The 144,179-nt window shown below is 27.1% G+C and overlaps 11 protein-coding genes and 1 long non-coding RNA gene across 21 annotated transcripts; 6 read left to right on the forward strand and 6 right to left on the reverse strand.

The window, feature by feature from the left end:
* The first annotated feature begins 2,752 nt into the window (after positions 1–2,752).
* LOC113551518 lies at positions 2,753–16,121 on the forward strand. 5 transcript variants are annotated; one of them, XM_026953793.1, is made up of 3 exons: positions 2,753–2,883; positions 5,257–5,608; positions 15,012–16,120. In XM_026953793.1, the coding sequence occupies exons 2-3, from the start codon at positions 5,597–5,599 to the stop codon at positions 15,516–15,518; spliced, it is 519 nt and encodes a 172-aa protein (XP_026809594.1). In that variant the 5' UTR covers positions 2,753–2,883; positions 5,257–5,596; the 3' UTR covers positions 15,519–16,120. The 5 variants fall into 5 exon arrangements, with proteins under 5 accessions (XP_026809594.1, XP_026809596.1, XP_026809595.1 ...); XM_026953795.1 differs by lacking the exons at positions 2,753–2,883; positions 5,257–5,608 and adding an exon at positions 7,550–7,678 and having other exon boundaries at positions 15,012–16,121; XM_026953794.1 differs by lacking the exons at positions 2,753–2,883; positions 5,257–5,608 and adding an exon at positions 8,325–8,745 and having other exon boundaries at positions 15,012–16,121.
* A 3,392-nt stretch (positions 16,122–19,513) lies between these two features.
* Positions 19,514–32,386, reverse strand: LOC113552743 (phosphatase and actin regulator 4-like). The gene is made up of 6 exons (XM_026955633.1): positions 32,229–32,386; positions 25,413–25,553; positions 24,766–25,353; positions 22,774–23,458; positions 21,087–21,555; positions 19,514–20,318 (listed from the first exon to the last, which is right to left on the reverse strand). Exons 1-6 carry the CDS (start codon positions 32,232–32,234, stop codon positions 19,841–19,843), a joined length of 2,367 nt encoding a protein of 788 aa, XP_026811434.1. The 5' UTR covers positions 32,235–32,386; the 3' UTR covers positions 19,514–19,840.
* Positions 32,387–41,269: 8,883 nt separating this feature from the next.
* On the forward strand, positions 41,270–84,596 carry LOC113555288 (cytosolic carboxypeptidase 1-like). Its single transcript, XM_026959709.1, has 24 exons — positions 41,270–41,836; positions 44,710–44,857; positions 47,513–47,595; positions 53,654–53,723; positions 53,802–53,957; positions 54,016–54,147; positions 54,221–54,355; positions 54,415–54,564; positions 54,640–54,852; positions 55,437–55,602; positions 55,895–55,978; positions 56,404–56,446; positions 56,603–56,790; positions 57,433–57,555; positions 57,622–57,724; positions 57,791–57,868; positions 58,797–59,093; positions 60,946–61,086; positions 61,709–61,887; positions 80,927–81,014; positions 82,132–82,296; positions 83,064–83,240; positions 83,742–83,875; positions 84,111–84,596. The coding sequence occupies exons 1-24, from the start codon at positions 41,663–41,665 to the stop codon at positions 84,163–84,165; spliced, it is 3,282 nt and encodes a 1,093-aa protein (XP_026815510.1). The 5' UTR covers positions 41,270–41,662; the 3' UTR covers positions 84,166–84,596.
* Positions 62,209–70,615, reverse strand: LOC113555289 (C-type lectin 37Da). 2 transcript variants are annotated; one of them, XM_026959710.1, is made up of 5 exons: positions 70,263–70,615; positions 65,861–66,043; positions 64,726–64,918; positions 64,485–64,640; positions 62,209–63,291 (listed from the first exon to the last, which is right to left on the reverse strand). In XM_026959710.1, the coding sequence occupies exons 1-5, from the start codon at positions 70,327–70,329 to the stop codon at positions 62,466–62,468; spliced, it is 1,425 nt and encodes a 474-aa protein (XP_026815511.1). In that variant the 5' UTR covers positions 70,330–70,615; the 3' UTR covers positions 62,209–62,465. The 2 variants fall into 2 exon arrangements, with proteins under 2 accessions (XP_026815511.1, XP_026815513.1); XM_026959712.1 differs by having other exon boundaries at positions 63,155–63,291; positions 64,474–64,640.
* Positions 84,597–97,057: 12,461 nt separating the features above from the next.
* LOC113554278 lies at positions 97,058–102,111 on the forward strand. The gene is made up of 4 exons (XM_026958043.1): positions 97,058–97,112; positions 99,300–99,400; positions 99,736–99,853; positions 101,399–102,111. Exons 2-4 carry the CDS (start codon positions 99,318–99,320, stop codon positions 101,525–101,527), a joined length of 330 nt encoding a protein of 109 aa, XP_026813844.1. The 5' UTR covers positions 97,058–97,112; positions 99,300–99,317; the 3' UTR covers positions 101,528–102,111.
* Positions 102,112–107,120: 5,009 nt separating this feature from the next.
* LOC113552104 (dolichyl-diphosphooligosaccharide--protein glycosyltransferase subunit 4) lies at positions 107,121–112,276 on the reverse strand. Of its 2 annotated transcripts, none has more exons than XM_026954798.1 (3): positions 112,020–112,276; positions 110,077–110,195; positions 107,121–107,404 (listed from the first exon to the last, which is right to left on the reverse strand). In XM_026954798.1, the coding sequence occupies exon 2, from the start codon at positions 110,192–110,194 to the stop codon at positions 110,087–110,089; it is 108 nt and encodes a 35-aa protein (XP_026810599.1). In that variant the 5' UTR covers position 110,195; positions 112,020–112,276; the 3' UTR covers positions 107,121–107,404; positions 110,077–110,086. The 2 variants fall into 2 exon arrangements, with proteins under 2 accessions (XP_026810599.1, XP_026810600.1); XM_026954799.1 differs by lacking the exon at positions 107,121–107,404 and adding an exon at positions 109,704–110,011.
* Positions 107,307–109,747, reverse strand: LOC113551103 (tigger transposable element-derived protein 4-like). Its single transcript, XM_026953139.1, has 3 exons — positions 109,729–109,747; positions 108,341–109,663; positions 107,307–107,404 (listed from the first exon to the last, which is right to left on the reverse strand). Exons 1-3 carry the CDS (start codon positions 109,745–109,747, stop codon positions 107,307–107,309), a joined length of 1,440 nt encoding a protein of 479 aa, XP_026808940.1.
* Positions 112,277–112,554: 278 nt separating the features above from the next.
* On the forward strand, positions 112,555–115,606 carry LOC113552723 (ribonucleases P/MRP protein subunit POP1). Its single transcript, XM_026955595.1, has 6 exons — positions 112,555–112,678; positions 112,984–113,105; positions 113,167–113,403; positions 113,472–114,216; positions 114,301–114,546; positions 114,615–115,606. Exons 1-6 carry the CDS (start codon positions 112,555–112,557, stop codon positions 115,598–115,600), a joined length of 2,460 nt encoding a protein of 819 aa, XP_026811396.1. The 3' UTR covers positions 115,601–115,606.
* A 1,371-nt stretch (positions 115,607–116,977) lies between these two features.
* On the reverse strand, positions 116,978–121,319 carry LOC113553165 (SH3 domain-binding glutamic acid-rich protein homolog). Its single transcript, XM_026956344.1, has 6 exons — positions 120,980–121,319; positions 120,706–120,891; positions 119,417–119,521; positions 119,130–119,179; positions 118,723–118,810; positions 116,978–117,799 (listed from the first exon to the last, which is right to left on the reverse strand). Exons 1-6 carry the CDS (start codon positions 121,022–121,024, stop codon positions 117,671–117,673), a joined length of 603 nt encoding a protein of 200 aa, XP_026812145.1. The 5' UTR covers positions 121,025–121,319; the 3' UTR covers positions 116,978–117,670.
* A 7,700-nt stretch (positions 121,320–129,019) lies between these two features.
* LOC113552931 (1-acyl-sn-glycerol-3-phosphate acyltransferase delta-like) lies at positions 129,020–131,880 on the forward strand. The gene is made up of 7 exons (XM_026955971.1): positions 129,020–129,392; positions 129,807–129,979; positions 130,083–130,244; positions 130,326–130,516; positions 130,677–130,818; positions 131,360–131,579; positions 131,668–131,880. Exons 1-7 carry the CDS (start codon positions 129,221–129,223, stop codon positions 131,754–131,756), a joined length of 1,149 nt encoding a protein of 382 aa, XP_026811772.1. The 5' UTR covers positions 129,020–129,220; the 3' UTR covers positions 131,757–131,880.
* A 2,732-nt stretch (positions 131,881–134,612) lies between these two features.
* On the reverse strand, positions 134,613–141,728 carry LOC113553242. 4 transcript variants are annotated; one of them, XR_003405192.1, is made up of 5 exons: positions 141,331–141,728; positions 140,921–141,151; positions 139,454–139,578; positions 135,046–135,156; positions 134,613–134,938 (listed from the first exon to the last, which is right to left on the reverse strand). It is a non-coding gene; the product is annotated as an uncharacterized LOC113553242 (long non-coding RNA). The 4 variants fall into 4 exon arrangements; XR_003405195.1 differs by lacking the exon at positions 140,921–141,151; XR_003405194.1 differs by lacking the exon at positions 139,454–139,578.
* Positions 141,729–142,095: 367 nt separating this feature from the next.
* On the forward strand, positions 142,096–143,380 carry LOC113554009 (ribonuclease P protein subunit p29). Its single transcript, XM_026957638.1, has 5 exons — positions 142,096–142,441; positions 142,504–142,652; positions 142,721–142,923; positions 142,980–143,167; positions 143,234–143,380. The coding sequence occupies exons 1-5, from the start codon at positions 142,438–142,440 to the stop codon at positions 143,368–143,370; spliced, it is 681 nt and encodes a 226-aa protein (XP_026813439.1). The 5' UTR covers positions 142,096–142,437; the 3' UTR covers positions 143,371–143,380.
* The last annotated feature ends 799 nt before the right edge of the window (positions 143,381–144,179 follow it).

The following is a 144,179-nucleotide window of genomic DNA, read 5'->3' on the forward strand; positions in this document are numbered from 1 at the left end:
ATTTTATTATTTTAAAATTGGTTTATATTATTTAAATAAAAATTAACACATCCATTGCAGTGATAACTCTTAAATGAGTTATTTTCTCGAGTACCTATTCGATACAGCAATTTCACTGGCTTTTTTTTAAGTACTATGTAAATATATTATAATGTATTTATTTTAGATAGTTGTATAGACTCACTAAACCTATATTCTGGTAAAAAATATAGAACAGAATACAATAAGAAAAATATATAATAATAATAAATAATAGTAAAATATAAAATAATAATTTATATAATAATGAGAATCATAATGTCATATTTTACGAACATATTCATTATGATTTATTATCTTTTTGAAGAATATAAAAAAAATATTGTAATAGAAGATTTGAAAATAAGTTTTATTAATTATTATTAATATTATTAAACTAGTATCTAAGTTCTTCAAATTTGTCTAACAAATCGTATACCTCAACTATAGTAATAACCCGATTCATTTTAAAATATAACTTATGATAACCTGTGATTATAAATTAATTAATATGTAAAGTTTACGAAATTAAAATATAATAAAATATATTTATATTATATTACTTGGTTTGATTTAAATTATCCATTGTTTGAATAATATGAATACCTGTGTATTCAATAATTATGCACAAATGTGTAAGTTAAAAAATTGGTAATTTTGGAAATGTTTTTACTGTATAACTATGATAACTATGTAATTATGTATTTTATCCTATCATAACTAATAAAAAAAAAAAAAAAAGAAGATATATAAATTGTAACAATTTTTTAAAAGAAAAAGGATGTTTTTATTTGGAATACGCGAAGAAACAGCCCATCTCAGACCATATAACTGCTATAAGATGTTTCCAGAAGACACTATAAAGATCAACCACACAACAGCTAGTAGCGTAGCCAGGGGATATTTTGGTGTTGTAATATTCTTTCCTGCTGAATTCATGCAAAACATATAACATATAATTAAGTGTTTCAAATACATAAGAAATATGTTGTCATATCATTCTAATTTATATTTGAAAATAGTATTAGATTAGTGAATACAACGGAGAGTATGTGAACTTTTCACAAGTTATACCTTCATTTGAATTTAAAACACCCTCTCCCTATAAAAAATCCTGAACAATAATAAACAAAAAGTATAATTTAGTGGACAAATCTTGTATTATAATAATTATAAACAAACATTTTGTATTGAAAAAAATAATGTATGTTATTAAAATAATAAATATAAAAACTTATAATCTAACACATGAAGAAATTATCAGTAGTGTGGCGTGAGTCTTTTTACTCTTTAGATAGGGTGGCGTTTCCCAAACTGTATTCTGTATTTCTGTGGACAATTTCAAGGGTTCAGCCATATGTATGTAATAATTAATAAAATTATTTTATATTATATTTAGATTATTTATATTATTAAAAATTATTTGAAAAAGGAAGTTCTACGAAACAAACTATTTCTCAAGGATGCCTTAGTCGTAAAAGTTTAGGAACCGCTGAGATAGGAGACACGTTGAAAAAAAAATTAGGCATAACGATGATATTAATGATAATCATATCTAGACAATGTTATCACACTAGAAATAAGCAAACTGTAAGTTAAAAACCAATCACGAAAATGAGTTTGCGGAGGTCGATGACGCGATGTTTATAATTGAATATCAGTGATTACTGCATACAAATAAAAAATAAAACAAAAATAATTGTAATGGCAAGAGTATTAATAGCACACAGAAATATATAAATATTTTACTATTAGAATTTTGTATTTAAATGATATCTGTATTCAAGTCATTAAAATAATTTTACTTGAGCAAATGTATTTGTTAATAATTATAAATTATAATGATTTATAATTTAAACTACATACAATTCTGCTATTAAATTCAGCTTACCATAATTATATTTTATTCATAATTATGTTTAAATGTACTTTGTACTACATTTTAAGTAGTTTATGTATAGACCTACAACAAACAAAAAACTAATCACTTGGCTTTCTATACAATTCTTCAAATTTAATATAATATTTTTGATTTATCATTGTGTTTTAGATAATTAGTTACCTATACTATAGGTCTAATAGTACCTGCCAATCCATGACCTTTGATGTATTAATTTAATAAAAGTATAGTAATATACTAATATAGCAACCATTAGTGCATAATATAATAAATTTATACTAGGTATAACAATTCACAAACGAATTAATAATGAGTGTAAAATATTTCAGGAATTAAACTGCTGATGTAATCTATTTTATATTATCTAGAATTTAGAAATTAACTCAACTTTTTACAAATTATTTCGAATTTAAGGAATTATAAAACATTGTATAACATGTAGGTACTTAAAATATGTTTATTTATTTATGTATATTTTTAATTCTAATTTTGTTAATGAAACAAGTTAAATTTTTGCAAATTAAGTATACGTATATTGTAAACACGTAATCGTTATTCTCGACAATATTATATCGTGACAATGAATATCTCAAACTTCGAGTTATAACAATAATAATATTCGGATGTGGATTAAGAATAAATATGACAAAATATGCCTGCAATACAGTCTCTGTTAACTGCAAACACGATTGTTATTATTATTATTATTATATATTATTAATAAAATATAATAACAATAATACTAACACATAGGTATATTATTCAATAATTTCAACACCAAAATATATCGCGGTCAGAGCCGGCGAGACTTGTCGGATAGTAGGTACATCGTGAGGTACATGCGGCCGGCAGTCTCTTAGCAGACTTCGGGCCAAACGCACCGGGCGCGTTCTTCTGCCGCCGCCGTATCCGTCGTCTGAACTGCACGACGTTCGATCAAAAAACTACGTATTAAATTGTAAACCGTAAGTACCTATTGAACATTCACATATACTCGTGTTAATATAAAAAATACATTTTCGTGTTTTTCCACGTTTAACCCGTTGTAAAAAGATTATAATTCGACAAGAATCTATATTTTGTGCCCAGCGTCTTTGCGTTGTAATTTTTGATTTTTGCGAGAAGAGGGGGACATCTGATAAGACGATGACGTCTGTACTGGCAGGCAATCCTCCCATGGCAAGGACTAGTCTTATGCGTCCTTGAACTGTTGTAGGTAGCTATTATATTGAAGTACGTATATACCTATATAATATTATATTATTATACGCACCGCAGTCTTTCACTTTTGCCACGACTAACTTATGACGGCCGCCGCCCAACCGGATTAATAATAATAATATACCACTTGTGTTGCTTAACACCCCGTCGGTCTGGTGTAATCCAGGTCACCGACACGGCGACACGCGTGTATGATATAACTTCTCGTCGTTTTTAGACCATGCACTTGTGTTCACACATAATATATATAGTTTGGTATAATGGTGGTGTGTATTTATTAGACTTTTACAATCTCCCGGGCAACGCAGAATTAAGTTATCCCCTTCAATAAAAAAAATTCTCAAATTATGTTTTTGTGTAATACCTATGCTGAAATATACGTTTTAAACATTATGTCTAAATAATTTATTTTATTTTAATATTTACAAATAAAACATAATTGAGTTTAATGAGTCTAAATATTGAAATATACCCGGTAACTTAAGATTAGCTGCCCCTTTGAAATCACCATTGCAGAAATATTGTATTATTGGCCTACTTAAATTTAACCTAACCTAACCTGACTCCGTACAGGCACTTGTTTTAGCTGAATGGGGACGGACATAATTACGCAGGCATCGCACCACGTTATTCAGTTTTCTAGTTCTCTTAATTGAACGAATTATATATATATATATAATATAAATATATTTATTTTCGATTGCGTACTTCATGCTTTTGATGTTTACGATCGATTGTGAATCCTGAATCTGTATAAAATTTACAACTTTTCGATACCAAACAACTTGAATAAAATTATGTAGGTAGGTACTCGTATTTTTTGGTAATTATTTTTGTTGTTGTCGATATTTCGAGTCTTATATATCGTCTAGTAATAGTGTCCGATGAATTCAAGAATACTATTTATTTTCAAAGATGATGTGAAGGACTTTATTAATTATATTATACTTATGTTTTGACATTGTGATACTTAGCTATAGAAAGCTGCATTTTAGATGTACTAAATATTATATAGTTATGTAGAAATCATTTAATATTTAAACGAATAGACATTTATATTACCTATACATACATATATGACGATATACCATGAAATGAATCTGCAATGATATTCAATAGGTTAAGGACGCATCATCATAAGGTTGAAAATACTCTACTATAATAGTGATAAACGTTATACGCCGCAAGATTATCAACGGTTCGGTTTTGTCCGGAATTCCAGGTTATTGGCATAGTTGCTCTGCTCATATTCGGTCAAAAACTTTGTTTAGATAAAATTATATTAGTTTTTAAATCAAAGACATAACTAGGTGCATAAGTACTCCATTTAAAAATGTATCCACCTATACCACTAAAATTGTATAAGAATTATAATGTGTTATCTATGATTTTAAATTATATTTCGTTATATAGATATATTTAATTGATAAAATGTATTTATATTCTGTACCGTATTTAGTTACCTCGTAAACAACTATTATACACATACTATTCACTATTCACTATTCAGTATCTACCTATCTTTAAATTATTTTTATGTAATGCATGATAGTTGAAATTTATAAACTCATGATTAGATATTAGTTTCAACAGTTTTGTGTATCCATTATTATTAGCAAATTTGCGATAAAACCACATTTTAAATGATTTAAAATTAAATCAAACCGGTTTAATTATCTTTATCTTTTATCATATTTTTTTTTAGATAAATATTAAGAAAAAAAATTATATTTTATTTTTATAATTTCACTATGTGTGCTATGTTATTATATTACCAACTTTAACAATGCACTCATTATACTCAGTAAAATTAATTAAATTTATATTACAGTGGCTACTAGGTTTACGTACCTAAATAGTTAGTTAATCCACAATCGTGCTAAAAATGTATTTTGTGTAACAATATGGGAATTATTAAATAACACCTATGTGTATATTTTTTTTAATGTTAATACTAATTTTTACATGTGTAATTTTTACATTTTTTACACATAGCTACCTAATCCAATGTAGTATGTACACATACGCTGCGAAATTTATTCTGATAATTTTAATTTTTTAGAGTTAGTACATAATCATATTTATATTATTATTAAATAATATATTCTTTTTTATAGAATCTTGCTGGAAGATGGCTTACTGGTGGTTACTGCAGTCGGCAATGTGGTATACCACTATTATGGTTCTGGCTAATCCTCTGATGCCCACCTTAATCTTTGAGGTTTTGTCCAAGTTGCCGTTGCTCATCATTCGCCATTTAGGTACCATTCCTATTGAATCTATTTAATGGAAAACAAATCACTTATTTAGAGTCTCGTCGAAATCATGAGTTCAACACAAACAAACAGTGGCAGGAAATTGACCCGACGGCCTTCTGACTAGTTTGTATTTGTACGGACTAAACTGCAGTTTAACCGAACAGTGTCCGATCGACGTCCACACAGCCCGAATACAATTATGAATATTAAGGTATGCTTTAAGTATACAATTTAAATAGCTATAATTATAAGTACTTTTACTTTACTTGGCTTTTATCTATTTACTATTTTTAAGTATGTGATACCTTTTATATTCGACTGTTGACTGTGTTTAATTTACTTATACATAGTTACAACAAAAAAGCTCTCAATCGTGTTATAGTAAAATGAATAATCTGACCTAATAGATTTTATACTTGGATATAAATACACATTAAATGTGCATTTAATTTTAATTTATTTTAAAATATATCATTTATAAGTATTTTTATATGATACTACTCTATTATCACAATCATTTTAATATTCATAACTGTGAAAAAATTTTTATTAAAATTTTAGTTCAATTTAATTTAAAATATAAAAGCATAGTTCCTAAGAAGACATTTAAAAGTAATGCGTACTCACTACCTACTATTAACATATTTCTATTTATTGTAAGATGATGTCTGCGCACTGTGTTTTCTTTCTCCGACCCACGCGTAGCATAGCAAATTTTCTATCTACAGAACCAATAATGGTGTGTTATTTAGCTTTGTGCATTAATTTAATATTAGAATACATCAACCATATTCTAAATTTCAAAATTCTTAAGTCACAAATTATTTTAATGATTATGATAATGCTAAATTATTAAAATAAAATATGATGAATTGGTTTACGTTAATAATTTCAAGTAATATACATGAATATCACGTTAGTTGGTTAATAGTCGTATTACTCATATAAATTATTAAGATTTATAAGAAAATTACTCAGGAAATTTTACATTTATTTGAATTTTAGGTCATGCAAATAATAACAACTTAAATCATTGGTAGGTATTTTTCAGTAAACAAATTTAAGATCATTTATGAAATAAAATTTAAACATAGACATTTTACTACAAATATTACTTTAATACATTTATAAGAGGAATAACATAATATGGGGTAAAATCTATTATATTTATTCAAATATAAATATAAATATAAGTACTTGCCTACACGGTGAGTATTTGCAAATACATTAAAGTATTTACATAAATGACAATTATATTTCCAATAACTTCCTGGATTGTGAGATTTATTAAGTGTGAAGATAATACAAACAACTTTAATGTCTATTTTCAAGGACTTAAAATCTGTACAGTCACTCTAATATAATGTTGTAATGGAAATATATTTTTTTTTAATTATTATATACTTGGGGTAAGTAAAGCGAGAATTTATAATAGTTAGTAGGCATCACAAATATATGGGGACAAATTTCAAGGACCCCTAATATTTAAATTTACTTCCGTGGTAAAAGACCTATATCTAATGGCTATAAGTTATAAGTAAACATAAAACTAATTTATACGTTGATATTATTTGAAGTAATAATTAAAAACATAAAAACAAATATGGACTATGGAGTAATAGGCAGTTATAGAAATTAAAATAAAAATATAATACAAATAATTATAACTACAATACTTATTTATTTTTGTTCCAATAACATCAAATTATTATAACACCTATTTTATTTTAAATTACGTATTGTATAAAAAAAAAAAATGCCGTGTGCTTAAAACCAAATATTTATTATATACTTACTATATACTTTAATTATAGGATAAATAAAGGTTTCATATTTATATTTGTAGATATTTTAATAACATATATGGTATATGTTCTTATAATTGTTTCTTACTTGTTTCTAGTTAAATTTAATTCACATATTATATAATTGTGAATGATAATGATTAACGGCAATTAAATATTAATACGAAGAACCCATATCAATTATTATATACATATATATATAATAATTTATATGTTGTTATTATATGTAGTCTATTAGGTTGTGCTATTATTTTGTCAGAAATTTTTTCATTTCAATGTGAAGGTTGGTAATAGGTACCTAGTAACTATGAATTTGCATTTTATATTTGTATTATTGTAAAATCCTTTACTACTCGTATTATGTTCATAAATGGATGTTCAGTACAGTATTGGATTGTACATTTTTACAAAACTGTTGACTGAGTGTATAAAAAGTCTCTTCGCGTCTTTGAGCACAATAAATACACGGTAAAACGGTATGTTAATTTTTTTTTTAAACTTAATAAGTAATCAATATCTATAATACAGTTAACAAGTGTAGTTATTCCGTAATTAAAAATTTTTAAACCCTTTATCTTACCACTTTGGAAATGTATTTTAAATAGTTTTTTTTACTTACTAATAACAAAAGAATAAATAACAAACCAAACAAATTTTTTTTGATAATCATAAAATTTTAATTTATGGTTTTACAGTTTTATACTTTAAAATCAGGGAATTGTAAAAAATTCTAAAATGTTTAACACTTGAATTGCATTCATAGTTTTAGTTTTTTTTTTTAGTTTTTATTTTTGTTTTTATTAATTAAAAAAATGTACCTATTACAAATAGGTTGTTTTCTTGAGTTAAATATTATGTAAATATTTGTGCATGAATAGTCATAAACCATAGTACCTATACAATAGTCTAATTGAATATGCAGTCATACTAGTTTTAACTAACACACTCATATACACGTAACTTTAACGTAGAAAAAAGTTTTTATGTAAGCAAATAAACAACAATGACTAGGTTATCGAAGAAAATGATTTATTTTTATGGTATTGTAAGTAAATAAGAATTGAAGGTTAAGAACGACTTTGTATTTTGATCTGTATGAACATTATTCAGTCGTTTCGAAGTCGTCTGTAATCTATGGCTGTTTGTGGTGGACAGAAAATCATATAATATAAAATTTAAACCATTCGGAATTAATTTTCACTTTAATCGTTTCACATAAATTGACCTAAGTGTGATACTGCGATAAGAACATTCTTGTTTTAGTGTTAAATTTTTATTGTAGTTTCATATCACGAGTTTTCTTGACCAAGTGTAGATGTTTATAACTGAGTTTTATAATATTAAAAACTTTTATTATTTAAAATTATATTGAAGCACACTGAGTTTTATCCACAATAAAGTATTTTAATTGCAAGTAATTTTACTATTTGGTACGCAAAATTTAAGTGTAAATTAATATTTTAAACAGTCAGAAAACTCAGCTGTAGCAGTTGGTATATATAACAGTCAAATTTTCCTTACGAATAAAACAAACTATATAGTCGTAAGTTTAATGTATAATTTTAACGGAATAACAAGGTTATTTTTGAATCATTTATGAAAATATTATGTAATAATGTAATTTACATATATTTTTAAATACATTATAGTATGAAATGTTTATCTTATACAATCATTTGAATACAAAGTGAAACATTTTTTTAAAATTATTTTTAAATAAAACAAGTTATAAATACATTACATAATTCAAAAGAACAACTGTGTATAATTGAACCTTTTGAATTTTAATAATTCTAATAATTGTTTGGAAGAGACGTTGAAAATACAAGTATGAATTAGACATTCTATTATTTATTTTTATTATTTAAGTCGATTTAATGTTTAGTACTTTTATTATTATTAAACATCATAATAAACTTCATAAGATTTATGATAAATGTATAAATAGTTAATAAAATAGCTGGAATTTTTTAACCTATAAAATCAAATTTTACAATATTTATATGCCTAATCATTTTTTTTTCATATTTGAATTAGATAAGTATAATTAATTACTTAACTGTATATATATTACTTATAGAGACAGCGACAATTTTATTTAACAGTACTACTTATGGTTTTTTTTTTTTATTAGTCAGATTCAATAAACCTTGAAAAATATGAAACATTGAATTTAAAAAGTAAATATATTTTTAGCTAATTGTTTCTTTGAAAAGTAAAAGATTATAATTAAAATTACGAGAGATTAAATTATTTGAATTCCATTATGATAAATTTATAACTATTTAAATAAATATATATATATTGTCATTCTATAATTTTTATAATATAATAAAGTATTGTAAATATTATGACCTTTAAAAATTAAAACTAAACAATATCCATGGTTCACTTGTTATACCTATCATTATTTCTTGAATGAAATTAATAAATAAATACAATCCTCTAAAATATAATACAACAAAACTATTAAAAATAAAATAACTTTAGTTGTATAATAAATTATATATATTTTTAAGTTAACTTACTCGTTTTTTCTTTTACTTACATTTTATATAAGTATTAATCGGTTTAGAAAAAATAAATTATTGTTGTACACATGTACACATAAAACATCTTAATTTATATAATAATTTTATATTTTTATTTTACCAATAAAATACCTTGTATATTGTTCAAGGCAAATTTTAATTAATTAAATAAACTAGTTAAACAACTTCTAACACAATAAAGTTCATGTTCTATATTATATTTTGTAAAAATAATACAAAATAAATTATAACTTAAATAGTTATTACTAAAATTTTTATTAATATCATTAAATTATTAATTCATGAGATGCGTAATTGAATTGCATCCAGACAATTTAATCAATACTTCGATTATTCAATTAAATCGACCACCAACCAAATATATAAGTACCTTAAATGACATTATTATTTTTTAAAAACGTTGCAGTATAACATTGGTTTGACGTAAATATGAAATTAAGTTATTCTATGATCGATCGAAGAGCAATAATTAGGGCCGCCTATTGCTATATAAAGGCATACGTTAGACATATTACGTTATTAATTCGGTTTGGTTTTAAAAGAAAAGCTGTTTATATAAAATAAAAATTAAATTTTTGTTACAAACAAAATTTTTTAATAAGTTAATACGGTTGCATACACCCATTAAAGGATATATTTCTGATTTAAAAAAAATATATACAATAACTTTGTAGTAGTATACAAATTTAATAATATAACCTCAGTTATTATTAAGAATAAACCGGACATGTTAAAAATATTAATCTATGTCAAATCATTTTTTAAATTGTATTGATGATGAAATGGGGTTTTAACAACCTGCTATTTTACATTCACTGCAAAATTGAACTGCAATTGGCGTTAACCTAAATAATATTAGAAATAATTAAATTGTATAAGTTCAAGTTGATTATGCAATGCAAACAATATGTAATTCAATTTTTACCTTTTTTAATTTAAAAAATATGCGCATATAAACTATAATTTTATACTTATAAAACTATTGAAAAGCAGCTTGTTTCTTACTTAGAAATTAGAATTATGAATGGGACTGAACAAATTTGTACCTTTAATTTAATTCAGTATTCCCAATTCCTAGAGTATAGAAAATTTTCCGATTTATTAACTGATGTTTAAAATATTTTTTTTTTTATATAGAAATTCTTAAAATATCGATTTTCTGGTATAATGACTGAATCTTTAAGACAATTTCAAATGTTAAGTTGTTCTCATCTAAAATTATAACACTCATTTTTTTCAATATATTCTTAATTTATGAAAAATTTATTTTTAAATATTTTGGCTATGTAATAATTATTATAAAATTATGAAATATTATAAGCGGCTGAAATAAAATGATTTATGAAACAAAATATTCGTATGCAGCTACTACTAAAATATACTGTTATAATTATATCAGTTATAATTTAATTGAAATTTAATTTCTATTTCACCGAACATCGGACTAAATATTAACTTCTATAAACGTTAAGTATACCATTATTATTTATTTTTAAAACTAAAAAAGCTAACATGATATTTAATTATAAAAATATGCATTTATTGATTGAATTTTTCTACAAAATATTAGATGTACATGAAAACTATTCATAAAAAGTAAGCGAATAAAATAAATTGTATATTAAATACCTATCAATTAGATAGGAAATATTTTAAAAGTATGTACACGTATACCTATTATACTAATAATCATAGATAAAACAATATTAAAAAATAAAAACATGTCAGTAAATATTATATACTTATAAGGGTATTTTGTTATGAAATGTATTTGTTGGTATAGATTTTTTTCTTAATTATGGCATAATACACTCAGTATGAATAAAAAAAAAAATCAAAATTTGCTTTTCTGAAGTTTGCTGTTTTTGATGAAAACAGAAAAAAATTTCGATATTTTATATTTTTTTGAAAATAATATTTCATGAAATGTTTTCATATAATGTGTGCTTTTAATAATTATATCACGTACGTGACTATAATACTTGTATATTTAATATGACCAGTGATGATGCGTGTGTTATTGTTGTGCTGTCCTCGTAAAGTAGGTACTTATGCAAGAAACGTAGGCCCACAAGGTATTCGTATTATATCAGTTAAATGCACGGTACACAATTCAGACTTATAATAATAATAATAAAAATTATTCGTAGGTCATCAACACGTTTTACGAATGAATCCATTATTTTATTGAACTCGATTAGTCATAACGATCAGGAGTGATTACTGATTACTAAAAAAATTCACAACATGTGTGACGTGTCCGTTGTCCATAGACAATCTATTTAGCTACCGAATTAGGAATTAATTTTATAATTACAAAATTTAAACTTAAATGGCTTAATATCAACTATATTAACACAATTTTATTGTTATTAATCTATATTAAAAATTCCAATTGAATCCATAGATAATATATTTAATGCTATCCGAAAAGCATATAATATTTAATGTAAAAGTAATTTAAATTTAAATCTATAAAGTTTTTACAGTTTTTTTCTATTATAATTAAACAATATATTATATTGTGATAAATTCAATAAAATTTTAAATTTGTTTGGTTCCAACAGACTCATTGATAAGAAATAACAAAATGTATGACGTATATACTAATCACCCGTATTGTATTAAGAACTAACTAACTTCAATACCATTTATTTCTATTAGTTATAGTGTAAAACCGTAGTAATAAACTGTACAATTATAGAATATACAATGTATTTACTAAAATTTAGTCTCCCTTGGGAGGCGCGAGCCGCGTGGTAAATATTTACTGTTCATAAAAAAAAAAATTAAAATTAAATCAAAATTTTATCTTTTTTTAAAAAACAAAAAAATCAATGTAACTAAGATTTTATCTTTATTTAAAAATAAACTTATATTGTCATAAAAATAAAAATGTTTGTATATTTAAATACTATAAATTTGTAATTTAATTTTTTAAGGGAGGCGCAATTATTTTTTTTAATTTTGAGGGTGGCCTGAACTAAAAAAGTTTGGGAACCGCTGTACTAAATAATAATATGAAATATGTAATAAAATAAAATAAAATAAAATAATATAATAATAATAGTGTGTATATTAGTAGTATATATTAGTATGTTCTGATGGCAACCCATGCGTCCCATGCATCCCATGCGAGCCATACGACCTCCCGGCCCGCCGCTTGATCCGCTACGTGTGTGACGTATATTTACCCCACCAACTTCCTATCCGTTAAGTGATCAACATAATATAAATTATGTACTTATATTTTTTTATTACTATCACCTGATACGAGTTATCAATTACATATTTAATTAAAACAACGACCCATGCGACCCATACGACCTCCCAGCCCGCCGCCTGATCCGCTACGTGTGTGACATATATTTACCCTTCATCACCTCACCATAGCCCTACTGGTCTAATAACCAATATATATATATATACTAAAAAATATCCTAATCGCTTACAAACAATAATAATTAAGTAAATACCTATTATTGAATAACATACAACGATATCAGAATCTTCCCACGAAATACTATCATACCTATTAGTTAATAACAAGACGATAAAATATTATACTTATCAACAACAATAATATATCTCCTACCCAATAATGAACTCATCGAAAGGCACTTGGCTCTGCAAGAGCCGACATTCATTCAGTCTGTTCTTAGTCTTACACACTTGTAATTCTCATCTACGTTTCGAACAGTCTTATAAATTGTTCTGAGCTTATAGTTTTCCAAGTCTTATAATATTGTCTAGTGTTTATTATTTCTATAATTTTTCAGTGTTCAGTGTTTTTACAAGTTTTAAATTAAATTATAATATGGCCGGTTCAATCGTAGATAATGCTATCTTATACAACGAGAAGAAGAGAGCCTTCACTTATGTGCCGCCATCACCTCCGACCGAACTCATTGAGTCTACATCCTACGCGTTAGATTTCACAGGTCGAAAATTTATATTTATCGGTATCGATCCAATAGAACAATTTCAAACAGTTGTTCATTTATTAACATCATCACGTTATGTTAAAATTAGTATAAATTTTTTAAGACGTATATTCTCGCTTATGGGTAATATCTTATCTTTTATACTGAACATTCCACAATCATATAAACGTATGATATTTCTGGATACCGATTCTTATAAAATATCAACTATGGTTTATAGTGGTTCAAACGTCCTAGTAATTGAATCTAAAGATATTGACGGATGCAGAGTCTTACTAAATCGTAAAGATTTAATAAGACTTCAGGAATTAGAATGGTGTATTACTGAGAATAGTAATGAAAAAGAGTTAAACATAAAGCCAAAAATTATGAGACAAATGGACGAATATTGTAAATATATAACTGAAAAGTGCTTACGAGTGGATTTACAACCTAAAAATTGATAACTCGTATCAGGTGATAGTAATAAAAAAATATAAGTACATAATTTATATTATGTTGATCACTTAACGGATAGGAAGTTGGTGGGGTAAATATACGTCACACACGTAGCGGATCAAGCGGCGGGCCGGGAGGTCGTATGGCTCGCATGGGATGCATGGGACGCATGGGTTGCATGGGACGCATGGGATGCATGGGACGCATGGGTTGCCATCAGAACATACTAATATATACTACTTATATTCGAATGGTGTAGCTACAAAGGCCATTTTTAATATTATTAAGATTAATGAGATTATTTATAATAATGGAGATTGCGCTGAATTATGATATAATACTGAATTTAGTTGATTTTTAAATGTTTTATAGTAGGTACTTAAAATTATATAGAGATATAAACAATGTGGAAAAGTATTTTATTTATAGAGCAAAAATATAGAACTTTTACATTTGTATACGTAGTTTGAATATATGCAAGGGCGTTCTCCTGAGAAGTTCAAATGGGGAATGGAATCGTTTCCTCCTTTATTGTGTATTTTTTATTTCAATCATATTCTTAAGAGACAATTTTTTATTCGGCACAGCGATATAACAATTTATAACTTACTATAGTCATTGAATGCAAACTATAATCACTCCGGGGAAAATTGGAATCCCACAGCCGAAAATTTGTCTCGTAGACTCGCATACCTTTTAAGTTAGCTACGTCTAAATCATATTATATAATATCGAATACGCATCACTCCGGATAAATGGTCAAGGGACATCACCGATTATTATAATTTATAAGCACAACCACTCATAAATTATATTATTTTGTGTGTGTAATATAATGTTATACCTTACTAATCTCTTTGATGCCCGTCAAACAGGTGGTCGCCGTGTTCGAGTCGGCCGGATCTCGCCACACCGCCACCGCCGCTGTGGTCGTCGTCGCAACAGTCATGTTTGCGGTCCAGTTCGTGGCCACGCAACAAGTGGTGCTGAAAGCAGGCCGTTTGCCGCGCGTCTACAACGCCCTTATTACCACTAACCAGCGTCTGTTGCCTAGCCAAGCGGAACCGATCGTCACGCCCGTATTTCGTCCGTTTCAGTTACTTTACGAATGGCCCAAAATGAGGTACGCGGCCGTAGAGCCGTATCTGTCGTCGGGGTCAGCCACGGAGGCGTCTAGTGCCGAAGACGAGTCTCGATCCGTCGCTCCGGTTATGGAGAACAACAGGCCCGTGGACTCTACGGTTGTGAAGAACAACAGACCGGCAGACTCTTCGGTACCGGACGTACCGCCACCGCCGCTTCCGGTCGCCCGCGCCCCAGACGCCGCCGTCAAAAAGTTACCGGAAGAGTATCCGCCCGCGCCAGGCGGTTTCGCTATTTGAACACCCATGTCCCTTCACTTCTACTAGCCTCAATCATCCACCGCCGCAAAGGGTTTTTAGTCGACGAGACACAGTCCCTAGCGCCCGTCACGCGGTGTTCTACCGCTGCCGTACAGTCGTGTGATAAAATAATATAATATATAATATTATTGCGTTAGGTTTTCTGTTCGGTTCAGTAGTATATTGTTATTATTGTATCCTGTATATGTTTGGATATTTTATAGCCCGCGCTTTTCCGTATCTCAACTCCGAATTTTGGTCAATTTTAATCGTTTTCCGTCGTCGACAATTTTTATACAAACTCGCGTTCATTATTTTATTTATATATTAATAATATGTACATATATATATATAACTCATACCTATGATGCTATTCAAAAGTTTTTAACACGTCATATTATTCTTATGTTTAACTTACGAATTATGTAGCATACGTAATCGGGGAATGTATAATCAAAATTATTTTAGTCATTTTTACCTGAATTTAATGTTATTTTTGTTGATAGATTTCGTACAGTATGAAATCGTCTTATTTAAATTTAAGTAGCTACTATAATTGTACAAAAATCTATAATATTGTGTGCAAATATACATTAATAATAATAATAAATATAAAACCTTTAAAGTTAATGATAATGCATTAAGTTATACCTATTTAATTTGTTCAGTGACATTATTAAATATTACTTGTCATTTGATGTCCGATGATAAATACATTTTTCTCTAAGGAGACTTCTAAGTATTTATATAGATAAAAAAGATACAATTTTAAAATGTTTATAATTTGCATTCAACTGTTTCAACATTTCAAATAACTATATATCTTTATTTAAAAATTGTACAACTATTATTTAGTATTATTTTTAGGGTTACTTACTTTATTATATTAAATTATAGAACATATAATAAATATAACTAAATAAATGTTGTTGCTCAAGAAATGTATATGACTCTCAAAAAATTATAAGTACTTACTTATTAGTAATTTCTATTGTTTAACTTTACGCTCGACTGTTTTGAGTAGTTTTTGCCTACCGAGTGTTACGATGTGGCTCTAAGTACTACACGTTATCGTCTTATCGAGTGAATTTTTGTTTTTTAATTTTAAATATTTTTTATTATATAATTTGATCAAATAAGAAGAAGAAGAAGAAGAAGAAGTAAATATGATGATCGAAAAAAAACGTGTTACACAGAATGAAAAAGTCTCCCGGTAGAGGAATTTCAATTTACTGAGTTAGTTTATTTTTTATCTAATAAAAATAATTTTTTAATTTGTAGTAAATGAGAATTTACTCATCAAAATTTTAAAATACTATAGTATTTATAACCAATGCTAGTACTATTTTTAAGGATTATGTACGAAATAATACCCATGATTTTCACCAAATCAGCAAAGCGATATACAATACCACAAGTAACAACAAAATATGTTAGTTAGAATCAGTTAAAAACAATTAACACATTATACTTGGTAATAATTAAATAATAAATACTTCAATATTAAAAATATTTAAATTATATTTAAATTTTTCTAATCCATTTTATAATATGGCTTACTCCAATATTTTTTGAATATATTTGGATGCAAATTGAAGTTATAGTTATAAACATCCTAACCCTAGTATGGACTCTCTAAAATAACTATAGATGTATTATTTTTTCAACTATTGACTGCGTATCTGTGTGTCTAAAATTATACTAAGAAAATAAATTATATATTTATACATTACAATAATATAATATGAAGTTTAAGAATATTAGCTCTTATTATTACAATTTACTATACATAATTATATAGCACTAATAAGCCAGACAAAATTATGAGGCTCAGGTTTGATGAATTTTATTTAAGAAAACAGATTTTAATTTTTCGTCTAGTCTTTTATGTTCTTGTCAAAGCAATTTTAGATATTCAAATTATTATTAAAACATTAATAATCAAAAGAACTATATTTATTTTATATTTGAAGACTTAATTTCGTATTTAGTTTTTCAATTACCAAAAATAGCCTCCACCGAATGATGATTGGAATACAAATTCAAATCTATTTTTTAAGTTAAAATCCATGAAACACAAACTCATAACTCATTTTACAAATTCTGAATAAATAAATTATTAATTTTTGGGTGATTAAAATTGTATGTAGTTATAGTGAACATACTCCAACCATACAATATTATACCTATAATCTACATGAATTGAATGTATTATGTGTTATTTATATTACAATACGTTTTATATAATTACGTACGTCGTAATGTTACATTGCGCTATTACGGTTTTTGATAAATGTATTAAGAACTATTAAAAATCTATCTTTAAGATTGGTCATGAATTTATAATTAATTATTTTAAACACAATAATATTTTATGTTAAATGTATTCTGTCAAGTGTCAATCATTGGTTAATGTGTAAAAATAATCACTAACATTACATCTTATGATTTCCATTCTCCTTAAACTGTTTGGAACAAGTTAACAGAAAATGTTTTTTTTTTTTTATAATTTATGTTAGTAATATTACAGTATGTTGTAGGTACCTATATACTTAATATTGTGTATACTAATATGACATATATCGTTAACTTTTAGTGTATTATTTAGAAAAAAATATGACAAATGATCAATTGATCGATTTGTATCATTTGGGTAAAATTAGTTAAAAGATAATGTATATTTATTATATTATGTAGTTTTTAGTTAGTTTATTTTTATTGCTTTTTAAATTGGAAACTGCATTTTTTTTACAGTTAATTATTGAATACAAAAAAACAATTTCGAGCGAATGGACGAGTCCGAGCAGCTTCCATTTCTAAAGCCATTTCTAAAGATAGTTTATGTTTTGATTGAATTCAAGTAGTTTCTATTACAAATAGGTATTATGTAATTATCTTGATTCGATCAGTTGAAATAATTTTCACCAAAACATAGCTTATAGCTTATATAAATCAATATTAATTTATAGTAGTATTGTGTGAATAACTATAGTAAAAATAGAAAAAATAGCTGAAGATTATTTTAAATATTTTTAAAATTTAATAGCGCATAGATAGTAATAATCAATGCGTAATGGTAAAAATTTCCAAGAATCTACGATTAATATTTTTAGAATTACAGAATAATAACTATAAAGTCGTTATTTTTCATTTAAAATTTAGATATCCAATTTTGTCAAAATGTCCATAAAAAGAAATTGGATGTATGTATTTTAAAATGCTGTAAGATAAACTTATGAGGAATCTTGTATAATAACTTATTTACAATCAAAAATTTAATAATCCGCGATTCAAAACATATAAAATTAAATACAACTTGGGCATTTAATACTTTTATTTATATTAACAATTAATATAATAAGAGTATTGTTATAAAATTAAATAATTCATAATTTACAATTATTCACGTTTAAATATCAACAATAGTTGTTAAAAACTGTATTGTGTTAAAGTATTTTGTTCTCGATAAAAAAATAAAAATAAATAATCACTGCAAAGAGGAATGACGGTTACATAACACTTTGGAACAACTAACGTTTAGCGGCGTGGTTTAAATTTGACACAATACATAATTTATATATAAAATTATTATACTTATTATACTTACTTCATCATCCACCGTCACACGACGGCCTTCAGAATTTAAAGTGTACACGGATAGTCTCTTAATAATAATTTCCACAATATGATGTCTATTATACGAACATATAGATTGGTACTTACAGTTAAGATTATTATAAATCGGTATGATTTATTTCTTCAACATCATCATAATAATAATGCGCGTCGTGCGCACATTTTCATTAGGTATACATTATGAGTAGGTATACTATATAATATAATGTATTATATTTGAGTAAAATAAGTATCTTTATGGCTATACTCTTAAACCTATTTATATTGCGAGCATTTAATGACGTGCTGAAAAATAAATAATTTTTTTGGGATAAAAATCACTAACAGGAACACGGTATATAATAACTACATAAAAAAAATGTATGCTTTTGGACGGTATGGTTATTATTATTATTATACGCAGTAATTTGTATTTAAATACGTTCGTGTAAAAAAATTACATAATCATGGTTCAATAATATTAATTACAATAGGCACGTATTTATAGTCTTTTGAAATTGGCTGGCAACCCTGCCGATCTTCGGTACTGCGAACAGATCGCCGTGTTCAGTCATCGTGGAAATTGGTACAAATAATATATTGTACAAAGGCAATGTTGGATGGTTTGTTATTGAAAGAACGAGGAAAGTAAGTAAAGAGACCATTTCCGGGGATAGGGGAATGGCGGGAAGAACATCGTGGACACCTTAAGCTGTTTCGGCGGCTGGAACTTCGCTGCTGCTCTCGACCGCAACATCCGGAGCGGATGTCGACTGGACGGAAACGTCAGCGGCCGCGGCGGCGGCAGTGGTGGAGGAGACGACTGGAGCGGCGGTGGACGATACGTCGAAAGTTTGGAAAGCGGCACCGTTGTTGTTGCCGGTCACCAGTCCGGGATACGGCACGAACGATTGCGAGTATTTGAACACCTGGCTGTGGAGCGGATGGTCCAGAGATGAGATGGAAATCGGCGTCTGGCCGGACTGCACGACTGTCTTGGTGAGCGGTGTCAACGAGGGCGATCCTTCGACCAAGTAGCCTTGACGGAATTGGGTTCCGAAGTTGTTGAACGCGGACTCGGGCGAGTACGAGGCCAGAGAGGCTTGAGACGACAACGCGGCCACGGACGGGTGGTTGTAGAACTTGTATGTGTCCAGGGGCGAGCCGGAGTTGGATGGGTCATACCTGAAAAACATACGTAAGGTTTGTAGACGTGAGCGGAGGCGTGACGAGTAAAATTACATAATAATAACGTATAAGATATAGATAAGAATGACTCGGAAGTTATTTTCTTATATTTTGTTCTATTGGCAGAAATAGGCTTATTATAGTATATATTGATGAGTAATATTATTATAGTTATAAATCCATTTTAGCCTTCAGGACGCGACTAGTATTATTTGGCAATTCATTGTTTATCATAAGTGCAGAGTTACGATATTTTTTTTGTATACCTATATTTAATAATTACACACAGCTACTTAATAAAAAGATTTTTTTTATTATTTTGTACCGTGTGCAGAATGTTTAAAAACACGACCAACGTTTTTTTATTTATAGAAACCCGCATTTATTATATATCCTGAGTTGGAAACTATTCAGAATACTCAAATTAAAAAGTTTAAAGTAATTTTTTTCAATACGTTTTTTTTTTATATTAGTATATAATAAGAACATTTTATTTTAATTATAACAAAATAAGTACCATTTTGTTTGATTTTAACAGCACTGTATTATATTTTTGTATTTTTTTTTTTTATATATACTTAGACAGTTAGACTTCTAAACTTTAGAAGTCTCGTTATTATCGTGTATCGCTTATTCGTTTCGGTTTGAATCTTTCTAAAACGCTTAAAGCCTTAAATTCCGTCAGACATGTTGCTCAATAATAACTAGGCGAATCATTTATAATATAGGTAAGTATTATGTAGACTCCGATTATTATATACTTACAACAAAGGCAGCTGTCCGTTGAACGGGTCGTCCTGGATAATTTGTACAGTGTTTAACTTCGGTTGTGATTCTGGGATGTTGCGGGATTGCGATTCAACAGTTGTTTTTTTCTCTCCGCTCACGGCTTTGTCTTCACTTACAACCTTGTCTCCAGTTTCGAGTTTGGTGGCGATCTCAGCCGACGGATTACTGAAAGTGCTCTCGGTGATTTTAACTGTTGGGTCTGCACTTCCGATAACCTGGCCAGACTGTGGGACATTGGTTCCGAAGCTAGCTGCGAACGCCTTCAGTTCTTCTTCCGAGAACTTGGGAGCATCGAAGTAGGGGTAGTACGACGGCTGTTGGACACTAACGGACTGTCCAAAGTTCGGTGGGAATCCAGATGCACCGAACAGACCCAGAGAAGACGTGTCCGATATGGATCCGAAATTCGAGTTTTGTAGTTCGACGGGTAGACCCGGCAGGCTCACTGTAGGAACAAGATAAGTATTAATTTATAATTTCGATTGTTATAAATTTGAAATTCACAATAGTGTTCAAAATAGTTGTTGGACATATTGATAACATATATTACATATTATATATAAGCATCAGTAAATATATATTTTTCGTTAAGATTATGATCAGGGTTCTAACGTGATTCTTTATTATTAATTTATACAAATTTACAAGAAGTATGCCAATGAATTAAATATATCTACTACCGCGAGCTTAAAATAGCTAATCGTACGAAATCTTAATATTTTATTCATATAAACATTTTTATAATTATATTTTATTACTCATTGGTACTATAATAGTATGTTTATATTATATTTTTACAACGATCTCATTAGATATCACATTGTTAGTGTGCACGGTCAGTATTGTAAATATGATTACAATCGCAGTCATACTCATCAAATGTATAATGAACTTGTGCTCGAATATTATGACGCATAAAACCGTGCCAACAAAGATTAATCAAATTCACTGCGGCGTATTTACGAACTACCGAACGGGCGTGATTCAGACTTGCCAGTTTTTTGTTTGTATTTGAACAATATAAAATTTCAGTTATTTAATAAGAAAACATAAACAATAATATTCCAAAACGGTACATTGGCCTCATTAGATAATATTACGCACTGGAGGTGATCTTTGTAATAACTATGTGTGAGCCGAATGAATTTGGTAAGTCATTGAACGCTATAGCGGTCAACTCGAATGTTTCAATTGAATCTATAATAAATATAATAAAGAAACAGTCGAGCGGTCTTATGTCGGACGAGATTAGGTTTTAATTGAATTTGAAATTACCGCACAAAATGTTTAATATTTTCGGGCAACTGTATAATAGTGGAATTACTCTGAAATGACGAGGCATTTCACCGGGCGTGAAATAAAAAATATGTTTGTTTCAAATTAAATTTTTAAACGTGTCCGATTTATTATCATAATATACTCGAAGTACGTTGTGCAATACGATTTAGCAGTTATAAACGTCGTTATGATTCACAACAACCTCGTGCTTTAAATAAAATAATGCACGTTTCGATTATTATGCGTAGAAATAATACGATCCTTCTTCTTTTTTTTTTTTTTTAACGATTTTTACGTCTTATAGTGCGTTGACTCGTCCTCGCTTACGTCACTAAGATTCATTATCATCATAAAGTGTACGGAAAAACCAAAAAAATCTACTCACCGGTCGGAACACCGGCGTCGGGTTTGTTCTCGGTGACTAGTTCGGATTTCGCGGAGGTGGACTCGGATCCGCCGACGGTGGACGACTCGCTCGGGTTGTTTGAAACCTCAGCCGGTGCGGCGCTCGAGGTCTCCTTGACTTCTTGGGCTACCACGACCGAGCCGAGTTCCACGACGGGCTCTTGGTTTTCCGGGACGGTTGCGATTTTCTCGTTATCGGCGCTGCTGATGGGTTCGTTGCTCTCCGATGGTGGTGTGCTTTGTTCGTCGGCCGGGGCGGCGTCCTGAGCTGCGGCGGGCACTTCATTGTTGGTTGCTACTTCAGCCGCGGGCACTTCATTGTTGGTCGCTACTTCGGCTGCGGGCACTTCATTGTTGGGCGCTACTTCGGCTGCGGGCTTTTCATTGTTGGGCGCTACTTCGGCTGCGGGCTCTTCGGCGGTAGAGACTAAACCGGTAGTGATCTCCTCCTGAGCGGGGCTTTCAGGCGTCGCTGCCGACGGCTTGCCCGTGACCTCCTCGGATTTCTGTTGCACCGTTGCCGATTCATCTTGAGCCGAAGACGACGGGACGACAGAGGTAGTGATTTCAGCTCCGCCGAATTTTTTTTCCACGTTTACGGCATCCACCGGAACGACTGTAGTGGGTGCGCTTTTTACCGACGGTATTACGGTGCTGACGAAAGGCTGAATAACAATATATCGTATTAGATTTATTAAGGTATTATTAGAAATAATGCTTTATCAGGGGGTAATAAATTTTACCAAATAATATCTTTTTGGTTTATACCTTTATGGTTGTAATTAATATCATTTAAAATAAAAAAAATATGCTATTTCGACTCTATTGTCGTAATCTTCATGGTTTTAACTAGGATTTTAAATTAGGAAGGGGGTCGAGTCCTCATGTATCCCCACTTACGAGTTACTCTTATCTTATAAGTTAATCGGTCGAAATAACAATATGTGATAAAATAATAAGTGATACGTGTGAAAATTTTAGTATTTTAATTTTATTTATACTAGCTAAGATATTTATACCTAAATTTTCGTATTAAGTTTCTAAAAGTATATTAATAATTTAAAATTTTTTATAAATTAAAATCAGAAAATTCTAAGTATCCACAAATTTATCAAACTTTTAATTATACTATAACTAGTATAAACTAATGTTTTACTTTTCACATTTATATAAGCACAAATATGTAATAACCTTACAATATTTAATTACTTTTAAACAAGATAATCATTCTTTAAACCTAATAATATACGCTAATAATTGATAGTTATTTGATTTTTGTAAAATAGTTTGAATAAATAAAAAATATATTAACAATAAACATACATAATATATTATATTATGCAATATAAGTATTACAGCTAAAATTAATAAAATTTATTATATAAAAAAATAAAAATCATGTAGGCAGCAGATTAATATGAAGATGTATATATTAAGCGATGTGAAAACTTATATTGAAATCGAAACCGCAGACCATCCTCGGTGAGTAAAACAATGTCAAGCCGATGGTAAATTACAATTATCACGTAAATTGCAACCAAAACTTGTTTTCATTTGACATACTTTTTAATAATAATATTTTACATCCATTATGGATATGAATCGTAATTGGAGAATAGATATTCGTTAAAAAAAAAGCCTAATATGTATACTACAAACAAAGTGCTATGATGAAATAATTTGTGTTAATTGCTTCATTTGAATGGATAAAACTAAGAAGAGGCGAAATAAATCCAAAATAAAGTTAAATAAAAAGAATATTTGTTCAGCCATTATACAGGTGTTATATAATCAAATATAATAACGAATAAGCACATATATAAATAAAATTGTGCCTCAAAAGTTACAACCCTAAGAGTCCTAATTAGTCTAAAAGTTTATTGAGGTCTTGAGATTATGCAGTTGAAGACCACATACTTGGAATCACGCATTATGATATTGTATGATTTATTTTTGATAATTTTAGCCATACCTGAACTGGTGGGAAGTTTGGTACTGGATACCCGAATGATGGCGAAGGAAATCCAAAGCTGGTTTGTTTAGGTAATCCGAATTCGGGTAAAGTCGGAAAAATTGGCTTGCCTAAAAACGTATCTTTAGGTTTTGATTGTTTAATATTGTGTTCTGCAGGCACAATAGCAGAAGAAAATTCAGGTCCGTGATATGCTCCAAATTGATGTTCTTGGAAATATTTGCCCGGTTGATTAAAATCGGCTAATCCTGGGAAATTTTTATTGAATTTTTTTGCTGGACCAAACTTGTATTGATTGAACGTTGGCTGGACCGGTGCTGGTAACGGTTGGAAACCAAATGGCTTGTGGTTAGGCTCATCAAAACGGTAAGATGGAGAGGAGTAAGCCTCTGGTCCTTGATAACCGCCATGGCCGGGATATACAACAGGTCCTGGGTATCCAGGATAAGGACCAAATGGTTGATAATTTGTCCTGAATGGTTGATAAGGTTGATAAGCTGGTTTAAAGTGGTCAAATGGGGCTCCAAAAGGCTTTGCAGGTACAGTGTTTTGTCCAAACGTTGACTTAAATTGGTCTGCTTGATAAGGCTATTAAAAATTACAACCGTAAGAATTTATGTACACAACATAATTAAAATTTAACTTACTTGGTTAGTCTGTGTAGAAAATGGCTTTATGGTTGGTTTTATTTGTGATTTAATTTGTACTGATGGGTTAAGTCCAGAAAACTCAAATGTATTACCATAGTTTACTACACTTAAGATAGTCAACCCCAACACAATGGTCAACTGAAAAAATAAATAAAATAATAAATATATTTATTTTATTTTAAAAACTAAATTACTGGTCATTATATTATTTCCTTATTCCCTATAAAAATGTATACTGCTGTCGATTTAGTAATCTATGTATCTTACTAGGTAGGTACCTTACTAGAAAAATATACAATTTATTTTATTTATAAGAATTATTAAAAACGGAAGTTGCAAATTAAAATTATAGGCAATTTATATAACACGGCCTATTTTAAGGAATTTTATCGAAAATGCATTAAATTCCCTCTACTTTTCTAGGTATTACAGGTCATATTTATAGCTCTACTTTAAATGTAAAAATATCATTCTATATATAAATATGCTAAAAATATATTGATATAACAATATAATTAATAAACTTTGCAAAAGTGAATATATTTAGACCAAAAAATGTTCAATAGTTTTTATATACAATTTTACTGTGTAATATATGTATAAAAAATCATCGGTGTGTGCAAGTATATAATCGATTTCCGAAAAATAATTGTTTTAAATAATACATATGATTGGTATAATAATTTAATATGTAATATTTAAAATTTGAAAATTACTCTACTAACATAATTCTCACAAAATTATGGCATAGGAAGTTTTTGAAAAATATAACTTTCGAACCATTTCACCAACCTTTTCAGCCGTAATTTTATTATCAATAACATAAAAATGTATTTCCAACAGCGCAAAAATGTTCTCAACATCGCAAACAATGTTCAACAGTGCCTTGCATTATACCCTGTTATATAATTGAATAATTCATTAATTGATGATAAATTATCAGTTATATTATTAGGTACGAATATGTATAATATTATAAGACTTAATATTAAGTTTAGTCTACTATTAGTAAATACGTAATTTTTCATAAAACCTTTAAGATTTTTAATAACTCATATTTTTTGTTCTTACTCCAATTATATATACTAAAATATACTGCTGTTATATTTAATTGAATAATTTAATATGTAACTTCCTACTTAGCATTAAATAGTGCATCTAAAAATAAATGAATTTACATATTTATTTATTTATTTAAATTTCATATAATTATAAGCTATGTACATACATCGTACATGTATAAACACAATTTAATTAATCACATAATATAATATTGGTGTGTTTCGAGATAATAATGTTAAATAATTCGAGCTTTCAAGGTGAAATCATTATCTTTTTACAGATAATATAACATTATATTATAATATTATAACCTGTACAGATAATTCCACGATATTTGTCAGTATTGTGACAGTACTTATAATACAAGAGCGTAAATGCTTTTTTTTCGAAAACTGGTCTGACTAATTTGATATTTTGCCAGGTCTTTTCGACAATTTTGTAAAATTTAAATCAAAAATTGCAAGTTTTATTTTGAAAAAAAATATGTTTAATTTGTGCTTTAATCATAAAAATAAAATTTATTTTTGCATTTTATATACGCAAAATTGTTATGTCGATGATAAATGCTTAATTTGTCATACTATTGGAGTAAGTAAGTACCTAATTATATATTTTTAATACAGCGATTGATGATCATAAATAATATCATTTGTATATATAATATATTATAAATAGCACATAACATCCATTTGCATAATTTATAGTAATAATGATATGATTTCATCAACAACATAATAATTATACCATTTATACATTTTATAGAATTTAAAAAAAATTTAATTGCAAAGGTCATAAAAAAACATTTAGTTTCAACATATAATTCCTAATTATCATTTTTCGATTAACTTTACATAATATGTAATTTCAAAGTAATTAAATTAATTAAATTATTTTTGTTAGACAATAAAGCGAAAGTTGTAAACACATTACCATACAATAATGGATCTTATAATCTAATATATCGAGAACAATATCATATTATTATATTGATAAACACAATTAAATTTTATTAAAATCATGTATTTTTAATTTAAAATATTTATTAAGGTAATTTTGCTAAAATAATTCAGGATATAAACACAGTGCATACTATAAAGTATGACATATTTTGTAATAGTAACTGGAATGAATTGGAATAATAACTATTGTAACTTAATTTTATAAGTAAAACCCACATTATGTATTATAAATTATATATTTTATTTTTTTGAATACTGCATTGCAATAATCACTTAAATGTGTATCAATGTAAAACATTTTAAGCCGATTATATTATTTTAGGTTCCTTACAGGGTGCTAACTTGTTATAGTCATTTCTTATATAGCTTAAAATCTACATTTTAATATTATATTCATATGAATATTATTATATCATAGCTATAGCATTTCTGAAATTATTTTTGCATATATTTTAAAATAAAATAAATAAAAATATTTTAATCGAACGATCAATTATTTTTACATCAATATTATATTAAATACCTTGTTACATTAAAATAGTGGGTATGAGCTACACGTTTTCAAGTAGTATGTCCTAAAAGAGAGTGAACATATTAAATGTTTTTATTATTAAAATATATTCATATAAATTACATAAAACGAAAAGAAAAAAATGAAGATGTTAGGGACTAGTATGTAAATTTAGATCATGACAACATTTTTATGTGAATAATATCCAATATCCATAGGTTACTGTGTAAATATATTTCGGACAAGGATAAATACAATCGCCGTACAGACACGTTTTATGGACATACACGAAGTTTGCTTATTTCTCTTGTAGTAGCCGGTAGGTATCATCGTGTGATTATGATATTTTAAATGTTATTAGAAAAAACCTTGTCCTTGGTGTGGGTAAATCTAAAACTGTTATGAAACGAAAGCAAAATTATCTCTCTCCAATCAACTAAATCGCCATCGTCAGCATGTCAAATTATTTTTATAGACAGAAAGGAACTATTGAGCAAAAGAAACAATTTTACATTGGGCGTTTGAACATTTAGCTCCACCAGAATTAATAAATTAATTTTATTCCATTCACAATCAGGATAATATCTTATATTATTACGTACCTATTATATGATATTATATTATTTTAATTGAAAGATCCGCCAATAATCGTTCATAAGATCATAGCTTATTAATAATTATTACATAAATGATATTTTGTTTAACGTGAAAAATAACAATCGTATTAAACTCCCTAATAATAACTATATAGGTATCAATAAGAACCGAAAAATTGGCGTCGGCATTCGTAGTAAACAATTTGGTAGATGTTTAGACGCACTTAAGCAATGAGTATTTTAAATATTTAAAAAATTGACCATCACGCTAGACGTGTCTACATAATATTATATAAAGGTCGGTTACCTTATAGGTACCTTTGACACGCTTTTCGTCTGTGTTGGTTGCGAGATGATTTGCCAAAACAGCTGAACGTTTTATTTTCAAACTGTCTGTCATCATCGGTGTCGATCGAAATGTTTATCAAGTCCAATGAGTCGAAGAATACTAGATGTAATGATAAATTTTCTTGGCATAGCTTTCATCCATACATTCATCGTCAAATTGCCGAGAATAAATTTTAACCTTTTGATGGTAGTTGAGTGATAACTATTTATTTAATTTCTCAAATCAGATGGAATAATGCTCAACGTATTTATTTATGTATTTTCAAAGTACTTTCAATATACGATTACATTTAACTTTATTCTTCCTTCATAAAATACTATTTCTGTTATTATATTTTTCGATAAATATAACTAATGTTAATGACAATGATGAAAGTTATAATTATTTTTTTCCAGTTTTAAAATGCATATTTTAATTATATATAACTTGAAAAATATGCATTGAATAAAATATTGTAATTTTAATTAAAACAATACCTATGACTTAGTTTTTTTTTTAATAAAATTTGAATGATTAACTATTTATTACAAGGTGTACTATTTATCATTTATTTGTATTACAAATACATACTAAATCTACTACATTAAAATAGTACTGTCCACAACCTCTATATTATAATAGATATATATTATATAAATAACTTATTGATTACATTTTTTTTATAAGTAGGTATATTCATTTTTTACTCAAAATTGTTAACTACAAAGATTAATAAAAATTCAAAAGTAATTTGGTTATACCTATTATTTTTTATATTTTAAATTTTAATTGCTTTTTAAGTAGTCTTAAAATTGCTCGCATATCACGAAAATTATAATCTTTTTATTCTTTGCGGATTTCCTAAATCTTCCCCATACATACATCGTGCATTTAATAGTTAATGATATGTACATTTATAATATATACGTAGGAGTAATCATAACTCATTTCCGTGACGCCTTAACATGTAATAAGGCGTTGTCCAACAAGAATACTTGTTGAAAATACATCAATTTGGTTCACTATTGTAGAAAATGAGTTGAGTTCCATTTAGATAAACAACCACATGTACATGTATTATTGAAATGTATTATTATTTACACAGGTAAGTGATATATTAAATGCGCGATTTATACGCGTAGCTTGTTTAGTTATAAAATAGTAAGAATAATAAATAATCCTTTTTAAAGTGATCCTAAATCGATATTGGTTTAAAAAGACGCTTGATTTTGAAATGACAGCTATAGAGTTATTTTGAGTTATTATTTTTATTGTATACGTATTCTATAAATGTCTGGCGCAGTAAAATGATTGAAATTTGACTTTTTTTGATTCTATTACTGTTGACCTTAGATTCAGAGGTCTGACAATCATTATTGCTGCTTGTTGTACGGTTCGCTGAACGGAAAAAGATCGTTTCATAATAAGATATTATTCGGTTATAATATGAATATTATCCACCAACGCTATTGTGATCATCACGCAAACATAATAGGGCGCGTTGCTAAATTTGATGATTTCGACTATGTAGGTCAAATTTGTTCCAAACCTTTTATGAATCGAAAATATTATAACATTCATAACTAATATGAAATGTTAAATTTTTACATTATAAGATGTGGCAAATTCCCAATATTTTAATATATGCATTAGAAAAAAATCATTGAAATGTTATTGGATTACAAAAGAATGGTTTTCATAATAAACTTATAATATCAACAAACTTAAATTATTTTTTAGTTGTATGAAGTTACTTTTAGCTTAAAAAATAATCATTATTTCGAAACATAAATCTAAGATGTAGAATTCAAAAATAATACGAAAAAGATAATTAACAAATTTTTTTAAATATCTACCTACTATAATATTACAAAAATTTTATAAAAACATGAAGTATTTAGTACGGTTTAGTAGTATTATTTTATATATAATATGTACCAATTAAATATTAATATTCATTGCAAAATAAATAAATAATTCGTTGCATATTACTATTATTTAATGAATTCAAAAATTGCTCTTATTATACTAAATTATGAACTTTATAAACATAAACTAATATATTCGAGTACATATTTAATTCTTTAATAATGTATAAAGATATTATAAAAATGTATACATTTACTATATATTTACTTATAACTTGTTGGACAAGTTCTTTTTAACTTTATGAAATTTATTAACACAGTATATTTTAATTAGTACAATATATTTAATTAATTAACAAATGAAGTATGATAAACATAATTATTTTAGTACATTTATTTCAACATCAGTTTTAATCATTATATTTGAGAATTTCTATTTTTATTGAATTTTAAGTTTTACCGGTCGATTTTCTTTAATACTAAAAATAAAGAAAATATATAGAATTTTCAACACTTCTGGTTTAAAGTAATAGTCATTAATATATTTAAAATCAGAGTGTCATTGATCGAAGGCTCTGTTTAAATCTTTTTATACCATCCTGTTTATAGTAGGTGCTTATTTATTTATACTTATTAATAATAGTAGAAAATATTTGATTACAATATATTATTATTTATTGTATTTATACACATTTTGTTCAAAGATTAAACATATAGATAACTGTGCAAATATACTAGTATACATTCACTCTTAGATCTTAACAGTAGGTCTCAAGTGTAATGTATATTATTGTAAAATTCTTAAAAAAAAACAACAACAACAGGTAACCACCCATAACCCATATAATATTGGCTTAGGTGATTAAAATCTAGATATATACTACCTTTTACTTTATGCAAATGCATGTTAATAGATTAAATATAATTGTAATTCAACCGAATAACTCCTTCTAAAGTTATGAGCTATATAAGCTCAACAAATTTCTCAATTTAGTTAAAGCTATATTTTACAAAGAATATCCAGAATTTTTCAAGACAATTAATACAAATATTGAACATGGATTATTTAAGTACTAGAAACTATAATCAAATTATTTTTTATTCTAGTATATTAATTATAGATTGTTAAGTTAAAATCAGTCTTAGTTATAGATAAATTGGTAAATTAAAATCTAAACAGTATTAAAGTTTACGAGTATTTATGTGTACCGGATCATAAAATGGCTAATTATATATTAAAAGGAATTTTCGTAAAAATATTACAAAGAAAAAAATTGTTAATTTTACATTTTTATAATTAGAAAAATAATAAAATAAACGAATATTTTTTTCTTTGTTATTATTTTCCGGTTTTGTATCTTAAAAATAATATCGTGCATTCGTCCGTAGTATATAATATTATTCAGATGATCAGATGTATTATTATACGTTAAAAATACTATAATAGGTATTATAATATTTCAGGTTACAGTTAAAGGAAAATACTTACAGCCATCGCGAAGAAGTCCACAGAAGACTTTTACAGAAAATAAATAAAATAAAATTCGAATGCGGTCCACGTTCAGCACCACACACAATTGTCTCCGGATAGGTATTAAAAGTTATTTAATACCGGTTTTTGTTTATATAGGTACGGCTGTAAACAGGTAAGGAAACAATAATATATAATATTGTAAAAAAAACTCACGCGCACACACTCACACCGCACAGACGCGCACGCACACACATATGCGACGAGTGCGATGGCGAACCGGTAGGGAGATTGTGTGCGATGCTGTGTGCACCGCGGTGGCGTTCTCGCTATTTCTCAGCAACGGGCTCGACGAGACAAGGACACTTATAAGACATATTAGACACTTTACAATATTATTATTATTGGGGCCCGGATGTTGATGTCTTAAAATAATGCATTTATAAGCTGAAGAATACAAAAAAAATGCCCTAATAAATTTTATGATCTAAATACTCGCAAACACTAAAAAAACTGTTAAATTAAAACATTTTTTTTATTGATTTTTAAATTAATAATAATTATAATTTATATTGGTACATCTGTATTTTGATTTGAGTGAAACTGCATTGAAACTAGTTTTAAACTAAAAAAAATGTTTAATATTTGTTTTAAGTATTATTTGTAATATATGTATAGTAAAATTAAATTAATTTTAATACTTTTCATGTCATATTCATATCTAAAAATTTTGATGAGTTTTATTTTTTCATTTCAATTTTACTTATTGGGTAAAAAATAGTGAAAAATTCCCTAAAATTTCAACAAATAATGACTTAAAAACGAAAAAAAAAATGTAAAATGAAAATTATTTTTGTAGATATATGTGTTTTACAAACATATTTATTTAAACTAGAAAAGTATCGTATTTTATGTTTCCAAAAGAAGATGCAAAAGTCATCAACATTCGGGTTTCTATTATTATTATTATTATTATTAGTTATATTATCATGTCCGCGAGAAAGATGGTAAACAACAATGACAATATTAACAACCGTGATACCTATAGTATCAGTGTTGTATACCTGAACAGTAAACACCTGTAATATTTGTTATGACGCGATTTAGGTATATATTATTTAATCTAACCCAAGTCCACAGGCAGATCACAATTTTCTTGTAGAACAAAAAGGAACGAAATATTTCATGTTCTCAGTCTATAACCGGTGTCTTATCTTAAAAACTAAATACATTACTATGTTGACTTTTCGGAAAGTAATATACAACTATTAAAGATCAAGCAATTTAGCAATATGTATTGTTTAAATATTCGTTTAAAGTATGTAAATATCTTATTAACTTTTTCCATTTTGTTCTTGTACTTCTATGTCATGTAAATAAAACCTTCACATTCTCAACTAATCAGATTTGTTATGTTTAGTCATTATATCATAATATAAATCACGAAAAATAAATTTAAAATTTAAAAATATTTTAAATATTTTGTTAACATTGAAATTTTTATTTGAGTGTGGTTATAAAAAACAATGAGTCTTAAATTTATATAATTTAGATTATAGACGATTCAAAGTCTTGAAGTACATCAAATAAAACTATTAAAAGCATATACCCTAAAGGTGGAAGCATGTTGACTCATGGGAAATGTACAAACTCTCTAATATGAAATTAATGATAATTTAATTTCAGGGTCAAGAGTGAACTAATAGTGTTATAGAAGGGAGTTATAGATTTAAATAAAATAGTAAGATAATTTATAGGCTATTATAGTTTTCAATTTTATTTAACAAAAACAAGTTTTGCATTATATGTTATGATGAATTGTAATAATTTAATACTCATGTATTGTGTTTTTGAAATCTTATTGATTTCTTGATACCTATAGTATCTGGAAAAATATATTTATTTTGCTTTTAATAACGATTAATGATTTAGCTAATTGGTGAAAATATAAATATAAATTTTTTATTCAAATGTATTTTAGTATTTTGTATACATTTCTAAAAGAATATTAAGAACAATACTATGTTGTAATTTATTCGAAGGATTTGTAAAATTAATAGTAATATACTCGTGTTTACAGGGATATCTAAAAGTTACAGTAATAATTTAAAATAGTCGTCAACCTTTTTATTTAAATATTTATTGTTTGTAAATCCTTGACGACTCATCTATATCTATAATTACCATACAAGACAATAATATATAATATTTTTTTATGAGAAATATCAATAATGATTTAAATGAAATAGGATTTTAATTTATTAAACTACAACATAAAGGTCTAGTTATAAAATGTATGTGTAATTTTTTCCGGATCTATATTCTATTATTGTCAGTTGACGGATGGCAAATACGTTTGGGTTGCATGTTCTATCATTATTGATGGTCAACTAATATTTTTTCATGGGCAATTTTAAATATATATACTTTTTGTGGAATATAATTTTAGTCGAGTATAATATATTATTATTTTAATTTCATAAACTTACTAAAAATACGAAATATTATTGATGATCATATTCATATTATATCATTACTTGTATTTAACATGCTAACATACTATAACTCATATAGATTTGAATTTATTTTAAAACCAGTTTTATTCGAAGATGTTATCGGCATACTCTTTAGTATTTATTAATATTTATCAACATTTTGTAATTTTTTTTATTTGTAAACTTAAACATTAAATTAAGAAAAATAAAGTTGAAAACACCTAAATATTAGTGTTTATCCACTGTAAATATGAACCGACTATTAGGATTTAATAATAATCAATAAACGATCTATTAAAAGTATATATATTCTATGATTTATTATAGAAGTAAAAACTTACTAAAAATACATACACTAACATATAAAACTATACTAATAATGATTATATTGTTTACCATGAATTATTATTGCGATAAAAGATCTTATATTGGTACAATGTACCCATTACCCATACCTAAACAAGTAAACCTAACTATAATTCTTAATAAATAAATATTTAACATAACACACATTTATGCAATATTATAACACATCATGTTATGTTTAATGAAATATAACTTTGTAAAAGTCATAACTTTGTTTTTTACAAACACGTAATTAAAGTAGATGTTTAAAAGAATTATAATATGTATTGTAACCAATAAATTATTTTGGATGGAAAATAACAAGTTTTTTAAATTAATTCATAAGATAATACATATCCTTGCTCGATATTACATATTATATTTACATTATTTTCCTTACATGCTTAATATATTATAATGTTTTACACGATTAGTAAGAATTATATAAATAAAATAATTAAATATTATGTTTTAAAAATCCCAATGCAAGTTCAAGGTCATTAGTGGTGTTCTAACTAAAACCATTACTATAAGAGTATAAGACTCTACAGTAGGTATACCTCATAGAAAGGAAATTGATTTCCATTGGTTGTTATTGTTGCAGTATATAATTCAATGCATTAATTAACGTATATTCATTTGTTATTTTATAATTGTATTTTATTTAGGTGATCACTAAGGACATTTTTTATACATATGAAAAACCGTAATCTTATAAAATGGCAGTAAATGGAAATTTATTTAACTCAATTGAAATAATTGATGGTAGAAAATTAAGACTTTTTTTTTAAGTTTAATTTTAAGTTACCGAAGTTTGATTAGTTTTTAAGACTAGCTATTTAGGATTTTAATAGCTTATATTTTATAATATTTAAAATAAATATTTCAATACAAATGTGTTTATTTAATTGATGTTTAATATTATGTTAATGACCGGTTTTGATGTTGCAATAACTCTCATTCGTACCATTAATCATAAAATTAAATCAAATCACATATTTTCCGAGATACTAAATATTTTCCGTAATATTAGATACCAACAATATGTTTACTTATTTTTGACGTTAAGGTCAAATCTGAAATCACCACGCCGGAAACCACTATTGTATTCTTAGATTAATATACCCATGATTCATATTTTTCGAGTGACTATTGCTTATACTAATATAATATTTTTTATAACTAATATAACTTTATTTATATTTTGTATACCAGGTATAAGGTATATACATATATAGGTATATTCATGATAGTATAGAATTGTAACTTATAAAATAGATACATTTAAAATTTTCATTTTATGTACAATATGTTTTTTACATAATAAAATAGTTAAAGAGTATGCATAGTATGGAGTAATACAAACTACCAAGTATGGTATAGTGTCATCTACGCGAATCCAATTGACTTATATAAACCCATATAAATTATTCTAATCATATATAACTTGCAAGTAATTCTTTCTTTATTATTTTGTTCCGTGCAATTGTGAATTTTAAAAAGAAGATGCAAATTTAAATTTTTATATAGATAGTAGATTTATTTCTTTATTTTTATATTTTTTTTACTTACACACATTTTTTCAAATTAAAGTTTTAAATGGTACTGAAATATTATTTAATTGTTTGTTTGATATACACAGGAACAAATTTTTTTAGAATAATTTTAACTAAATTTTGTTATTATTATAATAATAGATCATATAATTTTTGTAGTTTCTATTAATTGGCCTATTTTAAACAATTTATAATGTAAAAATGCATGTATTATCATGCTATGTAAAATATGTTATTTTGAACGATAAACATATTAATTTAAGGGTTCAATGCTTGTAAAAATAAATTATTTTAGTTGGCTACTGATTTGATTTTAATTTGTCTATTTGAAAAAAAAATGATAAATAATTATAATGTATAATTTAAGTTGATTTAAAATCTTAGCATGAGTTAAAAAGTTGACTACAGTCCAATATTATGCTATAATAAACTAGATACATTTAGATACTCATATTATTATTATTATGATGATTATTTTTTTATATTAATATATATTAATATTCTTTTTGTAATATTTAATTATGAAATTATCAATGTACTTTGATTATTTTTACATTTTTAATTCTCAATAAATAATATTATACACAAAAAAGTTATAAAAGTATCTTCTAACAAAATTAGAAATATATTTTGTATAAAACAAATTATAATGATTAAGTAATTGGCTACAGCCTGCATAATTTAATATTTACCAGTTCATTATACATATTATTTTGTACAGTAGGAAGTACAGAGAATCTATATATTATTCCTTTATTATTATATTAATAATATATACATACAAATTACTAACATTAAAAAAAGCACTTCGGTGAACAATATTTAAACTTGTAATATTGATAATAAATATACGATACTAAATAACTAAAAATAAAAAAAAAAAAAAAAAATAACTAAAAATTATGAAATCATTAAACACAGCGTGAATGAAAATTTTACTGTAGTCCGGATATTTCATGTATTTGTACAAATTGAATAAGAAAAAATAACAAAACCTTCTAAAATCGGGTAGGCATCGATTATTTTATTTATATATAAAATAACGTGATAAATAATAGTAATTCTTAAGATGTTATTAAATCATTTAGGTATTCGGTGTTTGTTTGGGCAAGCAGTAGGTATAGGTTATTGTAATCGACTTTAGAAATATAATGGTATAGACGTTGATAGTAATAATTAGTAATACATCATCATCGACATAAATGCATAATACATTTGTAATGGTAAAATTTTAATTTAATTTTATTTAATTGTAAAAACATTAATTATTTAAGTTCAGTCTATTACAGTTATTATTGGGAAAGCTTTTACTCGACTGCAGTAATCTAACTATTACACTCATGCAGCAACGGCAGCAGAAGGCATAAATTGCTTTTAGGTATGTTATAATAATGATTGTGGGCATGTAGTCACAACACTATACAATTAAATGACAAACAAAATATTGTGAAATAATAACTTACCGAAGGATATTATTTCACTGACGGAAAACAAATGTACAAAAATCACGGTATTGTCATTAATGTACGTATACAACCTCGTGACTAGTAAAGGTTTGTGCAATCGTAAAAGGCCAGCAGTGGCACGCGGCGTGTCTACAGTGGCGCACACACATTCTGCACAGGCGAATTTATTATTATCGTTGGGGTTGACTTAACGTTATAGATAAAATTATTTTCTGTGTAAAAATATCTTCGGTTGGGACTTTCACGAAACCGATCATTCATCTATAACTAAATGTCAAATTAAGTTACTTTAAAATTCGTGTCGACATGAATATTGAGTATATTATGTTACGCTGCATACACAATAATTATTATGTAATTGCAGCATCGAAAATTTGTTTAACCATTTATTAATGTAGTTAAACGTACCTATTCGTGTGATCAGGTTATATTACGAAATACTATTAAAATACGTAATTAAATGTACAGTAAACTATTATCTATACGAATATGTGACGGTTAAAATTGTTGATGATTTCTTATTACACTTAATACCTTATTGCAACTTTGTCTTTAGGCTTATATTGTAGAAATTGTTCACAACATAGTACATACGCATACACACATAAGTATTTTCGAAGCCAGAATTTATTTTTAATTTTAGTTATGGTTTTTGATAAGGCGCAACAATATATGCAACTCAATTTACACTTGTCACTATAATAAATTAAGAATAGGTTTTGATTGAAGCATTATATGAATTATTATAAACTAATAATTCTCACAAATCGAAAACACGAATTAAAATAACGTAACCTGTACCAATAACAAATGTTAAATCTGTTTACGTTTAAGCTTTAATATTATTTTTGACTGAGAATTTATATATGGATGCTTATTACGTACGTATTACTTAGTAAGTAATTAATTGTAATTAACCAAGATAATCAAAATTTGAAATTTAAATATTTTAATATAAATTAAATTTTTTTTTAAAACTGTTTTATTATTAGACAGTAAATTTAATCACGATTAGTAGTATATAAATTATTTTATCAAAGTACTTTATTACTTAATATTTGGCAATTTAACCAAATTACTGATTAATGATTATAGTATTATACATAAAATATTAGCTTATTAGCGAATAATCACACTGTTGCAGCCATAACTATAGAACACATAAAATTTAATAGGTATACATTCAACTAAAAGCTAAGGTCATACTGTCATAAAACATCGAATGCATCGAAAACATAATTTTTCATCAAACAAAAGTATAGTATATTCAATGTTTTAGTATTTCGTAACTTCGTGGTCTCGTTTATTTGAGATTTAACATTAAAACGCAATTTATTAATGTTATGTAAGGATAGTTGTTAAGTCGTCTTCGTTTTCATAAAATCTGAAAAATGTTGAACTGCATTAACATTATAAGTTTCATTAAAATCCGGTTTTTTTCGGTTTCATCCAACGCAAAGAAGTTTATTGTTAAATTAGGTACAGTGGTATGCCATTTTATCCTTGGCTTAAGAAAATTCTGTGTACACCGGTTTTATGAACATCAACACTTTGCCATCCTGACACCATGATTCATTTCCAATTTATTGTATACTAATTGTAAACTGGTTTATTTGTTTTCCTTTTGTCCGAATTTACAAATTACCATTACTCGTAATTTGAGATATAATTGTTCGTGGTTTTACATTTATTTTTTCAGCTTAAAACATGGTTTCTAAATGTATACGAGTAAAATGCACTTAAAAATGCTTATATACTCATATTATTCCATACGTAGAATATTAGGTATATATATTTGTTAATAGTTTTCTTCGTTGATATTTTTAATGTTATATACATTAACTTATATACAAATGTATAGCACCAATATACATTTTGCATGACTAACTATGTACATATTTTTGAAATTATTTTTGTTTGCAATCAAGTATACAATTATTCATACGAGATAGAATATAAGTTCGATACTGGTACTGCATATCATAAACACGCATTCGCTGTGTGTCCTTGGACTAATATTTCTTCTTTTATTTTAGAATTGAATACGAGATATTAACATTATACAACATTTAGGATTACTATTTTAAATATTAAATTAAAATAGTATCATTGTTTTTTACATAACATATCTGTGGAGTCCAAAAAGATTTTAATTTTTTTAATGAAGTTTTAAGATTTCTTAAAATGTCCTCATTAAAAAATGTATGATAATACCTGAATCTTTCCTTTTTATATAAATTAATTAATATCTGTCTATGTGTGTAATATTACTGTCTAGAAATATAAGAAAAATCTAATCTTAAAATTAACAAAAAAAAAAAAAAAAAAATATAAGAACTAAAGAAATTTATAATATTAAAACCATCATAATAATGACATTCTGCTTTCACTAGTTAATAACTTAATGTCAACCCATAATTCTGTTAATATCGATATTGCATTTTATTGTAATATTAATGATTTTAAAGTTGTATAATATATTCTCCGATGATCATTGTATATTGTAATTTATTTTGTATATTTTATATTATTACATAGGTAATTATTATATAATAATAATTGTATTATCTTATTTTTTTAAATGGAACTTTTACTCCGTAAATAAGAAAAAACTTAAATTGATTTACGTACCTAAATTTTTTCACGGGTAGATATAGGTATATATTGTATGTATTAATATACGTATATTATTATTATATGAGATTACAGAGCTCAAATACATAGTTAGTGTACAATAACATAGCTGACTTTTTAAATTTAATATTATTTAAAATAATGTTTCAAATGTTATCAATAATCTGGCAAAAATAAAAATATTAAGTTATTAATTTAATTTAAAACATTGAAATTTACATGTTTTTATAATAAATATAGGTTAATTCATTGTCCATTGATTATGTTATATCATAGTATATTCATTGATTTTTTTACTAAAAATCTATATTTATTTTTATCACATTAATCATTTCTTTTATATCTTTCAGATTATTTTGTAGTTACTCGTGTTTTTTGTTTTGTAGTGAAATACAAATTTCATAAATTTTGTATGATAATTTAATACTATCTTATAACAAGTATTAATATAGGTTTTCAATAATATTTATATGTTTAGTCTATAAAACTGAATAGAAAATAATGAAATATGATGTTAATTGAAAAAGTAAGACTTAAATACTAATGAATTTATGTGCTATTTTCTATTTTATAAACAAATCAAAGACATTTAAATTTTAAATATTACACTTATATATATGGTATACCTACTTCTGTTAATCGCGCAAAGTTTTAAATAAATCGAAATAGATTCACAACACTATAAAACAGTGTAGTATTAGTGTGCGTAGTGCATTTGTGTGAAACAAGTGTTCCGTAAGTTGGTTCACTATGGAAACGCGTCGTCACCAGCGTTATGTTTGATGGGGATCATGCGATAACTATATTTTTTTTTAACAGTATTTTTTCAACCATAGAAACTAGAGATATTGTTTACGATACTAGTATTAAGTTTATTGTAATATTTTACTATTTATACGTACTATTAATAAAATAACGGTATTATTAATAAAAATATAAGGGGTGAAATTTACGTAATGGCAAACAAAAAGAAAATCATAGGAAGGATGAATAAAAAATTGACAACCAATAAACGAGTTAACGAGCAGGCAAGAGTATTATACAAACAATTTCGTTTAAACACAACCACGACGTCTGTTAATAGAGTGGCTGCAAAGGTGGAGAAAATCCAACAGCCAATCAACTCCAAAGTGAGTAAAAAAATATAAATATTTTGTTTTTTTTTTGTTTTCAGATTTATTTCATTAATGTTTTTTTTTTTTTTTTAATTCTATTATATAGTTTTATTGTTACCAATATATTTTAGCTATTCTAAAATTAAAAAAATATTATATTAGCTTGAAAACACTATAGGACAGTTCTCAATCAACTTATTATATTATAAAACTATAAAATATTATTAAAAAAAATTGTATCTGCCAATTTCTCGATAAGATTTTAGTTTGTAGTGTTATAAATTATTATGCTTTTAATTGTTGTTGTTTTTTTAGATTATGCAATTCAGAAATAAAATTCAATTAATTTCATATTTGTTTAATGGTTTATTTTTTTAGTATTAAATTATATGATATTTAAATATAAACGTACCTATAAATGCATAATAATACATAATAATAAATACATGTTACTGATAGTTTACTCTGATTTGGCCAAACTTTAAAACGTATATAACTTAATATTATAATTTTTAACTTTGGTAATTAATAATTTAACTTATAAAATGCTTATATGAATTAGACAATTAATCTTGCATAGTATAAATTAAACTGTAATTCAACAATATCTGATGTGAAAAATATGAAAACAACAATTATTATCTAAACTCTATCATTAATATTAATTTATATTTTATAAAATCATTGCAATTATTATTCAGCTGATAGTATACTTTTACTGTAATAATATTTAGGTACTTTTATTAACACGTATATTTTAAATAAGTTGTTTTTATAAATATGAATTCAAATTTCATACTAAACGAAATGTATATATAACATCAAGTTTGAGATTAAAATGTAATATGAATTTTGTTTCACAAAGATATTTTTATGTATAGTGTTTTTTATATAATGTTTAACTGTATTTCGTCCCAAGATTCGTTACGCTGTTGAAGACATGATAAAACGAAATGATTATAACTATGAGTACTATAAAATGTTATAATTTTTACGACATTTATACTCTTATTTTTAGTTTTGTCTATTCGTATTTTATACATTTAATAAGATATAAATGTATATACCAAACTGTGTTTAGTCATATAACGGTCAGCGTCAGTTCATAAAGTGTGGTCAAATCAGATAAATATACTTTAAGGATATTATGTTTTTGTACACCTACTTCTTTGTACATGTTATTGATAGTAAAAAATAAATAGGTATTTAAACTATTTTAGTACTCATTTAATTCGTTAAATATAACGTATATTCTATATGTATTCAACATAACAAATATCAAACTATCTAAAATAAATGTATAGTACATTAATACAATATATTTATATTAAACATATATTTTATTTAAAAGATATTAATAAGCATTAACTTCGATAACTTGAAAATATATTCATTTGGCTAAAAAATACTGTAACATAATGTAAGTGTATTAATCTCATTGCAAACGCCCGAGAAGCTGTATATTTTTATTTTTAAACCGATTCGTCGTTAAATATGTCGCACGTTGTTTTAATCTGTCGATAATGTTGTTTGGAAAACACCGATTCACGTGTAAACCATTGTTATTGTTGACGTAGAATTGAAAAATAAAAATAAAATACTTCAGCTATATTATAATACTAGTGTGTGTGTGAAATCACACGCGGAATTAATTTTCTAACATTTTATAACAACCGCGGGTGCCGCGCCAGTCGATAAAACTTAAACGTGCTTCTAATATTATACGTACGTGTTGACATACAACAATTATATCATTCACTGCAGCTGTACACAGTTTGTAAATGAAAAATAAAACAATTAATACAACGACAGTATAGTAATACTAATAACGACGATAATAATAATAATAAAAAAAAATCCGACCAACGTCCGTCATCGTCGCTGCTGCAGTCGTCGATTTATAGCAGCCGCGCGCGGTGATAAACTTATCCGGACGGACACTTGGCCCAGGTCTGGTCGAGCGTATACAGTGCTGTAATCGCGTAATAATAATAATATTATTATTATCATCATCATCATCATCATCATTAATATTATTATTAAGCACAACCGCCGACGGGAGCAGCAGCAGACCCTGTGTGTAGCACACGTGACTCGTCGTGGCGTCACGAGAAAAACGCACACGAGAAATATGCGATCATACAGGGCGATTCACCAAACGCGCTTATTCTACGTTTTGTCTCGAAGATTTTCACAAACTATTAACCGCTCACAGGGTAATCATATTAATTACCGGCACACCAAACGGATTCAAATCCAAATATTCGGAACGCATCAAGCTTTCCATAAAAATTGAATGTGTAACAATCATAGTAAAAAAGAGGGTTTTTATTTGAAAAAAAAAAAGAAGTAGGCATCGCCACTGGACTCTTTTTCAAGTAGCGTAGAAAATCTGAGAATTTCGAAAATCAGAATTTGAGTGAGTGGGGCGGTTAAAGGATAAAACGGTAAAGAGCATGATTGGTTTATCATCCTGTATACACACAGGCGCGCGCGCGCAACTATATCGTATATGGTACCTATATACCTACAAACAAGCGCTGCCTCGTTATTTTGGCAGTCTGGCCGAATCGGTCGTGCCGTTTGCCAAACCGTCGTGTTGCGGCCGTCAACGCCGTCTGCGTCGGTGTCATTCACGATTTTCACGTTCGACTTTAAGCCATTGCGACTTCCGCGCGTTGTTATTTTAACGTTTCGTCGCCCTTTTCCATCGCCGTTATCGGTTTTCCGAACTTTTTTCCACACCACCCATCGCCGTAGATTTCGTTCTCGTCGCGACTTGTCGACACCGCCACGTCGTGCCCGAAACAATTAAATCGTTATCGATTCGCCCGTAAAACATAATATTACATCGTTTATAAAAATTATTTTTCTTTTCGTTCTCTAAGAACTCCAAGACCATGGTGATATCCGGCGACGATCACGTGTTGGACGTGCTACTAGACCGACTGGCACCTCTCACGGCCCACACGACCGAAAACTTGGAAAAGATACGGAGGATAGCGCACAAGATCAACGGCCGGGTCAACAATTCCGGTAAACGTTTCTCTTTTAATATTCGAACTTAAAGGCGCATAATAATATTATTATACGCTGTGCAGTAGTGGGCTCGACCGTTTAAACGTTGAACCGTATGGGTAGACGCGCTGTAGGCAAATCTCAAATTTTCTGCCCTACATTATTTTACTCCTTATCATCTTAATACTTAGTCGTTATTATTTTATGAAACGAAATTTTAAATTCTACCCTTAGCGACCGTTCAACTATAGTCAACCAGTGTACCGGGTTTGTATAAACCATACAAGTTTATGTTATAAATATGTGTGTATATCTAATAAATTATTATTGATAATCATAATTTTAATTATTTCAATAGTATTTAAATATTATATATACATTCTATAGAAACATTATCCAATAAACAATTTTTATAAATTGTTATTAAATTCGAATATTATATTATAATGAACAATTTGGTTCAAAAGTTTAACACATTTAATGTAAAAATAGTTGTTTTATCAATATACTTACTATTATATTTATATTAATATTAATCAGTATAAATTAGATATGGGATTCCATATTATTTGGACTTGTTTCATTTAAAATTTATAGTTGTATTTATTTTCATGGTACGATAAGAACGATTGTAATTTACTTTTTGATTATCTGACAACCATTTATTATTATTATATCATTATTTTCGAATGACTATAAATCATATGAACTAGTGAAATATAAGAAATATTTTGTCCTTATCTATAGCTTGATGTTTAAGTGATATTTCAGTTACTAAGTAGTAATGTACGTGTTGTAATAGTGCTGGTAAAATTAAAATACTTTTTGTATATAAAATATTATTACTTATTATATTATTTTGTGTTTGAGAGTATTGTATCTATGTAAATGTACATACTTTCAAGACAATTTGAAAATAATAAAAATTATCTTATATATCATATACCTATCATTAGATATTAAGATTTTATTTTATGGATTCCATCAAATTTAATGTAGGAATAACTTAATTTTAAATAACTTGGGAATTCATTTCTCTTGTGTAGTATCGGTTTACGGTGACAGGTAAATCACCGCAAACGTAAAAGGATTCTGAGTGAATTCAATATTTGAATTAGCATATATTTCAAAGAACAGTACAGTAGGATGAATAAATTTATGTCAAAAATATTGCTTAATATAACTTATAAATGATGTGAATAGGTTCAAAATATAAACAGATTACCAACAATTAGTCTAATAGTCTAATATTTCAAACATTTCAATGTGTACATTTAGAAACTATGAAATATTTAGAGTAATGATGAATATTAAATAGTCTTGTTTTTTACTTGCGAAAAAAATAACTAAAATTAATAAAAGAAAATCTTTATTTTTCATTCAATTTTCTCAAAATTTGAACTTCGAATGCTAAAAAAAAGTATTCTTTTCTTTATATTACTTATATATTTTTTTTGAATTTCTATAAGAACTACTTATAGGAAGTCGTTTTATTTATTAAGTTATACTACAAAATAATTAGCATTTATTTTTGATTTTGACGAATATATTCACAATATGCAAAAATGCTTATATAAAAATGGTACTCATATATTTTTGAGATCTTTAAAAAACTTATAAAGAACTTTTTACTTATTAAATTTCAATATTTTTAACTAAAAAACCATAAAATTATATATATTATAAATTGAAAAAACTGATATAAAACAATAATTTTTCAGTTCAGTCAAAAAGATTTTAAATATCTATATTCAAAAACTATAATATTATCTCTAGTATATATTTATACATACATATTTGGGTGAAATATAAGTATTTACGATTATTACTTTCTGAATTATACAAAAAACTAAATCAAATTTGTCAAAAACCTGTATTGTGTAAATATCACTGTTTTCTATTAGTTTTTAATTTTTTTTTCAATTTAGAGATGTATTAGGAATTTCATACTTTTACTAAAAGTATCGTCGAAAGTAAATTTACTACCAGAAACCAACCATTCTCTATGAAAATTGTCTCTACAAAAATATTGTTAGATATAAAAATAAATTTGAAAAATAAAAACATATAATAATTGTAAAACTAATACATTCTTCGTTTCACGCAAAATCTAAAAATAACGATTTCAAAATATTTATTCATTACATTTTATTGGTTTAATTTTAAAACATTTTAGGTAAATCATTAACTATTATTTTTGATAAAATTATTTCAATTTTTAATTTATGAATTTATGATTAATTTGAAAATTTAAATATATTATCTATGCATAAATACTATGCTATTGTTTCATTATATTCACGATTAAAAATTATAATGATAATATATTTGTATAACTTTTTCCGCACACCTAATAACTATCACAAAATACAACTAAACTAACCAAATTATTTTATTGTATGGTTAAATGACGTATTGCTGTACTAATTCATTTTAACATAAACTATTTTGTATTTATCAAAATTTAAAACTTTTTTATAAAAATTAAATTAATTAAGTAATTAAAAAAAAAAATAATAAATTAATCGATTTATTTATATGTAGAGAATAAAACTATACGTCTTGTCGGTACTCTAATTTATTTTACTTATCAATCGTGTTACTTGTTTTATGTGTATTAAATACAATTTTGACTTATTATATCCAAAAGAATGAATATATTTTTCATTTTAGATAAAAATGTCAAAGCTAAATCGTTGAATATTCTTCGAAAAACTAGATCAGAGCGAATGGTGGATATCGTGAAATTATTTGAAGTGAGTATTAACATAATTAATTTTTCAAAAAAATAACTAAATAATACGAGTTATTATTTTTTAAGTATTTTAGTCTTAAAAATCGTTTTTACATTATTTTATTTACAAATCTAAAATTTTTGCTTTTGTAAATAATAAACATCCAGAAAATGTATTTACATTTTATATTTACCAGTGTATAATGCAAATACATAAAATTATATTAGGAAAAATAGTTGTATTTTATGTTTTTGAAAAATATCCAATAGTAGCAGTTTTCAGTATTAATACTTGGCATACAATTTCTATGTTTGGGAAATTAATTATCTAATTAGTTTTAATTTTTAAGTACATGAAAATACAAAAACATTAAATATTAATACATTATCTTCCACTTAAATTTAATAATAACATATTTTATGTAATACAGTAAAATTGTTGATGAAGTTTGTGGATTTAAAATTTTATCAATGAATCATAAATTCTGGCCTTTAAAATTTATACTTCCTGACTCCTGTATATTTTTAACCAGCAGAGTGATAAATGTTATTTTTGAAATGTCAGTATAACGATGGTAAATGACCAATTAAATGTTTTATTTTTAAAATTGTCATTTTTAAATAATTTTTTCTCCTTAAAACTGTTTTTTATAATCACGGTAATATTTTATCTATTCACACTAATCATATTTAGGAGATAACATAACCATTATACAGTTTATGTATTTATAAATGGAAACAATTTAAAAATGTAATATATTGTAAATTGAAATATTAAAACGTTATTTGCATTATTATTTTAAAATAATACGTTTTTATATTTCTTTAAAATCGAAATAAAACCAAAAACTAAATTATTTGAATTTATGATTATAATACTTGAGTAAACTGAAAGTTTTGTTAAGAAATGTGTATGAGTTAGACCGTTAGTGTATTAATTCTAAAAAAAACAATCTTGCAATCTTCTAAAAGAAAATTAATTTAATTAATTTTACACTTGAAATATTTTTATAATAATATCTTAGAAAGCAATTATCTGGTATATAGAGCGAAATTGCGAAAATTCAAATTTTAATGTTCAGAATGTAATCATTTTGGTTAGGTTTTAAATTTATTTATACAATTTAATCTCTATAGAGTTCAGTAAAAAAATAAAATAATGATACTGCAAAATTAATTGAAATTTACTTAGAGTATTTAATAGGTACTAATTAAAATATATTTATGTATTATTTAGTTACTATATATATGTCTTGATTTTTTGTTATACACTTCTATTTAAATTAACTATTGAAGTTGTGCGAAAACAATATTTATATATTTCTAATGAAGTATTTGTTTAATATTCGCTAAGTACATATTTTGTATCTTCGATTTAAACATTTATCTAATCATTCTAAATTTATGAAAACCTATTTCATATCCTATATAATATGTATCGTATATTTTACCAATTATTTCATTCATTTCATAAACAAAATTAAATCATAACTAATATAATATATAATATAATATTATATCCAACATATTTTAATAATATATAATATTATTATTTATGTACAATTAATGACTATACACATTATATACTGGGTAACTTTTATCAATATATATATTCCATTTTACGAGATATTATTGTATCCAATTTTAAATATTATTTAAGTTTTTAATATTTTTTAGGTTTTTATATGTACTAATTTTTGTTTTCAATAAAATTTTCTGACAACATCAGTAAAAATAATAGTATCAAACATCGAACCGATAGTTAATTTTTCAAAAACTTTTAATGTCAAATGTTAATAGATTACAGTAACACCGCATAAGTGTTATAAATGTGGTTATAATATGTCCAATGTGCATGCATCGCCAATATCGTATATTATAATAAATTCCGATTTAATACAGGACATTACGCTCTTCGAAAAACATAATATTATGATGCGTATTGAGAGATTTCGTTTCCGTCCCGTTAATATTGTTGTGTGTATATGATTAGACCAATGTTAGCTATATAATGTCTGTTTTCCCGGTGAAAATTATACACAAAGCGAACGTTTATCGGATACATTTTTATTTTTTAAACAACGCGCTAATTAAATGACACGGCTATTGGCTCGAGACCACACAAACGCACAAACGCGCGTCTGTGTCTGATTGCCCGAGGCTTTTGGTGACAATTATTAAAACATACGCGTATTTTGCAATGTCCGAGCTCCGTGGTAAGGAAGTGAGTGGACCACGATACAAGTAAATAATAACTGTGTATTTATAGTGACGTCTCTGCAGCGATAGACAGAAGGACGAACACCATTAAAATTAAATACACGCACGTCCATTCTCATTACACATTACGTGGAACAGCCATCACACAGGAAATCTAACTGAATCCGCCAAAACGGAACAGCCTTAGCCAAATTTAAAACGTTTTTCGTATGGTAAATTACTGCATGATTGGCTGAGCATGAAAAAGAAACATAATAATAGTAATAATAATAATAAAAAAAAAACAAATTAGAGAAAAACATATACACTGGTGTAAAGACCGTGCAAGATTTTTTCACCCAGGGTGGCAATAATAATAATAATAATAATAATAATAGATTAAGAAAAATATAGTATTCTATTTTGATAATGTTTCGGATTTTTGACGGTCGTATTATAAAAGTACGTGTATAGCTTGTGGGGAAAAAAAACTATATTGCCTGGCACGCGTCTCGGTCGTATATTTTGCATGTACTTTTAAGCAGTTGCATTATAAATTAACTGTCGTTCGATTTAGCACGGACTGCGTTATTTTCAGCATGCAAAGGTTAAGGGTGTTCTATTAATATTAATATATGCATAAAATTATGAAAACAAATATTTATCTGTTTATTAAATGAATCTTTACACCATAATAGCTCCAATACGTCTCTGCGTATTATTATTATGTAAAACCGTTTAATTGTCTGGTATATTGTTAAGTAGTAAAAGATAATATATTAAACATTTTCAACAGTTTTGGTATTTAAGTCGTAATGTAATGGGTAAAATATATTTTTTTCAAAGTACCTAAATATTCAAGTATTTCATATAAATAATAATTTTTATATAGGTACCAATAATACGGTGAGCTATTAGACAATTGTGAAAATGTGTTCAAAAATCACAAAAACTATAATTTTATCATTAAGTTATTTTTTAAATATCAAAATTATTCTTAAGTATACAGATTGTATACTAATAAAAATCATATAGACAAACTTAAGTTTATTCGTTGAAAAGTTAAAATATAAATATAAATACAAAATAAAATGAGTCTATAATTTTACTGAAATAATTTTATAATTTATTTCAAACGTAACTATGATTATTTACATTTTAACACGTTTTAATTTATTTATTGTATATTTGATAAAGAATTTATTATTGAGTGAAAATGAAATAAAAATTAACTATTTTTATAGTCTTGCCTTGTTGGGTTTAAATAAATTAAAAACTTAATATCAAGGAAAATGCGACTTGTTAATTTATTCTTTAGGAAAATTATTTTAATCTCGAGTTACTACATAGTTTAATTAAACAATGTTAACTATCGAATATATAATACTAGGATTGATTTAATTTCGCTTTACTACCAATATAATGTTATATTATATTTACTCGTCAATTCTATGCTACAACTAGCACTATACAGTACCTATACACGTTATTAAATTGTATGTGCGTTCTGTAGTATACCGTGTAGGTATATTATATTATGGGAATCGATTTTCGTGTCAGTGGCCAAATGGGCCTTTTGACGGCATTCAGTTATAGGTTGAAGAAAATGTTTCACCGTTCTTAATGAACTAAAATTACATTTGATTTTGAGAATCAATAACGCTTGTAATGGGACGGCATCACGTCATGTCGGTTTGTACACGCGCGGAAACGCATTATTTATGCGTGCTTTGTGTATAAGTTAATTTAACACTCACACAAACACGCATATCATATCATATCACATATATATTTATTATATATATATACAATACATGTTATACGTCGACGATAAGTAAACCTGTTACATGTGATGTTTCCATCAAGTATGCGAATTACACTACCGTGTGATGTATATAATGACATTTAGTAAACGAATATAATAATACTAAAACATTATCACTCATAGTTTAAAGCTGAAAAAAAAATGTTTATAATTACAATACGCGCCCATAACAAGAGGTATTTAACTCGAAAAGACGAGACTGTTTGAATTATTAGCTACTTCGTACGTACGTATAATAATCCTATTATCTATAAAGCATTTTAATAACCTAACGTGTATACTTGAACTCAAATCATTTAATAAATAACATTCAATGATTGGTTTATATTTTGTGTTGTATCAATGGCGGTAGTATATTTCACAATTCACACGATACAATAACCAAAATATCGACCAATCATTTTTGAAGCATAACGACAAATGACCTTATTTATGCGTAAGCTACCAAAAATGAAAAGCTCTCGGGTACTACCGTAAATTTCAAAAACTAAACCAGGAAACTATAACTACAGCTACACTGTTTCTATTTTTAATGAACTTCTAGTGAAATAATATCGGGTAACGAGTGTTTTTGGCATCTTGTTATATAACTCTACGTTTAGTATTTATACGTTACGTCACTTCAAACGAAAAAACATTTTATGGAAAATAAATCTATAGTTAAATATATTAAGTTTGTCTCTTTTAATCAAAATAATAATTTCATTCCATTAATTAATTTTGTTGTTTTTAAAAAAAGCCTGATACAAAATTAAAATCTTAATTACAAAAAATGTTCTGAATAATTTAATACCAAACTAGTCTATCTTCGATTTAAATAGATCTATATCACATAAGCAATAATGTCTAATATAATTTTGTAACGACTCAGAGTGGGTATGATTAATAGTTTTTCTGTGACGAAGAACTTTGGTAAATAATATCCATAAGATTCAATTGGTTTTCTTTGACTAGTAAACGTTGGCTCTACTCCAGTGAGTTAAAACTTAAAAATGAATTATAGTGTTTGGAAAAATGTCAAGTTTTAAATATTTTGTCTAAAATATTTAAATAAAATAAGTTCAATAATATTATTAAATGTATTAGTTATTTTAATAAATTTTAATTTTTTTTTCAGTTTAGTTAAAAAAAAAGCCAAATTTAGTATATTTAAAATATTTATCTTAAAAAAAAAAAATATTGAGATTTTAAAATAACAAAAGAAGTCAAATTGTTTCTACTTGTAGGGAACCGAGAAAAAATTATCTTCCGTGTTATTTTAAGATAAAGTTATCACTAGATGGTTAGATGAGTTTTAGTTTAAGTAAAGGACCTATGTGTTAACTGCCTAATATGGTCAAACACTTACGTCTAAGGTATCCATATAGTACTTTATTTATTTTAAAAAGAATGCAAATTTTACTACGATATTATATTTGATTTGGTAGATTATAGAAAAATTATTAAAAAATCTAAATTGCGATTAGCTTAAACTTTTTTTCTTCAACAATACTTAGAAGCCTTTTTAAATACTTTTAATAAGGTTGAGTTTAGGCTAAATGGTATAAACGGTTATAAAAAGTTCAGTGGTTTTTATTTTTTTTAATTATGAATATGGTGGTAGACTACTAAAAGTAGAATGAGCATTAAATTAAAAATGTATATTAGAAGGATCATTATTTTTTTGGTATTTAGTTGTTTAATTTTGAAATTATCAAATCTACCACAGAGATTGTTGAAAAATTTGAATATTGAATATTGGACTTCAGAAATTTTTTGATACGAAGGAAATTGATAATTGTGAGTCAATATATTGTCATTAATTAAGTTACATTTTCGAGAATAAGAATGGCATTGTGTGGTTGGAAAATATCAATTTTTAATTTGGATAGGTAATTTAATATTTGATTGATAAAATATGTTATTGGAATAAGTTAAATAGTCTCTCTGTATATATTAACATTACATATAACATAAATATTGTTTTAAAAAGATTAATTTTTAAAGTATTGATACTGAAATATGCAATTTTTAAATTATTTTGTAATTTTATTTATTACATAATTTAATATTCCAGAAAACTAGAGATAAATCTACATGTACAAATTTAGCAGCTGTAATACATGCTTGTATTGCACCAAAATCCGGTAAACACACAGAGACTAAGAAATAATGTACTTAGTAAAGTTTTACAAAGAATTTATAATATAATTAAATGTGTACAGGTCAAACTAGAAAGACATTTTTGAAACAACTGGTAGAATTAGAAGCAACGAAAATATTTATAAAGTCGATAATGGAATTGCAATCAAAGTCTGTAGGATCACCTGATGTACTTCTTAACGAATTAGTGTTTATTCTAGGACAACTTTCACAAAAAGGTAATTAATAAAGAATGATGATAAAATTTATGTCTTTTTAAAATGTATTTGTTTTAAGATAGCAAATTTTCAAAACATGCTGAAATGTTGAATGCAACAAAAATGTTCCATCAAAATTTGAAAAACAACATTAAAAATATTAAATTCATTTCTCCACTATTAAAATGCTTTAGAACAATTACAAAAAACGGTTCGTTTTTTTTTTTTTATTTAATTAATATTATTTATTATTGTAATTAATAAAATTCAGATTGGATTTTTAGAAACTATTGTTGGCGCACTTCTCAAGGATAGTTTTTTGCTAACCTTGGAGAAACTACTAAGGGAAAACCATAAATATTTAATTAAAAACAAACAATATGTGATTCTTGTAATTTTAGCAAACATTACAAAAAAAGGTATTAATAATTTGTGTCTGATATTATGTGTTAAATTATAATTAAATATACGTTTTTAGTCACTGAAGAAAATTGTGATAAAGTTATACGTGCTGGGCTCATGCAATACGCCTTGGACGTATTCAATATAAAACTATACACTGCGAATAAAGCTCACCCTAAAATATTTTCATCCGCTTTGGATGTGTTGGTTCACATTTCAAATACTAGTACGTTAAATATTTAAATCTTAACATAATTATCAAACATAGCTGTATACTTTAATTTGGTTAATTGGTTCTTAGATAATGGACGGACAGCACTAAGAAAGTCTAACAAATTTAATGTATTATATCAATTCAGCGTTCGCTGCCCGGAAGACCAGGTTTATAATTCTGCCATGTCAAAATTGTGTACAGTTATAAATGTTTGTCAAGAAAAACTACTACTTTTACCTTTAAGTTCAACCCAATCAGCACTTAATTTTAGTTTAGGAGATATAACCCTCAATGATAACGGTAAGTTAAACATTATAATAATTTATTTGAAATAATTGTTTGCTTTATTAATTGAACCAGGATGAATAATATACATATATATTGAAAATATTAATCAACAAAATACTTAGCAATACTGCATTTAATATATTTCTAGTGATATATAGATACAATTTGTTTAGATAAACTTTGTTTGTTGTCCAATTTTTTTTAGAAGTGTTTTCAACACACCACATAAAGATTTGGCAACAATATTATTTCATACACTTTTTATTTTCAGAACCACTTATATATTTAAAGTAGACAAAAAAACGATTTCATTATTAATGTCACTTAACTTTAAAAAAGCCTTATTGCGATTAAATATAGATCATACTTTAGATCATATTAGTATTTTACTTTCTTAGTATTAAAATCAATTTATATCATATAATATATAAGGTATAAATACTAAAATAATTTAATAATTGTATTGGTTATAAAATAACTTAATTAATTTTAAATTAAACTTATACATAAATAAAATCGTTATTAACAGCATAATTGTATATTTTTTAATATACACCTTTTTTTATTATCTGATATGAATTTGTTTGAAAATTTAGATTCAGATAAATATGCAGGCTGTGACAGTGATGACAGTGATATCGATGACATTGAAATAGCTGTAGTCCAAAATTTAACGGATCCTTTAATCATTCGAAAACCTGAATCGGTAAAATTTGAAATACCCTTTAATTACTGGAAAGATCGTGATGACCTCATATTAACGTAAGAACGTAATATATATATCACTCATAATAATTATTTATGATTAAAAATAAAACATTAGATGCAATAGAGTAATAATTCCATATTCTACAATGTACCTATAATGTACCTAAATTGCATACTCAATGCGCCGTACGAATAATATTTGTAAATAATTATTCTCTTAAGTATGTATCTATCGTTATTAAATTAATATTATAAAAATAAACTATTCAGTATTATTATTATTTAACTCAATTTAAAAACAAATGTTCGTTTTTTCACTATATACATTTATTACATTTTATTACAGATACGGACGTTTGTTTGCAGAATTCAACAACGAAACGCAAAAACATAATTCAGCCAATAAACTTAAGTTAAATAAATATTTAAAGTAAGCAAAACGTAGAGTGGACATACAAGGAAATTATTAAGTATTATTGAATAACAGAATTAAATTATTTAATAGGTAAATGCAAGCAACCCACTGTATTGTCGGGCACTGATACATTTTATGATTTATTATTTTATTTGTGGGTAATATTCATAGGTTCATTTAGTTACAACTTTAAAATAAAATATTTACTTAAACTTAGAAAAAAGCCAAAATCATTTTTCATTAAAATATATTAAATTTAGATTGAGATATTTCCATTGGTCCAATTTAATTGCAAACACCATAAAGAGTATAATGCGGTAAATAAACCGGTTAAGTCTATATTTGAAGTGTTGATTACATTCTTAAACATTCTCCGAAAATAATATTTCAACTATGAATAAATGTTATAAAATTAAGTAATGCTATACTTTTTATTTCAGTAAAATTACACCACTACTAATTGACCATCATTTGAATATGGACGTAAGTTATTTTTAGTTGTTGGGACTTTAATCTAAATAAGTACATTTTGTGTGATATGTATTTTATGATTATTTTTTTTATAATGATAAGTGTTTTTTTAGTTATATATTATGCTAGAAAAATATATAAAATTAACAATTTATTTATGTTTATCAGAAAAATGAAATTGGGTTGATGGCCAACTTGCGGACATGTCAAACACATAAGGCTGCATATTTAAGTATAGCAAAACGTGTCAACAGCGTCTCTCCTTTCGTTAAAGTCGCCTATCCTGATTGGATAGGATTCATTAATGATGATCAACCACTGGAGTCCTTATATAATAGCGACGTTCACGTTTCGCGGTAAGGACAATTTTTAATAGTTAGTTAAAAATTTTAAATGCAATATACTGCCAACGTTCGTTATTTCTGTCAATATACATTCATTCCTGCAACTATTACTACCTACGAGTTTCAATTATTATTTTACTACAATAAAAAAACGATATAATATACCAAAAAGGTATTTTATTTTTACTAGGTTTCTAGTTTCAAAATCATTACAATATGGTATTTGATTTTGCTATTTTAAATTATACGTGTAAATCTCTCACAGTGCATATTTATAATACCTATCAAACTATGAAAAAAAAAAAATGTAATCTTTAAAACTATATTTAATTTTTTAATTTTGAAGGTAACTAATTAATAGTTAGTAATATTACACTCTCCGTATAATGTATAAACAAAGAAGTTTATCATTAAGTAGTTTTAAATTTTCGCCATTGACTAAATCTTTACCATAATAATTAATTTTAACACAGCCAAATCTTGCAATTTCGATTTAATTTCCAAGGACAAGTTATTTCATTTTTGAATACGTGAAAATTATATGTATTTTTTTTATACAAAACTGATATTTTAAACGGAGTAGCTCTCCTAATATATTTGTTTAATAATTTAATTTTAGTTATTAATTTATGTTATAAATTGTAATTTTATTAGCAACAAATTGTTATCGTGCTTAGAGCGTAGCGTGGCCAAACGTCGAGACTCCGGTGATATGATCGTGTATGATTTAGATTATCTATTGGAAAGTGTAAACGACGCTTGCAATTCTCCACAGCAGTAATTAAAAAATCAATAACCGTTTATCTTTGAAATATATACCTAACTGAAAATAATGTTTTTTAGGATATCAAATTATGATGAGCGAAATTTAGGTGTAAAGTCAGGATTTGATTATTTAAATTTTGAGTCCCGTTTCGAATGTGGTAATCTTCGAAAAGCTATTAAGGTTAGTATTTTATAGTCAATAAAATGTTGTTATTTTTGTTACTTTAATACTTGATTTTTTATTCAGATTGGTCCTAACGAGTATGATTTGATTTTGAATTCTGACGTAAATTCAATGTCACATAGCCAATGGTTTTACTTTCAAGTACGATTTTAAATTTTAATAATCAAATTTGTATGCATTATAACATTGTAATTTATTGATTTTTTAATTATTTGCCATCTATTATAGGTACTTATCCTCTCTTTTGCAATATTATTTTTTTTTTCAAATAAACCTTCTGTTTTACTCTGCAAATCTGAAATCAAGAAAAATTGCGAACTCGTTTTCAATTCTTTTTAAACGTGTATTTTAGTAAAAAAATCTTTTTACTACATTTATAAAATATATTACACTTTATAAATTATATTTAACTTTATATGTATTCGATTTAAATTTAAAATATATGCCTTGCGTGGTATTCATACTACCTTACTTAGATTTTTATAAATTTTATACATTTTTTTAATGAAATGAGCGTATAAATGTCAACATAAAATTGTTAACTAAATCTTATAACTTACATATAATAATTAGTTTCAATGAGACATAAAATATGTATAATTTTTTGAAAAAACTTAAATTATAACTATGTCTATATTATTTTAAATATTTTTTATTAATTCAAGCAATAAATCATTTTTTAATGAATTAAAAATATTGTTAATTTACACATTATCTTAAAAATCCCAAGAATATTATATTAATATCATTTTTACTTTACTTTTAATGAAATACAATAATATTATTTTCATATTAAGCCTGATTTATAAATGTTGTTACTTACGCAGTCACTTAAGACTGTAGACAGCTACTGCGGTCTGCTGCTTCAAATTTAAATAAAGTAAATTGTTTTATTGAATTGATTGATTTTAAAATATAGCAATATCTAATCAGATGATTAAGTTATGGAGTATTTATTTATTATAAATGCAAATAAAATGAACTTATGTTATTATTATTATCAGTTTTTGTTCAAACTTATAATGCATTTTATTAGCTGATTTGACTATAATTTTTTTCTTTCATTCAGGTATCCAACATGGAGGCACTTAAACCATATGTATTTAATATAGTAAATATGGAGAAACATAGCTCTCAATACAAAAGTGGCATGCAGCCGATCATGTTTTCGGTGAAAAACTATACCGAGTCAAAGAAAGGCTGGACACGCACCGGAATGGACATTTGTTACTACCGGAATTGTTACAAGAACTGCAATAAGACTCATGGCTCTTACATGACCGCTACTTTTTCAATTCAATTCCCATACGACCAAGACATATGTTACATAGCATATGTTTATCCGTATACATATTCAAAATTATTGGTAAATATGTTTAATTAACTGATTATTATAATGTAGATATCTAAGATATCCATCCCAATAATCTATTCTGTATTCGGTAATTATTAAAATTAATTGCTGATTGACAAAAATTACATTACATGTGAAATTCGATACAATGATATTATTATATAACTGCGTTTTGAGCATAATTTTTAACTTATTTTTGGACGATAAATCGAACATGCTATAATTATAATTAAGTATAATATAATAAATCTCATGTATGATTATAGTTATAATCATATTAATGTATGGTAGGTAGGCACATTTATTTATATCGATTATCATGAATTCAAATTAAATTAAATAGTATAAGAAACTGTACTAAAATTTTCGATAATTTAACAACCTTATATTATGTAATTTGTGTAATTATATTCCAACTGGATTGACTTTTATTAATTTTTTACTTTATAAACTATAAAGTACTTAATATATATTACATTTATTTTTGAAAAATTCAATATTTTAACATATTATATTTTTTCGAGAATTTATAGAAAATCGTTTTTTTTTAATCGCTTCTCTACCTCTTTGTCTAAAACGAATTGAATTACAATAATTACATTATTTTTTTTAAATAAAGTAATAAAGTCTTTATAAGACTTATAAAGTTTTTTTGATCTTAAAAATCGAGTACTTGGGAACGACTAAAAAAATTATACAAATCAATACAAATTTACTAAATTTATTAAAAAATATGAAAATATATAATAGTTTAATACGAATAATAAAAATAAAATGTTTGTTATCGAGCCAATTTATTATTTCGTATGATTTTTACTGGATTCATAAAATTATTTTAACTAATTCTTCATAATTTAATTTTACAATAGAAAAAAATTTATGTTTGTTAGTTAAAAAAAAAATCTATTTTTTAAACGTAAATTCAAAAAAAGAGTGAGACGTAATTAAAAAAAAAAAAATTTTTACTGTGTATTTAAAAACAGATTAACAATAATTTTATTTATATAATAGGTACTTTATGCAGTGAAAAAACCCGAATAAAATTAAAGGTCATCTTGCCGAAATATTTGGTGTTACCTCATCGTGGTCATTTATTGTATAAGTTTTACGGTAAATTACTTGAAATGGAAAAATATAACGTTATTCGCTGGTCATCAAAGTTATTTAACAAATAAATAAATTATGGTTATTCGTTATAATTTATCATCCTACAGGTATTCACGTTATTTACCAAATAAATGTGTTATAATTGTTATAAACAATATAAACTATATATTCACAAACACGATATATGTGAATTTGACCCCTCTCCAAAACTAATTTATTTGATAGTTACGATGTACTGTTGAAGTAAATAAAAAACACTTAAATAAGTGAAAATTAACCCCCAAAAAGTTAGGCAGTGCTTTAAAAATGTTCAATAAATCGGAGCACTATCCAATTTTTATTTAAGACTGTGTCGTCAACTAGGTATACTACAACATAACAAATTTTTGATTTTTTTTCTTAATCTATCTTATTAATGAGTTTACGTGATTCGTTTAGTCATAGAAAAATAGTTTAAACATAATTCATAAATATTCCTTATCCGATTATTACTTCCATTACAGTTATATTAATTTAATTCACTATAAAATCACTGTGAATAACCCCTACGTTCCTATCGTAGTATATATTGTAAGACAAATAACGTTGATGGCCGACAAATGCAGAATAAGGTTATACTTCGATATAACGTAAATTATCGAAAGACATACCCTAATATTTATATTTATTTTGTAGATAGGGAAACCTGTTAATATTTTTATACCTTTGTCTCTTATTAATTTTAATTTTAAACATGATTTTTATGTTAATTTTTCAGTACAAATGCTTCAAATGGAAAAATTCTGTCGATCCAAATACTACATTATTCCGTGCGAACTGTTTATGCAGATCATTGAATAATAACGAAGTGCCAATTATTACAATTACCTCTATTGAAACCACCGAAAAAAAAATTAAAGTAATTTTATGACATAGTATACCTACAAGAAGACCATCATAACATTCTATACATTTTTAAATATTATATTACATATTTTACTATATGTTTTATTTGTGATGAACTATTATAAAATATATTTATTATTATATCTCGAGGAAAATAACTCAAAAATTAATTTAAAAAAATAATAATGATCATACCTAATAATAAAAAATCGATGCAAATGTAAAAATTGAATTAAACAAGAGGTAACTATAATGTTAAAATTCAAAATTATATTTACAAGACAAATATTCTAATTGAAAATTATAATTGTATGTCTGTATAATATTTTGACCTAGCTAATAAAGTAAATAATAAATTATCTATAATATAAAGTTATAATAACAGAGCGAAACACGTTTACTTAAATATAAATTCAAATTTATTTCACTAATACAACTAGTATATTAATAAAATTATCTGTACATGTAATAAAACACTATTTTATAGCATTTTTAAAATTGGTCTTATTTGTAAGTCTCGTTAATTTATTGAAATATTGGTATCTTTAATCTATGTATTATATATGCCATGACTATTGACTATATTAATATATTATTATTACTATATCATGTTTAACGATATCTTTTATGTGCAGGATCGACATATTATATACTTGACATCTCGAGTGCATCCTGGTGAGACAAGTTCATCTTGGGTAATTGATGGTGTAATTGACTATCTTTGTGGAAACACAATCACTGCCAAAAAGGCACGGGACACTTACGTGTTTAAAATTGTGCCTATGCTTAACATAGAAGGCGTCATTAATGGATGGTAAGTATACAAAAATACAAATTTGTTTTTAATCACTTGATTTATTCAAAATGATTACCATTAAATATTAAAGTACATTTTTAATTAGTCTAAGAGAGAATCTATAAAAATTAATATATACAAAATAAAATAATAATCGATAGACACAAAAGAATATAATAAGTACAAACAATAAACAGAATCGGTCTGTCTACTTATTATATTCTTTTATATTATACCGATATGATTTGTTCATTATTTTCATTACTTTTCTAAATAAAATTAAAAGAATATATATAGGTAATCACATGAAATTAAATGTACCACCATTACTCCACGGAATTAAGCGCTGAGAACAGATTTTTTTGTAATTATACATGACTAAATTAAATTGCATAATATTGTAATGTAGGTAACTCACTACAAATAATAATGACGTGTAGGGAGAAACGCGGAAGAGAGCAACGTTTGTACGAAGTTTAGTTTTATGGATGATTTTTGATTTCCAAATGTCATACGTAATTATACTATTTAAAAAAATTTTTTTTCTTTAAACAAATATAATATTTTAAACGTAGAACTCGACGATTGATATGAAATTAAGCGACTTCTTGTGATGACTTTTTCAACACTGGTTTCTGTAACATGATGTCTTTGGCCCACGACCACGGTAACTGTAGATCACCGGTAGCTGCAGCGTCGTCTTTCGGTTGTTCCAAATCCTTGGTAGATCGAATCTTGTGCGGCACCGCGGTGGCAAAAGCCTTTTCCAACGATTCGAAAGCATACGCGTCGTTGTGCTGTTGTTGATCTCGACGATCTATTTCTTGTTTCCCGCGTTGTTTCACCTCGTTACGTTGATGATGCCTGTGCAACTGTTGGTCGTGTTCCTGTTGTTCGTACTGTTGTTGATTGTGCATCTGAATGAGTGTCGGAAGTTCAGTGGTAAAATACTGACTGTCCGCTCGTTCGTCGGTCGACGGCCGTTCATCCGTTCGTGGTTCGCTGGTCGACTGTTGTTCGTCAGTCTGCGACTCTTGATATCCACTTTGCAGTGGTTCGATGGTACTCGCGGACAACAAATCGTCGACCAACGGACCGGATGTCGTCGAGACCGTCAGTTCGGGTTCCGGTTCCGCCGCCCTAGGAGCTTCGTTGTCGTTTTCATTGTCGACTTCCGACTTCCGGCGGATGTCGGTAATCACGTAGCCCTCTGCGGCCGCAACGTCTGAGGTCGTAAGCATAATATTGGGCGATACTGGTGTGGTGGTAGTAGTGGTGGCAGGAGTAGTGGTTGTAGTGGTGGGATTACTGGGATTGATGGTAGTAGTGGTGGTGGTAGTAGTTGTCGGAGTGGTAGTGTTTTCCTCCAAAGATAAGTTTGAATGAATTGGGAATGCTGTAGCTTTTTGTTTATAACCAAAACTGAAAAATAAATATACACAACATTGTAATGGACACTTTTTGAGCACCTAAACGAGTATAGGTAAATGTACGGTTTTACGTCAACAATTTTACAGATGTTAATTCCTGACTATACTGTGGTATACAAAAACGAATATCGAATATCAGTGGCGACGAATTATAATCGTATGTGGTCCGGATCTGAGATAAATTGAAATATCAAAATAAATTCCGATAAATTAGATGATCCAAAAGTCTAATATAGCATATATTATATTATCGTCGCATTTTATAATTGGAAATTTATACGTGCTCCTCTGAAATTAGAATCAGTTATTTACTGTACAGAATGCTTGTTTTTGCGGTTCGTGTGGCTTTAAAAGAATATATTGGTAATCAATACGCACTTTATCGTTGTAAAAAAAATATACTATGGTCGTAAAATTTATTATAATGTGAAAATAAAAGGCAATATGTTTAGAATTTTATTTTTTTACAGATTTTATGTCTTTTTTAATTTATACATATTCAATTAGTATCAATATACGTAACTAACTTTTGTGTATGAATAAAATAAAAAAATATGAATATTCACATATTAAATAGGAATTTAAATATTATATGGAGACCTTACATAAGACAAAATATTCAAATTATCAAAGTAGGTATTTTATTTCTTGCCTTTAAAAATATTGTTTTTTTCTAAAACTAAAATAAGACAGTTTTATTTTATTCAATATACATTTTATTATGAAAAAATAAAGTAACATAGTAACAAAACTTGTTTGAAAAAAATAATATTTCCGGATATTATGACAGTTCTTATAATTAAAGTTATATATTTATGAGTATACAAGCCTGTCACAAGATGGTATTGAGGTCATTCTTGAATTCATAAAATGAAAAACATAAAATTCAATAACTGTATAAAATAATATTTCATTTCCAAAACAAAAATCATAAACGAATTTGCTATACATAAAATATTATATTACTTTTATGTGTACGTGTACCTATTATACCTACATGGCTACATGTTATACACGTAAATATTATTTAGAAAAAAAAAATACTAAAAAGTAAAAAGTAAAAAGTATTAAATATTACGTTATATAAGTGCGATATCGATTTCGAATTTTTTCGAGGATTTATACACGTATATTAGAAGTACATTTTGACCAAGTCTCGACTAATAATTCTCACCTGTAGCTTACCCCTGGCTGGAGGACACCGGAATCGACCCGTAGTTGTAATAATAACACCTGGTCTGCTCGCAAATGAAATCCTTCAGGTCTGTACAGTCGGCCGTCACCCAGTCCATGTTAGGCGCTTTAATCGCTACACATCCATCTCTGGAACCACTTTCACCCCTGAAAAGCGCATAACGGTTGTTATTTATTTGTGTATTGTTATATTGGTCGTAAGTATTAATTTCACATAGCCATGAAATCACACCTCTTTTTCCTAGCTATGGGCAGTTCCGGCCTAGCGTTCATTTTCAAGTCTTCATTATCCAGACCGTTATTGTCCGGGTTGGGCCGTTTCATTTGGTTGAAAGTTGTGTTGAACGGTAGACCCGTTGACATCCAGATAAGCATGTCAGTGCCTAAGCGGTTTCCAGATGTCCAATAGTCGAATTTGTTGTAACCTTAAAACAATAACAACAAAAAGACCTTTTTTACTAATTTACTGGACAGTTTCTATATTTTGACGGTTCTTTCATTTATTTTTCACACGCAATTGTCATTGTTTTTTGTTTGCCATAGAGTTTCATTCGGTACCGAGAGAAATTGAATTTTCATTTATGATTCATGTTTGAACGGTTTGCGATACAGTGTATTTAGTTTTATATTACATTATAATATTACGTAGTTATTAATGTAGGAATATTATTTTTCTATTAATTAAATTTTCACCACAGTAAAATACATTTCTATACACATCACATATTTTTTCAAATAAATTTCTCCAAATTAAAATCTATTTGTATTTTATATAAGTATATAATACACTTGGATAATATTATAAACACGAGTGAAAACTTAAAAATTATAATATACCACGAAAAAGAACACAAAAGTAAAAGAATTTCATACACTGAGCAATACTGTATCTACTTATATTAAATGTCGATATTCCTTATTCTAAACCAACATTTCTGTTCAATAAACTGAATTTAATATATAGTTAAAAATGTTCAATGGTTTTCTCAAAAAAGTTTCAAACCGTCTGTTTATATAACTATTCATCATAACCTCCAAGTGTATTTTCAATAAATGTAAATCAAATACATTTTTATAAATTAAAATAAAGTAAAGCAATTTAAAATTTCTTTTTATCATTTTCAATAATTTTATTATTACAATTTTGTTTTTGATATTTATTAGTGTTTAAAATCCATAAACTTAAATTTCAGTTTTAGAATCGCATGTTTACATAATTGTCGGAACACAGCTATGTATGTCATTTGTTTACAGAAGTCTGGTATTTATTTACATAGCGCATTTACTCGGTTATTTACTTTTATACCGACCTAAATTATTATAGTGTTTCTCAATAATCTTGGGTTAGTAAAAATTGTTATTCTTACCAGCATTTCTTAAGAAATCCGATATTGAGTTTGTTTTTTCCAACGTTTCAAATGAAGCCAATTGCAATCCAATTGATCTGCAATATTCATATGCCAAAAAATAGTTTAATTCCGCTGAATATGGATTCATCCTACTGATGTAGTACTGAGTGCCATCCAACTGTATTGTTGTAATCCTTTGACCTAAACATAAAATAAATTACTAAAAACAATTAATAAAAAGTAGAATTGTTGTTCATATTTTTTGACTACGTATACCTATAATAGTATTATTGTTATATTATGTATCTATTCTACAGTTTAGTATAATACTATAATAGGTATTTTTACTAACTAATTTAATAATAATAGCTAATGAAAATGTGAGGTCATTTCAAATTATATAATTTGAAGATGAATGTTATATATTTATAGAATTTGGTAAATTTCTATTTAATTTAATATAATCTCATTGTTTAATTTGATACCTAATAAAATACAATAAAAAAATATAAAATAAATATAATATTTTCAGGATTTTACGACATTTTTAAAAATAAACATATTGTTTATTTTTATTCCCTAATCTTAATTTTTTCATCCAAATCATTCGGTTTTTAATTTTTATAAATAATTGTATTCAATCGAGAAAATATATAATTAATAATTAATTTAAATATAAATATCAAGTTTTGTCTGCTTTACAATTATGAAAATGTAAAGATTCATATTTTTGACACCCGATGTGGTTTTGTTTTTAACTAATGGCTTATCGTGTTTTTTATTTGTTTTTGTTCTGTCTGTAATTGCTTGCCGTCCCCGTGTGTCCTTGAACAATGTCCGACTATTAATCCTTCTGAAGGGCAAATCGCGTTTTGTCTTCTTCAGACTAGCATTCAAAAAGTATTACGCACAACTTGGTGTTAGAAAAATTAATTTTTTTTACATCTGCAAAATAAAAACTTCTCCAGACTGTTGGTCGGTCCCTCACATAAAATAATTTATTACTTGCATTGGCAAGCCTTAATATTCTTTTCGTTCAAATCGCTAATAATATTTAATAGGTAAGGCTGAAATTGTAAAAAATAAAAAATATGTATAATGTATGTGAATACATTTTTCTGTCTTATAAGTTATACCTATCTTCAATGTTAATTTAATAAACTTATTTTTAACTTAAACACTTTACATTTTTTAAACTGTTAATAATATTTTATAAATGTATAAAAATGTTAAATTAAACTATAAATTAATTGGCTTTATGGTTTAAAAATAAAATGTAAAAAAACGTTTAGAAAAATGTCATATGTTATTATGAAATATACGTTAATAGTCAATAATAAATTTGATTTATAGTTTAAGTAATACATTATTCGGGAAATATTTTTATTCTCACAGTATTACATCTTAAACCGTTTTAAGTTCATATATTTATTATGCTGATTCTTCGAAATTGTTATTATGATTTTTATTATTTTGAAGTCGTTGTATAAATTTTAGGTGTTACGTATTGTATGAGAAATCAAAACATTACTATTTATATTGATTAATATTACTTTAGAGATTTTTTTAATTTCATTATAATAAAGGCTGAAAAGAGTATTTACATAATATACTTTTATGTACGTCATTTTTAGTAATAATTAAAACGTGACTGCAAAACATTAATAACCATATACATCTTTTTATAATACTTCAATACTTGATATTATATACAAAAACTAGAAACAAAGGTGTTATTACTGCAACCAAGAGTGAGTGAAAAATAGATACATATTAATATTCTATCTAAATATTAAAAATATCACTTTCAATAAATTACAATATTTTGAAAAATTTCAATTTTCAATACTTTGATCAGCACTTATCGTTATAAATAAAATTAGACGAAAAGGAACATCCACAAAGGAATCATAATTTGCTATTTAATTATGATAATAATAGATATGATTATGTAATCGATAAAAGGGTTGATAGAATTCCACCGCATATATCCTAAGGATATGCTGTTTACTTCAACCACAGGGTCTTAAATACAATATACTTGTATCATCAATAATAAAAATAAAATGAATACAATACAATTGTATTATTGTATTATTGTTTTATTATACCTGTCGCAGTATTAAATTTTAAAAAGCCTGCCCAACAGGTATATCATGTATGTATATCATTTATTATTTCATTCAGACCAAACTGAATCATTATACTACATTTTAATTTGTTTTTTTTTTTTTTTATATGAGCATTCTTTTAAAAATACATGATTATAATATGACAGACAACTGGACGAGATGAAAAATTGTTATTTAAAAAAATAGCCTTGTGGCTATTGTATTTATAATCGAATACAAATAATCTTAAAACTTAAACCCGATTTAGTTAATTATCTTTTCATTCATTTTGATATTAAAGTCTTCTAATATTCTCAGAAATATATAACCCTTCATTGATGATGATCATATTATAATTACTGTAATATTTCTAATTTTTATAATACGACATATTTTGAATACTGTCGTATATTTCGAACAGACCTTTAAAATAATTTGGGAACATTAATATTTCCTTATGCATATGCCTACGAAATTTTCAAAATAATAAATATTTTGAAGATATTCTTTTGTGCTGAGGCTATGATAGATACAAACAATTGTAATGGTTCTAAACGTTATATTCTTCGAAGGTCACGAGCCCTCACAGCATTGTTTTCAGTACCTAGCGTTTTCCACTGCACATTATACGAAGCTGATGCTATTATTTAATTAAAACATTATTATTATTTTTGTTATAACTATTGCTGGATGTAAATTAATTTTTAACGACGGTACCACGTACATACATTAAAAATAATAATAAAAGTAACAAAAAATTAGTCACCCATCACATACGATTCGCTTCTTTGACTTTTCTTCATACCCCGTCGTTATACATTACATGTCTACATAGGATGTGGTTTTTTGTTTCTGCATAATATACGTCATAATGATGTTAAAATGACCCTAACGGCTTAACAACTGTCGGTATGTTTACAAAGGGAACATAAAATTAACCAACTATATTCTATCTTATAGTCACACGAATTTTTTTTTTATTAAAATCTATGATTGTAGAATATTAATTATTATAAACAAATGCATATTCATTGACATTTGTCATTCGTCAGGTTTTTTATAGAACATTATCAATAATATGTACATGAATATAAATTTCAAAAACAACGTATACTTTTAGTGCACTCTGTACAACCTAACATATCGTGTATTCGTGTGGCTTCCGTTTTCAAGAAGATTTAGATATATATATTTTCGTGTAAACACTAAACAGGAAGTTCTGTGGAACAGTGTAGCATTATTTTTTTTAGATTTTTGAACGTAACCTTCAGCTAGGTTATATTGTGTAAGTATTTAAAACGTTAGTGGTTTAAAACGAAATAAAATAATGAAGAATTTTCACTAAATTATATATTTTGTTTATGGTGTTTACAAAACATCCACGTACCAACAATATGCTATAAAATATTTAAAATTAGACAAATCTTCTACTTAACTATAAAATTATAAGTTAATAGATAGTATTCTTTCTTATCATTGTATATCTTTAATTTTAAGTAATGAAAAGGTTATAAACTGGATTTAATTTTGAATGTAATAACTGGAAAATTAAAAAATGCCCACCATTAAAGTCTTCAGCACAAGTTTAAACTTGAAAGTGGATAATAATAAAAAATAAATAAATGTATTTATCAATTTAATATTATTACTCAGAAAATTAATATTTTCCCAAAGCTCGTTGTATAATCAAAGTACTAGGTACATAATTATAATCATATATTTATACGACACTTAAAATTGACATTGTTAAAACTAACATACATATTATCTATAATTTAAAAAAAAACTCATATCTCCCGATCTCCGCACAGCATATAGATATAATAATAAGTTATACATTCTAAACGATTGAATAAGGTAAACTTTCTGCCATACAAAAGCTGGAAAAAATTAAAGCTACTTAGTGAGACATCTCTGAGAATATTACACATTTATACCCTAATCGTAAATTTTGCGGAATTATAAGGGCTCAGCCTTACCTTCAAACTTCCCAACCGCCCCCCCTACCCACCTGTTTTTAACCATATTTACGCATATGCTATAGACATATTTCCGTAATACTAATTATAGGTTTATAATAGGCCTACCTTTAAACCAATTATACTATATCAACCGATTATAATACGATTATAAAATCGATATTATACGAGAATACACCAATATAGTTCAAATGTAGCTCCGAAATCGGTTACCGGAGATTCACGTTCAATACAACAAATATTTTACTTATCAATAAACGTCCAACATACATTAGCATAGTACAATAATTAAAACAATAATTATGTATAATAATATACTGATATACTGACCTGCCGCAAACCATGCGAATACTGTGACCACGGTCAAAGCGACCCGTGTTGAACCGGCGGTGATCATGACGATTTGCAGTCGTATGTCTATATCGTCAAAACAGCTACTGTTTAATATTGTATTCGTATTCTGCCGGTCGACAATAATATTATAATTTAATAATATTATTATTTAGCTCCTCTGGGACGAGTTCGTGCGCAATGGCAGTATTACGTTTGTGCGGGTGGGCGAACACTGGAGCGTGTAATACAATAAATATTATGTTATTCACGGTCGTCGTCCGTGAGTGGTGTGGTCCGGCAGAAGTGTGCGCGTGTGTGTTTATACGATCGTGTGCGACGGTTAACTGCGTTTGAAGACTGGCCCGCGTGCGAGTGTGGACGTTACCCCCTCCTCACACCCCGCGTGAACTTAAGTCGGTTGTGAGTTTTTGTGTATTGTATGTGTGTGTGTGTGTGTGTGTGTGCGTGTGTGCGTATGTGTGGAAGAAGCGCAATGCCCCCAAACTGACGCCGCGCGGCACAGCCCTGTGTGATGATGATGGTCTCGCCTATTGTTCGTTCCAGCCAAACCCTCTCATGACATACGAGTGCACGTACCTATATACTCATAATATCATAATAGTCGGGTGAAAAAAAATAAAGAAAACTATTGCCTTGTGCCTTACACCCGACGCCGTGTTCTGCGTGGGCGGTAAACCTCGAGGGGGGCGCTATACTTCACTCTACACGGGGTCATCGCGTCTGATTTAAGGGTTCTCTATTCTTTTCGTATTGTATTATATTATAATTTATAATGGTCAGACGGTTCAAAAAATGTTATTTATTACTCCGTCCACGATGACCATCGTCAAAGTCACCACACCGTTCAACTGAATATACCAGATTATTTTTTTTTTTTAATCACAGTGGTGCCTTCGTGTATTTGGTTTGGTGTTCTACACGTTTGGATATCGTTCCCGATATACGAATGATTATAATCGATTATTCATCTCTCCTCGTGTACTACATAGGTACTCTACTTGCAGTATTACAAGTGAAATTTCCTTGAAGACAATTTTCGAAAATCATTGACTGTTAAAAAAAAGACATTTCATGATATCACATGGTCTCAATATTTGTTTTCGCGTTAACTGCTGCTATTCCAATTTTTGTAAGACATTAATCATATATATATATATGTATATATTATGTATTAGTCGATATTTATTTATTTTAACCGATCAATATCATATTTTATTAATACTTTGGTTTTTAAAAAGGAATTGTTTTTACTTCCAGTAAACGTTTTACGATCTAGTTTTTTTTATTAGTTTTACGGAATTTAACTATTTTTGTGTATACAGTTAAAGCAACGTACACCCCTTTTTTTAAAATATGAAATACCTTGGTCATAATAATATTGTCCTCTTATTTCATTATTGGTTTAGCCAAAGCCACACGAGTCGTTTCGTCGTCATTGGTTTCGGTAGTTTTTTTTTCTTTGAACAATTACTGTCAAACATCAATATTCATTGAATGTTTTCCGTAATAATTATAGCCAAGAGTTACTTAAACGTGACATGGGAAACGTTATATTTCAGTCCATTCGTATAATATATAAGTTATATAATTATATTGTATATGCGAGGTGAACAAATGCTTACTTTATGTTTATGGAAAAATTAAACTGGGAATGAAACGAGCACCAGTTGTGTGTAGAGATTCAATTTGTTAAAACCATTGTTATTCACATTGTAACAACTAAATCAGACATAGTGTAATAATATTTAATTAGTTTTTATGTTTATATACGATTTTTTATCTCCTAACATTGTAAATCATTATTAAAATAACAAACGATGCAATCAATAATCGTTGTAATAAGTAAAATTTTTAATTACAGGTAAAATAAATGTAAAGCACGTCAAATTATTAATATTAGTATAAATTATTATGACAATCTACATTTAGTCGACATTTTATTATTGTTACATCCATTATGAACATTTACTAAGGTATAATATTATAAAAATCAAACAAAAATATACCATTGCCTGGTAATAAATACTAGTGTCAGGTAGTATATTATAGGCTGATTCAAATTTCAAACCAAATTAAATTTATTTCTAATTACATTTTAAGTAAATATTTAAATCAATATTTATAAATTAAATTAATTTATGCATTTATTAGCAGTGGATGGGGAGTTTCACTGAATATCAACATGAAGCGTAAATACTGCCTCCCATATAAATAAATGAATTTAAATAACGTTAAATTATTTTATCTTAGTACAGCTTCAAATAAAAAACAATCATGTAATATTTCAAAGAAATATTGAGGATTTTTCATTTTTTGAGTAGCGTCATTATTAATATATTAATTATATCCGTTTATTAACACGAAATAAGTCATGCTTCAAAGGTTACGATATTCATCAATCGCATTATTTATGCATATAATATATTACTCTAGCTACGATGTGCACATATTATGCAAACCCTATCTCATGGGAAAACGCTTGAAAAAAAAAATGATGATAATAAAAACCACACGCTCAGCTTACAACGAGCCGGTATTTATTTGTTTATTTTTTCCATTGCACCCCGCGTATTATAAAAATGTGTGCAGTTGTGTGTACTTACATTTTTTTTTCAACGAGTTTCTGTAATATACTAATATGTATGCGCGTGTTTGGATAACCGTCCCTATGGCTGCGATGCTCGCCGAACGCGTGTGCACGCATATTGTACACGCACGCACACACACGCGCGCACGCACGTATATTACACATACACTTGTGTACTGGAGCGTATATACTATATACTATACACCTATGTGCGCGTACAGTTCTTAGAGAGAGATAAGTGTGCATTGTTCTATACACACACGAACACATATAGCCGGGTAATTAGCATCGTCGCGTTACATCATCGTGCGGGTATAAATTACTCTTCTATATGTATATATAAGATGTATTATATTTACTTGTATACGTGTGTGTGTGTGTGTCCAGGTATATACCTAATATTATATTGCCTCGTGTGTGTCCACGAGCGGCCATCCACCGCCGGTTCGGCGACCTTTTCGACGTATTTCGTGTCCAGCGATTTTTTTTCGCTCTTCCCTACCCATTCCACCACGCCGTCAGCTTCTCGTTCTGCGCTTTTCTGATTCTCACGAGCGCCTCCCGGCGCCCGTACGACGAGCACGACCGAAAACGTAATCAGTAATAAACAAATGTAAGCAATAATAACTATTATTATAGGTGATAATAGGTTTATTTACCGTGTGTTTAACGGTCCGCGAGACGATATCTAGAAGCCACAGCCGAACGCAAAAAGTCGTCAAGTAGCTAGGTAAGTAGGTAGGTAGGTAGGTAGGTAGGTATGTGCGGTATAGACAGATCACGAGTGCGTACTCAATAGATGGTTTTAGTGTTAGAAACTGTCATGTCCCTGAATTATTTCGAATATTTCGGATAGCATCACGGCGAATTTTAGCCATAATTTAAAACGTAATTATTATATTTATAATGAGACTTCAAACTTAAAATTTCTTATAATTCTTATACATGTATATATATGTGTGTGTGTGTGTGTGTGTGTGTGTGTGTGTGTGTGTGAGAGAGAGAGAGAGACGTTAATTGAGATGAATAAGATTAGTAATTCTTGTTTGATTTCATATGTATACCATTGAGTCACAGTCATATAGGTACAATGGCAGTCTGCAACTATATCAGGAAATGCCTAATATTTTAATAATTTCATAAATTATATGTTTTGCTTATGCATCGTCTTCGGTTCCGATGTGTGATATTTTTACAGTTATAACTGTGTCTATAGACATAAACAATAAATACCAACATACAAATACTATATTGAGCTACAATATCATAATTCATAATGGTAATCCAGCAAAAAATGAAATTACAGGGCCTTATCAAAAAAAAAAAAATTAATAGCGCAGCCCGGTCCTTTAGAAGAACTTATTTTTTATTGCACGATTGGTTAAATAATACACCTTCAAAATATTAACCGCAACACACAAAATAACCTTAGACAATTTTCTTTCTAAATTATCTAATCAGACTGTAAAAAAATCCATCTAAAGTTGTGTAGAGGGAGTTGGACTCGACCTAACCACTAGATCCTACCCGCCTCGACTGTGACTACAACCGGGTCTCATTTTAATAATTATCACCGATTATTGTTTACTATTATGCCATTATACCTGCCTGAAAAAATAACCATCACCTTAACGGTGCTGTAGCAGGTGCGTATTGAGTGCTATAGTTGATTATACATGTACAGCATGTACTTATCGATCGATGACTCTATACTTTTAATTTGTATTGCGTATATGGGCTGGTTTATATTACTATAATATAACGGAAACGCTAACGAGCGAATATAATATAAGTGCGAAAAATATATTAAATTATAAATTAAAATCCGTTGTTTGTTTCCGTTTTAACGTCATATGACTCGTTAAAATATTGAACACTGCGCCATTCGTGTTTTAGCATACGTGTGCCTCGCGTTATTCCATCCATGATCCATCTCGTTTATTGTGTCCTCAGTAATGCGATTTTATAGTAATTTTACATAATATTATAAATAATTTCTCTACAAATAATGTATTTCAATATAAATATATTAACTATACATTATACTAATATTTTACTATATATTGAATTTGAATGTGTTAACGTTGGTCGTTGGAATTGGTATAGTAATAATATATAATATTAATATTTCCTCAACATCTTAACTTCAAAAGCTCATAAAAAAATAATGTAGTGCTGTGTTCTATGCTGAATATTTTTTTTTTAAATTATTGTAAGAATAACTTATGAAGAATTTTGTGCTACATTTTCAAGCTTTAAAAATTAAAAATATAAATTTTATGAATTTTTAATTACAAAAAAATTTTGCAAATGTTCGTGATTTTATCAAATTTCTCCAAAATTTGAACTCTGAACACATATAAAAAATAAAAAAGCGAATTAAAAACAACTAACTTTTATTGATTTGTCAAGGTGTTTGACTTACAAAAATAATTATCAACATACAAAAAAAAAGTCGAAATTTTCAAATGTCTATAAGTAGTTTAAAAAGTGAAAAACTGTTTTTGCTAATTTGCTGCAAATTATATCATATTATTTATAAGATGATAATATACATATTTAGTGGATATTTCAATCATCTTCACTTATTATTCCTCTAATAAACCTATATAAATCTCCTTAAAAGAAGAAGACTGAATAAGAATTGTTTACGCTTGTCTGCTCCAAAACGAGATATCAGACATAAAAAATAAAGAACATATTATAATAAAGCTAATAGCTTATTTAGCTTATCACTAAAAATCTAATAAACATAATTAGTATTGTTACTTAACCTATGAAAATAATATAATTGTATGGGTAGAACCTCAAACCTACAAAAACTATGTAATACAAAACGGGTATAAATAGTACAGTCACACTTTAATATCCCTCTTTTCAATAGTTAATATTTAGCTTTAAAATTAATTATAGTATCTAAGCCACACATAATTTAAATAAAAGTTGAGTATTGATGGTTATTCATTTAAAATAAAATAGATAATTAAAAAAAAATACATTACTTTATAAGTTAGGTATAATATAATATAATCAAATATATTTTAAGTTATACATGACATATTATATACATAAGTAATTTTTTAAATGTTTTTAATTTACAAAAATCCACATTTTTAAAATTTTATTTGTCTATTTCATATTTAAAACAGAATGCCAATTTTACTAATATTCTGATTTGTAGAGTAAATATCTATCAATCCCTTCATAGTTCTAATTTTCTACCAAAAACATCCTTTGAAATAGAAGATTGAAACCTTTTCACTGTTACATATAGAAGTGTCGTTAGATTCAAACACAATATAAAAATGAAATATAGTTATAGGTTTTGGGGTACATGTACATTAAATAAAAATGTAATTGATGAATTAAATTTGAATTAAATGGTAATAATTATATATAAAAAATAGTCTAAGCTGAGATTTGAGTAAGATTGATTAAAGAATCAGCCGTATATATTTTTTTTTCTGGGAACATAGCCATAAAAGTCCTTCGATGATTTGTACAATTTGGTTCTTTAAGACATAAAATGCAATTTTTAAATTAAAAATGATTGAGTACACTTCAGTACTATATATAAGTTATTGTGTATTCTTCTAACGAATAGTAAAAATAGTAAGTTAATATTCATGTAGGTAGGAAGTTTATAATATTATGTATTTAAATTTCATTAATTCACGATGTCTAGACTACCCTTCGATATTTGATCTTGGGTTTATTTTTTTTTTATAATTTTCACGTCTGATTTGGTGTGTACAACGGAAGTCCGCCCGACGGGTTGACTATAACATGTACACTTGTTTAGCATTTTTAAATCACTCGTCATTGTAGGATCAAAACGTGTGTGTCTCAAGTTAATATTTACATAACATAGGCGAGTAATATGCATTTTTGTACATATTATGATATGCATTGTATATTGTCTTCCCACCGTATAAAGGTATTTATCTATTGAAATAAGTCAAATCACGAGTTGTCCACCATGGCTATGAATACCTATAATAATATAATAATAATCGTATAAGGATTTTTTTTTTCCATTCTTGTTACATTGTACATAATATAACCTTGGGGTTGTTCAAACTCTCTTAGCGTACTCGTCGAACGCCGGGGATAAATCTTCGCTGGCGGACGTGAATTGGGTATCTTATAAAAAAAAAATAACGCACACGACTCCGGAATGGAAATATAATTATTATAAATTATTACATTAATAATACAAACGCGCCTCGTAGCGTCACCGCCGGGTTGCAGCGCGCGAGTTATTACACTCCGCGGAGCATTCGATGAATAAGCAATTAGTCGGACACGGGCGGGCGGTTGACGGCTGTGTCTTTCAGCGTCCCACAGCAGACGGCGGTCGCGAAATTCTGTTCACCGGAAACAGCCCGGTTTCGAGTGCCGAAAGGGGGAGTTGGGTTCGCATTGTTTTCCGGACGTTTCTTTTAAAATATATTTTGCACCTCCCCGGTCATATCGTATTTATAGTGGCTGTTTTGAGAAACACTGGACCAACGACTACGACGTCCGGCGTTTGTGTGTGCACACGTGTGTGTGTGTGTGTGTGTGTGTGTGTGTGTGCTTAAGGATATGAATGATTACCGGAAACGCACTCCGTCTCCTTGGTCGCGTACAAGCCTATTGTAGCGGACTGTTTAAAATGCGCTTACAATTTTATTCGTCGAGAACAATGGAAATGCGTCGGCGTAGGTGTACACATTTATATACTATATGTGGTATACTATCTTTCCTTTGGAAATGAAACAATTACAATAATAATATGTGTCTAACAGTTCACACTCAACCGAAAAAATATATGATGTGTAATCCCAACTCAATAACAAACAAGATGTTAATTGTATAATAGTATGTATGTATGTACGCACGCATAACCGTACCACACGAATTTAATGAATATAATTAATTCAAAATCATCTGTATAGTAGTATAGTGTATTACAGAACATAATAACTCATTAGTTATTAAAAATGTTTAACTTGACAAATGAACAATATTATTATTGGATATAGAATAGCTATTTAATGTACTCGCAATATAATATTATAATACAAATTATGTAACTACTTTGTAACTACATCGTGATCAGTGCTCCCTAAAAGACTTTTGACTAGACGCTGTCAATCAGGTACTCCTTATATATATTTACAACTAAAAGTACTCTCGACAACGAAGAAAGATTCACTTACATCAAGTTGTCAACAGCTATAGTGTGACTAATCGATATTTGTGACTGTAGATTTATTGATTTCTCACAATAACCTGATTTTCGGTTTAGTTAAACACGACAATATTACCATCCCTAAATAACGATCCATAGACGTCGACTAAGGTCTGAGATATCTTCTGTTTTCTACAACACAAAGTTAAGAGCAATGTACTTATATTATACGTGTAATTAATATATACAATAATTATGCATGTTGTATACGTATATTATATCGTTAACCGTACCGATGCAAAATAAATGCATTTGAATTTCAAATATGTACCCACATAATATATACTTAAATAATATAAGCGGAAAACAATAATCAGCCCGACGTATTTGTCCACGTACGAGTGCGTCTTATAAATATTTTGTTTAATGATATTCTGTTGTCTGTATAATCATCGTTATTATTATTTCAGAATAAAGCGACTGCAACGGTAACGGCGTTTCTTCGTTATTTTGATTGTTATTCGCTGTGTGTGAAAAATGTGCAGCAATTTTTTCGTTATTATTATGACGTCAGATCGGCTATTTAATATTAGCATTATTACTCGGGAACCACGCGATATATTATGGGAGTTCAAGGCACTTTGACTGCGCACCTGCGATTCCCGAGGGCCGGCCATTGGTTCATAATAAATCATACGCATACATTATACGTATAGACGTATTCACCGGGTCTATCGTGTGATTATAGTGACGATATTAAAAACAAAAATACCCTTCGACAATGATTGTGCATTCAGAGCTTTCCGTGCCCGTAACAAATCGACGACGGTAATAACAACAACACCACCGCGGTGAGCCATGAGTCATGATGGAACTCGAGGAACCCCCACGGGAGGTCGTTAAGATTTCCCCGTACCGGTCGACACGGACATAATTTAATATTCCAGACCACGGGCACCGCCACATTATTGGCCCTTGGTCAACGGACAGATCAATATATTATTGTGTATGAAATAATACACGCCGCAATGACGACCCGTGAGCGATGACGAGTGATGTGTATAACACCCACTCTATACCTGTTATACAACAATAACGTATTATAACGTTTATACCGTCGCGAGAAAAATGATAAAATAATAATAATAATACAGCACTTCCAATATTTCCATCGTGTAATTAAATATCTACTAGCCCGAGGACGGCCACGACCCGGTCGTTTTCTACCGATGATTTCGATCGTTAACGCGTTTGCAGCCGGTTTGTACCCCGTGATGGTATTAATAACGCGTGATGCGTCGTCCTCTAAACAGCGTTATTGTTTGGGCGCGTATTATGTGCCAACACCTCGTATAGGTATAATACTGTGACCGGACGATCGGCCAGCAGTAATTCGCAAACCATTATAATATTGTAATGCGTTGTATGTGCCGCTATGTATAGCATATGTCGTGTTATTATCATCCGCAAACGTATCTTATAAACCGCGCGGGGCATTGAATTACGTCCGAGATCTCGGAGCGTCGTCTATATATAGTCTATAATACGGACGGCCGTATAATGCAGATGGGCACCTACAAATTAATGTACGTAAACACCCAGCGGCCGTTTGGCGCGCGCGAACAACGTGCAACGGTTAAAAGAAAAAATAAAAAAATAAAAGAAAATAATAAAATATAAAAAACCCAACGCCGTCGTGGCGGCGAGAATATTACATAAAATTCCCACGGTCGTGTATTGGAGATTCTTCGACGCGTTAACACACTATTATATCCGAACACGTTGGACTCTTCTAGAAGTGCGGTGATGTTATTATTAAAATTCCCGCATTGTTTTCCATCTCGTTTTAAATGTTACTGTGCGACTTGCGTACGTGTATGTGCTCGCATATTGTATGGAATCGAATTAGACGTCATTAACGTAAATCCTCTAATAAAAAAATGTTCGGTGAACGGATTTATGCGCAGTCTCCTTTTATTCGTAATAAATGTGTTGTTCGTGCTAATTGAACACTCGCATCACAGTAACATAAGAAAAATAATGATGAAAAAAAAAATCTACGACCGTTCATTGATTAAAAAAAAAGTCTTCGAGTAAAAAACGTTCATCGTGCGGTCGTCGGCAAATATTATAGGTTATATCACAGTCTGTACACTATACAGTACACGCAGATACTCGTGAATTCGTGATGTTTTTGTGAACAATAATGGACGTTTTAGTTTGCGCCACTTATGTGCCTTATTCGTACAATCGTACAAATAACCTTTGCGCCACGTAAAGCCTAAACATACGAAATTCGCGAACTGAAAGATCTGGCCGGTATTATTAAACCTCTGTAGGGATGCTGTATTTATGTCAGCATAGCCGTAGGTACTACTACTATTGTATTCCGAATCCATTTTCGACGGGGACCACGAATGTGTTAGTGCCTACATAATAATATTATGTCACTGCGTATTTGAATTAACGATAAGACACGCAATATTGTAGTATATTGTGGTAAAAGATATTCTGACTGGACACCATTGTGCAATATTGAATTCTCATTGGAACACATTGCAGACGAGGCATTCCGACTTAATATATCATGTCATTCAATATTATATTATACTATATTATCGTTTTAACGCGCGTTCCGAAATTTAACAATACCACCCAATTTTTAATCCACTAGTTTGCGATTTTCATATCTTTGTAGGCTTCCCGTAGCGAAAAGGTCCGTCTGTATAAGTGGCGCCAAAATGACGCGAATCCCTTAATGCGATTGTATCGATAAATCGTTGGCGCCATTTATATGAAAATATATAAAAACATACAATAGTGTCTTTCAAAATAAAATGAGATTAAAATATAGATATTGTGGATTATCTGTTTTAGCCACCGGTGCGGTTTAACTAACGAAGACTTGAACAGAAAATGGAGTTCGCCTGACCCAAAACTGCATCCAGAAATATTTCATGCTCGGGTAAATAAAGGCAATGTAGCATAATAATACAAATTCAATTCAATTTTAATCTTTAATCTGTCGACTGTCAAAAGTATAAGTACACATACAGCTTACACAAAAACTGATAGCAATTTATTATTAACAATAGAATTGTCTAAGATACAATCGATTTCCAATAAAGTCTTATGTAAACACATACTATTTAGAAGTTATATTAACGGAATGACAAAAAAGAATCAATTAATCTTTTTTTAATTTTTTTTTTTATCGATGTTATAATGTTTGCATTAAAAAGATAATAATCTTATAACATATAACAATGAATTATTGGTAAATGTTACAGTTTATAATTCGCAATAAAGTTACAAGACTCTTTTTTTATTAGATTATTATATTTAATTATTGAATGATTATTGATTAATTATTGAATAACAATTGAACTGAGAATAATAAAAATGCGATTTAATACAGCATAATTGAATTATTTAAAAAAAATTTCATGTAACTTTATAAGATGTTATTAGATTGTTATATTCATACAATGGACAGATTAAAACATTTAAAACTTAAATAATATTATCGAATTGAACTGCTTAGTGTAAATCAGAAAAATATATTATATATAAGTATCAAAAATATTATACTAAATTTATCTATTAATAAAATTTTTAGCTATTATTCATGCCTTTTATATTTAAAATAAGTAACCTTTCGGTTCTTTTTGTTATGATTTATATACTTTGTTAATAATATATATAACTCTTATTAATAGGTATTAAAACTTAATAAGTTACGTTACTTACAACCTATCAAATAAAACTTAGTAAAATATTGATTTTAATAATATTTACAGTTACTTGCTACATTTCAACTGAATTATTACAAAAAAAAGATTCTAATCTTTTAATTCAATGATAAATATAATTTACGTGTGTAAAGTTATAAACAATTGTAAGACACATAAGTTAACACTATTTTTAACACCTTATCTGATATTATCTAATTATTATAACCTCTCAACTAATTTAATAATTACATAATACATTTATATACAATATAATATATAATTTAACAGTAAAATTAATTTTATAGTTGAATTATTTTCATAAATTAACTAATATTTTTAATGTTATAGGGGATTTTGGAATACATGGCCCACGTGATTAAAAAGGTTCCTTATGTGTATTGTGATTTCCATGGTCATTCAAACACTAAAAATTGTTTTTTTTATGGGTGCTCGGCAAAAAAAAGTTGGTCAAGAATGGACTTGTCTAAGTATGAAAATGAAACGGATTTCATGGTCAGTTATTATAATAATTAACTAATTCATTTGTATACAATTTATTGTATTTAAAAAATAATATTCCCTGTATACAGAAAAAAATTAATTTAATATAAAAGTTAGCCATTACGGAAACAGGTTTAATTTAAATTAAAAAACTATAATATATAATTGTTGTATAGGCATAAAAAACTATGTTTAGCGCATCAAAATATAACTCAGAATATTTTTTTAAAAATAAGTGCAAGTCTAAATTTCTCCGGTTATTTTCCGTGAGGAATCTATGTTTAATTTCCTATCTACGGAGATACACAATATGTAATATAAATTTCTTAGTATATCATGAAACCATTTAAAAACCAATAACCACTCTCATTTTAATAAATATCTAAAAAATATTCACTACGTTGTATTGTAATAATTGTTTATAAAACTGCGAAAAATACTTAGAACAATATTTTAAAGTTTAAATGATTATATAATCAATAGATTCATAATATTGAAAATAATTTTAATCAATTTTACAATTCATGTTATAGAAATTTTTTGTAATGAATTATTCCATTCAATAAGATAAAATGTTTCGATATAAATTGTGTATTGCATTATAATATAACCTATTTTATTTAATTAAAATAATTATAACAACTGTGAATATAAATTAATTTTATATTATAATAAATTTAAAATATTATGAATAACATTTAAATATTGTTTGCTTAAATAGTATTTTATAAAATTGTGTGTAGACAATTTACCATACATACTTAATATGTATTTCTCAGGTGTTGCCGATAGTGATGCAAAACTGTTGTCCATCGTTCTCGTTATCACAGTGTAGTTATAAAGTAGAAAGAAATCGTGAAACCACTGCAAGAATAACAGTTTGGAGAAGCTATGGCGTAAAAAGAAGTTATACTTTGGAGACAAGTTATTGTGGTTGTGACGAAGGACAATACAAAGTAATATATTATATTTTCGATTGTATACTGAATACATTGTAATTATATTAAATTTGTTGTTATAAGTAGGATCTAGATTTCAATGCAAAAAGCATTATTTTTTTTGGATATACTAGGTCTAGGATAATGCATTCCAAGTACATAATTCATTTTATGTAACAAATACTTAAAAAATTAGGTTAGGTCGTTATTTTGTTTTTGTATTATAAGTTAAGTTGGATACCAAAAAATACCAAAAGTTAAATCATGGTTTCACTCTTCACTAGCTCCTATTGAAAAAAATTGGGTTATTTTTTAAGGTCATTATTGTATTGGAAAAGCATAGTTTAGGGCATTGTTGGTTATTTTTTAAGCAGTTTTCATGCAGGCCCTAATCATAAGTTATGACGATATCAGATAATATATCATTAGTTATGATTCGTAATTAATAAGTAATAACACTAAAAACTAATAAGCAATAATAAGCAATAACTTAAAATAAAATATTATAATTATTTCTAGGGTTTTCATTTTGGGATTAAGCAACTCAAAGAGATTGGATCAACTTTCTGCATGTCCCTTTCTTCATTAGAAGAAGAAACAAAAAAGAGAGCGAATTTACCTGCCAGCAATCGATTATCCACAATAACACCAAGGTACGTTAAAATGATTTTTAAATAATAGTAGTATAATAGTATAATTCAGTATAGGAAAAATAAAAATATTCAATTTATTTATTTTTATACAGTTTGTCTATAAATAAAATGTATTTATTTTATAATGTGATTCAATAAGGTTTTTTTGAAAATTAAATTTTTTTTTTTGGTAAAATGATAAAACTTTTTATGTGTATATAACACACTGATCTAATAAATTTAATTTTTTATTTAGTTCCAGTTCAAAGTCTATGGATTTTGTAGATGAAGAACAGTCGGACTCAGATTGAAAACTGCCCATAAGAAAGTAATCGGCTTTTAATTCTTAACAAATTAAATAAATCCTATTTTAATTTTAATTTAATTTGTTTATGTTTATTGTACAACTATTGTTTAAGTTTTTTCAAAAGAAAAAAAAACAATGACTTTATTACGCTCCTTATTTTTTTTTACTATTTATAACATTCATTCACTATTGTATAAGAGCCAATCTATACGCGGCCAAACACGGCGCTAAATCGCTTAAAATATTTATTATGTACTGATTTATTAACAAATAATTGTTTTCTTAAGAATTATGTTTTTTCCATAAGTTTTCCATAATCATATTTTAAAAAATATTCGCTATAAGTTTAGAAACTGTAAGGAAAATTTAATCTAAATACACTGTAAAAACGGTTTATTTCATTAATTATAAATTTATAACACAATAATGTCAAATAAAAACTTATTATAACACTAATGTTTTATTTAAATCAATCGGTGAGTACATAGATGATTATTTTCTTTTGAACATATTATTACAATTTTTTTTTCATTGTTGGTTTATAATTGTTTTGGAAATTATTAAAATAGTGTCATTTTTATCATTTTTAGTTTTTTTTCGTTTTTTTAATTATTTCTTTTTCCATCTATATATATATATATTTACGTATACAACATACTATACATTTTTTACAAACACATCTTAATGGTATAATGTTATAAAAAAAATATGCTCAGTATAATACACATAAAAATACGTTTATTTATAAAATAATTTATACACTAGTACTGAACATTAATAACTGAATATTAAAGTTAAGTTATTAAATACTGCATTGTAACCATTTTAACTATACTAAATTACTATTAAATATTTATTACGTATTATCATAACTAAAATGTATGTATAGTTTGTCGTTTGTCTGGATTACACATAAAGTTTACTTTATTTTAAATCTAAGTACGTCAATTGTCATTGCATCTTAATTGTACTTAACCTGTTAACCTAATCTTTAAAACGCTGTTACTGAAATATTTAGTTAATTAGTACAAGTGTTGTTAGTGTTTTTAATATATTTTGTACCTATATATACCTACCTACATATCATCCCAGGTCCAATGCTACAAAACCAACCTTAAGTTTAATAAGTACCAGTAGCTATTTTTTCTGATTTTCCGTAGTGCACATTTTACAAAAAAATGTATTTCTTACGTGCGACGTATGGTTGCAGATAATCATAGTACTATGAAGGTTGGTGTACATTTTTATTTTTTGTAGTACACGTTTGCATTGTTTGCAATTTCGTAGTGTACAAAGTGTGTCGTAGTACATAAAAAAAATAGACACGGATAAGTATCTAAATTTTATGTCCTTAAAAATTCGAAAAGTAACAAGTAAAAATTAATTTAAAAGATATGTGTTTATAATTCTATACATTATAATAACACGTGTTAAACTATATTTTATCAATGACATCGGTGATTAGATTACTAAAAAGTTAGAATTTGAATATTATTACCAAAATTATGTGATAGGGAAATGCATTAAAAATCCATTTTTAATCTCCCAAAAAAAAAAAAAAATTATTTAAATTACAGTAGAAAATTTTATATTATTGTGTAATATGTGTAAATGCATAACACAAGCAATCTTAAAAATAAATCAGTATTTAGACAGTCTGTAGGAATAGTATGTATAGTTACATTAACAAATTATTTTCAGGTGACATAAAACTTAAAAAGTAAGTTAATGTGCATAATCATCAATCAACTATGACAAACGCATAATGAAAAATCCGTAAATGGAATAGTGCAGACAAAATCCCAAACATGGTTTCATATTAGAAATTAGTATTGAATAAACCTTTATCATAAACAATTATTTTAAGTATCTCATTACAAAAATACAAATCTAATTATCTAACATAAAGGTAGTACCCGTGCAACTAATTATACAGTTATAAAATATAGGTAACAATATTAAAAACCATTAGATAGATACCTACATTTTTACTTAAAATAGGAATAATCTTAAATCTAAAAACCAATCAACACTATAATACTATACGAGTAATAATAATAATGTAAAGTTAAATTAATTCAGAACTTTTATCTGTTAAATAGCGTAAATTTTTTTTTTTTTTTGTAAAGCCACGAGATAAAAATAACACTTAGTTTAATTATTGATACATCTATTATTTTATTCCATTAACATTTTAAATCGCATTTCATAGGAATTAGTAATGGAAATAATCAAATTAATGAACAAGTCTATTAATATATACGTTTTAAATAACAATTTCAAAATGTATTTTTAGCAACGATTATCTTAAAGTGAGGTAATTTGAAAAAAATAATTTAATTTAACGATTAAAAATAAAATATTTTGTTAATTTACAAAACTCCATAATATTTTTCATACAAAAATTTTAAGATCTGCTACTATGAAATATATGATAATGATTAAAATAAATTTGATTTAATTTAATTTTGATTATTGAATTATTTTGAAATCGTATTTTACAGTTATATAATTAATTGTTAAAAAATTCAACTACAAATGTATTATTTAATGATTATAATATTATAATATATTACAGTTAGTACTGTATTACTTGATTTAAAGGTAAATTATATTGTATGTACAAGAGACGCACGAAAAAACCTATAAGGAAAAAGTAGGTCATTTTAATCTGATGTTACTAATAATATAATGAAATATATATAATATTATAATATGTGTACAATGTACACTGTACATATTATCATTTTATGTAAATTAATTTTGACAAATTAGGTACATTATAATGTTATAGTTAGTTGACAATTATCTAATTAAAAAAAAAAAAAGATGATTAATTTTTATGACAGTTTGATAGCGAAACCAACACTCATTTAGACCATAAATATTATACCCAAATGAGATAAATTTTATTGATACGAAAATAATTATTTATATTTTATGCATTGTGAGGTTTTATTTATTTTTTCAACGCGTATGATCACATAACTCCCAAAATATATTCTAATTAGACATAATAATTTGATGAATAATACGCGATGTAGTATTATACCATATCGCGCACACATGCGGAACCGTTTAACTGAAATGAAAACAAAATAAATAATAATATTGTAAAGGGCTCGTTCATCGTGCGGTGTATAAAGCATAGTAGAGTGAAACTATACAGTAAAACAGTAACGATAAAACGCTACGGCGTGTGACAGAGACAGACAAACAAAATATGGTGGAAAACAAAGGTTGACAAACGAGATGACAACAATGCCCCATTTTTAAATGCACTTGTATAAACCGACGATGCCAGTAACACTTGTATAAACCGCCATCGGCGCACATAGCAGCCACGCCGTTGCCGCATAATAGCGCCTATATAATACATTTATATTATATTTTTTTGACATAACCGAAAAACGCTCGAACCATAGGAATACAATTTACTAGTTTTCGTTTTTTTTTTTTTTTTTCCCATTTGTTATTTTTTTTTTCTTTGCTTTTCGGCTGATCCACGGACTCATTGTGTCTACATTATTTATCCGTACGAACCAAACACACGGTTACGAAGCGCATGCCGATTTCCGTTTTCGAAATTCCCGCGCAAACAGTAATAAAATACAATATGAGTAATAAGTACCAACATTGCCAGTAAACGAAATTGATTAAAATGAACTATTCGAAATTGATCACGGTTATGAGTATAATATTACTGAAACACTGCGTAGGTAATATGAACACAATAGTATAAATAGGTAGCAGGTACTAATGGTAATTTAAAATCTTATTGTACAAGAATGACTACGAGTCTGCAACTTTTTGAGTATCTAAAAAAAATTAGTAGTTTATTTTCGAATTACTTTAAAAACCAAATGTTGAATTCACATACACCATCGTGTCAATCTTCGAAAACTTCGTACTCCTATGCTTATAAGCTTATAACAATGACAGTAGTTTATTTGATTTTTGTAACACTCTTCGTTGTAAGTATTAAATTCTATTGTGTTTTATTTATTTCTACACGTGCCGTAATTAATGTGCTTGTTACACATTCACAGTTACGTGGTTCTGAACTAAATACATTTTTCATTAAAACTATAAAATAACATACAAAACCTACCCTTATTGAAGGTTACACGAACAATCACTAAATATTTCACCAATCAATCAATAGTAAACTAATGAGTCAAAATTAAATTTTATTTTAATTAGCAACTCGACCTTAGAGATTTTTATGTTCCAAAGATCCAATACGCCGGATCGGTTTAATTCAATTTTTTATTTAGGTATTATTATTATAATATACAATGGATATTTTTTTCATTCATTGGTGCACCAATATTTTTTTAATTTTTACAGATCGATAAATAAAATTTTAAAAAACATTTCAATTTCGAATTATGATTTATAGACAATTTAAAATGTCCTTAAGCCTCATTTGTATCAACTATAAAATCAATTTAATTTTTTGTCCACTATTATTATTTTTAAATAGATTTTAGTGTTGTTTTTCTGAAAACGATTGATAAATTTTAACTGTAAAGTCATTAATTATTGCACACTAATTTATTAAACAATAGTTTTAATAAATTATTGAATAAATAATATTTTTTTAATTCTTTTAAATCACATTATAAGTATCATCAAATTGCCACAGGATAGGCGCTTCACTTCATGATTATCGAGTTTTTTCTCATAAAATTAGCTTACATGTTGATTGTAAAAAAAATTAAAGCTTTTATCTATTAAAAAATTTGGAAATCTAATGAAGTGTATAAAAACCATTTCATTTGATTTTACAATAAATACCTACAAAATAATGTATATTAAATTCTGAGCGTAGCGATGAATATAGTGATTTTACAACTATGATTTTTATTTTATCCACATCTACACAAGTTATAAAAAAAAATGCTTCCATTTAAAACTTTAAGTATTGTTTTTAATATAAAATTGGATCTGGTTAATACTTCAGAGTTTAAACTACAAATTCGCAGTAATTTTCAAAATAGCCGAGGAAAAAAATAAGAAAACGAGAATTCTTATGCAAATCAAGTTTTTGCTAAAATCTTTTGTTTTTGTGTAACTCAAAAATTATAACCATAACTCGTAGATACTTTAAATTTTCACTAAAAGTTCATACAATCATTTTCTATAGTTCTTGCACTCTTCTAAATGTTTTGAGCTATTTATAGGCATTTCAAAATTTTTTGTTCTTAGTTTTATTTTAATAAATGTGAATAAAAATATTTTCACTTGGTTAAAAAGCTTGAGTTCTTTAAAATATGTAAAAATATTTAAAATACAAGGGGATTAGGTATTTACTTTAAATATGCATTTGAAGTTCAAATTTAGACAAAATTAGTCAAAATCACTAAAATTCGCAAATTTTAGTTATCTTATTATGGGTAATTGAAAATTTATAAAATATTCCATTTTTAAAACTAAGGCTTGAAAATTTAAATTTCTTCTTAAATAGTTCACGCTGAAACCGGGATAAATCTAAAAAATATGTGAAAATAAATTTTTTTTAAGATATTCTAAATTCAAATTTGATCGAAGTCATACAACTATGAATAATGATATTTATTATATTTTAGTATAATACAAAAATAGTATTTGTGGAGCACATAAAACATTAACGTATATTATTATAGTTTATATACACATTAATATTTTCAAATGGAATGTTTTTAACGAAAATTAGTTTAACCCTCCGTATTATATTCTCTGCTTAGAATCGTTTTTTGTATACAATAAATTTAATATCATTGAATTAAAATTTAACACATCCATTAAAGTGATCTACTCGACATCTACTGTACAGCAGAGGAGTACCCACTAGTCTCTTATTTTTTTTACTAATAAAATTGATTAAACTTTTGAAATTCTAATTAAACAAAATTGATGACTTCACAATAATATAACTTTCAAAAAAATAAAATAGTTATCAACATTTTGAAAAATAAAATTGATTATATTATTGGTACATCATACATAAGAAATATTAAACTGTCATAATAAATTACTCATAAAAATAAATACATTTTATAATTTTTTTTAAATTCAATTTTATCAATACGTATAATCAATAAAAAAAAAAACATATGTACCTACGACATAATATAAAAAATATATAGGTACAGTTTGCGTGGTTCGATTTCCGTAACACATTTGTACAACGACGCTACGCTAATATGAAGGTTATTTAATGGTATTTAATTAGATTAGAGTCAGATTCACTTCGCACCCGTGTGCAATACGTAAGTAAGTATATGACCAAAACATTTAAAAATATAAACGGTTTAGGTATACGAGCAAATTGGCAGATACCTATTATAGGTATGCAACCGTATAAAAAGTTATTGTCGATTATCAGAGGAGTATTTACCTAGGTATGCGACCATATACATTTTATATTATTAAATGATATGTCTGATTATCAGATGAGTGTATTCGAACTTGCATAACTGCGAGACAATACCGTAGATACACAGTATTGTGAAAGCAAAAAAAAAACCTGAGATAAGATGTTCATACGCGGCTGATGGGGGAGATAATACCAGCGAATGACAAGTGGAGAGCTGAGGGACGGTCGCTCGTGGTTGTCGGAGCGGTGCGAGTTACCTATTCGCGAAATCGCAAAACAATACAAGTGTACCTATAGGTTTATTATGTGATAAGTTTTTTAAAAACTATTTTTAGTGGTTATTACTACAGTTTCTATAGTTTTCTGTTTCACGCATTTGTATATCGACTCTAAATCGCTCCACTTCACTCTTTTGGCTATTGTCAATATTATTTGATAATTAAACTTAATTTAAGTATAATACAAAAAAATAATATAACAAACCCGTGTTGAAAAGCTTGAGATAAAATACGCGCCACAGAACAATAATGGTTTATCGTAAACCATCCAAAATAAACTGCTGAAGTCGCGTTTCGTCAAAGTATCTTTTTGTTTATAATACCTTCAATTTAATCACTATAAGACTTCTCGTTAACTTGTGCGAGTACTACATAAAACTTCAGAAGACACTTTAAATTTGGGAATTTCTAGTTATTTCACATGTTCTACACAGTAAGTAAGAAATTAAAGTTCTCATAAACATGTGAATATCACCTATAGCTTAATTAAAATTTTTAACGGATTAGAGTTTGTAAATGATAATTTTATAAAATGTAAATTAATACTTCATAGCTAAAAATCCCATTTTAACGCAACTTAAAAATACTCGAAAATGAAAATATGGAAATAAGAAAATTTATAAAATATTTCCTTATCATCTGTTACACATTGAATCAGTGTTTGTGACTAATAAAAATTGTTTGTTCAAAAACGTTGAAAATAATATACAATTATTTAAACTTAAAAATACAATTTTAATATGTTAACTTAATCATGTTTGCTCTTCGATCTATTTAAATAAAATAATATAATTTGGTAACACAATTATACATCATTATTAATAAATTATAATACTCAGTAACTATATACTAAAATATTGTATAGGTACATTTACTATGTAATCATTTTGTCAATTTATAAGTTGAAACAACCCATATAAGTTTTTGTTTAAACGTAAATTAGGTATCTCTTTAAACTGATTATATATTTTAAACTTTCATCCGTCGGATACAGGGTTGAATCATATTCTTATTTACATACATAATGTATATGTTATATGTAACGAAGCCTACAGTTCTGTTAATGTTTTGCACATCCATCATTGTCTTAAGCATATTTTAAATCTATAAATTAAAAAACAATAAGCAATAACAGCAAATACAAAATTATATAAGTTATAATATAGAACTATTTTCCTACTCCCAAATCATTCTACTCTAACCCTGATTTCACAACTTTAACCTTATTATTAAACCTTAAATCTTAAACCCTACAGTAGTTACACAACTGCCATATCCCGCCTTTGATTTAAGCACACCCTATACTTTACTCTTATTTCCTTTTACTCTTGTTGAATGATTTCCCCTCTACACACACTACAACCACATCAAAATCTAAGACATTCTCCTCCATCTTATCATCAACAATCCCAAATTATCATCACAAGTGCCCACTTATTACCCTTTTTAAATTTTCTAACATTCCTTTCAGTAGGTAATCAAAATATTTTCCAAACAAAAAATATTATATTCTATGTATACTATTATTCTTTTATTATATAGCTATAGGCTATATTATCATTCAATTTTTGTTTTGAAAATAATTTACACTTTCTGAATCTATACTTTAATCCGATTTACAGGTAAATTCAATATTTTAACTGTTAAAACTAATCATAAAACAAAGAAACAAAAAAAATTATACTTCAGCAGAGTATTTTAAAAGGTAATATGTAATATTTAAAATGTAATAATTTCATTTAAAGGTTATTTTTTCTTGGAACATATACCTTAAAGTTATTAACAGTATACAAATAATAATTATATACGTATCGTATTATTTATATAAATTGTCTAGAATACAAGAAATACTTGAAGACTATATTATTTAATACAAGGACTTTGAATGTTGAAAAACAATGAATTGTATACAAATATACAATTCTAAGAAACATCCATCCAAAACGAATAATTATAATATGATATGTATGTAATAAATATTTGTCATTTAATTCGGGTTTTATAAAAATTATCTGATCTGTGCAAAAGAGAAAACTGCGTTCGGTCGAAGCAAAAGACACTTATTAACAATAATTAGTGAGTATATTATTGGATATATTATCTCACAGCATTCATCCAATACTTACCTCAATTATAATAATTAATAATATCTATATTTATGTATAAAATATTAATATTATCTTTATCTATAACAAGTATATTATCTACATGGGAATATGGGATTACATCATTCAAATAAATTAACTAGTTCTATATAGATTAGTGACACGTTGTATAACGAAGAAATTCCATTTGAAAAATATGATAATATTATTAGTGATAACAGTCGTCGGTTAATGGTATATTATCATATGTTAATAATGTAAAATATTAAATAAATCTGTTAAAAAAAAATTTGTGCGGAACGCCACTCCAACCTCCCTCCATAAATCCTCCCTTAGTGGGGTATAGATACATTTAAACAAGATTTATTATAGAATTAGTTTTAGAATATAAACATCGCATTTTATTTATGGTGGTATTTATTTTATTTTATGTATTATTTTACTATGAATAGTCATTTATAGTTTTATTATAACCGATCGGGAATTAATGTTATATTAGGTATTTTCATTTAAGTTTGGAAATCATAACATATTGTTTTGGAATAGTTATTTACTTAATAGAAAAATATTACTAAATGTTACTAACCAATTAATAATACTTATTAGTTATTATTTATTACTAGGGTTCGGATTTGAAGGCAAAAGCTTTTTTTTTAATAATAATATAGAAAAATAATTTTTTCATCAAAATGTGTTTCTTAAATATCTAAGACAATGGATATATTATTTTTTTGTCTTTTTTGTGTTTAATTTTCAAATGATCTGATAGTTACATACGCATTATCGGTATACATCGATAAGAGCTAGACTGTGCATTGTCGATGTTATATTTAAAATTATTTTGAACGGATTTTATTATCGGCAATGTTTATCGATATCGCTAAATACTTTATCGAGTTCTTATGATTTAGTAATCTTAATTTAAATAATTATTTATATATTAATTACACTTCAATATCTTCAGTAGATTTACAGAGATTTTTTTCTATGTATAAAAATATTTTAAGCTCAAACTGTCAACGTTTTACTGAAAAAAGCTTATCTAAGTATATGATAATGAATTTTTTTTTAAAGATTTTAGTAAATTTTTTAATTACGTTTTTGTATAAATTAAATGCTTTTTTTGCCTTTTTCACATTTTAAATGCTATTTTTATTGATTATATTACCTTCAAATCTGAACCCTATTTATTACTAATTTAAAAATGTATAATTTCCGTAGTAATACTCTCCACTAAACATTGATACTTTTTTTCTATTAATTATTATTATAATTCGTGATTAAAAAAATAAAGCTCAAAATTGGTTTACAAATAAACTTTGAATCAAATGAAAATCTAAAAATGTAATACTGTGGAAATATTTTACAGTTAGCTGAAAAATAGGTATATATTGATACAATACGTTATCAGAAAAAACGAAATTAGTCTACAACTAATAATGTTAACTTTTGGTCGCCCTTATTGTTCTTCGGACTGCTTTAGATATGTATATTGTTAGATTGTATGTTTCGTTTGTATAGGTATAGTTAGTTATTAAATTATTGATTAAAAGTTTTATACGCATACAGTATATTGTATACATATCGCCTATTAACCTATGTGTCAATTTTTTTTAATAATTATTATTTATTAATACTTAATAGTTAATAGTTATACATTTAAGTCTAGAAATAATATAATACAATTTCTGGTTCCCCGATACAGGATCGTTAAAATTATATTTTATTTTATGATTTTAATTTATGTTTCCCATAATCCACAGGTTAAAGACACACACAACAATTAATAATAGTATCATATATACACGATGACACAGTGAGCAAACACGGACAATATTTACGGTCGAGTAGGTTTTGTGACCGTTTTATGTGATAATGGTTAGTAGGTGGAGGAAAAAACGACTTTTTTTAATATTTAGCATCTAATATAATTGTAATACGTGTACTTACCTACGTTTTTGGAGGAAGTCAAATGGAAGGGGGTCGTTGGTATATGTATTGAAACAAGTGTTGTGAGCTAGTAATTTGTGAAACGGTAGTGATAGGAAATTTTTTAACGCATTGCACTCGTACTTTAATTGTTGTACAGCACAGACCACGAGAGCAGCAGCGGCACGGCAGCAAACTTCTATCCTGCAGGAACAACATAATCTTAAACGTAAGTTGTTAATATTTATTGAGTTTATAATATTCTCGACGACCTGATCCCTTGAGCCAAGAGGACAAGTTTGTCTAAATTATAATACAATCAATTTGTTCGTTCGGCTCGAGTCATGAGGATCGTCAACAGCGACTTTATATATACTCAAAAAATTACTATAATTTTTACAATATTATGTATTATATCATTTATTAAGATTTCAAAATAAAATACTTACTTTTAATATTTCTTAATAGTGTACTTTGATTTACAATTTTATTATTAATTTATACGTGTACTACTTTCAATAATTTAAATAAATATATTTTGTTAGTATTTGATACCTAACATATAATAACGAATTTAATAGTAAACTTATCTTCCATTTTGTATGAATTATTTTAGTTAGGTTTTAGATTATCCATTACTATGTCTTTAATCTTTATGAATATTAAGTAGCCAAAATGTATTATTTCATATATTTCGCACAGTGTAACATCCCATACACATTTATTAGATGCATAGATAGTTTAAATTTGTGTTCATATCTGTCAGCTATAAATGATAAAAAAATGTACAGACATTTAAAATCATCACAAATCTTCCTTAGAGCTCGTGACTTTTTATTTAAAAATGAAAATACAAATTTACCCAACAAATGTATGTATCACATCATAATCTTATGAAGCGATTAAGACGATTAAACTCGTTGAACACATTGATATTGTATAATATATATATAGTTCAAAGCGTACTTATACTAATTTTATTTTTATTTTTCATAATAAACGCGTTTGTGAGATAATTATGTATGTATAATACTGCACACATAACATAAAAATTTAATAACGATCGAATGATAAAAGAAATTATACCTACGAAAAAAAGTTCGGTCATCGGTAAATACCTGTGTGTCCTCTTCCGCTCGACTGCACCACGCGGTTATTATCGTCACTCGCAAAACTATAATGCAGTATAATAGGTAAATAATAACGTACAATAATATTATAAAGACGCAGACACCTTTGAGTTTAATATAATTACAGTTTAGGGCATTAGGCATGATCGATATAAATAATATGATATTTAAATCGAATTTTTTTCTCCCGCGGGTCAATGCAACCGTATAGTAAATTACCGAAGTATAGATCACTCGCGGTTATAATGTCATGTATGCGCGTATTCTGTGTATATAGAGCAGACAACAGACGTACACAATATATATTATAATATTATACTATTACAATGCGCGCCACGTCATTATATATTTTGCGAGAGCAAGTGTCACACGCTTTTGGCCTGGCTGCACTATCGGCTCGCTGCCGTGTATCTTTTTAATGTAACTTATCATGAGAAAAACTCGATATCGTAATAAAACGTTTCACGGTTGATGGATATCGTCGTGCACAATCGTCGACAACGCTTTTACGATCGTTGTTTTTGACAAACATATTTATCATTGTTTTTCTTATCAAACAGTTGCCCCCCTATATATTATAGGTGCACTGCAACACATACATATTATAATATGTACTAGGTGCCTCTTAGGCGTATGTATATTATATGCACAAGCCACACTTTTATTTCTTTTATTTAATAGATGTAATAATGAAACTTCTGTAAGGAAACGAGTGTTTGATAATAATGTAAATGTATTTATATATAATATATTATCTATTATCGATACACGCTCGATATCGTTTATCGAAAGATTACGGAGGGACACACTAGTGCACGGGTCGAACAACGCCACGATAAATAGGACTATATTATTATATCATACGATATTTTTATAAGTATACCTATATTAGTACAAAATTACATTCGGAATTCGGTTGGTTAGCAAGTTATCGAATATATGTAATGTATTGTTATTTTGACAAAGATAATCGGAACAGAATGCGAGCTGCACGTAAATCGTACAGGTGGTATACCAACATGTGTATAAAATAAATTGTAGAACATGCATACATTTAGTCTCGCAAACACACGTGTAATATATTATAATATATTATTATAACGCAGCTAGAGGAATTCATATTTGAACAGTCGAGGGAAAAATTGCAGGTAGGTATTAAAAAAAATTATTTTCGATGACTATTTAAACACGTAATAATATGAGAGAATAAAATTATTAAATTCTTTATATTACATTATAATACGATTAAATATAATATTAGAATATTAGAGACTAAAAGCAGGTATCTAATATTTAGGATAAAACACATAAACATATGGCTTTTGGTACTGGAAAGGTAAAACACAACATTATACGATATGGTCATCATTGTACGATGTGTTGCATTAAAACGAGTATTATTAACTTGAATATTTACAGTGAAGTTGGTAAATTTAAAAAAATTGAATCCCAGACTAATGTAACAGTTTCCATGGGGAAAGAGTATCTATACTTATTCATATTACAGGTACCTATGTGCAATATTTTACATGGGTACCTATATATGTCATAACCGTGAATCAATAAGTAAACACAAAACCATATGTTCTAGCGTTCATTTTTATTTACATAATTGTAGTATTATGAGAACCATGTTCTACGAGACTATAAAACTATAATAATATCTACCTTAAACGATTTATAAAACTTCAGATTATAAATTTTTAAAATCCTAATACACAAAAATAATTTCAAAAGTAATGTCTAACTGCAGGCATGGTGAAGACAGTGACATTTCTAGCAGGTATCTGGTTTGCTATTGGTATTATTAAGTTTTGGAAAACTAACTACTAAAATATTTTCTAAAAGCAAATCTACTACAGCTAGAAAACAAAGACAGACAAAGAAGCATTGTAGACAACATCGTAATAATATGTGGAACCGCAGACCAACGATAAAACCAATATTATAATGTTATTATTTAAGTATAAAATATTACTATGTATTGACCGTTATTTCTACAAAACCGTTGTGACAATGAAAACATTGTAATTATATTATAATATTATACACAGAAAAACATAACTACTGTGTAATACATATAATGCATATGCACACAAACACGTATCTATATCATAATATACATTTATAAATTGTGTTATAAAGCTTAGTATGTGATGACTAATGTTAACAGCTGCAGGTGTCAATTGGTGTGTTCTGTATATTGTGAATAGTTATAACTTTTAATATTATATAATACTATATTATGTTACAAATCACAAAATGTTGATTTTTAGTTTATAACCTATAAATTATAATCATAATTATTTGTATACAAATGTTATAATACCCGAGTACTAACACAGATTAAATACAGTATAAGTACAGTATATATATATATTTAATTTATACTACTAAATAGTAACGCTACTTATGTAAATATACATAACAGTATATGGCACAAATATTAATAAAATAATAATAATAAATACTTTAAAATTCTGGTTGAAATGCATTTATCTATAAAATACTTTGTGAAACGCTTTAAAAAAAGTTATCTAAGTTGTATGAATCAAATGCTTACTTAATTATTACTAATAAGTTATTAGCAAAAAACCAATAAGTAATAAAACTACATACATCATTGGGGGAAAAGACAAAAAAGCCAAGTTCACAGTCACAATATCCGAACTCAATTATATTGTTATAGGTTAAAGTAATAATAGTACTGTGTAACTTAGAATATTTATTAATCTAAAGGGACCAAAAAAAAAAAAACTCCGACACTTGAAACTTTGAGACACCAATGAGGTTATTCAAGATATGCATGACATTTTAAATGAAAATTATGTTAATTTTTCCTGATAATTTTTTTTATAATATATTTATTAATTTATATATATTATTTATTATAGAGGTGCAGATTATTGTTAATAAATAATAAATTGATACTTTTTTGCATACTCTGCAGAAGGTATATACGCCTATTATGAATGGTACAATTTATTTATTAGTATTTGATACAGTTCTAAAAACGAATTATAAATTATAATAATAGTATATGCATACGTAGTTAAATATGCTGGGTAATACTACCCAATGACCGCAATCAACACTGCAGTCTGCAGGTGATATCCTATATACCTAAGTATGTATGTATTATATATATAGAAATTACTTTACAACACGAGTACCTACTATAATATGTGCAGGGCACCCTCGCGACTCTGGCGTCCTTGTATATATGCCCTCCTTGGCAACTAACTATATATGTGGCGTAAACAAATCGCCGATTATACATGGCATTTCATGAAACGCATTCGTTACGTTCAAACGCACGTTATTATATTTTTTAGCGTTCAACTGATATTATTATGTCGGAAAAAGATATTGCCAGACAAGTATTACGTGGTTATATAGACAGGGAAATCGACTTAGAAAACCAATTAAAAGAGATGTGAGTACACAAACCATATACCTAAGTATAATATAAAAATATATTTTTTACAATTGTTTATATTACTTGTTTCGAGTCTCTCATGTCGTAGACGTCCAATTTAGAGACGAAAAGAGACTTTTTTCAATAAGCTATTCCACTACTTTTACATTTATACGCGATTATTAAAAATATCATCATTAAATTGTTTGAGAATTCAAATGACTTAAACTTGATTTCATCGAATAAATAACATTTGTAGAACATATCCCCTATGTATAATTTTAGTGCCTATTTTACTAAGCCATGCGTGTCCTCGACATTACGTTAAAACAATATAATTGTTTCCTGTGCAGATTGATTAGGCGTAAGACAACAACAGTGGCAGAAGATGGAGACTTTTTTAAAATCCGCCGAGAGCAAATGGAAAAACAAAAGAAAATTGCAAAAAAAAGGAATGAAACGTTTTTAAAAGTGAGTAACAGTGTATATGTAACACAATAATTCCAACCTACTTATTATATTCTTGTTAGTTTTATTTTTTATGTATAGTATGTGTACGTAGATTATAGGTACTTAATTGTTTTAAATATTTATCACTTATACAGGTACCCAAAATCATTATTATTTAACTACAACTTCTAACGTTACATTTTAATTATTACTTACCTACTAAGTAAAAAATTGTGCCATTAAATTAAAATACAAATGTATTAATTAATAAATAAATCAAATTATATAAACAAGATTATAATTATAGTTATACTTCGAACGTCGCGCAAAAAATTATCTTAAAACGAATATAATAAAAGTAAACACGTGTTTTCAAATTTAAGAAGCGTATAGGTAGGTGCTTATAAAATCGCATTAGAAAGGTACAACATAGTTTTTATTTTAAAATATCTACTTAAATACAATTTTCAATAATAAAGGTATATGTCTAGCCTTCCATTTCGCGTGTCCATTCAATATGACTTTATATAGTAGGTACCTATATATGCAGTTAATATTAAGTTTTTAAATTACATCTATGCATGGTATTTTGGTAAAATCAATTTGACTTTAGTATACTTACAAATTTCAATCTTATATTCTTACAGTAATATAGTAATAATTGTATTCATCCACTGTTTTTTTATTTACTTTGCAATTCATATAGTTCATAAATATAATAAAAAAAAAACTTAATCAATTTATAAAAGTAGTAAATTATTGTATCTCTTTAGTATATAAAAAGTAACAGTTTGAATTGTTTTCCATTACTATATTATGATAATTAAAATTAAATAAAAAGTTATTAAAAATAATAAAAGTTACAATTATGATTTAATGATTTATTAAAAGTGAAGGTTGGCTAATAGACGCAAACAGAGAAATAATCCCACAATTCCCCTTATACAGGGGATTCATCAAACATATTCACCCCCATTTTTTCTTTAATAATGAATATATTCAGTTTCTAATTTTTATAATTCTTAAAAATATACTTAAAAATACAAAATTTTCAATTTCCTGACAATTTTTTTAATAAAAAAATATAATTTCTTTAAAAATGCACCTAATTTAAATTCGAGTAGTTTCTCAGTTATTAAGATATTTATACAAAAAAAAAAAAATATTTCTTGAAAATGGTTTAACAACAATATAAATAAGCTAAAATTTTGAATCTAGTATTTATTAAACTTGAACCAATTTTTTTAAAATTTTAAATATTGATAGATTAATATTAATTATTAAAATTTACAAATTTCCATAATCTCCATATCTTCCAAACCAATTATTATGGATCTATTATTCTTAATAGTTAAGTATACAAAGTTAAATAGCTCAAAAACTAATTGTCCGAATATTGATGTCATTGCGTTAACATTTTCTGAAAAATTATCCTAAAGCGTTATTGAAGTAAAAAAGGTGAGCATACCTTGTATGCTTCTTCCAAATATTAAAAAATTAATAATGAATTAATTGGTAACCTTATGAGTTATGGCATAAGATTTTAAGATAATTTTTTTTGTTTAGGATCTCGAACACACTACTGCAAAATTAAGAGCATCTCTAGCTTGCGACGATCTCACCGACAAAAAGTTAGACAATGAACGCAAAAAGTTTACAGATTATATCAGGCAAACACGTAAACAGTCTGTTTAATACTTACATTATATATATATATATCAGTACATGTGCCTTACAAGAAGCTGTTTTTGACGTGTATAGATACTGTGATACTGTGATATTTTATCAACAAATCAAATTTTATAATATGGATTTAATTTAATAACATGGCTTTTTCACAAATTAAATGTAAATCCGTAGGAGTATTGTACATATTTAATCATTATAATAAGAAACCTTTTGAGAAAATAATACCAACAAATCGTTACATGCGATTACACAATATAGAAAAAATTGTAAGCGATTAAAGTTTCTTTTGTTGATATTGATTTATAATTTTTTGTAGTTCTGTTTCTGTAAATATGTATAATTATTTTATAGGTTACCTACTTGAAGGTTATAGTCTTGCGTTTACTGTGTAACAATTTGACCTATAATTTCATAGTTTAAATAAATCATGATTTACTTATTTTTAAGGCTCGGATTTTAATGTATTTGCATCTTTTGTATGGAATGTTTTACACGATTCTTTCCTAGTTACAAATGTGTTTCAAGTACTTCGTGTTCTGATCACAACATTTTTATGAAGCATTTTTTGATGTTTTTAACGCATTTTTAATTTTTTAGGACATTTTTGACCTATTTTTCGTATTATGACCAAAAAATTTACTGCATTGAAATATAAATACTACATAGTACTTCATAATATAAATTAGTTTCATTTTGAACATAACATCAGGTAATCCAGTTTTAAATTAGACAAGGCTGAAACTGTAAATTTCTCTTATCGTACAGTGTAATGCAAATGTAATTTAATTTTTAATATTATATTTTTTTTACATAATAATTTGAATTTATTTAATAAATAAAGCATTTTTTTGATATATTTAGAACCCATTTTAGAGTTTTTACTTTTTAGGTCAAAAATGCATTTTTTGAAAAGGCGTTTATATTCGAGCCCTACTTATTATTATATAATAGTGTCGGTTTAATTTACTTCTTAATTCTATAATACATGATTTTTTTTATCTTAGTCACACTTACTTATTGTTAAAATATCTTATAAGTTTAAAAATTATGTAATACAAATTAAAAAAAAAAAAAAAATTTAACGATGTCATATGATGCGTTTAAGGATTTTATTACTGTGAGACATAAATCATTTCTGTCTCAACAAATTTACTTCTCTAGCTTGTACTGCAATAATTTGAAAAAATCTAATGTTCCATTATAGCCTAATGATGTGCTTAACTAGAAATAGCTAAGGAGGACGGAAGGCGCAACATTAGATATTAGAGCACTAAATGCATTAATTTAATTGTTTAAATATACATATACATATCCAAAAATATATTTTAAAAAATAAGTTAAATTACTTGTTCAAAGCTAAATTAATTTCCAATTGTAAAATAATATACATAAATAAATTTAATAAAATAATTAGTATTATAAATTGTTGTATACCAACACAGATAATGGGTCAAAAGGATTGAGTTTTACAAAAATATGTCATAATCATAAAAAATTAGTCTGGAGAATTCAAAAACTACAAAAAACTGATATTTTACTATTTTTAAGAGTTCTAAAACTAAATCTTCTATAATGACAGTCATATTACTATAGACGCGCTTTGAAAACGTTAAAGGCATTTTTCCGTCAAATATTTCAGCCTTATCAATATATTGTACGCGGTTTAAGAAAAAAGATATCTATATCTAAGTCTGTTGGTGTTCTCTGAAGAGTGAAGGGGAACGGCCGCACCCCAGTACTGAGTATTTACCTATAGGCTATAATATATAAAAAAGGAAAAACTAATAAATATAAACACAAATAGATATTTTACGTTCATACAGTTGATACGAGTATTTTATGATAAAATCATAAATAGACGCTTACATCACGGAACAAAAAATAATCTGACTTCCCCCCATAAAAAAAAAACTTATATGTCCATCGTCTATGAACCCGTGACTGGGTCAATACAAAATGTACTGAGAGACATTTTTGCCGAAAATCCGTTTACGTATTATACTTGTACCTGTATAATAGTTTTTATTTTTAAATAGTTATAATTTTTTACCTTAACTCAACTGACAGCAACCACAAGAACGTAATATTCCCCATGCATTTGTTTTGCGTATACCACAGTTATAAAATTGTTTGACCTTTTTATACCGGCGCACCACCGGACTAAAATAAACAAAACCCAATTTACGTGTTAGACGTAAGTGTGCTGCTAGTTTATTCAATACAATATGTTCAGTCGTAAAGGTCATGTTTTAATAAATGTCATACTACTTCGTTGTGTCTTTGAGTTTAAATAATTCAGCGTAAAATATTAATTAATTGCAAAAAAAAGTACGTGAATCGTAGTTAAGAGAACAGCATACTACTTAAGGGGTTTGAAATAGACAATCGTAATAATATTTGCATTTAGATAATTACAATCAATATCTAAATACTAAAAATTAAAATATACATTTAGTGTTCATCAGTTCATCCTACAAATATCATGCCGGTACCGAAGATTAAATTTTATATGTCAGTACCGGAATTTGTATATTGGGTCCCAAATGACCTTATTGCGGTAAATTGGGCTCCGGAAAAAATGTAGTAAGTAAATTAAGTCCCGAAAAAAAATTTAGTAGTAGTCCGTCCAATTTTATAATTATGATATAAATATTGTATAAATAGTATAAATTAAGAAATATGCAGTTTTTATAATATCATGTTCTCGGTAAAAACTCAAATTATAAAGATTCAACAAATTCAAATTTAACATGATATAATAATTCACTACTATTTGTTATACGCACAGTTGTAGCTGGAAACATCAAGTGATAAATAAGGGTCTATAGTGCTAGGACTAGTACCTTAGTTCTAGTATAATCGTAAAAATCTGTATTTGCTTGTCATTTAGTTGTATGGCTATTGAATCTTCTACAAAACATTCGCCAACTTCTTCAGGTCTTAGAAATAGCAAACTAAAAAAATATTTGAAAAAATTGCTTTTTTCTATGTTTAAACTGTTATATAAGTATAAAATATTATAGTTTTAAGTTTTTAATATTTTAGACCTAGCAGCACCAATGGTTTAAAGCCGGAACCCAACTTACCTATTACCTTTTATACGTGAGACTCGACTTACAGCTTTCAAAATGTCCCACCGGCCGCCAATACTACCTATTTGTGTTCGATGTTTTAATTTATTATAAAACTAAGTAAATCTCATCTACCCTAATAAAAATTTTGCACGAATCATAAGATGTATAGGTAATTATTAAGTAATATCCTCATATAAAATTATTTTATCGATTGTAGCTATCTCTTATAAATTTATGATTACTAAAACAATTTTTATCATAATCTAATATAATATTATTAAATATTATTTAATAATTATTATACAATTAATGAAAACAAATTTAAAGAGAACGCAAAACATTTAACTCGTTTAAGTAGGTAGATAAATACAACTATAGTACCTACATGGCTAGATTTTCTTCGTATCTTGTATAATTAGCGTTTTATTTTAATTTATTTTTTTTTATTATATGGAGTTCGTATTTGTGTACCTAGTACACGTCTTTTGAAAGTCTTTCGTGTACGGTTTGTGTACCAATTGCGTTCGCAACGATCGAAATGGTAATGAATACGGCCGTCCATCGACGTAGAAAAATTTTTATGAGTTTAAAGTAAATATCAAAAATTTACCAGTATAAAACTTGTAGACCAGTCTACTATAAAAAGGAATAGCCATAATTTTTAATCGTAAATATTATTATCATTTATGGTCAACAAATCCCTGTCACAAGTTGTGGTTATGAGAGAAGTTTTTCTAAATATATCATTGTAAAAAGCAAACTTATAAAAACTCTATTTATCGAACAAGAATTAACTTCTTCTGTAAATGTTTGTAGTGTCATTTAATGAATTTAAAAATATAATAGGTACTTATTCATGTGTAAAGCGTAGATTAGTATTAAAAGTTTGTAAAAAAAAGTTTATGAATATTAATAAAAAGTTTTATTGTTTTATTTACAACTTTAATTATGTACCATATTATTACCAATTGTTATTACTTTAATTATTATTTTTAAAATATACATTTTATATTGTTATTAATGTTTATTTATTTTATCATATTATAAATAATAAATATTAACTATAGTATTATGGAAAAGTACACCTTTAATGGTTTAGTACCATACTGTAGCCTGTAAGTACAACTTTTTATCCAAAAAGCAAATAATCAAAACAATTTTAATTTTGATAGGTACCCAAATAGTAAAAAAAGTAAAACTATGGGCCGGTTTTAATAGTGAATTTGTAGAATAGGCCGAATTAATTTTCTGCTACCCCTGAAACCGGAGTCTGCGTACGCCTATGGTAGGTACCTACATGCTACATAGATATAATAATACGTCGTGTGCAGGCTACCGGAGAAATGACTTATATAAAAACACTTTTATGGTTATTATTATGTCCATAATATTATTATTATATCCATGTAGGTAATAATCAAGGTCCTACATTATCTCATAATCTTGCGATCCACTGGCAAAGCTACGGGTACCAAAATAAAGAGTATTAAAACCTAACCTAACTATGAACTAATTAAATAATTATTAAGTATAGATCTCCATTCTCCATCAAGTATTTCGATATTTTGATATGTTAAACTCACGAACCAAGTTTAATAAATTATGTATCTAGGTTTCAGTATATTTCTCAGTAAAAATATTTCAATATTTTCACAAATAACCATCAGACAATTGAGATTTTATAGCAGCCGTAGATAAAATATTAAAGCATAAAAGATAGGACCAATAATAAGATATACTCAGGCCTAAATGTACTGCAAATTAGTGAACAAGGAACAACCCATAGGTACAGAAATTATTTAAATTTTAAACATAATATATGTATAACAGTGATGGCAAATCTTTGACAGCGACGCGCATAGGTACTCAAAATGATATACCAACAATTAGGTAATTTTTAAATTATATTTTATATTGAATAATTTTTTCGTTATTTTAAACGTGTTCACATTGTACGTTCGTTAAAAATTTAGAAAACATTCCAGACGTAAGACGATGCAATGGGTAAGTCTTAATTCTACAAATGTTTTATTATTTAAATACTTATGTATATATTATTTTATAATTTATTGGTATGCAGAATAAAATCATTAAGTACGTTTTTGCATATAAAATACAATTTTAAAATACATATTATTGTATTATTAAATCAAATGTATATCTTATATTACCTTAATATTTTATATATATGCAAAAATATTTTGCTCCAGTAAAAACTTCAACATAATGATCTGTCTGGGTACCAAAAGTTTAGCACAATGATAAAAACTTTATAGCCTTTATTACTTATGATTTATCAGTACACAGAATTATACAAACAGTTATATTGTAATTTTAATTTCAATAAAATTGATAAATCAAATTATAAAATTTAATGAAGTATAAATATTTAATAATTTAATTTAAGCAAATAGTGTACACAAAATAGTTTTGATAATACCTACTCTAATAAATTATATTAAATTTAATGTATGGAAAAAAAAATTAAAATAATAATATAAAAAATAAATTGTTATTTTTCTGCGATAAATTATTTTTTTTTTTGATAAATTAAACATATCACTCAGATGCAGGGCCATTCAAAATATTCTAAAGAAAATATTACAATAATTTGAATGACCCTGCATATACTTTTTAATTTAAACTAATTTTCTGTGAACATTGAATAGGTGGATGTAGTTTGAATCCAACATTGAAATATAAATTGAGTATTATTTCATTTTATTATAAGTGTGGAATGATATCCAACTTGTAGTTGAACATCTTGCTATATATTGCAGCTTGCCGGAATGTAATTCATATTGATATTCTGTAAAAATGTAAAAATTATAAATTTTTAAATATTATGATTTGCCTAAAATGGTTTTGTATTCTAACATATTCTATTATCAAAAGTAAAAATCACTAATAATTTCAATTTCATTTAACATAAATGATTTTAAAAGTCTCTTAAAAAATTATAAATAAGCATATAGTTATGATAGATAAAATAACACAAGAATCCTCACTTCCCCGCCTATTTTACACTAAATATTGTATGTCATTATTTATTGTGTACAACAAAACTATATTCAAAGCATTTAAAACATCTAAGATACATGGTAAAATTACATCAAGTAATTTACAATGATCATAGAATTGAATATATAATTTATTGATAAATATCAAGAATATAACCCTTAATAAAATTGGAATTGTAATTCAAAGTATTCACAAATTTGGTATAAATTTCTTTATATTTAATATACATTTACTACTGCAAAGAACATCATACTTGCATTATTCATGTCATTTATAAAAAAAATTAATTGTTATAATCTTGTATTGGTCTCAGTAATTTTAAGAACTCAATCTTGTAAAAAATGTAACCCCAGACAGCCAATTCACAACGTGCTATAATAAAAAAAGTAGCATATAAAATATATTTTCTCCAGTAAATTAGATTAGAAGACTGATATATTATAATTTGTGGAATATTTTGGGTTTGTAAATTTATAAAATGAAAAATTGACTATGTAATGACACGTGAACATTTTAAATAATTATAATTTATTTACAGTAAAATAACAATAATATGTGTTCAAAGAATCATGGAAATTACATGTATTATGATTTATGGCATCATATATTAAATATATTATATAAGTTAAAAAAAAAAAATTTAAAACAAATGTTTTTTAAGTACTTTCTCATTATAAATTTGGCAGTTTAGAAAAAATAAAATGTTCAACATCATTAATATTACGCAAGGCTGCTTCACTTCCTTTTAATTTTGGGAGATAGCGTCTTAATACATTGATAGCATTAATTGCATCGGATAATGATTCATTTTGGCCAGAGTCAGATTCATCACTATCATAATCTTCACTATAATCATCATCTTCAGCAAAATTAACCAAGTCTTCACTATTTTGTTTATTTTTGTGTTCTGTGGTCATTAAATTTTCGTTGTCTTGACTGGATTTTATTAAATGTGTTGAAGAGTTGTTTATAGGTTCTATTAATTCATTAGCAGTATCATCAATTACTTTATTGTAAAAACTTTCCATTCTAACTTTTTTAAAACATTCAGCAATCACTTTAGGCTGTATGCTATTCCACGCTTCAGTTATATAACGTAATGCATCTAATATGTTACGATGCTTAGTGTTTGATTTTTTTAAGACATTTAAATAGTGTTTTTCATAAAACTGTTTCAAGACATTAATTACACCTAAATTCATAGGTTGATGTTTTTTTGTAATGTAAGGCGGAAAAAATACTAATTCTACATTTTTCAACTCAATATCTTTTTGAATAGTTGAAGTAATGTCTACAATAAGTATAATTTTACGATTCTCTTTTATCATGCTTTCATCCAATTTTTTGAGCCATATACAGAAATAATCATTAGTCATCAACTTGGTATTTTTTACAAAATACTCACACGGAAAAGATTTGTTGTTAACAAAACTTCTAGGTTTCAATGGTTTTCCAATTACAAGTGGATTCAATTTTTCTGTTCCATCAGAATTAGCACAGATAAGTACTTTAAGAACTTCCCTGCTAAGTTTACCTTTATAACACGTTTTGTTGCGTGTATTTTTTTTAAAACCAAGTGGTTTATTGGATATTAGTTTAAAACATAACTCAAATTCAGTAACGTTAAAAATATCTTTTGAAGTATACATTTCTGTAAATTTAGGTAAAATGTTTAAAAACCAAAATTTTATATCCTTAATATTTACCAATTCAGATTTTTTACTATCTTGGCGATAACGAATTAGATTCCGTTTCTTAAATCGATCCAACCATCCATTTGTTGCTTTGAAATCGGTGATACTTAAAGAGGTGGCAATTTTTAAGGCTTCACGTTGAATAAGTGGGCCATTAACAGCTGCAGATTTAGCATGCTTTTTATTAATCCACTTAATCAGAATTTGTTCAAGAGTAAAATATTTTCCATGCTTTATTTTCTTCCGCTTGTTTGATCCTTCAAAAGCACATTTTTCTATTTCTTTCCTTTTGACAATAATCGTTCGTAAAGTTGACTCTGCTATATTTAGAGATTCTGCTAACTTTGTTTTTTCTATTGAAGGATTTGAATCATATTTTTTAAAATTGATAATTTTTCGGTTATACTAAGCGCCTTACGTATTATTTTTAAGCTCATTATGTTGTTATACTTTCTTAAATAAGAGACAACAAATACAGATTAAATACTAACTTGCAAATCATATAAAAACAGGTACTGGGAGAACACATTTATGATTCAAAATACATAAGATAAAATAATCATGTGGGGGGACTAACAAGGTTTAAAGTTATAACATTATAATTATAATAAAATATATGTATTATATGGGTTCATAATATTAAAATAAACAGAATTATATTAAACTAGATACTGGAACACAATTGTGTATAAACTTGCAACCTAAAATAAAAAACTAAAAAGTAATAAGGATAATATATTTTAATAGAATTAAGTAATACACTTACGGTGAAAAAATTATTTTGATGGGAAATTTGCTGTGACGTAATGGTAAAGAACAACTAGAAGAAATAAGCCAACACCCAATACATTGGCAAATACAGCTAATTGGACGTCTGTAATCATTCTAAAAATTAAAAATATAATAATATAAATATAATAGATTTGACATAATACTCATTTTAATGTTTATTATAAATAATAATAATAATCTTAACATTTATAAAACTATTTGTCATCTTGCGCTCTAACAGTAACATTGCAACTGCAGTATGCACTCTACCGCGTTTTACCATTACCACTGAACAGCTATATTTAAATTTTAGACAATATATTCTCATAGTAAATTAATAATGTTTAAGTGGTTTTAATGAAAAAATAAAAATTTATATATTATTAAAAAAATTATTTTATATTATTATCGTTTGTTGTCCTGTAATTAATTTCATTATCATTAATAATCATAAATATAAGAATAATTAGAAAAATAAATATTAAAATGCTTGTGCCATATCTCTCAGATTTGACGGTAATTTGTTAAATCTGTTGATAATAAAGATATAAATTGGGTAGTAGAGCACATACGACAAGCGTCCAGTAATTGCAGGTAGATCGTAATCTATGGTAAAACGCAGCACATATGACAAGACAGACATTTGCAATAAGAAATATGCATAATTTAATGAACAGTATGGTTAAAACATTAGAAACATTAGATCAATTGTAAAAAATGATTTAATCATTCAAATATTAATTTTAATTTGTAGAGAATACTATTAACATTTGAGTTCATATCCAAAAGACAAATATTCTTAAACATTATTAAATTATAATATAATATTGTATATATATTTTTAAATAAATAATTCTATTATTAATTCAAAATAGTTTATTTTTCACTTACTAAAATTATCATTAGGTATTAATGATTTTCATACTAAAAATACAAATTAGTTTTAAAAAGTAATTTTATTATCAACTTGTTAATCATTTTACATGCATAATTTACATTTGTTGTTAAGTAATAAACAATAATCATTGTATTACAAAAGTGAACTGTAATAATATGTAATCTTTATTTCAATTATGAACATCATAGATTAGGTCATCACAGAGTGATTCTTTTATCATGAACCACTCGTTATTTCAAAAAGTACCTATTCATGTTTTTGAAAATATTTTTACATTTTTTTGAGTTGTTAAAAAATCAATGTTTTTTAAAAAAAATAATATTTTTTATCTTTAATTTTTTACTTTTTTGAATAACAACAGTTTTAATTTAATATTCCAAAGCAAAATATTTTTCTGAGTATTTTGATACGTAAAAATCGAATTTAGGGCGAGTAGTTTATGAATTATAAGTATCTAAAGTTTTGATGCGCGAATGGAGTGATACGGGGTTACCCCGCAAAATGTTTGTCCACTACTCCGCTTGTCTAAACTTTAAATACGTATAACTCATAAACTACTCGCCCTAAATTCGATTTTTACGTATCAAAATACTCAGAAAAATATTTTGCTTTGGAATATGAAATTAAAACTGTTGTTATTCAAAAAAGTAAAAAACTTAAAAATATTATATGGATAAAAAATATTTAAAAATATAATTTTTTAATAAAAACGTTGACTTTTTGAAATAATGAAGTGGTTCATGATAAAATAATCATCCTATATCTATACCCAAACCAACATCCCACATCATCTATCGACTTTAAAAATGAGAGATAGAGATCGATAATAATAGAACATTATTGTTTATCTCTACATGTACCTGGCTGGTCGTATTTGGATCAATATATGATTCAGCCACAACAAATAACAACAAATATTATAATAACAATCTTTAATCTTTGGAATAACATTCCATAACAAATATATTATGTTAAGTCCATAGTTACTAGTAAGCATTATGAGAAATCTGAAATCATAAAGCAGACGACATGATACTTACTTGTGTCTGGTATTTAATACTGAGATGATCGAAAATTTACAAATTTATTTTCGGCGGAAATCTTTAAGCGGCCAGCACACAAGCTTCACGTTGGTATACGGTGTGAGCTCACTGCTCAGTCAGTGTTTCAACAAGTCGCCGCTTCGGTAATGGTAATCGCCAATGTGGTGTCCACATAGAAATACATAGAATTATATTAAGAATATTAGAATATTTAATGTTGTCGTGTTAACTGTAGAGTATGAGTAGTGAATGATGACGGAGCCGGATTTGATAAGATCACTGTCCGATCATGGAGTAAAAAAATACAATATAATTAGTTGCTTATCGTTACAGATAACAGACGTGGTGATTATCATCACTACATCTTTATCAATCATATTAACGACCATAATAATAATAATATGCCATGTGCGCCGTGCTGACTTGAGCCATAGAAAAAAGAGCCAACTATTTTCTAATTACTTGTTAGTGTATTTTTACTATTTTATATTTAATATAATATAAAGTTTTACTTGAAATAGCATTTTAAGCTATGGATCATCTGCATAAAATATTGGAAAACACTCCTGGTCATGTCAGACCAGGGAATCAAGTTGATGCAGATTCATTTTTAACAGCTCGCAATCAAGAAATACAAGCTTTGCTTAAAGAAATACGTAAGTCATTACTCATTAGATTGAGTATAAATTTTAAATCACAGCTAATAGCTTATAGTTTATTCATAGTTAAGGTCTATTAATCTCTAAGTTATATGCTATCATATTGAAAACAAACACGTATTGGTCGAAGCTAAGTGAACTTTAAAATTACTTAAATAAGTACTAATCTATACGACCACTAGGACCAATATAAATTTATTTTTAATCTAAATCTTTACTTGTTTAAGTATTATATTAACCCATTACCTACATATTAGTTATTTTATTTTATTAATTGCATGTACTGAATATGTTTTTTTTAGAGACTCCAAAAAAGTGCAATAAAATGATATTTCAACGTCTTCCAAAAAAAATGCGCCGTCGAGTCATGAGCACAACTGTAAAACGAATGCCTAAAGATTTACGAGCTGCTCATAAAAAATCTGTACTAATAAATATAGAACATATTTATATTGTATTAAATATTTTTTTGAAATATTATTTAGATTGAAAAGCAAATGAATAAACATGTGAGGCGTAGAAAAGATTATAGGCGTAAACCCAAAAGTCGCCGATTAGACTATATGCGACGTCAAAAAAATGGAAAATGGCTAGAAACTCATGTCTGGTTTACAAAACGTTTTCATATTGTACTTAAGGACGGATATAAATTACCCAAAAGCTCACATGATAAAACTTATCGAGCATGTTACAGAGCCATAGGAAATCACTGTTTAGCTCAGGTAAAATAATATTATGAAACTCATATAACATTTTTACTGTATTCATATTTATTATTTTATTTATTTAGGATGTATCTTACATTAGTTGTATTGAACTAAAAGGGCCCTATGATCAATTAATAGAAGGTTTAATGCACCATGTTAATCAAGATTGTGGACGTACATTTAAAGCTAAGTGTTATGAACAAGGAACTAGAGAAGGATCGATTTGCATTTACAAAAATAGCACTTATCCTCAAGAAGCTATTGGTAGGGTGTCATTTCTTTGGGATACTTGTGTTCAAGACAAAATAAGAACCCTTTGGATTTGGGCAGAACCTTTAATTTATGCACAATTAGCAAAAGAATTACAAACTACATTTAATTTAAAGCAAAATGACTCTGATACTTTAGAGTCTGGACCTCCAGTTTTAAAAAAGCCTAAACTTTTAGAAATTATAAAAAATTCAAAGAATACTGCAATTCCTGCAGTACAGACTCCTTCTTTTGTAAATAGTACTATAAAAATGACTTTATTAAAAGGTTCTTTAAATAGACTAAGACTAACAGGACCATTGTCAAATAGTGTTTTGAGTCGTGTACTATATCCTGCTGTTTTGGTTAATTTAAAAAATTTTATTGATGAAAACTGGTGGTCGTCCCGCTTGAAAGATCTAAAAAATTCTACTGATATTCAAACAAAACTTTGGGAATCTTTAAATGGGGCTGATAGACCAGAATCATATCCATCAAACTGTGTAATTGGATTTCACACAATTGATCCAAGGCTAGTGTTTCCAATGAAAAGAACAAAAGCTTTGCCTTCTTCAAAAGGTTTTTAAATATTTATAAATTTACTTATAAAAATATTACAAAATAAATAAATAATTTAATTAGTTAAAAATGTTTTATTTTTAGATTTTCTACTAACAGAAGATTATTCATTTCAACTACCCACTGTAGCAAGTGTTTCTAAAATTTGGGATTCAAAGGTTCGAGATTGGTCAACGCAGAATAAAATGCCCAATTGTGAAATTAATATGTTACGTAGTAATTGTGTTATTAATGGCAATGACAAAATTGCATTGGATGAACACTCAATGTCTATTATACCGATTCTTTTAATTCAACGACCTGGGCAGAATCATCCAATTACTAGACCAGGTAATTTTATTAAAATTAATTAATTTAATATGTAAATTTATGTAACCCAAAACTGATTATTATCTTAGGTTATGGTAGTGGTTGGGATATTGTTTTACCAGCTGGATGGGCCATGCCATTTTGGTTAGGTCTAATTATGAATGGATGTCAACCTGGAGGACTACGAGAAACTACAACCATGATACTAGAACGATGTTTACCTAGATCAGATGAACCAGATACTGAAGCTGGAAACCTGAGAGCTATGTTGGAAAAAGAAGAAGCAATGAAAAAATACTTTAGGCTTCCTCCACAAATGCGAGTTAATTACATTAAGTTAGGTTTTCAGACTCCATTTCATTGTCCTTGGGACATTCTCTGTAATGAATGGATGTTAGACTCTAGTAATAAATTTGTATTACGAAACACTAAGTTATTAGCTCAACTGCAAAATTTAACTTTAAATTTAAAAGAAAAAATTAATTTAGAAGATTTAAAGTCTGACTTGAAAACTTGTTTAGTACCCATTAGACTTGAGTTATCCCAGAAAGGCATTCTGAAGCCTAATTCACACATATGTTTACCAACTCTTGATGATTTAAATAATTTTGGGGATAGATCTTTCTTAGGTCCTTTAGAAAAAATTCACAAAGATTTGAATGCTTTTAAGCGAAAGGTTTACCGTTTAGAACACAAAAAACTGTTGAGATCCCTGAGACGTAAACGTGTATTAGAAAAAAAAAAGAGAAACATTCTCTGTAAACGATATAAACTCAAAGTATCACCAACATCTCAAATAGTCAAGGAATATCTGAACCAAATGAAAAAGTTATGGATTCCTGAAGAACAAGCCCCCTTAAAACACAGTTGTAGTCGTATAATTTTAGGTTTCTCGTGCAATAGTCATTTTAGTTTTACTAAATCCAAATATGTTGGCATTGGTTACATGCCTGGCCCTGCGTTAATAGAATTGTTCAACCTTTGGTCAGAGTCTAAAATAAATTTACCATATGTACTTATTCGAAATCCCAGCACTAATCATTATAGGTTTGCTCTTCTAAGTATAACAATTTAATATAGAATAATATTACAGATTTCTCTTGTATTATTAATTATTAGTTATTTTTAAATAAAATGTTTAAATCAATTTAAGTTTATGTATAATAAATATGAAAATATATGATTGATTTTATGTCTTGTCATTTCATAATCTAAAGTTTAATTGTTTCAACAATACTATCTACATTATCTACATTAAAATGTCATTGATGCCAGTGGCGTGTACTAGGTTTGGGCCTACCCAATTATTTTGTGCTGGACACAACACTGGATGGTACCTCGCTGGTTGATTTGAGCTTAGGATCAAGACATTACTAAATGACAGATGTATGTTGTACAACTTGGACAGATGATTAACTGGGAGAAGGGGACAGACTAGTATCGCAAGGTAAAACATCAATGTTCTTTATTAGCATTATGATATAATAGAAAACATATTTTGTCGACTTCAGTAAAAAATATACTAAGTGTTATTTGTGGCTTAATTATTGTTGTCACTAAAAAAATATCTGAAGTATCTGTGACAAGTTTCCAAACCAAGTTAATAATTATTTTTTAAACCTATATTTTATAAAATTATAACATACTAATATTTTATGTATAGAAAATTATTCTATAATAAATGACATAAATAGACGATATAATGTGAGTCATTACAAAAGACTTAATATGCTTCATTTATCAGTTATTGTATTATGAGAATACTTCACCAGTATATGTTCTCTTTGTCTTACAAACTTACATGGATATAGCAAATTTGCTTACAGTAAAACCAATATTATGTTATTTTTAATTTTTTTAGAGCACAATTAAAAATATATCATCTTTAATCGTGTTTTAGAGAAAATTTACTTATTATCTAACATAAGAACATAATATGTTATCTCTCATTGGTTTTTTAAGATATTTTAATTTTTAAGCTAGTTAAGAGTATTTTTTTTATTTTAATAGTATACATTCCCATAACTTGCTTAAAAATCTGACAAGAGATAACAGATAATGTTCTTACCTTTAAGTTTAATAATAGGTTAATTTGCTTTGAAATTAAAAATAATAACATTAATTCTACTGAATGCCTATTTAACTGTTTTCCTAACAAATATTATATAACATATTTCTTAATCTTTAAAAACAATTAACACATTTTACAGAAATTTTACTATTATTTAAAAAGCAGAAACAATCAATCTAAATATTAGTAGGCTCAAATATAAAACTATGTGAATATACATTTAAAGTCAATATAAACAGAAATACTTACAATGCAACAACATTATTGTTAAAAATACTTGTTATACAAAATTATATAAATAATAATAATTCATTTCTATAACATGATAACTTTAACTTATATGTTATATAATAAGACAGTCAAATGTTGGTTTTTATTTTATTAGGCATTCATCCATAGCCTCAAAAATAAATACATTTTATTATTATGTACAATATGCCCAATATAGTATACAATTTATAGAGTCAACTATTATTTATAGGAGGATTTTAAGCAATTAAAATTAAACCTGAACTGACAATATTAGATTATTGCCTCCATCAATAAAATATATTATTATTCATACAACCTTTAATATTGAATAAAACATTATTGGTAAAAAAAAAAAAACACTTCTTAAAACATATTTGAATAAATAAATAAATAAATAAATAAAATAATTATAATAAAATAAAATAAAATTTATGATATAAAGCATAATAATTTATTTATTTGCGTAATATCAACTGACATTTAAAAATTGTTCTAATATTCTTAAGACAAATGAATTAATTTGAACCAATTATTACATATAATTAAAATGTGGTTAGGGATAAAAATGACAACCATAAAGTAAATGTAAGCATTCAATATTTGTTTAAGGAATTAAAGTGGTATTGAACATAAACAAAATAATAATAATAATAAGGCTAATACTTGGAAGTTTCTAACTAAACAATATAGTAACTTTTGTTAAAGAAAATAAATAAATAAATTAAATAAAATCAAAAATTTGTTAGAGTAAAGGCAGCAAATTAAAAATTATTGTAATTTTGTACATTTTTGAATTATTAAATTTTGAGTAACAAAAAAATCTCACTCTTCAATTTCTTCTTCGGTTTCTGATAACAATTCTTTTTTAGTTTCTGGGATATCCAATAATACATTTGTTTCGTCTGGAAGTGGGACGGAATTTGGACTTATTGTTGTTTCTTTTAATTTGTTCTAAAATGCATTCAAAACATAACATTATAATATTAGACAAAAAAGTAGCATACATTTTTTTTCACTTTTAAATAATATAAATTAATAAATTAAAAATGTTAATTAAATAAAAATATTATTCATGCAATTATAATGTCAAACATCACAAATATTTAAAAAATGTAGTATTTACTTAAAGAATATATAATTTACAACAACAGATATGGCATAACAAATTATTAATTAACATCAATAAAATAAAATACCTATATTTAAATTAAAATTTATAGTTAGGTTTAGTATTGTAATAAAAATTAAATTCATGAGTTATTCATAAACTATCGACCTATTGTAATTCAAACTTTTAAAATCATACCTGAAGAATAATGAAAACATGAAAGTTATATAATATGCAAGTATGCAATTTGAATTAAATTAATTTGAGATAATGTATAAAATCTAATAAAATATACTTGAAAGTAGTTGTTTCAATAAAATTTATTTTAAAAAGGTTTTAAACAGTAATGCAATTTACTATATCTTCGGAGGAAGTTATATAGAATAAAAACTATATTTATAGAAGAAAACTACATAGCTTCTAATAGGCCATTTTCAAATATTTAAAAAGAATAAACCATCATAATTTTCATGATATCATAAATTATATAACAACTTCCCTTCCCTCAACTAGTTGTGAAACAATTTTAGTTTATGTATTAATCAACAAACACATTAAATTTTATATTCATTAGAAAAAAAAATTATGTTAATAAGCGCAAACATTATAATACAATTATTTATTAGTATGTGCTAATATTAACACAATTAATTGTTGTAGTGAAACATTGAAAAAACTGTTAAAAAAATAAACACAGATCGTTCAATTAATATGATAAATTTGTTAAAAAGTATATTAAATTTTATCTTGAAAAGTTGCTTGTCACCTGTGTGTCAAGCGATTCATTATCACTATCTTCAGCATCAGAAGTCAAAGGTTCTTGTTGTTCTTCATTTACATTTTCTTTTACAGTTCTGAGAACGGTATTAATTTATATTTAAAATATTTATTTAATAATACAGTTGATAAGTAAACAGTTTAATTTATAAAGTTCCCTAAATTTAAATTTTTTTAAACATTCCTAACTGAAAAGTATATATTAATTTCTAGTGTGATAATATTAAAAATTGTATTTACAATGCATTCAATATAAACTTAATAGTAATAAAATAAGTAATTGTACTGTGGAGTAGAGGTATTATTGTGTACTATTTAAAATTTAATTTTTTTTAAATATTCAAATCTATAATTATATACCTAAACTTAAAATTCAATTAAAATTTTTAAATTTACCCATCAGTTGAATCATTAATTTCATTTGTACTTTCTGCTTTAACTTCTTCCTAAAAATATAAATATTATGGGATTAGTAAAAAATAAGTTTAACATCTAATTATCTTCACTGCATATTAAGAGCATGATCAGTCACATATCCAAAACAACTTCCTCCATTATCTCGTTGACCCTAGTAGGTGATGAACAGGAATTTGGAAAACCAATCAGAAGCAATGCACACAAAATCGGCCAATCAAACTCTTAACGTGCAGTAAGTATAGGTATAATAATATTTAATAATTTACCACGGTAGTTGAACCATTTAATTCTTTAGGAGGACTTTTAGTAGAAATATCAAAAAATTTGTCCAACTCATCCAATTCATTAGCTGTGTCAAAATCATCATAGTCCTGTATAACATATCATTGCTTATTTATTACAAAACTAAAATATCTTAAAAATCAAAAAGTAAAATAAAGTTTACTTTATTATCTTATCAAACAATAAGGTTTTAAAACAAATTTAGTAGTGAACATATTCATAATATGCTAGGTAGTATAAAATGCATTTTAATTTAATTTTCAACTATTAGTTAATTTCTAAAATAAATATTAATGTACCAAGTTAAAAAAATATAGAACATGACAAGGCAGAAAAGTATTTTAGAATATAACACTAGACATTTCCTAATATGGTAAATAATGATTTCTCCTCCAGAATTTGAAACTATCTAATACACAGTAAAAAAACCATCTGGCAATTACTTCCACACATTACAAGACTATAAATTTTAATATTATTGACCATGTCGGTCTTATATTCTCTAGATATAATCATTTAAGCATCATAAAATGTTGATTGTACAATGAGCATTAAGTGTGATTGTTTGCCATGATGGTAGGAGAAAAAGTCTCAAGGAAAAAAGTACACATTAAAATATTTTAAATATAACTTATATAATCACTCTGTATGATATGTTAGTTTGGTGTAAAAAAACCAAAAATAAAATGATAGAATCTACTACTCGCTTAATATTATACGTTTATAGTTTATACCTAATATACATTAGGTTGCTGTGGAAAGTCGTACATAAAATGATGATAAAATTATAATTTTTAATTTTTAGTTTTTACCTACGGCATCGGCAGTAGATTATACATACATATATACATAATAATATATAGATTATAGGCGGTTAGAATGTGATATAATAAAGTAAAATACAGCGATCTCTTGTATAGTTTAATATTAATATATGCAGTAGGTCAGTATAGGCATGTGTGTGTGATAGATAAAGACAGCATACGTTAAACAGTATTACACAGATTTTATTTTTTTTAAATGGAAATTTTAAAATCTAATAAAGGAAACATGAAAATTGCGTATGAAGGTTTTTTTATAAACAAATATTATTATTTCTTAATTATTTATATTATTATAACTAGTTTTGGGAAAAATAAAATAGGACTTGAAGATTTTTAAAAGCTATAGCTCAAAATATTAAGTCAAAGCTTTAAGTTTTATTTAAAATATTTCAATTTGTACTTTTTCTCTATTCCCCGTTTGCCATGATACACACAAATAATCAACTAACCCCGCAATAAACATCGTCGTTGAATATCTGCGGTGGTAGAGCATTTTTTGAACCGTCCTTGGTCTTGCTGTTGTTCTGCATGTATGCTTTTTCGTCCTCTTTCCCTGGTTCGGTGATGTCTACCAAGTCGTATGATATGCTTTTGCTATCCAATATCATGGTGACCCTCTGTTGGCGTTTCTTTACCTGCAACCGCACAAGTTGTGAAAGACCAAAATGGATAAAAATACCTCGGCGGGACGTCTACCCGACGCCGTCCTCGCACGGAACTTACCTCCTTGTTACCCGATATACCGGACATGTACACTTTCACCACCATTTTCGGACGATCTATTATTGTATTTAGTGTTGCGTATTCCGTATCGTGCTCGGAGACGGTGTGGGCGATTGTTAAAATCGCAAGGTGGCGGATAGAAGTATCGCGGAAGACTGCGGACCGCGGCCGTATTGTACTATTGTGTAAGGCAGAACGTAGTCACTTGTTTGTCGGTCGTGAACTCGGCAGTCTTGGTTTTTCTCTATCAGAAATTCAAAGTGTGTTATCAACAATCGGCGATAGTACGCGGTCGGAGGAGGGATTCTGCAACTGTGGTACTGAACTGACGCGCTTGCGTACCGCTCCGTTGAATCGCGGTAATATGGAACGTCAAAATTGATAAAAAATATATATATATAGGTATTGTACGATTGTGGCACTGTCTGACTGCCTTGTGGTCATGTGGTCCATACACAGATTTCTATATTATTCTTTAATCTTTATAGTGTAGTATAGAAGTCTGTGGGTCCATACGACCGTGCCACGAGCTACGAACTATAATAATAATAATAATAATAATATTGTCGTACACTATAATATTGTATATTTGTATTTACTATTTAATTGGTCTCCCGTTCTGTCATCTGATCCATGTATATATTTGTCCTAAGGTCAACTATTGTTGAATTATTCACCGTCGGTCTGTCGACGCGAAAAGCCGACAATACGATACGGCTCTACGGGCAGCTGCAATTATAATCCATTACAATTTATCATGTCTGTCTGCCATACCCTATGTATATACCTATGTATAGGCATCATATATATTCATTTACCGCTGTCACTTTTCGCTTTTGTTTTATTTAAGTCATCTTATAAATCGTTTTTTTTCTTTTGTTTTGCGCACGAACACAGTTGAACAACAATGCCGTTATTATTATTTTCAATGGTTTATTATATAATTACATTATTTAGTGTATTAGGTAGTGGATTAGCGTAATGGCGTATCGTACATTTGTATCTATACATGGCTATCATGTATAATAGACGTATAGTTACGGCTAGGTACTTCGCTATGCCGACGTGCCACGTGTGTAAATATTATGTGAATGTAAGGCCTAAAATCAAATCTTAAATATTGTGTTTACAAAATGATATAATATGAATATAAAATATGAGCAATTTTGCTCCTCCCCCCCCCCCCCAAAAAAAAAATAAAAATCTTACTTTGTCCACTGGAACTAACTTAACTACTTAAGAATACGTCAGGATCCAATACTTGGAGAAGAATTAATTATTTTGACAATATGTTTTTGAAAGAAAAATGAAAACCAGTGGCGCAACTTGATAATAAGGGGCCTATGTGAAAATTTCCAAACTGGAGCCCTTACCGAATAATAAAAATGAAAAACAGTCATACCTTATTATAACTTTTAAAATATTGTTTTCTCACATGTCATAGTATTAATTAATTAATATAATTAATTTTTTTTATATATAAAATCATTAAAATCAAACATAAAAATTAACTCTTCTTGTTTTTACGGCAGCAAAATCATTAATGATTTTGTTTGTATCCAATTCATTATTATTAAATACCTAGTAATACAAAAATTCTATAGATAGATAGTTTTTTGTCTTATTATTGTCAGACACACAGATAATATTGTCACGAGTCATGACTTACACACTACACAGTACACACACCAACATAATCAATACATGATATTATTATACAAATAATTAAAGAAGTTTCAAATTTTCAATTATAGTGTATACTCTAACTCTATACCCGTATTTCAGATCTATACTGTATTACGACACATTTAACTGCTTTCTCACATAGGTACTCGTAATTTGAATTATTTTCTAATTCAAAAGAGTAAAGACATAACTATTTATTATATTAAAACAAATATTACAATATGTGTATATTACAGATTATAATAAAGGAATATCGTACGTGAGTTTTTTAATTTAGAGGCCCCTCAAATCCGGGGCCCCTGTGAATTGCACACCCAACACTCCCGATAATTGCGCCACTGATACAAACTAGTAGATACTGTACTTATCACTATAGATAGATACAAATTCACACGAGTCCGTTTTTTTAGTTGTAATAATTAATCATTCTAATCTGCGCTGAAAGCCCCATTAATTAAGCTCAGGGGTGTCATTTCAACTTCTTGAAAGGTATGCTTACAACAAAGCAGGCCAAATAACTTATTATTATATATACGATTAGATTACGTTCTCGCTCATAACTTATCTCAAGAGATGTGCACATTGTTATATAATAGTCATGATTAAATGATATTTATATAAATTTAAGATATAAAATTGAAATTTTAAACACCATGAAATATAATTGGAGGGCCGCGAGTTCCCGGTGCCTGGTCAAATACATTAAATATGTCAAAAAAGTGTTCATTAACACCTACTACAACTTATGGCCAAAGATGTCGAATACTTGAGACCAATTATATATTAAAAAAGTATAATTATTATTTATTGCCCAGCGCAGAAAAATTATAGTCAGGCCAAATTAAGATAAATTTTAGGTATGCATAAGCATACCCTGCAATACCCAAAATGACGCTCCTAATTAAGCTCAACTCTAATTATTATTATTGAATATTTATATAGGTTCGTAAAAAAAAAAATCGGCATCAAAATAATATTGATTAAAGTATTATTTAGTAATTTATTAAGTATTTTAAGAAGTCAAAAATTTAATTTTTAACTTTAACTTTAATTTTCACTGAATTATTAATATTTATTATTTAAAGTGTTTTAATAAATAATATCGAAAAATCACTATCTTGGAATTAAAAAAAAACTAAACATTGAATAGCAATGTTATGAATAAAAAATGTTGACATAACTTATCATCAATAGGTTAGGTCTTAGGTAAGTACAGTGGCGTTATGATTATTTGAACCGCGCAGGGTATACATTTGTGTATTTAAAATCCAATATTGTAATAATTTGGCCCACTTTATAAATTGATTGGCCTGAAAAATTGATAGTAGCTTGCGCTTAAAGTGGCCTGCTTTATGCGCTATGCGTATTAAAAAAAAAAATTGAAATGACGCCACTTCGCACTGGGTAAGTACCTTACTACATACTAGATACATATATAGTTTAGATCATATATAGCTAGTATTAGTATACCTACTTCGTACCTATATTATACACAGTGGATTGCAGAAAGTAATAACTAATAGGTACACTAATGCAGTATATTAATTTAATGGCACAGTGCCTACATACATTATACTGCATGCACCCGTCCCGTGTAAAATTATTGTCGGAACTCGGACCGGGTGTATGACATTTATTATGATTTGGAATATTCCAAGTTCTAAGTAAAAACAAATACATTATTGACTTATGTCCCCCCTTGGGTGTGTTATATTTACACTGCGATAAAAAAAAGCTATTCAATGAAAACCCCTTTTCGACAGGTAAAGCAAATAGATATGTATAATAGTTTCCATCAATCAGGTGTGCCGTACGTCTAAATCGCATATTATATGATATTACTCATCGTAGGTACAATAATAATATAACACTCCAGTATTATACACGTATGCCTATTTTATGGCTGCTGTCTGTATGAATATATATTTATTTATTGTATATATATATATATATTTGTTTCATTGTTTGTATTATAAATTATGATACTGTTTATAAAAATACTCTATTTTACATTTTATATATATATTAATATTCTAAATACTGTAATCAAGTAGCTCTTAACTACTAAATATGATACATTTTTTTTATTGTTATTTATTATTTTATGAGTTTTATAATCTCTTTATATTATACAATAATTCTTATAAAAGAGCATTATTATAATGCTATCTTAAAATGTATTTTTTATCTCATAAGTCATAACAATGTGTGATTGTTCATATAACTATTAACTATTATTAATACGAAAATTCAAAATTGTATTATAATCCTGAATACCTGTACATAATCCTGCAGCATTGAGTCATCATAATTCCGTAAATATAATAGTTTTTATACTTTACAGTTCATAGACCATAGTGTGAATTATTGATATGCATAATAATTGTGTGATAGTAATTCATAAAAATATACCTAAAATAGAAAAGTAATATATAATTTTATATTTTAGATTACTTTATTATGCTGTTATATTTTATAAGTTTGAGTAGAACTATATCAATTTATAGTTAAGTAGTTGGACTGTAACTACCTACCTATCTAATATACTTTGAAAACTGAAAGTATTTTTTATTAATACAGGCTAGTAATAAATACAAACTACAATACTATAGATAAATTCTAATAATTCTTTTAGTAGTTGTACAGTTAAATATCATAACATAAGTTATACCTAAACGTACTACGTAACTTCTACCTAATACCTATATTTAGTATAGGTTGTGGGCGTTGTGGCATGCTGAAAGTGAACACTTATGCGGTCTGACGGACCAGTTGTAGCTGAGCTTGTTCGTTTCCGTTTAAATTTGTGATGCATCCCGCTTTAATAGTCTTAGTAGGTACGCAAATTTCCCTTCTCAATTATACATGCTTAAGACTAAAAAATAAAGTAGGTAATAGGTATGGTTATAAAAATGTGTCTTTAGCGATCATTGAACTACAAGTACACCGGTTATCATTTTATATGAGTTAATTAAAAACTTAAACAATAATTTGAAATTTAAATTTGTTAAGTTAAAAAATTGAAGTAAACTTTCTTTAGTTATTTAATTTTCCAAGTAGTTATCGATTTTTTTTCTTATTCGCTGGTAAATCCTCGTGTATTACTACTGCGAAATTAATTATAAGTCAACAATACGTCGATTTAAAATTTATCACATTGCGCCAAGTACTCGCCGCCTTATAATAAAAGTTACTTTAAAAAATTATCAGCACAAAAAAAATATATTTACAATATATTTTAGTGTCAGTTTATGCGTAAATTTAATAATAATATATTTTAGTATTTAAAATTTTGTCAAAGAAGGGATATATACATTAACAAATATAATTTTTTTGAGCGGGAATTGAACAATTATCATTACCACTGTTTTTAAAAAATTTTGAAAATTTATATTATCAGTAAATAATACACAGTGCACAAATATATTTTTAAAACTATTTTCTTTAAACAAAATATAATGACAAAATCAGTAAGACATTTAAATATGTATATGTTAAAATTTAAAAAAAATCACAGTAAAAGTTTGTAGAGATTCGAAGTCTCGAACTTTAAACATAGTGAAATAATGATAAGTTAATAACAACCTTCGATTAGTGCACTAGTGGCAGTGCGAATGTACAACTATATGTATGGTGATTAGTAAGTTAGTAAGTAGTGAGTTATGCTGAAATAAAAATAAAGTAATTAAATAATAAATGATAAAAATAACTCGTATTTTAGTGGTTTAGTATTCTGATGTATTATTGAAATTATTTAAAATTAGGACGTCGAACGAAACAATATATTTATATATATATATATATTACATTAGTTTTAAATTATAACATAGGTACCTATTAATACATGCCCTCGCCCTCAAATACGTTTTGAGGGAAATAGTCATGTGGAGCATAGGCAATGTTTAGACTTTAGGACATAAGTAGTGAATGATAAGAAACGTCTTTGGACGCGTTCTAGTTGAAGGGAGTTTGAAGCTGTGTGAGGATCCCCATATAGTACAGATCTATATTCAACCAATGGCGAAAAACACATATGTCATGTTGGATCAAGACTGACCGGTCAATGTCGGTAACGCCGTGTGCAGAGCCGGCCGTAATAGCGTTTGTTATAATCTCCGATTTTCATGCCGGCTCCGTTCAGTCCACAGATATATAAAATTTTGTATGCATCTGTGGTTCGCTCAGTCGTATCAGTCCGTTCGTTTTTTGTCATCCGTCCGTGTGGACGTGTTCTTTATACGCTCGCCGAGACGCGTTGACGCTATGTATTACGGTTTTTCAACGTGCCGCGGTTGTGCTGTGAGCTTTTATTGAAATAACACGTTTGACCGGTTGCTATTGTACAGCGCGCCGACGCACGGTCTTGTTCGGTGGCATTGCGTGCTCTTCGCCATCCGTTTGCGCCGTGTCGATTTGTCTTCATTTGACCATTTTGACCGGCATCTTTTGCGTAATTGGTCTTGGGGCTGGCGTTGGCGCGTGCTGTGTTGTTGTTGAGGTTGACGGTGTTGAAGCGATCGTCGTGTAACAATTCGTGCACCCGGTGGTACCGTTGGTTGCTGTGAATCTACCATCGTGGTCAATCTTCGTGGGACATTTGGTGCACCCGGTGATGCAGGTTTTAATTTTGTATATTATACACTGTTATCAGTCATATTTCTGATAGATGTTTTTTATTTGTTTTATTTATACATTTATGAGGTATTATTATTGCTCTAATTATTATTGGCAATTTAGTATTTTTGGTGTATAAGTATAATAGTTGGTCGAACATTAATCAATTTATGTGTAAGAATAAACGAATTTATTAGGTGTAATATATATGATGATTATATTCGTATAATTTCGGTGGAAAAATTGCGTTTAATTAACGTCGATAATACGTGTATTTTTGTGTATAAGCCTAATATTTGGTCGAACTTAAACGATTTACGTGTAAGAATTCACGAATAGGTATATAAGGTTTAAAATACGTTGATGCATATTCGTATATTTTCGGTGGAAAAATCGCATTTAATTAACGTTGATAATACGTGTAATTTTGGTGTATACGTATAATAGTTGATGGAATTTAAAAAGATTTACGTAATTACGTGTATGAATACACGAATACATTAGATTTAAAATATGATGATGCATATTCGTATATTTTCCGTGGAAAATTGAGTTTAATTATTGTCGACCATACGTGTATTTTTGGTAGGTCGAACTTAAATCGATTTACGTGTAAGAATATATACGAATATATTAGGTTTAAAATACGTTGATGCATATTCGTTTGTTTTTCGTGGAAAAAATTGCGTTTAATTTACGTCGATCATACGTGTATTTTTGGGCTATTAGTATAATTGGCCGAACTTGAATCGATTTACATGTTAATACATGAAGTTTATAGTGGCTATAACAAAACAGAACACGAACATTTTACAAAATGCCAACGAATCTCACATGTGTAATGTGTATATTGTTAAAGTAAAGACACTTTATTTGAATCAAAATTGTATTTATGATATTAACATATTATCTTTAATACGTTAATAAGTTGTAACGAATTTATATATAATTAATATTTAACACACAGTTTACGCTCGGTACGGGGTTGTTTGGCAATAACGACAGGATTTCTTACGCGTTATTTGCCATAAACTAGTACATAATTTACTCAAAATGGTATCCATTCTTAATTATTTTTTCTAGTTGTTTGTAGAGCTAGAGCACTTCATACCTACCAAATGATATTAAAAAATTTAAAACAGAAAACAACTTAAAATATTTAAAAAATAATGTACAATATTTAAAAGAATCATTGCTAACTTAATTTTAAATTGATCTAAACTAATCTTTTAATTTTTGGATGAAATGGGCTACATCGCCAGTTTAAACATACTATAGATCATAATCTGTAGCCGTAGACTGAAGATATAAATTAAAATATATAAACACAAACTATATCTACAGTAACAGATATATTTTGGTGAATAGGTAATACCCCCCGATTGATTTCCCGTAATTTTAATTATAATATGCCAATTAAAATATTCCATATTGGAGTATAAATCAATATATTTAGTAAAATAGTAAGTTAACTATAACATACAATTCAGCGGTACACATCTAATAATAATAAAAAATAAAAAACAAGAAATGTGTCTAAGCTGCATTCATATATATACATACAGTTAAACGATTTTATTTTAATATATTTTGTGATTATGAAGTAAGTACAAAGTGCATATTTTATTATTATTAAACATTCATCATCGGATGAAATCAATAACCTTGCATAACCTTGTATTTGATAAAACCTGTAGGTACATTTTGATTTGATAAATCCCTTAGTACCTATATGCTTCTTAAACATTACGCATATGTTTTTCTCTATCTCAGGTTTTCTGTTATTCTGTTATTAATCACGGTTCTACTTTAAATAAGTACTTTTTAGTTTTAATCGCTTATTTTAACATTAATTTAACTCCTCGGTGTTATTCAAAATTTAAATGATTTAATTTTAATACTTGGTTTTTAAACACTTAATGAGCAAAGAAACCAAATAATATGTCGTTTATAAAGTCATCTCTAGTGATACACATATTAATCGCACTGGTGTTTTTAGTGTCTGGTCTTACTATCAATTTGTTACAGTTATTATTTTTTATAATCTTGTGGCCACTACACAAAGAGCTTTTCAGAAAAATTAACTACTATTTTTCATACGTTATTTACTCAGGTAGATATACTTTTGCTTAATTTTTTTAGTGATCATAGTACTATAGTTCATTTTAATAAAATAATAAATGTATATATATGCATACTTACTTAAGCAATTTTCACATTCCCTCACGTTTTTCAAGTATAGTAAAAACGTTAACTTGCTTACTTATTGTCTTATTTTGTGTTTACTGATTGTAAATGTCTTTTATAAAAAAAAAAAAGTATAACTGTTGAATAAAAAAAATATCTATAAAATCTATACATATTTAAATATTAAATAGAAATATACTCCAAGCAGGTATAATAATATAATTAAAAATAGATAATTCGTAATCTCAATATAATATATACCTATACCTATGAATACTATATAAAAATTACATTAATGGCTTAATTTATATTTGAGTTGATATTTTTCTTTTTCTTATAGAACTCGTTTTCCTATCCGATTGGTGGGCTGGTGTAGAATATTACTTTTATGTAGATAAAGAAGATTACAAGTACTTTGGCAAAGAACACGCGATATTCATTATTAACCACAAGTATGAAATTGACTGGCTAACAGCTTGGGTCATTCACGATCGAATCGGTGGCATTCTCGGGGTATGTTTATATATATATATATTTACCTACGACTGATTCTTAGTCGAAATAAGAACTAGCGATTAATTAAATGTGTTTTTAAATTATTGTATCATTTAACAAGAACTGCAAAGCATTCGCGAAAAACAGTCTCAAGTACATGCCTGTGATTGGTTGGGCTTGGTGGTTTGGTGAATTTTTATTCCTTCAGAGAGATTTGGTAAAAGACAAGTACACAATCGAAACTAAGCTCAAAACATTGTTCGAATATGAAAACCCAGTCACGGTATTTCTTACACACAATAAAAATGTATACTCTAGGTACTATGATAATATTTTAATGTTATGTTTCGAAATGTTCTGGCAGATGTTATTATATGCAGAAGGCACCAGATTCACAAAAGAAAAACAAGAAGCCAGCATTAAGTTTGCTCGAACAAAAGGACTACCAGAGTTAAAAGAACACTTGTTGCCGAGGACTAAAGGTTTTAGCATTGGATTGCCTCATTTTAGACAAAATTTGCCAGCCGTTTATAATGTTCAAATGGCTTTTAGAGGGTACGTACCAAGTATTATAGCTAAATATGTTTTAGCCAATATTTAATTATCTGTACATAGTATACGGCTGTTGGTAGCGAGCTATATCTTATTTAGGGTTTGTTCCGCCGATAACTTTTTTCTAACACAGTTCTTTTAAATATAATTTTCGCAAATACAGAGAAGAAAAACCAACATTGAGAGCATTGTTAAATGGTCAACGGTTAGAAGCACATGTATATATGGAAAGAATACCTATTGAAAAAATTCCAGAAAACGACAAGGAATGTGATAAATGGATGTACGATCTGTACGAGAAAAAAGTAATAGTTCATATTTTTATATTGCTTGCTTTTTGAAAATAATTTCAAACATCTTCAATTAAAAATAACCTATAAATAAAGGAAAAAAATTATCTTTAATTTTAAAAATAATTTTAATCAAAATAACTTGAACAACATTATACCTACTAAAATAAAGTATGTGTATTATATTTGTTATCAAACCTAATTTATAAAAACAAGACAATAATAGCTATTTATAACTAATTAAACGCGTTCTAGCTAATCTAAAACATATATAACCTATGTTCTAATGTCCCGTGTCATTACTCATTATATATTATGTAGATTATTAGATAGGTATATAAAATTATAAGATATACAAATAATTAGTTAAAATTAATACAAATACCTGATGCCGATACGTATGTTTAAACATTAAAACATTATAATATTATATACTATATAGTTAAATTATTATTATTAAGAGCTAAATAATAAAAAATGTGAATAATTAAAATAAAATAATTTTTTTTTAATAAATTGGTAAGTTTCTAATTATAAATACATATTTAATCAACAGGATAAAATGATGGTCAGTTTCTTTAACACAGGAGATTGGTTTAAAGAAAGTGGTGTAAAGCCAGTGGAGAAATTTGTTCCACCATATCGTTATTATAGTCTTCTCAACATAGTTTTTTGGTCAATCTTAATTTTAACACCATTTTTCTACTTCACATTTAACATATTGATTTCGGGAAATTTACTTCATATACTATTGTTGGTAGTACCAATTGGTTTACGTAAGTTTATAAGATTTAAACAAACATAACTTATAAGATTTTGTCAATATTTTATCAATAAATATAATTAAAAATATTATATTTACAGTTTATGTAGTCTTATCCAAATTGATGAGCGTTTCAGAAATAAGCAAGACGTCTTCGGAATACGGTACAGACAAACCAAAAACGAAATAACTACAAAATAAAGAAATAAAGAAACAATGTTTAGAAAAGTTTTTAACTTATAGTTTCAAGTTAAAATTTTTTATTTAAATTATAAGCTTCATTGTCATATAGCTATACGAGTACTATAGCAAGATATTCCAAATTGTTTTAATTATTTTGATGTTAACTATTTTTAAATTTGACTTTTTTCCTAAACATAAAATATCCCTGTCGTGTAAATAACAATAAATAATGCATTTTTCTTATAATATATTTAAATAAAAGGTTAGTAAAAAAAAATGAATTTATTAATTTTAAATGGATTATAATTTATGGTTATTAAAATACACAATATTGTTGTATACAATATGGTTGTATACAATTTTTGAGTGAAATCATTCAGTTAGGTCTGCAATTATTATATTATTATTAATTTTTTTTTAATATACCTACTTACTATTTCTGATGATAATATAAATCCATAGATATCATTTTAGGAGGGTAAGATAGTGGCAAATGAAAAATATTTCAAATACTTATGAAGTAATTTATAATATTTATTAAATTATGGGCGGCGATGATCACTGTTAAAAATTAACTTTCCGTTTTCCGCCAAATTATAAAAAAAAGGTCATTCCTTTTTGCACCAGTTATAACTTACTGAATTTTATAATTTAGAAACCGTTACATAAGATTTAATAATATTATATTTTTTAGTAACTATACCTAAATAATTATAATATGTGTATACTATAGAGTACCTATAGGTACAGTTAAATAATAATTCTACACCTAGTATACCTATTTAAATAATTACGCACGATTTTTTTTAATGTAGTTATACAAATAAAATAATATCAAAAGAATAATATTTAAATTGTTAAAAAAAATGATCAAGACAAGATGTATAAAAATATGAAATGTGTTTCGTAATCATTTGCCGATTTCGGAATTTAACTCTTTATAATCATCATTTTATAAACCAAGAGACTGTATTTTCTTCCACCAAGAATTAGTCAAATGAAATCTACAACCACTACAACTCATGAGTCATAATATAACTTTCTATCCAAATTTCAGTAACTGCATTTCTAATAGCTTTTTCGTAATCAAAAGTCAAATTTATCTGCACATGTGAAAAATAGAACGAAATTCAGAAACATTGGAAGGCGTTATAATTTGTTTGATCATAATAAGCAAAATATGAATGGAGCATAGTGACCGTCATGAAATCCGTGAATAGTAAGTATTTGCATAAAAAATCATACTTAATGATTTAAATAGTTGTAGATGTAGAATTATTATCTGCACATAGTATACACACATTATAGTTATTATTTTATTAAAATATATAATATTATTAAATCTTATGTAAACGTTCTCAAACTATAATTTTTTTTAAATTTATAACTGGCGGAAAAAGGAATAACGTTTTTATTAATTTGGCGGCAAAAAGTATTAGCGAAAAACGATTAATACATTTATTTGTATCTTATTAAATTAAAAGAAACTATTGTTATTTTTATTTAAAACCGTTATCAATAAATTCCGTGTCACCGTTAAAATTGTTTGCTTTTGGTTCGTATTTGAATGGATTAGCTATCAATTGACAATTATTCATTGTTGTTATTAATTAAATAACTCAATAGTATAATATATTTATTAAAAATAAAAAAATATATAAAACAACAGTATTTAACACAAAGCATTTAAGAATTTTTTTAATTATTTAAAATTAACGAAATAATTTAAAATTCTTTACACAAAGTATTTGAATACTGTATAAATGCACTTCGGTACAAATACATTCATATAGGAAAAATAACAGATATTTTATTTATATTTACAATATATAATCCAATACAAATGGTCAGATAGGCGTGTCCAGATCTTTGACGCAGAGGATGCAACCTAGTGTGTACCCTAGGGCCTAAGGGGCTTAAGACCCCTTTTTTGAACAATTTTTCTTTATTCATAGTGTCGCCTAAAATCGCAGCGGGTGCAGGTGCAGGTGCATATCTTTCACCCCCTGTGGACACGCCTATGACTGGGCTATTGCAGAATTTAGAATTAATATTGTACTGTATACGTTTACTTCTAGTTGGATGAGGTGTTTCGCACATCTAAACGATTTATTTTAATTTCAATAATTAATTTTCTTTTAAAAGACTATATTTATTTTTTCAAAAGGTGAATTATAATTGTTTGCCCCCCTTTAATTTATAAATGAGGTAAATATTTCAATTAATTTTAGAATTATGCACATGCACAGGTACTGCAATATTTCTTGGGCACTTTTGATGTATTATATATTTACAAAAATGTAATGATAAATTAACAAGCACTAAAATGTATAATTTATTTTTTTGAAAAAGAGGTGCTAGATGATGTAATTACCGATGAATTAAGTTCTGCCGTGGTTTAAAGTGGGAAAAAATCCCGGGGTTGACTTATGTAGTTATAAGCGTTCCATGTATCATTTTATGTATAATTTCTAATGTATACCTATAGTATATGTAATCTATAAACACTATAAACAGTGATTGTGTAACATTATACTCATCCCACTTTTAAGTTTTTAACCCTGAATAATGTTCAAATTTCTAATTTATTTCATGAATAATTTAAATAATATTACATTTTAGAATAACCTATGTTTTATAGAAATTTAATTTTTTGAAAGAGAACATTTTTTCTCATAATAAAAAATTGTAAGTAGTGGTTGTCTTTTAATAAAACTATAGAAATTGAAAACAAAAAATATTGGTATTAAAAAAAGCTCTAGTATTCATTAAAGATAATTTTACACAAATACGATTTAATTTACCTGTTAGCCGTAACTTTTTTTCAACAAATTATTTAAATAACTAAATACAAGTACTTAATACTAAAAAGTATACATTAAACAAAAAAATAGTTTAACACATTAGATAGTCCATCATTTTTATTAATTAAGATTTTATAAAAGTAAAGTAACAATTGATAAAAATAAATAAATAAAAACCAAGATTTAATCTCAACAGACTTCTGAATTGTAATGACAAATGTTTGATTATAATTGGAGCGTTCCGGCGTACCTTATGAATAATTGATAAAGGGAACGCTTTTTAACCACTATTTGAGTTAGGGGAGTTCCCCTGCGTCCTCCTCACTTTAACCCCTGGGTTCTGCTGATCTGGTTATAGTTCGAGTTGCGCATTGTGTATTGGAATCTAAAATTGAAATGATAATAAATTTACTCGATATAAAGTTATACATTTATTTTTAGGTATCTACATAAAATAAAAACTATTAAATCAAACGATGTATAAAGTATTACTTGAATCTTGTGTTCATCGGTAGATTCCGAGGTTACTGCATTTTTATTTGTGTCAGTATAGGAATATAATTTAATTGACTTGCTATTATATTACTTTATTAAAGTGATTATCTAAAAAAAAAAAAACTTTTGTTCGTTATATTGTAATAAACTAACATTTTCATAGTTTTTCAAATTGTTGACATCTCAAACCTGAAATATATATATTTTTTTTATGTAAAATCAATTTTAACAACTATTTTACTTATTAATAATTAATCATGAAATTATTAAACCATAAATTTAATCAAAAATGTGTTATTGTTTAAGTTACTGCTTGTTTACGTATAGCTTATTACATAATAAATAATAATGTATTGTTAAATTATGCAATTTCTATTAATTAATAAATATTAATAAATTTAATATTGAGAACTTGGAACAATTAGTATATAATTAATCGCAATCATTGATGCAATTATAGGAAAGCCCCGAGTGCTATATAAACTACTAGTGGCAGCTTTAAAGAATAGGGTGATAATCACTCCTATTGGAATTTAGTTAATTCTTTTAAATGTTATGTGATTATTTAAAAATAATAATTTATGACAATTATGTAACAAAAGTACGTTTGAATAAACTTCGACAAGAGAACGAAAACAATTTTTTTCTTCATATTTTTTTTGTGCGTTGGGACTAAATTTTTCCCCTCAAAGTTCTGTCAAAACTGCTACAGGTAACCCTTTATTTAATTTCAGCACTTAGCTAGTTATTTGTAAAAATTGCTTAATTGCTTTTGCAATAGGTACCTTACATGCTTACACCTTACACCCTATTGCGTATTGTTAAGTGTTGCCTGTTGTATAACATAACTAGGCAAGTAGGTATGCAATATATATTATCAATCCTAGCATAGCACCTCGTCTATACTTAATAAAAATATAAGAAAAATAAAATTTAGAAAATAATGTGCAAAAAGATCATGTAGGTAAAAAAATAATCATGTTTTGCTCTAACTATATATGTATATTATATTCCAATTACTATTAAAATTAAAATTTTGTTTATTCAATTTTTCATAACCACTATAACTTGTATAATTAGAAAATTAGAAAAGAGATTATGAATAGTAATTTTGATAATTAGTTCATAATATAATAAATTGTTTAGTCGCTTTAAAAATATCTTGAGACCTAATAGGTGACATTTAACATCCAATAATTTAAAAGAAATTGTAAATATTCAGTGCAACACACGATTTTGATATTTTTATATAATTATATTTGATATATTTTTTCCGTAAATGCATTGTAATACAGAAATAAAAAAAAATTGTTTCCTACATATTTGGACGGTGTCTGCACATATTTTATAAATTATATTTCCATATTTTAATATTTTTATTACGTATAAAACCGTTCCTTATTGATAATATAAATATATATGTTTTTAAACAAATTTATTTTAGCGTTTTTTTTATAATATAAATGTAGATCAACAAACTTTTATTATAATTATCTATGTGTTTTTCTTAAGCGGATATCCGTAGATAGAAAGTCTATCGAATGTTCTAGAATCATTTTATTAGGTATTAAATATGAGAATTCAAATCACAAGTTTCCGCAATAATGCAATATACTTCCTATAACATTACACGATATCTACGGATATCCGCGGAAAAACAACATACATAATTATAATAAAAGTTTGTTGATTTACTTTTATATTGTAAAAATGTATTTATTCGTCACCACGAATAATGTTTTTGATTTATAACAGATAATAGGATAATTATTAACATCGTTATTCATCGTTAACATGAGTAAATATATTATTTATACTTCTTCAAATGTCAATAAAAATAAAAAAATAACTGTTTTTGCATATCATATGAATTTTTTAGTTCCAATATGAAATAATTATGATGAATATTATGTTGTATTTTTAAACCTTAGCTACAAAAATTAAAGATTTTATACATATATTGCTACAAAATACTTATAGTTTGCATGTACTTTTCAAGATTTTGAACTTAAATACTTATAAAAATGTATTGTAACTTAACATTTTTTAAAAAATTTTATTGGGAAATAAACAGCTTATTAGGAACCTTGTAACAAATTATCAATCATTTTTTCAAATTTGTGAATTTTTATCATCAAAAAGTCAAAATATATTGAAAATAATAACATTTATAGTTGTATAGGAAATTAATACATAAACACTTTAAGTCACGTATGTTTTCGTGTTACACAAAAAAAATGGATTTGCGTAAAAATTTCCGTTTTACCTTAATTATTTGTTTGTTTTTCCCGAATATTTTGACCTCTCTAAAATACTAAAATACAAACTAAATTGAATTTGCTAATTGCATATTCAATTTTCAAAGTAATTTTTTCAAACATTAATTGACAGCTGCAGTACCACATGTAGCATTCGATGCTAAAACATAGCAGTATTTTCAGGTTTATTGGTGAATAGGTTTAAAAGTATCTCCGTTCGTTATAATAACGTTTAACAAATACAAATGTCGAGGCCTAGATAGAACCAATGAGTTATCGAGTTTAATTATAGACCTGATTAAATTTTGGTAAATAAATATTAAAACTAATTTTCATAAGTTATACTGTCATAACGTTTTTTAGCGAGATAAAAAGTTCTGAAACTAGTGGGCCAGTACTTATCCTATCTGTCACTGTAGAAATATCTCGTGATTATCTATTTCACACTCATATCTGTTTTCACTTTATCTATAAATTAAAATAAAGGAAAAGTATAATTAACCACAATTGATCAATAAGTTTACTGAATAGTGTACTTCATCATTAAGTTATTAGTCATTGTAAAGTAGGTTTGTGTTAAATTTGAATTCAATAATAAATCATTGCATACAAAAAACCAATCTGAGCGAAGACGATTTGTCTGCTACACATATACTTTTACTAAGTTATATGATATATTAATATTGCTAAATAATTTATGTTACTAGCAAGTAAAGTTGCAGTAGGTTGAATTAATTTTTGGTGAATAAATTGTTTATGAAAATGCCATTGTAAGTATAAAATATACGATAACATTTTATGAGGAACCTTGCATTAAATTTTCAAGCTATTAAAACCAAAAATAAATATTTTTATCATTCAAAAAAGTAAAAAAAAGTTGAAAATTCAAAATAACTATAAATAGCACATAAAGATCTTAAATATTTTGTATTTCGTAAACACTAATATGAATATTCGGTCATAATTTCAAGTCTTATTATTTTTAAGCAAACAAAAAAAACGAAATCGATTTTGTCAAAAATTGGTTTTACGTAATAAAAATTTTCGTTTTTGCTTAATTTTAATTTTGTTTTTTGATCCAATTTTCTACCAAAAGCTACCCTATTACTCTAATAAATGAAAATCAAAGCATTTCTACTGCTCCAAAAAGCGATGTCAAATAAAAGAATATATCATTGTAAAATCAATAAATTCGTCGCTTTGCTTAAAATCGAAAATAACTTGCACGTAAAAATGTTTTAAAATCTAAACATAAATTATAACATTTCAACAAATATATTGAATAATAGATAATGATAGAGATTACATAGTTTAAAAATATAAATTACTTCTATCATAATCGTTTTACAAAATTATATAAAAAACTATAAATAATATTGGGATACAAAATATTTTAATCGTACAAATATATTTGAAGTCAATAATTCAGTAGCGTAACTATGGGATGGTAAGGCACGGCAATGCCCCGGGGCCCTCGACTCTTGTAAATACAATTTGTATTATAAAAAAGCGTGGGCAAGTGGGTATTGCTCTGCTGTATAGTATATAGTAGAGATGGAGAGTAGGTCACTATTTGAATGCAATGACAGGTATCATTGTACACGAAAAAGATTCTGAACGGAGATGATTTGTCAGTCTAGAATAATTATTAGGATATATTATATTATTACCTATATTTAAATTATAATATATTGTTATTTATGTTTTCTGTATTGAAGCTGGAGTTTTTTTTTACAATTATTTGAAGGAAAACTTATGGAAAATCTTGTATTGAATTTTTTAACCTTAGGTATAAATCAAAAAAATGTTATGAATTTTTCAACTTCAAAATTCCTTGTTAATTTTTGCGATTTTGACATATTTCGTAAACAATTGAATTTTAAATGTTTATAAACAAAAATTGTAACTAACGTTTTTTGATTTTTTTTTTTTTACTTCGATAAGTAAAACTCATAATAAACCTTGTATTAAATTTTAAAGATTTTTTGGAAAGCCAAATTTTTTTTATCGGCATTTCAAAAAAAAAATTTAGAAAAATCAAAAATTTTAATTGTCTGCAAAAAGCTTTAAAAGTCAAAATATTTTGAAAATTTAGTAGTAAATATATAACGCTAATATAAAAATGTTGTAAAATTTCAAGTACTTACAATGATTCATTTTTGAGTTACAGCGAAATAAAAAAGTCGATTTTGTTGAAAACTGATAATGCGTAAAAATTCCCGTTTTACTGTTACTTTTTTAAGGTTTGTCTGGTGTTTTTGAAAATTCCTAACTAAAAAATACTAACTAGATTAATTTTCCTTTTCAAAAAGGGGCTGAAATAAAAAATCAAAGCATTATTTTTATTCAAAAACGTAATGACAGACACAAAAATAAAAAAAACATACATCATTGTAAAATCAATAAATTCCTTACTCCGTTTAGAATCTAAAATGATATACAAACATTTGAATTTCATTTTAAAATTCACGAAACAAGTACTGTTAGAAATTGTAACAGTACTTAGAAAAAAGTTCAAAACAGCCAAAACATACCTAAACGGACAAATGGACACTAAAGAACTAATAAAAACATTTTCTGAGATGGAAGCTAGAAAAAGAAACTTTGAATAGCCCACTTTATAGTTTTGTACATATAACATAAATAAACTATATTTATAATAAGTAATGACTGTTTCTTTTTTTTTTAATTTTGGTAATATAAATATATGGGGGGGTCAACACTTGATACTGCCCCGGGGACCCAAATTTATAGTTACGCCACTGCAATAATTGAAAGGTTTTTCAGGCAGCATATAAATTTGATTGTAGTAGGTATATATTCAGTTTGTACCATCCACTATAATTTCATTGGTAAATGCCAACACCTAAATTATAGAATACACATAATATTAAAGATAGGTAGGTATGCCTCGAAGACCGCGCGTTATATACATTTTGCATGAAGTGTCAATGCACCTTAATGACTACAATTTCAATCATAAATAAGACTTCCCACTAAATGAGGATTACAATTTTTTTTCAAATTTACTGTAATATTTAATATTAGCAAGTATGGAAGTAGAGATAACCTACGATTTTAATGGCAGAAATTTATCGGCGCATATATTATATACGTCGGCGTCACTTAAGTACCTATTGCGCGGTCTATCGATTTACTGTGACAGGTATATATAATAATAAACATCTAACATCAATGACGTAACTTAGAGTATATTTTTTTGGAGGGGGGGAGTGAGGTAGTAAATATAATATTTTTTTATTTATAGGGTTTAAAAATAAAATGATGGAATTAGCAGTCCTCGAAGTTTTTTTAAATTGTATAATTGATGAAAATATAATATCGAGTTAATATTGTATTATGGAAAACAGCTTTAAATAGACCAACATATTATATTCTATCAAATCTACGGCAAATCAGAATAGATATTTTAATGACTTTTAATTTTTATGTATTAGAAATTATTACTAATTTATTGTAGGTTCAGAAAAATAATTGTTAAGCATAATGCTTTTAAAATAAAAACAAATATTTTCTAATGGCTAATACACAACAATGAACAAATTAGATTATTAGAGTTTTATACAAATGAGAGGACAGAACAAAATCTTTACCAGTCTTATAGTCTCGAGAAACTGCTCTCAGTGCTCTCCGTAGACATCTCATTTCACGCTTATCATTATATAACAATACACGTGTATAAAAAACTGCTAAGCAGTAAGCTCAAATTTTTCTTGAAAAAACGCTCGCGGAAATTTGATTGCGATCAAATCTACTTGCGATAGTTCTTGTCACGCAAACTACGTTCAAAGGCGGTGCATGACGGTATGCGCCCTCATTTAAATCTGCGTAATAAAACGATTATGAGTTCATAAGGCACGTAGGCGATACTGCGATAGGCATAATAATATTTAATAATATTGTGTTTATGTTGTGTATAGTCATTATTCGTCGTCCAGGTGGCGTATCGATCACAATATTAATAATTATTATAATTACTAAAAACGTGCGTGTAGATACGTACCGATTTAGCAATAGAGTAAAACATATTATGTATTATATATTATATTAACGTGCGGACACTGGACACGACCGACGGCGGTGGTCGTTGCACTGGCTGCGTCGAGGTCGGCGTGGCGGTCGTACTAGAACAACCAAAAGAATATGTAAAAGCCTCGGCGGTCGATCACCGTGCCGTCGTAACGGGAAAAAAACGACCACAGCGAAACGTAATAATAGATGATGATCAACAGCAGCGCGCAAAAGCCCTGAGCCTCGACGGGGGTCATGCTGGGGCACGTGTGACCTCCCCGGAGTACGGCGCTGCGCTAGTGAGTGGTCCGCGGTCGGGAGTCAGCACGCTCCGTACGACGAAGCGACCGACGACTGACCGACCGGCGACGACAGACCGCGACCGGCAGTGTGCCGGGCCGCGCGCGCGACGTCCTGGGACCCTGGTACGAATCCGGGCAAGTGATGCGTCCGTGAACGGTCTGACTCAAAATGCACACGTGCGGACAGCGGGTGCCCAAAATGTCGGTTAACCGTCGGCGGACAGCGCGCACGGGGGCCGCCTTGGCACGGCCTGCGCACCGGCCGGCGCGTTGGGGCAGGTCATGGTCCGGGCGAGTCCACGTCGGCCGCCGGGGTAAGGGACCGTGTGAAGCGACCCGGACCGACGACGGTTCCTCACCCGACTGGCGACCGATGGATTTGCCCGCGACCAAAGCGCAGCGAAGTGCACGTGCTTATCACCGGTGTGCAGCTGTTATCACCGGCCACGTTCCACAAACGGCTACGCGACGCAGTCTCCCGCGCTGCAGCCTACTGCAACCGGCAACAATAATAACGTAGCACTTATTCGAATCGTTTCCGTACAATTCGCTCGCGGGCTCATGCGCCCCCCATCCCGTTTAGTGCACTCTTATCACTGACGGCATAGCGCCAGAGTCCAATGCGGTACATTGACAACGGCTTCGTTTCGGTCTCCCGAGTATTGAATCCGTTGGATTCACTCCTGTACGTTCGAAAACCGATTTAATGTTCGTGGTCAATTTGCAGGATATGCTCTACGTCATAGATTCGTGGTCAAGACTTTTCATTGTTTTTTTTTAATTAGCCGATTTCAAACATGTGTAAGTAAATTTGAAATTGTATTAAATTATTATTACACGTTAACTATTTTACACGTTTATAGCTAACATTTTATACACTCCACTGACACAGACAGCATTTGAGTCTTCTGGTACATCAAAAGTGGAAAATCCATTAACTGTTAATCAATTAACTCGTCAATTGTTGCCATTAAAGGTGACTAATAAAGAAATAGATTCTGGACTTAAAAGGGTAAGTAGTAAAATATTATATTTAAAAAAGTAATAAATAATAATTAATAATAAAGATTAATTTTCTAGATATATTGGTTGGGTAATTACACACACAAGAAAAAACCAAAACCTGTAGATAAATGTAAACCAAAAAACCAACTGAAACGAATACTAGGATTAAATCATCCACCAAAAGATGTTTTATCATATACTGATGCAATGAAGTTGAATGAGCTTTGGATGTCATATATGAGAAAAATTGTTAATTTTGATGATCTCCGCAAAAGAGGGTAAGATAAGGCCTGTTTTTTAAGCATTGTTATTCATAAATTCTATGATTTTACAGATGGGATGGCACACCAGGATGTAAACATTGGGAACAATTTATGACTTCACTTTACAAGTGTGATTTTCATGGTGCTCACATCAAAGTTATCAGTTCCAAATGTTGTTCATATCTTTTATTGACGGGTGTTATAATTCTTGAAACAAAAAATACTTTCCAAATCATAGGAGTTGATAATAAATTAAAAAGTTAGTTTCTTGTATAACTAATTATGACAATATATTAAGTAAAATATAATAAAATTTGTTTTGCAGCTTTACCCAAAGATCAATGTGTTTTCGAATTAGAACTTGAAGGATATCTCATTCATTTGTACGGTAAACATTTTATAGTTAGGTCAAAAGATCGTTCTAAAAAGAAAATAAAAGATAATCTTATATTAGAATTGTAAAAATTTAACTAAAAAAAAAACTTATTGTTTAATATTATTTTTTGATATATAATATAAATTAAAATTTGCTTTTTTATGTTAATAATTAGAATATTTTTTTCAAACTTATTTTATTAAAATTTAAAATTTATTAATTTTCTGAAGCTTTTAATGATAAAAATAAAAAAAGGAAAAGCTATTGAAAATTATTATAATACTATATTTTTCTTTAACTTTAAGAGGACGTCATACTTGCATGTGTCTCCATCTTACAAACGTAAAACAAAGCAAATTTGTGTACAGCAGAATACATTTTATGCTGTTATCTTTAAAATTAGAGCCAATTTATCTATTATTAAACTTAAAGGTAATGATATCAATAAAAGGCTACATGGAGTCCTAGATATAATCTTACCTTTAAATTTTATAATGTCACCTCACTCTAATATCAAAACTAACAGCACACTATTGAAACTGGTGAATGAAAATTTGCTATGTCGTATGAGTAAAAGATGGAGACAACACGTATGGGTATGACATCTTTTTAATAGGTTAATATCAAAACTTTCATGAGAATAACGTTAAATTATTTTTATTTGGTACATATTTTTTTTATATATTAGATATATTAAATTAAAATAATAATCTATTTTGGTATTTTATGGAACCTACAAATTAGACATCCTGGATCCACACCTGGTTGAGATTTATTCATTTGACTTAAACTGACCTACCTATTAGAACCATTAGGAGTAACATTAATTTTAATTTTAATTAGAGATTAGGGCTATCTTGTCTTGCACTCTTATCAGTAAAATTGTGACTGCAGT

This window comes from Rhopalosiphum maidis, chromosome 2 (genome assembly GCF_003676215.2).
Source record: "Rhopalosiphum maidis isolate BTI-1 chromosome 2, ASM367621v3, whole genome shotgun sequence".
NCBI lineage: Eukaryota > Metazoa > Arthropoda > Insecta > Hemiptera > Aphididae > Rhopalosiphum > Rhopalosiphum maidis.

Excerpts from the sequence above, each read along its gene's own strand:
- LOC113552743 (XM_026955633.1), bottom strand. Across the intron at positions 25,354-25,412 it reads TTTCTACACAGACTAACCAA|CCTTATCAAGCAGACCAATT; the intron begins GTAAGTTAAATT and ends AATTTTTAATAG. Across the intron at positions 21,556-22,773 it reads CGACGCCGGTGTTCCGACCG|TGAGCCTGCCGGGTCTACCC; the intron begins GTGAGTAGATTT and ends TTGTTCCTACAG.
- LOC113555288 (XM_026959709.1), top strand. The coding sequence starts at position 41,663 with ATGGCAAACAAAAAGAAAATCATAGGAAGGATGAATAAAAAATTGACA. Across the intron at positions 54,565-54,639 it reads GGTTCACATTTCAAATACTA|ATAATGGACGGACAGCACTA; the intron begins GTACGTTAAATA and ends ATTGGTTCTTAG. Across the intron at positions 55,979-56,403 it reads AAGTTAAATAAATATTTAAA|TAAAATTACACCACTACTAA; the intron begins GTAAGCAAAACG and ends TTTTTATTTCAG.
- LOC113555289 (XM_026959710.1), bottom strand. The coding sequence starts at position 70,329 with ATGATCACCGCCGGTTCAACACGGGTCGCTTTGACCGTGGTCACAGTA. Across the intron at positions 66,044-70,262 it reads ATTCGCATGGTTTGCGGCAG|GTCAAAGGATTACAACAATA; the intron begins GTCAGTATATCA and ends TTTTATGTTTAG. Across the intron at positions 64,919-65,860 it reads GGATTTCTTAAGAAATGCTG|GTTACAACAAATTCGACTAT; the intron begins GTAAGAATAACA and ends TATTGTTTTAAG.
- LOC113554278 (XM_026958043.1), top strand. The coding sequence starts at position 99,318 with ATGTCGGAAAAAGATATTGCCAGACAAGTATTACGTGGTTATATAGAC. Across the intron at positions 99,401-99,735 it reads GAAAACCAATTAAAAGAGAT|ATTGATTAGGCGTAAGACAA; the intron begins GTGAGTACACAA and ends TTTCCTGTGCAG. Across the intron at positions 99,854-101,398 it reads GGAATGAAACGTTTTTAAAA|GATCTCGAACACACTACTGC; the intron begins GTGAGTAACAGT and ends TTTTTTGTTTAG.
- LOC113551103 (XM_026953139.1), bottom strand. Across the intron at positions 107,405-108,340 it reads AGGAAGTGAAGCAGCCTTGC|AATATCAATATGAATTACAT; the intron begins GTAATATTAATG and ends ACATTTTTACAG.
- LOC113552104 (XM_026954798.1), bottom strand. The coding sequence starts at position 110,194 with ATGATTACAGACGTCCAATTAGCTGTATTTGCCAATGTATTGGGTGTT.
- LOC113552723 (XM_026955595.1), top strand. The coding sequence starts at position 112,555 with ATGGATCATCTGCATAAAATATTGGAAAACACTCCTGGTCATGTCAGA. Across the intron at positions 113,404-113,471 it reads GAAATCACTGTTTAGCTCAG|GATGTATCTTACATTAGTTG; the intron begins GTAAAATAATAT and ends TTATTTATTTAG. Across the intron at positions 114,547-114,614 it reads TCATCCAATTACTAGACCAG|GTTATGGTAGTGGTTGGGAT; the intron begins GTAATTTTATTA and ends TTATTATCTTAG.
- LOC113553165 (XM_026956344.1), bottom strand. The coding sequence starts at position 121,024 with ATGGTGGTGAAAGTGTACATGTCCGGTATATCGGGTAACAAGGAG. Across the intron at positions 119,522-120,705 it reads ACGACGATGTTTATTGCGGG|GACTATGATGATTTTGACAC; the intron begins GTTAGTTGATTA and ends TATGTTATACAG. Across the intron at positions 119,180-119,416 it reads TAAATGGTTCAACTACCGTG|GAAGAAGTTAAAGCAGAAAG; the intron begins GTAAATTATTAA and ends TTATATTTTTAG.
- LOC113552931 (XM_026955971.1), top strand. The coding sequence starts at position 129,221 with ATGTCGTTTATAAAGTCATCTCTAGTGATACACATATTAATCGCACTG. Across the intron at positions 129,393-129,806 it reads TTCATACGTTATTTACTCAG|AACTCGTTTTCCTATCCGAT; the intron begins GTAGATATACTT and ends TTTTTCTTATAG. Across the intron at positions 130,245-130,325 it reads AATATGAAAACCCAGTCACG|ATGTTATTATATGCAGAAGG; the intron begins GTATTTCTTACA and ends ATGTTCTGGCAG.
- LOC113554009 (XM_026957638.1), top strand. Across the intron at positions 142,653-142,720 it reads TAGATTCTGGACTTAAAAGG|ATATATTGGTTGGGTAATTA; the intron begins GTAAGTAGTAAA and ends TTAATTTTCTAG. Across the intron at positions 142,924-142,979 it reads GATGATCTCCGCAAAAGAGG|ATGGGATGGCACACCAGGAT; the intron begins GTAAGATAAGGC and ends ATGATTTTACAG.